This window comes from Prinia subflava, chromosome 1, assembly GCF_021018805.1.
Source record: "Prinia subflava isolate CZ2003 ecotype Zambia chromosome 1, Cam_Psub_1.2, whole genome shotgun sequence".
NCBI classification, from domain to species: Eukaryota; Metazoa; Chordata; class Aves; order Passeriformes; family Cisticolidae; genus Prinia; species Prinia subflava.
The window spans coordinates 31,214,512-31,358,690 of record NC_086247.1 but is presented as its reverse complement, the minus strand read 5'-3'; the positions used below and the strand labels follow the sequence as shown (position 1 = coordinate 31,358,690).

At 37.5% G+C, this 144,179-nt stretch overlaps 1 protein-coding gene across 4 annotated transcripts; it reads left to right on the top strand.

The window, feature by feature from the left end:
- Positions 1 to 46,897: 46,897 nt before the first annotated feature.
- HNF4G (hepatocyte nuclear factor 4 gamma) lies at positions 46,898 to 108,169 on the top strand. 4 transcript variants are annotated; one of them, XM_063392242.1, is made up of 11 exons: positions 46,901 to 47,006; positions 71,765 to 71,867; positions 89,324 to 89,492; positions 91,260 to 91,354; positions 94,876 to 94,982; positions 98,977 to 99,132; positions 101,205 to 101,292; positions 103,220 to 103,372; positions 103,552 to 103,788; positions 104,246 to 104,368; positions 104,777 to 108,169. In XM_063392242.1, exons 3-11 carry the CDS (start codon positions 89,347 to 89,349, stop codon positions 104,893 to 104,895), a joined length of 1,224 nt encoding a protein of 407 aa, XP_063248312.1. In that variant the 5' UTR covers positions 46,901 to 47,006; positions 71,765 to 71,867; positions 89,324 to 89,346; the 3' UTR covers positions 104,896 to 108,169. The 4 variants fall into 4 exon arrangements, with proteins under 4 accessions (XP_063248332.1, XP_063248312.1, XP_063248321.1 ...); XM_063392251.1 differs by lacking the exon at positions 46,901 to 47,006 and adding an exon at positions 47,027 to 47,127; XM_063392262.1 differs by lacking the exon at positions 71,765 to 71,867 and having other exon boundaries at positions 46,898 to 47,006.
- Positions 108,170 to 144,179: the final 36,010 nt, after the last annotated feature.

Below are 144,179 nucleotides of genomic sequence, written 5' to 3'. Positions count from 1 at the left end.
TTTTGATATAAAATAATAACCCTTCCTAAGCTCTCTTCTATTCTATGTTGTACTTGGGCAGATTCATGAAAGCTGTGATGGAAAAAAAAAAAAAGTGAAGAAAATATTTCTCTTTTTATTTGTCAATGCTGAAAATATTTACAACATATTTTAGCAGTTTGAACAATGTTAATAGCTTCTGTGAATGAATTTCCAGATTTGTAGAATACATTCTTATAACTGAATGGCCTGTTTGAATAACACACAATTTTACAAATTCTGCTCCCCTGTTCCTTTTTTTTTTTCAAGGTAAATTTAACATTGGTAATGAAAATGTTACAGACATCACTTAAGCAGAGAAGGGACAATTAAAAGTAACTAAGTTTTTAATTTCATGATTTCTCTTTTGTTCTGGTGTTTTTACCACTGAATGGGTGACTCTCCTTCTCCTGCCTTCTTTTGACTAACCTTTGCAGAATCTTCTAAAACACCAAAGATGGACCAATGTCATGTCTGGAGTAATAACCTGGTCCTGGGATATTTTACTACTGGAAGCACCTTTAGATCACATACAAAATATCTGTCCCAAAGGCCCTAATACCACTCCAAACAACCCAATGCTTTTTTTCCTAGCTAACATAAATTTGTAAATCCACTATGGTGCTCTACTAATAAATCTCCTGGTGCAGAGTGGAAAAACTGGTATAATTTGTTCAGACATGCAGAAGGAAGGGCGTATCTGGAAGCTGTTCTGCAGATGGGGCACAGCTCTGTTCTCATTTCAACCACATATGCTGGGAGTCAGCTGCAGTTGTAAGGTCTGGAGTATGGTGGGATGGGTTTTGAAGGGATGTCTGTGGATTTCATGCATATGAAATGTCTGTGGATTTCATGCATATGAAATTTCCTTTTTGTCCCTTCTTTACTATTGACTTGGAGCTTTGTCTGAATTTATTGGATTGGAGTACATAGTCTAGCAATGATACTCAGTATCTATTAAAATAAAGATCTCTGATGGTATGGAGATTTCTCATTTTCTTTCCATTTTCTTTAAGCTACTCGATAAAGTCTTTGAATATCTGTCTCAAGCTGCCATTAACCAGTGCTCAGTTTGACTCCTGCTGTGTTCTGTGTATTTTTCTCCCAGCAAAACACTCTGGCCATTGTGCAAGGGGCACTGCCATCCAAATATTTCATATTTCTTCAGATAGTCCATGCCAAAATAATTTTAAGTTATACTTCAACTAAAGAACAAACAGTCTGAAATTTCCTTCAGTAACCTGGTTCCTATAACTGCAAAAACACTTTCTGAAGCAGTATTTGCAATTTTTTGTGACAACAAGCTGTACAAACTGTCCCTCATATATTTCTAACAATATCTGAATTTTCAAGATATACTGAAATATGTGAATTTTCAAGATTTCTGCTTTGACTCCTTTGCTAACTTACCTTACAGTTCTCACTCCTCAGCAGTACCCTAGCACGTGGTTTGCTGGTAGGAATGCTAACCAAAACAGATTGTTTACAATATCCAGTCACAGGTACTGCTTACTCTGATATATGGAGAGTGCGCTAAAAAAAATCTGATTTTCAAAAGTAATTGGCTCACATGGTACAAATGAAAGGCAGTGCTTTGCTTCCACTGAGGTTCCTAAATGATCTCCAGAAATATTTAGTTCTTGCTCCCAATATTAAGTACAGAAAATTTTTGAAATCTTGATTTTTTTAAATATATAGCAATGAATGTCATATTTTTAAGAGAAGGTCAGTTATTTAGGTTCCTTAAAACACCAAGTTCCTTTAAATGTGAAAACATGCAGCCTTTTTCCTTAATCAGAATGAATCTGCAGAACTATAAAGCACTATTCAGTAAGAGTAAAGACTGTTCATAATATTTGAGTGAATGTTCTAGGAGGGACAACAAAAAGCTTAGAAAGTCAAATAAAATTCTAGATAAAATTATTGAGCTTATTCTACGAAAAAGTGAATAGCACTTTATGATAATACAGTTCTTAGACAATGAAATAATGCTGGGGTTTGGTATCAGGATTTTTATACTAATATTTATATTAAACGGACACAAATACTTGTGGTTGTGTGGCTCTAGCAGCATTTTTCTCCAGTCTCTTCAGGTTCATTCTGTCTCAGACACGACTCATAACTTCTGGCATGTAGAAGTCCATCCAAGTGCCTTCAGGAGCACCAGTCTTCTTCCACAGAGTAACTCCACAGGAATGGGTGTTCCCTTCTCCCATCCTTAACCACATTTGAAGACATCTTTACATAATTTTATTCAAAACCTGAAAAGGAAACTCAGATTGTTTCTTGGCTTCCTGGAGGAGCAAGTTTGACGTTTTCATGTCTATATTTAATTTAAATATTTATGCAGCAAAAATAAATCCTGAATGCTTTTGCTCTGTTTTCTGGAAACTTGGAATGTTAGATTTATACTGTCCTTGATTTTCCTTTCTTTTCCTTATGACTAGAAGTAGCTGGGTTTATTCTGTCTGCATGTGCTGCTTGGTTGTAAGCAGCCCTTTGGCAGCCAGTCACTAGTGGTGTTTCTGAGGGCTCGTTTTTGGGGCCAGTCCTGTTTAACATCTCTACCAATGATCTGGATGAGGGGATCAAGGACACTCATATCCAGTTTGTAGATGACACCAGGCTGGGCTGATCTGCTGGAGAGCAGGAAGGCTCTGCAGAGGGATCTGGACAGGCTGGATCAGTGGGCCCAGTCCAGCTGTATGAGGTTCAACAAGACTAAGTGCTGGGTGCTGCACTTGTGTCCCAACCACCCAAGACAGCACTGCAGGCTGGGGGCAGAGCAGCTGAAAATCTGCCCAGGGGAAAAGGACCTGCGGATGCTGCAACAGCAGCTGAACACGATCCAGCTGTGCCCAGGTGGCCAAGAAGGCCAACAGCACCCTGGCCTGCATCAGCAACAGTGTGGCCAGCAGGAGCAGGGCAGGGATTGTCCCCCTGTACTGGCCACTGGTGAGGCCACACCTTGAATCCTGTTTTCAGTTCTGGGCCTCTGACAACAAGAAAGACTTTGAGATGCTGGACAGTGTCCAGAGAAGGGCAACAGAGCTGGGGAAGGGTCTGGAGCACAAGTCTTATGAGAAACAATTGAGAGAGATGAGGTTGTTCAGTTTGGAGAAAAGAAGGCTCAGGGAAGAGCAGGGAAGGTTTAGACTTCACATTAGGAAAAATTTCTTCATGGAAAGGGTTGTCAAGCTTTGGAACATGCTACCCAGGGAAGCGGTGAAGTCCCCATCCCTGGAGGTGCTTAAAAGGCATGTAGATGTGGCATTAGGGACATGGTTTAGTGTACATTTAGTAGTGTTGCTTTAATTGTGGGGCTTGATTTTGGAGGTATTTTCCAGCCTAAACAATTCTATGACTGTATATATATGTAATATTTTCAGAAAAATGTGGAAACCTGTTGTTAAAACAAGTTTCAGGAAAAAGAAATTATGGGTTTCTTTTTAAATTGCCTAAAAAGTAAACCAGTTTCAATTTTATGTAAAGATTTTCTTCAGTGTAGTTATTAAATATATTTTAGAGAGAATGATTTCAAAATGCTCCCCTTTTAATTCTATACCTGAATACAAGTTGAAAACTGGAAGTTTATGTAGAAAACTGAAAATAGTTTTGACCTTACTCAGGAATAGAGGAAGCACAAGAAGATTAATCAGGTGCAGTTTTTGATATATTTTCTATTCATTTTATTATTATTATTTTCATTGATTAATGATCCAATATCAGTAATTAAAACTTCTCAATAAAACCAGAAATAATTTCTCTTATTTTCTGCATATGATGAGAGTACAAAAAAAAAAAAAGGGTACAGAATTTGCATAAAGGAGTTCACTGGTGCTGGATGCTTCATATTTGGGATGCTCTGTGTTCTTGTATGATCTGTAGTTCTGAGGCCTTTTCAAAAGGCTGACCTGAATTACTAACTCCAACTTTAACAGCAAGGGAGAAATCGTGGGTCTTTTGAAGTTAATAGCCAGACTTTCAAGGTTTTCAAGGGAGCTGGTTTTTCATCACAGATCTATCTAATGTAATAAAATCTAGATCATCTAATCCCTAGTCCTGGAATTTAAGCACTGGACTTCCTTTTTACATTGATCACTGAATAGTTCAGAATTATAAAGAGAATATTTTTTTCCTATTGATGTAACATCTCAGGGATTGGCAAATCTAGGTGGTCCTACCACCCCTAAGGGAACTGAAATTTTTTAATGGAAATTGGAGCATAGATGAATGAGCTAACAGCAGGGTTCAATTTTAATGACAGCAACAAGGAATTCTGTAATTAAGCACATTAAGGCAGAACAACCTCTTTGAATTTCAGAACATCTCTAGTTCATGCTCTAACATCTGTTTTTCTTACACTGCTTTAATCTGCATCCTCCCTTCAGGCATCTTACACTAAGGGCTTGACAGACTCCTAGCTGACAGTAGCTGGCATCCTTTTAATTGACAAGGGAAACCACTATTGAAAGAGATTGGGAAGAGCTTCCTCTCTTCCCTTAGGGTCTAAATGCTCTGCTTTTGCAGAGCTGCTGCAGGACCTGCTAGCTAGAAACCCAACCTGAAAACACAGACTATTTAGAATCCAAGGAAAAGCACACCTGAGCTTCTCATATGTTTTAGACCCTTTTACTTCGGATTTTTGCCCAGTGCCCCAAGGAGAAGGGGTTTGGTATTTTATTCTTGGTATTTTATTTGTGACATGTCTGTTATTTTAGCAGAAAGTGAAATCATTTCTGTTTTCACAAAGAAAGGAAACATTCTTATGTCCCTGGAAGCAGATGCAAATAAGAGTTTATCTAAAACTTCCTGTGCATATAGTTATGAGATATGAGAACACGTTTGTATTTTTTGCTGCATCAGGCCCATTGAATGTACCTTGGAGAAACATAAACATCATATAGAAAAGCGTTTGTATTGCTCATAAGCAATCCCAAGAAAATATTTTATGCCCCATAATGCTAAATACATTCATAAATTTGTTATCCAGTTGTGCTGGCTTTCTCTGACTAATTCTCATCATATGCATAAAAACTCTGTCTGGGCTGTATGCTTCTGGTTTAGGAATTTTGTTTTCCTGTTAGTATTTAATGCATCTCATGCCATGTAAGTAAAAGCAGTGTTTTTTTAATCACTTGTTCTGCCATTTCTATGATCTCAGTTATTTCACTCGTCTTGCTGTCTATGATTTATCCTTCTTCACTGTATTCAGCTTGTTGAATAGTCATTACCTGGTGATCTGCTCAGATTAATAGCACAGATGCTTTCCAAAGCAGACTGTTTGATGTCTGTTGTCAATGTGCTACATTTTCTGTGATCTGTTCTCATATCCAATATTCATGGTAAGGTGTTGCTGACTGAAACTTCAGTTATATTCATGCATGGCTTTCAAAAAGACTGAACTCCAACTTGTCAGGGCTATTGTAACAATGGTGGAATGATTATGATTAAAGCTAAACTGATATTTCCAGTTCTGCAGCCAGTGTTTCTGGTTTTATTATTTAGGTCTTCCAAAGAATGAAAATGGATTACCCAGATGATTTTTTTTCTTTCTATTTTCCTTTTTTTTTCCTTTCCTAAAAAATCCCCAACAAAACAAATGCTCTAGCTTCATTAATCTATTCTTTCTTCACTTCTAAAACAAACCAGCTTCTGTGGATAAAATGCTAGACATAGTAACATGGTTAAAAAAGCAGACTGGTAAAGACATAAGAGATACACTGAGCCTGGTTATTAACAGACTTTTGGAAACAGAAGCCTTGCTGAGATCTCAGAAGCTGTTAATCGCAGTGATATTTCTCATTATTGGCTCAACTCAGTATCCTGTTTGCCAGTCACTTTAAATCCAATACCTTTCACAATCCAGTGTGGGCATTGAGCTCATTGCAGATTAAAAGTGTAAATCAGAGAAGTTTCTGAAAGAGCAGTAATTATTACAAGGTACATGCATTGCTTTGTTTTACTTCCCGACTGCACCTGTTGGTTTTGTTTGCTGAAAATAAAAAAGCAGATCATCTTCTAAAACCCTCACACTTTCCATCAGAAAGATATGCTCTCAGATACCATATTCCATCAGAAATTGACAACCTTACGCTTAGTAATTTGGAAAATTACACACAGTCTAGTGACAAAAACAAAATAAGTGTTACAAACCACTTTCAAAATGAGGTACAGGTACCCAGGAAGAACCTGCTCAAGGGGAAGTGGTTTCCCCTGGCAGCTTATTCCAGAACCCTCAGACCTGGGCCCTGCAGTGTCCAGCAGTGGCCCGACAGACACCCTGTCCCCAGCAGAGGACTCCCCAGCACCGACAGCTGCTCAGCTCTGCACTGCCTCCCCCACCCACCTGCCTCCAGGAGAAGATTTGTTCCATCAGCCTGCAGGAAGCTGAACGCATAGATAAACCACACTATTTTGCACACCTCTGTTTTGAAGAGCTGTCCAGGATAAATAATGTTGGCCAGTGTTGTGAGAGTCTCTAATTATTTTTTTGCTCAGAAACCACATGCAAACTAGTTGGCCCTTGCTGTCTCTTGTCATCTGATGTTACAAAGCAATCTACACTGTCCGTGAGCTTCAGAACACATACTGACAAAAGAAGTAGTTTCCCTGGTAACAAGGACCATATGAAAGCTCTCAGAACATATCCTCCCCAGGAGTTAATTTGTTTCAGATGGGAAAGGTGATTACTTATAAGAAAAAAGAGAAAACAGCTGAGCTATTAAAGGATGAAATAGTAAAGAGTAAGCAGTGTTATTTGTTCCACTTCCACTGTTTTCATTTATATGCATGATATATATATTTATATAGAAATATATACATTTTTGTATGAACTATTATTGCATAAGTGATAATACAACATCCACTGTATTTGGCAGTAAAGAACTTCTCTGCGGTCTTCATTGCAGCATCAAAAAATAAAAAATCATTCCTCAAATGTAAATTCAGATATTTTGCAAAGATTTCAAGGATACCAAGAGATGTAAACAGTACAGGACACATGAACACAGATCTAGCCAAAAGATTAGGATATGACAGGATTGTGAAAATTAAAGAAATAAAAAGCAGAATAAATAGTGGCAAAAAAATCACAAAAACATTCAAAATCAAAGCTGTGTATGTGAGCATAATGTTCTCATGCAGATAACTCTTAGGAAAAGTAGACCTCTTTTCCTCTGGAAAAACTGAAAGGCTTATTGATCTAGATGGTCTTCCAGATGTGGAGTGTGGGTTGCTAATGACTTATGGCTCACTAGACATTTCAAACAAATGCTCTGAGACTGCGACTGAAAGGGAAAACTGCCTGAGCAGCCATGAGATGAAGAGTAAATGGTGTCCAAAACTGGGCATGGCAGAGGCAAGGAATGTCACACAGCTCATGGTGTGGAAGGTGATCAGGGCAATGAAAACTTCCGTTCATCACCGCTTCAAGAGTGGGTATTTGCTCAACTGCTTAACCATCATATCCACAGAGATCCTTTGTCATAACATTTCAGTGAAGAAGGATTCTGCTATGCTTTATAAAGACCCGTCTCTCAAAAAAACAAAGTCAAGACATTGCTGGAAAGAGGAGCAGCAAATGAATCAAATATTTTAAAATGAAAACTATGACTACTTAGATGAGATTATTGAAACCAAAGGGTGTCTTTGTTGATACTTCAGAGGTCTTAATCAGCTTGCTTTTTTGGGTAGAGTTTGTTAATTTTGGTTTCTGTAGGGTTTCTTTGTTTTGTTTTGGGTTTTTGTTTTGTGGGGTTTTGTTTTTCTTGTTTGTTTGGGATTTGGGCCTTTTTGTTTGTTTTTGTTTTTATTTTGTTTTATTTCATTTTGGTTTTGTTTTGTTGTGGTTAGTGTGTAGGTTTGTTTGTTTGTTTTGCTGGTTGGTTGAATATTTTTGTTTGGTTTTTACAGATGTGTGGGGAAAATCAGTCCTAAAACTACAGACTGATCTTAGTCTTTACAGAACACTAAAATTGTTAGAGTTGAGGTAGGGGAAATTAGAAATGTCTTGATCTCTATATTTTTGACATAGTTGAAATTATTTATCTGCCACTTTTCAAAGAGACTATAGCAGCAGCAACTCCTTCATAAAGTTAAATATTTTTCTTGTTAGTTCTTAACAGCATTAGTTCATTCTAGTTTTCATAGAAGTGTTATTACTTTTTTCATTTCAGCTAATGAAGGTATAAAATTAATACCCATTTGAGAAACTTATCAATAAGCATGGATAATAATGGATATATTTCAAACCATTTTATTAAAAAAATAAAATACACATAATAATGCCTCTTTAATATCTTTGTTCCTGAAAAAGAAGCCAAGAGTTGACTGTTCATACAATTTTGCTATATATTTAAAATGTGTGAAGGAATTCCTACAAATCATACTTTATGCAGTGTGCCACACCTCAGATTAGCTGGAAACCTGAACTGAGGTCTGGCAGGAGTCTCTGATTTTCTTGTAGAAGAGTTCTACTTTCAGGGACTATGTGAGTATTCCAGAATTTCCTCTTGGTTTTAAAATGTTTCTGGTTACAAATAAAGATCTTCCTTTTGTTTTTAAAAGATGTGACTGACTTGGAGCAAAACTTTGAGGAATGTCTGAGTGCCTTTCTCCATTTTAAAAGTGATTTAGGCACACTACCTAGACACAGCTAGGACCAAAAGATGAGAAGCGTGGGACCACATGGACCCATCCTTGAGATTCAGATTATTCTGAGTTGGAAGGGATGCACAAGGATCATAAAGCCCAACTCTTAAGTGAATGGATCATACAGAGATTGAACTCACAACCTTAGTGTTGCTAGCCCCATACTCTGACCAGCTGAGCTAAAGTGTTCTATAATCTAATTCTCCTAGATACTAAAATAAGTGATGACATGTTGTGGTATAGGATTGGTGTTCCCCAGTCTAATGTTCCCACTGAAACAGTCCAAACCATGCATCACTCACTCACTTCCCCATTCCATTCCCCCTCCTCCCTGCAGTGGGCTGGAGAGGAGAATTGGAGGCACAAATGGTAAAGATCACAGGTTGAGATAAGAGGACTTTACTGGTAACAACAATGAAAAAAGAAACAAAAAGTAACAGTGACAATACGAAAGACAGAGTGTTCAAGAGAAGAGAACAGTTCACACAGGAGTGTTCACCATGCAGAGCCCAGCAACACCTGAGTGCCCACTCCACACTACCTGGCCAGAAGGGGGTCCTTCCCCTCCTGCCCCCTGCACATGCCCTGAGGTGGTATAAAACAACCTCCTTGTCTAAACCATACCCCTCCTGGCTACTGAGAAAATGAATCCTGTCCTGGCCAGAACCAGGACATGAGATGTCTGAAACCTTCCCATTCGCTTTTCTGTCAAACCCTTTCTACCTGTTCACACACTGGTGATGTCTCAATGACCTGTGACTGGGTTTGCTTTCACATTAACCACTTGAGATCATCTGAACGTTTAAAATATTTCTTTACTTTCTTTTTCTTTTTGCTTTTTTTGTCATTTCCCCCCCCCCCCCCCCATTCATTTAGAGTACAACCTCTCTAATACTAAATAGTACAAGTATTTAGAAAGTGTATTGACTAATGCACACAAAACAAGAAATTTGATTTCTTATGCATTTTCAGGGTCTTTATTAATATTAGAAGTCCTCAGATTCTTTTCTTTTTTTCCTAGTGAAGATAAAATCTCCCACATGTTTATCTTCCCACTTCAGTCTTTACCACTACTCAAATCTGTGGGCTGAGGAGCTCAGTCTCCTTCAAGGAAGATAAAATCACTTGCACTGTCATTTTTATGGCTGTGCTTTCTTTGTGACACATTTTTCATTTCTGTTCTATGGCTAGTAATTTTCATTCCATATCTGCCTTCTCTCTCTCACCCATTACTTTTGGACAATGAGTGTTAAAAGTCAGTGTCATAATTAGTAGCAATCTCATTGTCCTGCAACTTTATACTGATAAGCTTCTTCCTGTCTTTGGGCTTTTATTTTTGCTGCGAAGTGGAGGATATAAAATATGGATGATACCAGCATAAAGAAAGGTGCCAAATTAAAAACATGTAAAAATTAAAATTAAGGGCTGGCTCCCAATATTTGTACAGAAATACTCTCGTACTAAATTATTATTGTTGCTTTTGAGGATTTATTCTGTCCTAACTAGGTATCTGGAGATTTTCATATAGTCCAGAGAGAACCAAGACATACTTTTGAACTGAAAATTAATTCATGCTCTGATATGAAGTTATGAAATCTCATAGTAAAGAAAATCCTCTATGTTATTATCTAACCATAGCTTTTTTTTTCTCCCCAAATTGATTCAAGATGCATTTTATCCCATTTTTCCAAGGGGCAGACCAAGAATATATGCCATTAGAATAGCTGTTGATACCATAAAGCCATCAAATAAAGAACATAATTTCAAGCTAAACAGTGGAATCCTGTCACAAACTAAACACTCCATCTGGTGCCATTTAACTGAAATAACTTCTTCAAGGCACCACTCCCATGAAACATACAAACTTCAAACAACATTATTTTACTACAAATATGGGCTATAAAACTTGATAGAAAAAAAGGAAGCCATAAAGCCCTCAAGTTCCCTCTGAGTCTGAGCTAGAATCCAGATCTTCCTGAATTAAGTCACTTTCAACATTTTGTAACAGATGACTGAAGGTCCCAGTAGATGTAAGTTTTATTTTCATAATTCATTCTCAGCTTGGCTGGGAGCAAAGTAGCAACCTCCACATTTTTGGCAAGAAAACTTTCTTTACTGGAATAAAGCTCTGCCTCTTCAATGGGGTGTTTGGCAAGAGACCAGGAAGAAATAATATCTGATTTCTCTTACACTTGACTTCCTCTTTTTTAAATTTTTTTTTTATTTTCAAGCTTTAGCAAGAACACTCTCTTCCTCCTTCAAATCCTCCAGTCTGGCTATAATTGCTCTGTTAGCTCCTTTTTGATCCACTCACATACCAAATATTTTATATCTGCTTTACCAATATTGTATTTTTAATGACACTGAAACCTGTGAGCTTTGGAAGTATTGTTTTGCCTAAACTTCCCAGTTTACTAGCATCTGAAATTCTTTTACCCACGGGAAGATTATTACGCCAACATCATAAACCTGCGTTTTATTTTCCAGCATAACAATGAGTTTTCTTTTCTTTTACAAGATTTTAAACATTCATCAAAACCCTCTGGTCAGTATATAACCCTTGTCCCTACAGTGTCTTTTCCTTGAGTATTTTTCTATTCTAATTATGAGCCAATCTATGCTGTAGACCTTTTCTTCCTCCTAACCAAATTTATCCTCACCACAGCCAGCATGATAGGCCTTCCAAACTAGAATCCATTGTATTTATTAGTATTATAAAGAAATGTGAAGGGGTTGCTAAAAAAATTCTGCCTTCATAAACTAAACATTGGTGCTGTTCCTGCACTCACCTGAAACAAAGCACAAAATATTTTTGGTGTTCGTTCATAACTGAAAAAATTATTATGTGCAAATTGGTTCTTACACTAGTCTGAGCAAAAATGAGAAATCTTTAACTATTCAGATAGCAAACCTCAATTTAAGAACATGAGATCTCTGTAGACTTCCACAGAACATCCAAACATACTGTTATCTACAACAAATTTCCCTGACACAGATCATCTGCCTCATTTCCCTCTGAAATAGAAACAGAAAAAAAACCCAATGGAAATTCTCTGACGTAGGAAACAAAACTAGGGAATTTATGGCCTGTTTGGAGCTTGAAAGAAGCCATGTTTTACCTGAAAGTCATGAAAGGGAGTGGACTTGGAGAGGAAGAACTTAGTACTATGCTAAATATCCTTATGCGCTGAACCTGAATGAGAACAACTTTCTGAAAGCTGTAACTTTCACAGGGGTCTGTTATCCACAGCATTAAAGTGGGATGGTTAACAAAAAAGCACCTATGAAGTGAGGTACAGATAAGTGTGAAAATTTAAGCAAAATCAACCACACCCCACACCAACACCAACAAAAAAACTTTTGAGAAAGTTGCAACAAACTGAACAGAGAGTTTTACTTTACATTACTGTTCTCAACTTTATCCCAGACAACCTATAATTGAGAAGAGTAAATTTGTTATTAGGCAACTCCATGGTGCTACAGGGGAATTACATGTAATAAAAAACTAATAGAAATTTTAATAGCGGTGACGTACCAAAACCAATTTTAAAATGCTTATAACTGTATTTTAAATTCCATAGCACTTGCAGGGATATATCTATGTTTTTAACAGAATGAGATGCTGAGGGAAGCTCTCAAGGGTTCCTGGAAGCGACTTGTTAATATTCTGTCACCAAATTGAAGGGAAATTGAGATTAATTTTAAAGTCTGTAATGCAATTCATACTTTTTCTGGGTAGAAAAAGCCATCCCCACTAGAAATGGTCCCTGGTAGTCATGAAAACAACAAACAAAGAGTAATTTATTTTGCTTTTGGAATGCACAGCACTGGTCTGAATTGCATTACCAAAATGTCTTGGGGATACTCTAACCCAGGCACCTACAAGATCTCCATGTACACCCCCATCCAATTACATGAACTGAAGCTTAAGCTGGTGTGTCACTAGGATGCATATGTTTTTTCTTCCTTGGTTGAAGGAAGGCTTGTGGGGTTTGTTTGTTTATATTTTTCATGGGTAAACATATCAGTAGATTTTCTGGTCTAACTTCTTGACATATGAGGATGGTAGGTAACTTTACCAGAAGCTGAGGAGAAAAGGTATGTTGCTGCCTGATGGTTGTAGAATGAGAAGATTTAATGCATCAGAGCGTTGTCTCCTGGGTGCATCTGAATATGCAGATGATCTTTAAGTCTTTGTGATTGACTTTGAAACAACTTCATGCTTTCATTCCATTTTATTGTGTATTCTATATGCTTTTTATCTATACAGAAGGAGGTCTTGTATGAAAATTTAGACTTCACCCCTGTAAATACAGAGGCACTTAAGCAAATGAAAAGTTCCACTGAAGAACGGATTTGAAGTGAAGCGCTCACATCTACAGTTGCAAGAAAGCAGGTTAATAGAAATATTATGGTCAAGCATTATAAACTGATTCTGCCCCAACAGAAAAGACTACATCCTGCCATAGAAGTGCTATGAAACTAGAACTTAAATTTTGCTTGCTGTCTTTCCTCAGTAGCCATATAAGCCTAGTTATTGACTGACCTCATACACCATTCTAACCCTTGGAGATTGCTTTGTTTTTTAAACGTTCTGTCAATATGAAAATACCAGTGGAGGAATCATATTTTTCCAACTAACACAATTTTCCATATCTTTTTTTTTGAGCTAAGGCAAAGTGTGAACAGTTTAAAAAAGGTTTAAAACATAAACAAGAAGGAATAGTTTAGAGGAAAAAAATATGAAGCCAAGATCAATAAAATGTCCTTAACAGATGACATTCTTATAACAAAATCATAGATGTTAAATATTTACTCAGCATAAAACTCACATAGCGTACCCTGAAGTCACTCATCAGCCAATAGTTATATTTTTAAGTTGTTCTGAAATGTTGTGAGAAATTTTAAAAGACAATATATCAGAGGAAAAAAAACCCACTCACCTTGAAGGTAAAGAAATCTCTGTGTCCTTGGCCATTGAAAGTGTTCTGGTAAAATTAGGAAGTCAAAACCCAAAATATGTATTTAAATAATGTGTTTCTTAAATATTTCCTGATATAGTTCCTATTATGCCTTTTTAACAGGCAGAAGGCATAATTTATTACTTATGACAGAGGCACGACAATCTGTTTGAGTAAATAACATTAAACTATGGGGGTTTTTCTCTGTAAGAAGTGCACAGATATGTTTCACATAGGATTTTGGTATTGGTTTGTTCCAACAGTCACACATCGTAATGGAACTCCATAATTTGATTTAGAAATTTTTCACAAAGTTGTAGTAAATGTTCAGATTTTTCAGCTGTACCCACCCTGAATATCAATAACAATCTGGCTTTTGGCTTTAATGGCAGTGAATCAATGACGTTACAGCTTACACAAATGAACACACAACAGCTGAAAAAACAGGAGCTTAGTCTGCCAGTCCGAACATTGTCTTGTTACCTCTCTGCATTAAATTATGTTTTAAGTACCTGACTACATAGCACTTTTTGTATTAGTTAACTAATAATACAACTATGTAATTTTTGAGAACTGCTAGAACAACCTTTAGGTTGAGTAAAGCATGAACAATTTTAGTTCAAAAGGGAAATGAATGAAAATAACAGAATACTTTTTCAGGGTTATTCCCTTGTCACACCACAATTAGAGACTGAGCATGTTTAATTGATCATATTGTGGCACTAGCATTGCCTGATACATCTGTAATACACTAGCAATGTAAAATTATTTAGTTTTTCTAATTAAATGGAATAATAGTATGTAGAACAGGAGTCTAAAAAGCCTGGGTCTAAGTTTATGACCATTAAAAACAGTAAGACCTCAGTAATACTTAGATTTAACTGGACAATATCATACACTTTTGACTGTCCCACCTTTGGCTGTGTAAATACTTTAGCTGCACAGCTGGTGTATCATATTGCAATCCATCAGTGTTTTGTTAAATACTCAAACCATGCTCCAAAGAGGTGGCATCACACTCTCCAAAATTACTGTGTAGTAGGGTGTTGTTGTTTAAATTTATGGGGGGTCCCCAGGGAGTGCCCCCCGGAGACCCCCGGGGTCTTTTGGGGTCGTGGTGTTCCCGTGCTGGCAGGCAAGGAGACTCAGATGCCGGTGGGATGCTGATGAGGTGAGGGTTTATTCACTGAGGGAGAGGGGAAGGGAAGGGGGGGGAAGGGAGGAGAGGGAAAAAGGGAGCATCAGGAGGCCTCCAGGGGAAGAGGGGCAAGAGGGGCAGAGCCTTCTGCCTTAGCATTCTTATCACCGAGGTTCAAAGGGGCGCGGTAACATTCTCCAGCCAATGAGGTTACAGATACAGGATACTGCAGGGAGGGTACAGACTTGGGATAAACCATACATTTTCCAGGGGTGAGCCAGAGCAAACCATTTCCATAAAATGCAATCCCACAGTAGGGAAGGAAATGATAGGAACTTTTGTTCAATTACAGCTTCAACTGATAATCCTGTGCCATGCATGACCACAATACATCTCTGTTTCTCCTGGTTTAAGGAAGGTTAAACCTTATAAAGGCTTGTAAGACCTTTGTAAAGACAGACTTCAGACATTCACCATATGTAAAAAAAAACTTCAAAGTAAATGATGTACAGCAGTGGTCAGGCCTAAAGGGAGAACAATCTGCAAACACCACTTGGACAAACCAAGTTTTAATTTTACAGGTTCAAGTAGATGTGACAACAGAAACACAAGGATGTTCCTTGTGCCAGTTCTCCATAGGCCTCACAATCACCATATAAAGCACTGTACTCTTGAAGCCATATTTCTGGCATTCAGATGAATCTTTCTCTTTAGATGTCAAAATACAAGTCACAAATACACTGATCCATGTGACCTTATTTTCCATAATTTGCAATTCTGCTTTTCACCAACATCTTTTTATATCTTCACATTTTCCTCCACAACAGGCAAAACCATAATTCTTTTAAGAAAAAATTGCACATATTCAAACAGTTAAATATCAGACCTATAGAGATGGTTTTAACAGCAACCAGTAAATATTAGTATGCATTTGGTACAAGCTGGAGCTAAGTGCAGCATTTTAACTAGCTACTGTGATCACACCAAGGAATTTGGTTTATGGCATGAGATTTATGGCATAAGCATGCTGTCTCCAGAAACAGGAGTAAACTATTGGTGCAGTTAGTAAACTATTGCTATTGAGAATTAGCCATCTCAAATCTTAATAACTGTCAATCAGAAAAATGGAAATCAACAAAGGCAGATCCTACAGCTATCCTAGCATCCTGTAGTTTCAAACACTTCCAAAGAATATTGGAATTTCAAATACAGGCATTTACATCTATGCAAAATATGCAAAGCCAGGTTACAATGCTCATACAACAAATACAGCAAAGCTGTTATAACTTCCTTGATGTTGCTTAGCCCAGAAAACATGCCTGTTTCAGCCTCATATAATTAAGATTATTTCTTTAGTCTGAGAATTTAAGGCTGTCCTGTAGTTAAAGTGGTCCAAGAACTAGACAGTAGCCTCTAAAAGTGGGGCTGCAAATCCAATGTATGGATGGAGAATTTTAAAATTATTGTCACTCTCCATTACATTTAAAATTTATGTTTTCATTCAGTAGAAATGTATTCTTATAATTAGTCTTTTGAGAAATAACAGCCTTGAAAAAAGAATTGAGAGACCAAAGGTGAGCTTTGGGCTTGAAATTTGGCAAAATATTTTTAAGGTCACCCTTAGGAACATGAGTGGTGATGTTACTCCACGTGGCCCCAAGTGACCACTGAGAGATTTGTTATTTCACTTTAGGCTATCCTCTTTTTTCTGGAGATTGAATTTTAAAGATGATGAACATTATGGTTTAAGGACAAAGGTTCAACCTGAACATCCAGTTTCCCTGTGGGTTTTATTGAAATTGTTTTTGTGATCTTGTGCCTAAAAATGAATTGAATGCAACACAGCAGGCATTGGGTAACACAATACTGACATTCAAAAACAATTAAAGTGGCCCCAGTTTTATTAATAACTAGGGAATATTGTGTTTTCTAAAACAGATGCTTTAGTTATTCCACAGAAATTTAATACAAAGCAGTTGTTATAGAATCAAGGCATACGGTTTATAATGGTACAAATTATTGATCATTTTCTTAATTTGCTTTGCTTTGTTTGACCATTCACCCATAGTCTTTCAGAAGCTATATTAATTATTTAAGCCTGAGATACCTGATAATAGCTAATTTCTCATTAATAAAAGTCACAGAAATAGATGTTTTGATGGGTAGAGTAGATTTTATGCCATGTATCAAAGGGAGAAATGAATTTAAGCTGGATAAAGCCACAACTCTTCAGGGTATTTGAAGGCAGAAAAATTCAAAACCCAGTGAAACTTTATGTAATCGAAATCCATGAGAAGAAACAAACAAAACAAGACAAAATTTCTCCCCATTTTTTAAATACTACTTAAGCAAGATTGTGTTTGGAAGTTGGAATTCCTGACACATTTCCCCAGATGCACTCTGCAAATATTTTCCTACTTTAATAAAAGAACACTTCACCTACTAACACACCCACCATTACACCCTCTCCTGCTGTCATGCTTCCTTAGGTAAGTCGGTATTTTCAAGAGAGAATCAAAATATTTTGGAAGGTTTGCTAGCACTTGATTGAAAATGTATCTCTGTCCAGATCTTGTACTTTCACAAGAATCACTCTCCTCTATAATTCTCTTCCATGGCTTTTTCGTCTCTCACATCAAGCCTGAACTTCTGTCCTTGCCCTTCAACTGGTTCTTCTTTGTCATCCCATTACAGCATGCCTCAGCCTCTGAGGTACTTTTTCATAGCTTCTGTGTACCTGTTTGTCCTGGAACCAGCCCCATGGGCTATTTATACTAACAAAAATATCTTTTTAAAATTAACTTTTCTGCCCACTAAGGCTAATTAATTTCAACAAAGACATTGTTGCCTGCTCAAATGAAAACACAGCAACATGCTTTGCATTTTGGGGTGGATCTGTCTGATCTGCATATTTAGACTGTAAAATCCTCATGGCAGGAGCTCTGTCTCCATCTCTTCCTGATTCTGTGAAGCAGCACAATGTTGGCACCTAGCAAATAATTTGTTATAAAAATAATAAGCTATATTTTGCCAGACATGATCTAATGGTGTCCTTTCTAAGCTTATGCAGCAAGTATGAGACACAAAAGGTACTTTTTTCTTGAATGAAGATGATTTCTCAGAAATATTCACATTTTAAATGGTAAAAAATGTCATCTTATTTTTTTCATTTAACCAAACTTCTTTTTCAGACTAAAGCTGTTTAAACAATACAGCTGACCTGATTCTCACCTCAGATAACTGGCAAAAGAGGCACTTTCAAATCTGGAACTTCAAAGTGTTCCAGAAAAACCTCACATGGTTTGCTGCTCACACTTAAAGTTAAATTAGACCATTAAAAAGGACACAAATGAGCTCTAAGTGCAGGGAATTCAGAGCCTAAAGTTAAAATCGTGATAATTAAATCATTATAATAATAGTAAAATTCTTCCTCATTGATTCTCAGGCTTTGTACCTTTTGACTGCCTGCAACTGTTCAAGATAATAAAGTTAAGTACATCCATACGTATTTGGAAAATGTGGGCCTAATTTTACGTTATGCTTCACAGCACGTGGTGGAGTTTTTTCAGTGCTGAGACATCCTTTTCCTTCCCAGAACCCAAGCCCTCTATGTGGACATAAAAATTATTAATTATTTCCCCTAATTTGTTATTAATATGAGATATATCTAAGAAATAAACCCTTTAAAAACCTGTCCTGGAAAATATTCCACATGTCACTGCTAGAGGCACAAAATACCTGAGGAAAGGCTGCTCATAAACGGTCTTTGCTTTACTTTTGAGGGTTTGCTGGTTTCCTCTGTCCCTACACAGCCCTCAGGAATCTGCCACACAGCAAAACTCACCCTGCCCTGCCAGCCAGTGAATCCACACCATGGGAGAATCCACATGTGTGTGAAAACATCTGTTAGAAGAGGTTACAGAGCTGATAACAGAAGAAGGGAAAAACACAAATGCCACTTTGTTCAGCCAAGGATTTTGCCAGCCTTCCTACCAATTGCACCAGCTCTTGTACTGTCTGTAGGAAGCTAATGACAGCTGCTATTGATATATTCATTTATACACTAGAGCATACAAATCAACCCCAGGTAAATACTTTAAGAATAAAGACATTGGGACTGTCAAGACAAATAACTGTTTTACTCTTGCCTTTAAAAAGTGCTAGGTCAGTGAAACAGCATGTTAAAAACCCCTTCCCAAATATTTTATATTATTGCTTCAGAAGATAGTAATAATCACAGAAAACCTAGAGCTACCAACCACCATTATCATCTCAGCATAGCAGCTAGTTTCACAGTGATGGATTTAATAAAACCAAGTCTGTCAGAAATATTTTTAGGAAAGCATTGGCCAGACATATGTTTTCAGGTAACACGTCCCATCCATTCCCTTCCCATACAAACTGTTCCTTCATCATGAAACGATTTTTTTATACATGTAGCTATTTGTATATATTGTAGCTTTCATACATATGTATGTATATTATAAATTTTAAACCTGAGAAACGCTTCTTCATATGGAGGGAGACATATATTTTATACCAGAAGCTGTGAAGTATTAAGTAAAACACTCAAGTAAGTAAGCCTCGTCTCACTCACAAATATATAAAGGATGAGCCAGATCTTGGAATTTATATGAAGCTTTCTGAAGGCAATGAAAAATCTCCTATTCATTTTTCAGTTTTATTTTCACAATTCTTTTCAATATTCAAGCATGTTATGCTCAGACCCATACTGAAACAATTTTGGTGCTAAGCATGCTTTGGATTTTTGAATTAATTGATGATATGTGAAGAAGTCAGGAGAGAAAATTATTCACAGTGGTTAACTGAACACTGCTAAGCTGTGTTTTCTTTTTCTATTTATATTCAGAATTGTATACCTCAACTTATAAACTCTTCCAATAAATTCCAATGTTAGGATCTGGTTATAAATAGTAAGTTCACCAAATGGATTTTGGACTGAGCCCAAAAGCCAAACCAATAGTTGGAGCAGTCATAAACATGTAACAGATCTTTTTCTTACTTACCAGTGATCTTGCACAACAACTGAAATTACGATTAATGACAATTTCTTATCCTAACGTGCTACATGCCTGTCTGAAAAGCATCCACATTACAATGGCTAACTTGGGCATTTATCTGGACTTTTACCTCTTTCAGACATAATGAGGTAGTACATAAACTAATGATCAACTATCTTCTGACTGAATTCCTCAAGAGTAAATGTAGGAAAAGGAGCCAGTGTTACAACTGAAAAGAACAGCAAGTGTCCATGGTCAGTGTTTATAAAGAAAATAAGCAAGCATGCAAAATTGTAGGGTGCTGCTCCCAGTTTCTCCTGGCCCTGGTCACTTGGGCTCCTCCACAGAAGTCCCTGCAGATCCCTTTATGCTGGATAGAAAAAAAAATATTCAGAAATTCCTGAGAGTGCCCTTTGTGAAGCATATTTTGAGTTGTCTGGTTTCTCTGGTTCACCAAAGCACCGATAAGCCTCTGACAACCAACTCAAGAACCCAAAACTGGAACGAGGGGTAGATTTATTTGTGCTATCATGCATGGACTGAACCAGTCAGCCTCCTGATCTGTCTGTCCTCAAATTATGTAAACATCTTTAAGACTGAAGCTGTACTGTCCTGTGCCTGAACACTTTGAATAGGGGGCAGGGTTTACACAGAGAAAAAGAGTGAGGTTCCAGGTGGAAGTATTTAATTTTTGCAAGTATTATTAATTTTAGTGGGAAGCTTATATAAGTGGAGCTAGATCAGACATTGAATTAGAGAGATGAAATAATGAAAAATGACAGCAGAAAATGAATGGAGACAAAAGGAAAAAAAAAGACTTTAGAAAAGAAAATGAGTGGAGAAAGCTATGTTAAGAAGAGAGTAATTTTCAAAGCACATTTTTGTAAAAAACTTACATTCAATGCAAACAGATTAAAAGTGGACATGACTTAAATGGGAATATTGATAAGAGATCTGATGTAGGAGGCTGAATGACTCCCAAAAGGGAAAGGACCTCTGATTAGCAGGAGGCAACATGAGCTGAGGGAAAAAAAATGAGGGCACTAAGGGCTGGACAACAGAACCCAAATCACAAAAAAAAAAAAAAAAAAAAAAAAGAGGAGTAACAGAAATGAGGGATGAAAGCAAGCGCATGACAGCTTGAAGTCTGAGTGTGACAGGGAGCTGCTGGGCATCCAATACAGTGAAAATGAATTACAGGGAGAGTGGTTTGCATAAAATAAACAGACAAAGATACAGATGAAGATAACAAAGAAACATAAGAGATAGTTTATTTAGAAATTTAATAATTTAAAATGTAGCTCAAAATTTTGCACAAAATATGCATTTTTTTTCTCAGATATTTAGCAAGTAGGACATTTCTACATAAACTAAGTGTATCACAAAACTTGTTCCTATCAAAAAATTTTTCTCAATGTTTCTTAATTAGAGATTTTTTTCATAATTTACCATTTAAAAATAAAAATGAAGGTTGTCCATGGAAGAAGAATTTCAGGAATTACAAGATTACATCTCCAAAAATGAATGATTTTACCAAGACCAAGCTCACAAAACAATAAATCCAGAAAGCAGCAACTATTTTGTAACTTCAAAAAATAAATGAAAAAAATCTCCAATTACAGTGATTTTTTTTTCTGAATAGAGTCTTTCTTTAAATAATAATCAAATAAAAGAAATAAGTCTCTCCTTTGTGTGTTTATAAATGTAAGGGAAAGATGAGTTCCTCATATTTAAGACCACTACATGGGCTTACAATTCATTTTATTAATTAGGAATTACTTTTATAATTCAAGAAAGTCAAATGCTTGTTTCAAAAACAGGCATGTACTTCATGATGGTTGGAATGTGGCTTATGAGTTCCGAATCAAAAAGCTATCACGGTCATGGACCTTTCCTTTATTTAAAATAAGGCTAGATTATTTTGGTGTTCTTCTTCTACCTTTGCTACTCATATTGCATTTTCCTTGATGAAGAGAATCTATCTTGCTAGTTGTCTGTTGAGTGCCAAGCATAGTGAGAATTCAGCCTCACCTGGAGCATCTAAAATAAATAAAAATTATTGAAAAGAAAACCATCAAGATGGTGTTTAAAGCTGTCCACAGATGCCCTATTAAAGAGCTGCAAATGGCAAATATTGACTTAGTGTATTCCAGATAAATCAGAATAAACCCATTGTGCTGTGTAACGTCAGTACAAAAAAACCCAACAAACCCTTCTGCTGAAAATGGATCCATAGTAAAACAGAAGGATACATTTATTTTCTTCACTGTGATAATCTGGAATCTGTCCTAATCCCAAATCACAAACTTTTAGTATTGTCATATTTTTAGATATTAGCCATCTCAGCATATTTTTAACATAATCATGAGTTGTGAGATTGGTATTTTAGCATGCAGTATATCTGTATAATTGCAATCTATACTAACTACACTTTTCAACTCCTAAATTGAGCTGCAAACCTCTGTGGTATTGTTTATGGAAAATTCCATATGTTTTTAGACTTTTGACCTAGCTTACTTAATGTTTGCCAAACAAGAACTTCCCAGACTTCATCAAGAGAGTTGTTAGGGAAAAAAAAAAAAAAAAAAACACAAGAAAGAAAAAAAATTTAATTGGGTTCTTGCTTTGTTTTTGTTTTTTTTAATGTTAAAGATCTTTAACTCTGTTAAAGTACAGAGGAAAAATAATTTCTGCCAAAACATTGCCACTGTGCTGAACTGCCATCTGTATGGTAATAGGTGCCAGTATCCTTCTGTTATACCTAACCTGTGAACGCAAATAAACAGCAATTTATGCTTAGGAAGTTATCAATAAATAAACTGAACTATATGAATAATTTTATATAGAGATAGCAGTAAAGAAGTGTAAGCACAAGGAAGACCTAATAGTTTATAGAACTTGTTTTCGTCATCTTGCTGCAATCCTCAAAATTATTTTTCTGTGAAGGACAAATAAAAAGACAAGGCCAGAGTCATAATATAAGAAATGTGTATTAATTTATAATGTAGTACTTAATGGCTTCAGTGGATGGTAACAGCAGGGCTTAGAGCCTTGTGAATTATCAAAAAGGGTTAGTTTTTCCACTGAACATGTGCATGAATAAGCAGTAGTGGAAAGCTGAAGAAAAATCTGGAAGCCTCTGATCTCAGGTTACTAGAGTTCCTTTTTTTAAAGACTTACTTGACCTTATGACAGCATGTCAGCAAATTAGATTTAGGCAATGCTGTTCCCAAGAGCTCTAATTATGTTTCATATGTATATTCTGTGGTTCATTAAAAAAACATGCATTATAACTGTCTTAGTGTACACTAATTTGCATACACATCAAAATAGAATCTCTTCAACCAGAATATGCAGAATGGCTTTAATTTTTCTAAAGCATTTAGATATTTCATAAATTCTCCTAACTATTATTCATTTTTGACATGCATTTCTTGAACTGTCTGAGCAAGGATAATTTACTTTTGTTTTTGGAAGTGGCTAACACAGATAACCAGTCTGCTCAAGAACATCTAATAAAATGAAATATAATTCTTTTAAAAAACAACTGAACAGATTGCCCTGGGTGTGACATCTATGGAGGACAAGAAGAATACAGTAATGAGAATGGCTTATGCTTGTTATTCCTCATTCACACTGAAAACTTGTCATAAAAATGGATTACCTGCAGTTCTGTACTGTTTGCAATTCTTGTCTTGTCATGGTAATAAGACATAAGACGTTTAATATATCCTGTGAAATACAATAGCATAGAAAGATGGGTAGATACCAAAATATTTTCTACTTCAACTTCTTATCTTTTACTGTGTATATCCCAGGTTTACAACATGCTGTCCACTGCTTTCAGGTTTCTGAGAATAACAGTAACATTCTTGCAACAGTTACATTTCCTTCCTTAACAAAAGGAAAAAGCCCCACTGAAGGTGATAAAGATTTTGGGTGGGTGACAATACCGTGAACTGGGGTTATCCAGCTAATCTTGGTGGTGTGTTGTATTAGTGACCCAGCTGTTCTCACTTCTATGAACCCCAGAGGAAAATTTGCAAGCTACTGAGTGCTTCTCAAAATGTAATGTCAGTTCCTGCCTACCAGTGACCCCAAGGAGACCCTCTGCATTTTATCAAGACAACTTTGTATCAGCTTATTTACTAATGGAAATTCGGTGTTCAGGACTGAACCAAATCAAACTAAGGAATCTGAGGATACAAACCAAAAAAAAAAAAAAAAAAAAAAAAAAAAAAAAAAATCAACAGAGATGCTCCATATTTCATTGCAACTCACATGGCATTAGATTTGAATGGCCATACCTTAAACACATACTCCAAAGCTGATGGAAAGGAGTGCAGAACTGTAGAACTGTAGAGGAAAGCCGTTTCTCCCTCTCCCCCACTCACCTCCACCTTCCCTTTACCGAGTTTTGCAAGCTAAACTGCCACAGCTTCTCTCACCACTACTGTGCTGCCTGTGGATACTCTGTTTATGGACTGACACTGCAGTTACTCAAAAGACTTTTAAATTAAGATTAGTAAGACTGGACTGAGCCTACAGCTATTAACACATACATTTTGTGTGATTTTAAAATCCCTTATAGTTACTGAGTTTTTTGAGCTGCTCAGTTCAAATGAAACTTATCTGAATAAACTCAAATTGGAAAAAAATTAGGCAGAAGAGTTATTAGAGTAAGGTCAAAAAAAAGTCAGACCAAAAGGAGATTTTCTGTGGCAGTTAAACAAAAGCAGTGTAAATTTATGTTAATATTAGAAAATATGCCACAACATTATCCTATAGAACCTTTTCCCTAATGTAAGAGAGTGTGTGTAATCCTTCCAAAAATGTCATTAGAAGAGAATTTGTCACCCCAAATTTCAGTTACATTTACAGTAGAATATTTGTACAAGCTGTTTGCTGAAATACATCTGATTCCTCAGTAAAGAGAGGAAAGGCAAGAAGCTCTAGACTGTATTTACCATGGCACACACTCAAGATAAGGCTTAAAATTACCTTTTGGTGTCCAAACAGTGTGGTTTCCCCATCAAAAGGTTATTTGTTATAAAAGAGCTTTATTTGGCAAAACATTGAGAACATTCACTTTTTAATTAGAGCAGCAAACTTCTGAGCCCAGAGTTATGGCATTGTATAATGCTTCTTTTCCCGATTATAAAAGAAACAACAAGTGCAGCAGAACCTATTTCATCCCCTGGGAATTTCCAATAGGTCAGTTACACTATGAAAAAATAAACCAGGAGGTGTAACACTGAGTACACCTTCTTAATGTCTTGAGGACTTTTTAAAAAGTTGTGGAGCTTAGCTCCTGATGTTTTTTCTTAGATTACTCTCATAGTGCTAGAAATTTTAAAAATGGATTTAATTAATTTCATTTTCTTATCTATTCATATCTTTAACTCCATTTTTATTTGGAGTGTATTTGTATTTAATTTTATTAGTTAGGTGGAAGTGGGTCAAGTGTAAGTTTAAGTGTCTTTTTTTTTCCTCTGTCCTGGAAGCAATGGGACCTTTTGTTTAACTGGATATTTTAATAATTCTTGCTGCTCCCAAGTTCTGCTGAGTGATTGCAAGTCTCTAGGTAAAACTAATTCAGATCTAGCTGATTGACTGCAAAAATTGTATCCAAATCTTCCCAAAATAATAAATTATCAGATGACATTGTTGGAATTTTTTTTAAACTCTACTATATTAAACTAGATTTACTCTTTCTAAAATAAAATAAAATAAAATAAATGTGTGACTACCTTCAGTTTTTAGACAAAACAAATTATATTCTGCTTGTCATTTCATGTGATAAGACCCAGTAAGCTCATTAATTAAAACAGCCACAGAGCAAATGCAGCAGTTTTGCATGAGTGCCAGGTCAAACTGTCTGTCTTTATGGATCAGTATTTTTGTGAGAAGGCTGAGGGGCTCATTACCTGCCCCAGTGTCCTCTGTAGCTCAAGAGTTCGCTCTCTCAGAGTTGGATTAGATGCAATGGTGGTTGTCCAGATTGTGTTTATTTTTGGATATAGAGGGTAATGGAAGTTCTGCTTGAAACAGCCCTGTGCCTGAGAGTGCAACATTTTGCAAGCCATGTAGGAGAGGTTCCACTGTAATGTTTCAATGTTTGAGAGGCTCATCTACCTAAAAAACTGCCATAGATCATCAAAGGCTGGGCTTCTAGGGAAGATTTGTTTGCCTGGAAGTAGCATGGCTCAGAGCTAGAGGGCCTTTGTATTGAGACTAAAGAATCTTCTCTGTAATAATATAGTTAACCTACCAAAAGCATGTTTTGTTTTGCAATATGGATAAAACCACAGAATTTGCTTGAGATTAATTTTGGGTAACACAAAAGGAATTTAAAGACAAAATCCTAAGAAAAATCTGTCATATTCATGTTCTACAATAGCTTAAGAAGAAATAATTTAAAAGAGGATTTTAAAATAATGAGTTTGATAATTTCTCATGGAATCATCCATCATGCCTAAGGAGTTTGTATAATGAAACTGAAAGTGAGTTTTGGAAGACTCACAAACACATTTGAGCAGAGATAATAGAATTAATCAAGGCAATTTGGAAAGGAATAAACTCTAACTAAAGGTAAAAAATTGCATTGTCCATCTGATGAGAGTTTTAAGGTTTGCTTATCAAAGTTGATAATAACTCAAGTTATGGAGTTCTTCAACCTTTAAAAATGGAAGTATAATAAGAATATTCTTGTATCACTGTTCAAGTGTGCATTGGTGTAACATCTTGAATAGTATGTCCACTGTGAACAGGTTCCAGCAGTACTAGAAAAACTAGAAAGAAAATTTAATCAGCATTATGGACCAGCTGCAGAGAAATTATGCAAATCTTTCACAAAGAAAAGAATTAAAATGTGGTACTAAATACCACAAATGTTGTAGAGCCCAAAATTATAAAAGGCTTCAAAAAAGACCAGAGCACTGTCACAAAAGACAGACTCAGCAGTAAGTAAAAAGTGTGATGGTCACTGTGAGAGTTAATGCACCAGAGACAGCAAAGCAAATGTTACAACAAAAAAACCCACAGATCATCCCTTTCTGCAGCATGTTTCTCACTCCCTTTCTTCAAACCTGTTCTTATGAGGATTATGATATTTTTAGAAATGCTTCAAACAACCATGACTTTCTGCAGACTTTCCTTCTCCACAACTGGGCTTGCAGTCTCTACGTGAGACATTTAACCCTTTCCCCTCTGGAGACCTGACATACTGGCTTATTATTTTTACTCAATTCCCATTCCTGGTCAACAGGTAGATTTGCCCATGACAGAGGTTTCCTGTAATTTACTTTCCTTTAATAACAAGAGAATATAGCATAGTTAAGGGATGGGAAGAATATCATAGGAGAAGAGAACTTTGTTTTCAAGTGGGCCTAATAGCATCCTTCCAAGAAGGCCAACAGGAATATTAAGGAGCAATAATAAAGGAGCAATGCCCTTTGCAGCTGTGAAGGACTGGAACATGAGAGATGGTGGACATAAGCTGAAACAAGAAAGCCACATACAGGTCAGAAGGAAAAAATGTCATTGCCTTGTGGATGTCATGGTATAAAAGGGCTTGCTCAATTAGGTTGTACAATTTGCACCTCTGGGGGTTTTCAAGACTCAAATGGTTAAAGCCATGATCTGACCTCACAACTGAACCCTGCTGGAGCTAGGCATGACTAGAGATCTCCTGGAGTCCCTTCCATCCTGATTTTTCCAGCATCCTGTATATGGCACTATCATGAATTTGATCCACACACATAGTCCATAATAATTAATACAGTCATCAATTAATATAAACAAGATTTATATTGCAACACACAGTTTGAATATGCAGAGAGAATATATTGCTTGATGGATGTATTTCAGAATGAATAGGTGGCCCAGGAATGTTTCAGTTGTAGACGGTTTCCAAGAGGTAAAGGATGATAAAAATAAATAACTGGGGAGGAAATGTCAAAACCCAAAAGGCAAGAGGTAGTGTGATGATGCTTCAGTGTTTTTCCTCCAGTTCTCCTCCTACTTTGAGGGATGTTGTCACTGTAGCTCAGTTATGGATGTTTTATCCTGTGAGCAATGGATGAAGAAATTCTGAAACCCTGGAGATTTCAAAGGAAGAATGCATGCATGTGAAAATATAGGAAAAAACGGAAAGGTAGAGTTTGTCTATTCTTGTATAAATAGTTTCAATTTGGCATAAAAAATGCTTTATAAATATAAATTCAGTAAAAATATTTAATTCAATTTCCCTTTACTCTTGAAGGTCATAAAAGAAAAGTCTAGTGGAGGGTCTTTCAAGAAGGAAGTTTTAAGAAAAACTTATTTCCAAGACAACCTGGTGGTGGCATTCAGTTATTAAGATAAGTTAGTGTGGGTATGATACAGGGTCTTCTCCCTCCACCTGTCAGTTGGCCATGAGTTTCTCAGTCTTGATCACAGCACCTTACATGATATGAAAACTTTCTATTCTTGGGGAACATAAAGGGATTATATGTCGATTCTTAAGAGATATGGTGGAAATTGTCACCTGAAACAGCCTGTGTGTTCTACGAAGGTCGTGTTGGAAACCGACAGCTCAGCACTGTGTGTGACAGACACCTCATACGCGAACGTAGGAGATCTGCTTTGACACAGCACATTCCTTGCAAGCAGTGGAAGAAAGTCTGCATCAGTGTTTTTTGTTTCAGTGAGGATACAACATCACGGTCTATGTACCCATGACTGAGGATAGCAGTGCTCACATTCTTACTACAATCATTTATTCTTAAAGGGTATTATTTGCTCCACAAGCAGCTCAACCTATAATACCATTAGTATTTTATAAGGCCCTGGAATGAAGTATGTTCGAGTATTCCAATATGTGTTTTAAATCTCTCATCCCCATCCCCTCTGTCTCTGACTACTTTTTCCTGTCCTACATCTCAGTGTGTCATATTGGTTATGCCCACAGAATTCTTCATGAGGCTGCTTTGTGAAGTGGATCAAGAAAATTATTGAGATTAAAAATCATGCTCCAAAACCCAGGGTTATTTACATCTGACAGGAGAAAGATAGAAATTTTATTGTAAATGTTTGAATAACTGGTAGATTTGGTACCAATATTCCTTTCCAGTGCTGCTTTGTTCCTTATTTTGTATCCATATGCTTCCTACTAGAAATGGCTAGGTATGAGCTTAAATTGATATATGATTACATTCTGTTAGACCTTAGTTTGCCACAGACATTGCTAAAAGTTGATCGTTTTATCCTCAGAAAAGCTGGAATTTCAAGCTTTTAAATGCCTATGGCTGACAAATATCATGACCTCTACAAAATATCAAGGTAAATGTCTATATTTTTTTAAACTGAATACTAAAACCAGAAATAGACCATGAAATAAACTGACAATTTTAAAAAATAAATATTAAATAGGGAAATATAATCTGAATGTAGAGATTTTTCCATACTGACAAAATATAACTCACTACACAGAAGATAAAACCACCTTTTTATTGTATATTATATTTTATAGTGTTTAGACGTATAAAAAATTACAGCATATTGTCATTCAACGTTTGTAGTAACTAGCTGGAAACATGCAATTAAAACCAAATAGTAGCCTGGCCAGCTCTGCTAGGGTACTTCTCTGCAACAAGTGTGTGTTCAGACAGTGAAGAGACTCAGGGGGATCTTGGACAGTGCAGCCGAAAAATCTTATTTACTTTTGAGATTCAAATGCACACACTTAGCAAAGCAGACAGCATAGTGAGGTCTCAGAACTAGTTTAAGAGTTAATTTGATAAAACCTGAGTATTTAACTGGAAAAACCAAGTCAAATTATACCTCAAACATTTCAGACTGTCAAGAATTATATTAATCTTCATGAAAGTTTGGACATACTTTAAGCAGAAAGAAGTTTCCCTAATTCTTTACTAATATGATGATGTTTGTTTAGTTATATACCAGTTATACATCAGCTATGAATTTTCAGCTGGCATCATCAGTAATGATGTGGTATAATGTTTACTAGAAATACCTATAATATGTTTTGTGTATCAAATTTTTCAGCTATGTAGCTATAGTGTAGATAATTAACAATAGTAGAACATTCTCAGAGTGTTTCACCTAAAATAGGATAGTAAATCTGTCACTATGCATCCTTAAGTAGAAAATGGAACATATGGTGATATACTAAAAATCATGGGGAAAAAAAGAGAAAATGTGATGTGTCAGGGACCACAAAAACAATGAATTCCTAGTGTTTCAGAAAACTGTACTGGAATAGAAGGCTTTCATTCCAGGATGAGCATATACATAATACTACTGTCAAGTGCTATGTGAATAGTGAAACAGGTAAATTGCAAGCTCAGGAAATCTGCCCAAGTAATCCATTTCATAGAATTAACTATCATTGTACTTATAACCTGTGATTTCCATGAGGGGAAAACCTGCATTACATTCCATGTGGAATCAATGGAACACAACACTGTGAGTTTATTCAACCATCTTTCCACAATGTCAGTGGTTTGAAAATGCACAAAAAACATGGAGATATCATCCATGCTGAAGAAAAACTATGTTCACACATCTCTCCAGAAAAAAATACTGGTTATTTTAGTGCCCAGCAAGGAACATTTTAGGTTAGCATCTCAAAGTTTGCTATAATTTTGCTTTGTTTTCTGTGTTGCTCTATGTGCAATCTGTTTACAAGGCTCTATTCAGTAATTTACTAGAAAGTCAGTGCCAAAACCCATCATTTTTGTCACTTTACAGTCTAATTACTAGGTTGGTGGAAAATGAAAATTGAGAACATTTTAGAAACAACAAAAATCATATTTTGATTGTTATTTCTTCAAAAGGCTTGTGTTAGGCTTCATTTCTTCCCCTTAGATCACCAGGAAGAAGACTCTGAGCCAAATAGGAACTTGCAGTAAAGATGGTAGCAAGACATTGCAAAGGTCACCAACTCTGCAAAGTCAGCATAACCTTCCACCTATTGATTCTGCAAATCAAGAAACTCAGAAGCTACTGCAAGTAAATCCAAATCCTATAAATATCAAGAACATGAAGGTTCCAATAAATAATTCTTGTCAAAGTCAAGTCTATAAACAACTTGTTAAAACATGTCAAACTGTCAAACATTCTTTATATTTTCAGTCCCCTCTCCAGTACAGGACATAAAACAAGGTCTTGCTGATACTACCCTATAGAAGGTTGCTGGTCATACTGGTGCCTTTCCAAAGGTCCTTAAGAACTTTGAAACAGAAAGAAGGATCTGGCAAATTTCTTTACAATACTTTTGTGGCAAGATATTCAGAGAATATACAGTTGAAAAGGTTATGATCTTGAAAGCAAGCAAGCAGTTAATTCTACACTCTAGAAGTTGTTGTGTTTGACAGTACAGTGCCTGTCATAGCTTGTTAGAGAGCTTCCTTCTCAAGCCACCAGCCATGGAAACAGTTGCCCTAATAGAGCAGAGATCATTTAGTAACAGAGTTCTGGTAAAGTTCTTAAAGGTCCACTTTTACTGACTACACCTACTGAAAGAAATTCAAGCACATTTTCATTAGTTACATTTAATTGTCAGGTTTTGCAAGGAGAGGTGCCTGACAGCTAAGCTTATGTCTATGTTATCAAGCATCCTTAACTTCCATACAGCTCTTACACTTACAGTGCCTAACAGTAGAAAACCTGTATGCTTAACCAAATTTCTGAATGAAGGATTTGCTCAAGAGTGACTACCTCTCACTCACCAATAATCTACCTGCAGACTCCTGCAAGTTTATGTCTGCAAATGACATTGCACTTGTTATTGAGCCTGGTGCCTAGAAACGATTACATCAGCTTTCTCCCAGAACAGGCAGAAAATCATTGTAAGAAAAGGTAGGAACTCGTAAGAAGTAATAAAAAGCCTCAAAATATTTTTCAGGAAAACAAATTAAATTCCAGAATCAGAGAATTATTCAGCTTGGAAGGGACTTCAGGAGGCCGTCTAGGCCATCCTTCTGCAACAAGAAGAATCAGCATGGAAAAAGGACCAGGTTGGGGTGCCCTGCTCAAATGTGCTGGAATCTGACTGAAAGCCACTCACAGCTGCCAAACACATTTTGAGAAGCCAAAGAGTCCAGGCCTACCCATTAGAAGGTAATGGGAACTACCTGGGGTTGCATTGTATATGCCCTGAAGATTTTAAAAGAAGGATTTGTCCTATCTACAGCAAAGAACTGCTCATCTGTTTGATATAATAGCCCTCATACATAGTTGATCTCCCCTGAAATAAATAGCTCTTTGAGAGTAATAAGCAGGGCATTAAACTCAAATCCAATTCCTTGGCTTTCAATACTATTGAGCATTCTGCCATCCAAATATTAAACATGAAGCAGCTGCACTATAAGAGTGCCAGAAATTTATGGCCAATAAAGATCTACCACTCAAGGCTAACATAAACGAAGGACAAGCCATCTGCCTAAAATCCAGAAAACTGTTTAGAATATGTGTCTCAAATCTTTGGGCAGAACATAAAGATTTCACATCTTGACGGTATTTCATATAGGTATCCAGGAGTATCCTAAATAAGAAATGAATACTTAATCCCACATCGTAATGCCAGAATTTACGTTACTTTGTCAATAAAAGTCCATCTAAACTAATTTGCAGCCAAAGACGTCACAAAATGTGTACACATCTTCTGCATAAGCAAGGATAATATTTTTAATACAATTTCAGAGAACCTAATAATTCTCATTGTTAAACAATTCTGCAGTGATCTAGGTAATATCAAAGAAATTCAATAGGTTGAATAGAATCTACAATAGGTTTTCTTTAAATAAGTAGTGCATTGTTGTTTTTGGAATGTCTAATTGTAAGAGAGAAAGAGATTTTCAATACATAATTTGAGACATAGATGATATTTTATTACTTATTGATATTTCCAAATTATAGATAAGGTTTTTTTAGTAATTTCTGCATTTGATTTCAGTGGGCAATGGATCTACCATTTTCATAAAAGTTCTCTCTTACTGTAAAATAAACCAAAACCAGATGATGGAAAAATTCTACTATTTCTATCAGATATAGTGAAAGCATGGGATAAGAAAATAATATGTAAAAAGTTTATTCAACCTGTGGAAGTCAAAGGCTCTGTTGAAAACAGAAGGACTAGTGTTCTTGTTTGTTACTAGAAATTTAGGAACAATATTGCCTTTTTAATGAAAGAAAATTATATTAGTTCTACAGAAATGTGAGAAAAATAATGATTTCCATCAAATCCTTTGCAGTTATTCATGTTTTACAAATAAAGCTGAAGAATTCACCGTTGGTAAAAAAGAAGATATGCCTTGTAAAATGATAAAGCAAATCCTGGTCTACAGTTATGTGTGAGGAGGTTGAACAGTTTTGTTTAATAGGACTTTTTTCTCAAAGATTTTTATGCTTTGTGAATGCAAATTATCCACAATATTCAGATCTTCTTATAGTGTGATAGATATGAAATGCCTCTTAATTTAGAGATTGCCACTAAACAGATTTGTGAACATTCAACTATACCATGCAGCCGTCTTACTTCATGGAAATAAACCATGTTACACCAGAATGTACCTTGAAATTTCACGAAGGGATTTTTATCAGAGAATTTACTCTTTTTCATATAAAGATACTTTTAAAAATTAGTTGTACTACATCTCTTTTAGACCACAGGGTGTAGTTATCAGGTATAATAGAAAAAATTGTGTATTTCTGACCCTGATGCAATCATTCTAACGTGGGCTAAATTTTTCTGAATAATTTTCTAATGTGGTATTACTTATAGTCATTCAGAACACCACAGGGGCTACATCGTAATTAAGGTTTAACATGGCAAGAAGAAAAAGGCCAGATGGCCATCTAGCGCTCACTGTTGGAAAAGCAGGTGATCAAAACGCCCATTTGACAGTGACTTTGCATATCTTCTTTAAGAGCGACACTATTTTTGCCAAGCTTAATCCTAAAATCCTGTCTAAAACACTGACAACTGTAATAAGCTCATTTTGCTCAGGTTGTATCCTCGTGTCTAGCCTTTAACATCACAGTCAGCAGGGTGGAGCAGGAATACTGGGGCACACAGCTAGAATTTTCAGATTCTCATGAGCTGCATGAATACACTGAATGCTGGTAGCTACCAAGTGCCTAACCACATTTGGTTATGTAAATAATAGCAGATGATATGCTGATATGCCCAATTATTATTCATAGAATCATAGAATGGTTTGGGTTGGATGGGACTTTTAAGACCATGTAGTTCCAACCCCACTGCCATGGGCAGGGACACCTTCTGCTGGACCAGGTTCTCTGGGCAACCTCTTCCAGTGCCTCACCACCCAGAGAACAGTAAAGAATTTCTTCCAAATGTCTAAACTAAACCTACCCTCCCTCATTTTAAAGCCATTCCCCCTTGTCCTATCACTTCATGGCCCTTTAAAAAGTCCTTCTCCAGCTTTCTTGCATGCCCCCTTCAGCCTTTGGAAAAGCCACATGAAGATTTCTTGCTGTCTCACGTGCATAGACTCTCTGAAGCCTGTAACTATTCTAGGCTGCTCTGCAGGAGGGTTATGCTGAGCAGCCTTGCAGATCTCTGCCATGAAAACACAACAGGCACACCCTGGAATGAGGGGTTCAAGAATGTGCTGCAAGACTCAGGTCTGGTCTTGCTCTGAGGACAGCCTCATAGCCATAGCAAAAAGGATTAATACAGATGTAATGGGATTCTTCGGCTGCAATATGACCTGGTACTGAACCAGAGCAAGTATTTACAGTAGATCCGTAAGTTAAACCATTCTTATGGCTGTCATTACATGTCAGGGTGGAGTTATGATAAACAATTGTTACAATTGTATGTTAATGTTTGCCTGGACATTCTGTAATGAATTCAGTGCAAAAAAATCACATTCCACTGCAAACAAAAGTAATTTTGTTTCCCTCAAAAGCGAAAGGAATCTTACTATTGACTTTGGCAACATTGCATTTCATATGGAATTAACTCATTTCTGCTCATACATATTTATCATACTAGATTTCCTTCACAGAAATGCAGAAATTATCATAGAGTTATAGAACATATGAGGTTGGATGAGACCTCTGGAGGCCATCTCCTCCACCTCCCATGACCCGCTGAAAAAAAAGGAAAAGCTCTTCTGACACCCGAGTACTGACAACACCACTCAGAAACTCAAGCTGAGTCTCTTTTGCAAAATAACAATACTTTTATTGCACTTTCTACTTCAGTGTGTTCTGCCTGTCACTGTGTGTTTCCCCATAGAAATCAGTGGTACTGAATGAAATCCTTCAGGAAAACTGACAACCCTTCCTGGGAATAGAAATCTTTCATGAAAGATATTTCTAATGCATCTGAAGATGCAAGAGACATAGCTAAACATCTCATCAGTTCATGTTCATTAGGAATGGCCCTTTTGCTCATAGTGAATTTTAATTAACATTATCTTTGTCCCTGCAGGGAATTCTGCCAGTGACAGCTGAGTTCACTACCTTGCTGCCACTGGGTAAACACCGTGATGTCTGCCACCAACATGGATCTCTTCTGCACTCACATGTGGCTTCTTGTCCCACCTCTGCTTCATTTGTTAATTATGGCCATGGAGAATTATGCCGTCAAGCTTTATTTGAAGGCACTTCCAGCATAAAGAAGGAAAAAATTAAGTGACATTATAGCTAATGAGGGACCACCTGAGCCCTATAGCACTTTCTACAGGCATATGGGATCTGGTGAGCTATTCAAGAATGTAGAAGAAATATCTGAAGTGATTTAATTCATTAAATAATTCCCCAGGTTCTCACTAAGTACTACACATACACAGCTCACAGTGTTCTCCTCTTTTTTCCAGTGTACAATTAATGAGATAGCATACTGGGGAGCAGTTGGATTTAAATATATGAAGAGATGCCCCCCTATGCAAATGTCCTGAAGGCAGCCCAGGCAGGCATTCCACAGGAAAACCATCAGTGTAATCTGGCACTACAGCATTTTCCAATCTAGATAAACACACTTATCCCAAATAAGAAAATGTTATACTAAGACAAAGGGGAAATATTTTTAAAACTATCTCAAGGGCTGGAAATGCATCCTTCAACACATTTAATAAGAGACATGCCTAAGTACCCACACCATTTAAAATAACTCCATCATCTTCTGCTCCAAATCTTGTGTCTCTTGTCACATTTCAAAAGACCAGGCTCAGTCTTAAGGGAGCTGAAATGAACAGCTCACTTTCAGTAAAGACAATAGTAGGACTTGATTATGATAGGAATACTACAAGGCCTTATGACTATGTACCTCTAGTTCTTCTCACTTCATTGTCTAGTAAGAGGTGGTATAGAAAACATAGATAGCTCAGTAGCTCGTTCCAGCCTAACCTCTCAGGTTTCCTTCCTATAAAACCACAGGAAAAGAAGTAGGACCCTTAACTCCTGCCTTACCCTTAGTACAATCCCTAACTCCTGTCTTATCCCTTAGTACAGGCATAGCCCAAGGGCTTCAACTTGCTCCTGCTAAATACTCCATTGGTTGTGCCTTTTTTTTTTTTCCAAAAAAGATTGAAATGAGAGACAAAACCCCTCACCTTCCTCATAAAACTAGAGGACAACGTTAATTGTTCATTCAATGTTCTTTGCTTGGGGCAGAAAGCAGAAGACAAACTCTTTGCTGGTTGCAACTACATCACTGACTAACAGAGAACAAAAGGAGAATTTATTTTGTGCAGTCTGCTATGGTCCATGTGAACATAAAAATACAGAAATACATCTACAAAGAGATCCATCAGAAACAGGGGCACTTTCAATTGCTCTTCAGATGTTCCACTGCACCTGCATTCAAGAAAGAAAAACCCTTCAACCATCAAAGGGTGAATCCTGGCATGATCTTACCTCAGCTTCCTGTCTGACTCCCTTATCGGTAGCGTATCAGAACAGTTCATATTCTCTGTATATTTGTTTGTACCCTATACTGCTCTGAAACAGGGAAGTATTTGCATATTTCAAAGAATGGTTTGGGTTGGAAAGGACTTTAAAGATAATGAACAGCATCTACTAGATAAAGCTGCTCAAAGTGCTATCCAGACTGTTCTGGAACACTTTAGGGCATTTTCCTTTTAGGCAAGAGAAAGACAGAAACACAGAGACATTTCTCTCATTGGCTGAGATCTGTGGCAGAGGGGACAAGTGAAAATCCTTGTAGTCACAAGGCTCAGAGTGCCACTGCCTTTCAGAATTCTGGCAAATGCACACAGACTTGATTAGTACTATCATATGATGTAAAATCAATACATGAAAATACACTTGTGACAGTAATTAAATTATCTTGCACTTGCTTGTTTGTTGAATTTTCTTCATTTTTCCCAGTAAAGTATAAAGCTTTCAAAGCTTTAGCTTTCCAAATCTTACTATCAGCTTGATAGAAGGTTATTACATTGCATTTAACTTCCTTGGTTGTTTCAAGGATTTCCTAATGCATTTTAGGTGCCATTTTGCAAATGAAGCAGCTTAAGGGGATAGGCTATGGAACCTACAACTGCGTGTGTGTGGTGGCCATCTACCTTCTGTCAATAGCGATTACAGTAAATGAAAATGAATTGGAATTCCAACTCTGCTTGCTAGCTGACAGCAACTGCATCAGAAACTACCCTGACAACTGACATTCAAGTTGTGATGCCTCAATGAAATGGGTGAAAAAAGAAGTACCAGACTCCATTCTTATCCTTCTGGGACAGAATTGGATCACTAGATAATTTGTGGAATTACATACTACCCATAGTCAATGACCAAATAAGGAACTTCACTTTACAAGATTGTCAATCTATCACCTTTCAGGAGCTTTAAGTTCACTTAAAAAAATTAACTTTAGCAGAAAAGGATGTTATTGCTTTTACTGAGGTCACTGAAAGGCTAAGATCATTCTCAGTGATGCTAATGTGAAGGTACAGGGGTGACAGGAGTTAATTGCACAGTTACCACTCTATTATTGATTTATACTCTCCTGACATTTACAGAGAAATAAAATAGAGTTTACATTTTACACACTCTCACAAAATACAAAGCACACAAGCTACTGCAGAGAGTTGGAATTCAAATTGTTAAAATTGTTACATGCAAAGGAATAAAACTGAGAAAATATGTAATTTCTATTTCCTTCCATGAGGCATTAAAATGATAATTAAGATTTTGAATTAAAGCACAAAAAGGAGATTGATCTACTGAAAGAGTTTACTCTTCCAATTGGTATGTTCATATACAGGTGTACTGCCTCTGTGATTAGCACAACTCTTGTAATTAAGGCCCACAAGAGGGCTGCATCCATGTATTTCAGCTACATTTTCATTCTGTCAAAAATAAGATGAAACATGAATAGAAATGTATTGGTGTAAATTTACCTGTTTGAACAGTGGCAGTAAATTTAAAGCATATAAATAGCTGTTTTCCCTTAAAAGAGCTTATTTTGGCAGCCTATTCACTGTGGTAACTCACTTTGGTCACTTTTGTCCCTTTACACGTGAGGGTAAGAGACTTTTTGAAAGTAAGATTTCTCAAGAAGCTTCATCTGATAACTTCTTCTGTCACAGGGCTCATTTAAATTTCATATCTCTGAATCCTCTTCCTTGTTTCATACAACACTGTATGATGAATGGTATTGGGAAGATATGCTTCCAGTAGAGAAGAAAGTCTGAAGTTCACCTCATAGTACACATTTCCAGCCCTGAGGCTCAAACACAATAGCAGAAGATGAATCTGGTGTACACCAGTAGTTCAGGTGCAACACAGGCCCTCGTTCCCGTGCACATGGTTTGCATTAAGCACCTGAAAAAATATGTCTTGTATCTTCTTCCATGCATGCTTTGTAGCATGGAACTCTTGTGCTAGACCCTGTGGAAAATGCTGTTTCTAGGGAGTAAGAAGTCTCTTTCCTTTCCTATAAGAGTCTGGCATTCTCCCCAGAAGTTCTATTTGTTACAACATGAGGAACATCCCATTGCACTAGGGATGTTTACATGAACAAGTAAACGGAACAGTGAGCTGAGAAAGTTGGCAAAATATCATACAATAAGTCTACTGAGAAAGCAGAGGAAGTAGTACATCTAAACAAATGTATAAATATATATATATATCATCCTTCAAAGACAAATCAGCTGTTCTGTAATGATGGTCACAGAGACAATAGAGAAGAAGCTGTTTCCCAAGGACTTTTTTCTCAGAGCATCCATTGTATTCCACACTGGGGAGAAACTTTTCTTTCAAAGTACTCTTTCCCAGCATGCTTCTTTTGGTTTACATCTTCTGTATTAATGAGGCAGGCCAATAATTCTTTAAACAGCTATTTTCTAACGCATTTGATGCATTTCATTTCTTCTAATCAACACATCATCTGGACTTAAACGGTCTTTTTGTTTCCTTTTCTTAGCAAAAGGTGGATACTGTCAAATTCACCAGTGTTAGCATTGTACCAAACCACATACAAACTTTCTAGGAAAAACCAGTCAGAGCACTTCATTAAAACTTTCTCAGGCCAGCAAAAACATGCATCAATCTTTCACACTGTGTGAAAGAAAATGCCTGTGTACAAATCAAAAAAATACACTGAAAATTAACAGTATTATTTTATATACTGTGATATAACTTACGGAAAGCAGTTATTTTTATGGTGACCCCAGTATATTTCCTGGGGTTACTGACTGAATTTTACTGAAATTATTTAGTAAATAAATATATTGTCTCTTTGCAACCTTAAGTGATGTTTGATTTTACACTTCTTTTATTAAGCTTTTAGTTTTATGGAAAATACTTAAATAAATGACAAATTTAAGTTCACTGTCAAGAATGTAAGAATGTCCATACTGCAATGATGTTCTAGGTTAGGCTTAAGGGAGGCTGTATTATTTCACATGGTTCTCTCTGAAAATTAAAATGTGGAGTTTTAATCTCTAGCTACATTAAACAGCAGCCTTAAAAATAACTACTTAAGTGCCAAAATTTTGATTACCTTTGATTATCCACTTTGATTACCTTAGAAATAAAAATAGGCTCCTGTTATTAACATAAATCAGAACACAGCAGAGTTTGATCATATGTGCTGAATGTTGCTGAGCTCTGTACAGAGTATGAGGAACACACATGAATCACTGCTCTCAGTGGGTTCTTTATAGCTTTGGTAGTTCTATGAAAGACTGAGGTACATATAAAAGGGCCCATCCCTTCTAGATTTTATAACTTCAGAACTTAAAGATAGACAGAGATTTTTCCCCTCAGGGATGATTAAAGTTATACAATGGTTTGGGTTGGAGCGAATTTTAAAGATCATCTAATTCTTATACCTTCAACATTTCCAGCACTGTAGTTAACTCAGAATACAGTCACTTATCTTCTGCTGCAAGCTGCCAGCCTCCTTTGATCTGTGTTTTGAACATTATTCCTCCTGCTCAGATCTCCTATCATAACTTGCAAGCATGCCCAATATTGTTAGAATCATCTAACAGGAAACAAGTTGATGTAATTTTGACACAGTTGGCAGCAGATGTAAGGAACTGGCAGCTTTAAGCTAGCTGGTAGGCAGCCCAAGTTTTTGAGAATGTGAAGGAATACCAAGAAAAGTAAATAAAACCACGAGTATTGCCAAGAGTCTGTGCCTCCACTTAAAAGATGGTGATTTGCAAAAGGAAAAAGTTAATTTAAAAAAAAAAAACAATTTATTCTCCAAATCGGCTACAAACCTATTCTGCAATTTTTTAAGTTCAGTGCCAAGAACAATGCGTTCTGGAATGCTATAAAACTATTTAGCAAACTTTAAGAGCTAAGCAAAATTGAATTGTCTTGTCTTCTCTGCATCATTGCGAGCATAAAAACAGCCCAGACAGGCTGCTTAGTTTTAACCATCATTATTAACACAGAAATGGAATTTCTTAAAAGGTTCATTAGACTTCTAGCGTGCTTTTTACCTATGGAGCCTGACTGAAAACAGAAGTTTTCATCAGTTGATGTCATGGAGATTGCAGTATTCCCAACTCTCAGCAGAAGATGATTTTCATACACTATGTCTACACTGTCAATATCAATGTGTACACACTGTTTAGAAGTATACACAGTGTGAATTATACTCACTTATCAGTAAAAGATTAGTTTCTTTTTCCATGCCTACATTTTGAATTCAATCTCCACTAACTGAATCAATGAGTTGGAACAATTTTGTGTACAAATTATGTATCAGATGCATGATCATCCTGTTAATCTCTCTTGCAGCCAGTTTCACTTTTGCTGTGTTCTTGTATCAGTACAGTTTAAATCTCTTTCAACAGCAATGTTCTCTACTTGCCTATCCTACAGTTTCTAAGGTATTTCCCTGTATCATCAGGCAGGCAGTCTAACCACTGAATACTCATAGAGGGAGAAGTCTCAGCTTGAGTTAGGATCATTTCAGAGCAGCCCATAGTCCACAAACCATGTAGATTAGCAGACCCATGCTACAACTGCCATGCATATAAATCATTCTGATTGTTTTTGTAGATAAGCATGAGGTATATTCTAAATCATACGGTAAGCATCAAATAATGACAGAACAACACGCCTCACATGCATACACCAAGAAACAAATCCTTAGGCAGCTGATCTGCTATAATCAGTGTTTTTACATATGACATACTGAAGTACTTACAATAACTATGAAATGTTTTTCCTTTCATCTTTTGTTAATGCATTTCTTGGATGTATTTTGAGAGGAAAGGAAACAAATAATAATTTGCATAGGTTATATTATGAATATATTTTGGGGTTAGCAACAGGATCAAAATGATGTCTCCAAATGTGCAGCTACTGTCTTCATCTGGGGCATAATTTTCATTATATGTCTTCTCGTTACACCAATGGAGCATTAGCGCTTCCGAGCCCTCATTCCTGTTTTAGCCTGGCAGGATTTTTAATCAGAAAAACAAACACAGCAAACATGATTCATGCCCTCACACATTCACTATAGGTGTGTTCATGACAACGTCCTAGATGATGATGTGCTCCACGCCCTTTATTTGCAGGACCAGAGGATGTGCTTTTTCTGGGGAACAAATTGCTAGAACCACTGACATGAGTCAGGTAGAGCAAACGGGAAGGAGATCCTGGCTCTTACACCCTTTCTTAGCCATCTATCTGTTTGCGGAGTGAAAGGGTCAAGATGGGGAGTGGGGTGGGGCCGGGCATGAACGAAGCATTCAGGCAGCGTCAAACCTTTCGGCTGCCCACCGTTTCCTCTCCCCGTGCGCTGTGCGGACTCACATGTGTGACAGCTGCCTCACGTATGAGAGCTGGCACACGCTGGCGAGATTTTGCCCACTGTCTGACTTACAGGCTGGGAGCTCCTCCCTCGCTCCCGCTGCGGGCACCCTGCGGCTGTGCCGCGCCCGCCGGCGGGGGCGGGCCGGGCCGGGCGGGCGCAGGTGCCGGGCGGCGGCGGCGGGCAGCGCGGCCCGGCGCCGCTAGGTGGCACGGCCGGGTCTCGCACGGCTCCCCCGTACCTGCGGCGCTGCCCGGCCCGCACGGCCCGGCCCGGCCCGGCAGCCCCCCGCCCCGTTAGACAGAGCGGGGCAGCGGGAGCCCCCCGCGCCTCCCGCCTCCCTCCGTTGCTAATGAGGGGAACGGCCGAGGGAGGGAGGCGCAAATCATCTTAAAAGAGAGGCAGAAAATGACCGCGGGCAGCCGCCACGAGGCGGGTTTTGTTCGGTCGCTCTGGCAGTAAACTCGTGTAATCCGCAGTCATTAGCATAATCTTCAAAGATCTTTAGGGGGATAATCTTTAAAATGCCTGGGGTGCTCGCTTGTGAGGCTCCTAAATAGGATATCGTCGGAGGGCCGGCGATACCCTTTGAGGTGTCTTTCTTGGGATTCGAGGGGTTCCTCTCCGCCTTCTGCTGTGGCGGACAATAATGTGATATCCGCCTGGATGGGGGTCAGGAGAGCACCGCGGCGCTGAACACTCAGACCTACTCTCTGGCGGGCTTTTAATTTACGAGGGGGAAAGGCATATATTTTCCCTCGAAGTTTACTTTTTTTCAAGGGTAATTATCTCACTTGCATTTGAACTCTTCGGGGGACTAGAATGAGTTTCCAAGCACTCGATTCCCGTGCCTGAAATCTATAGCTCTTTTGTGTGAACCTCCAGAGCTCTGGAAATGAACAACCCAACCCGCGGTTTGCAGAAAATGTTCATTGCAGCGAAGGGCGTGTTCGGAGAACACAAACAGCACCCACAGATAGTTGCCAAGGGCACCTAATACATCTTTGCATTACACCTTGAACCAGTTTGCCCATATCTCCGGGTTTTTATTGCACGGATCATAAATGATTGTAAAGTCTGCAAATCTTTCATGAAATCATGAAAATTAATAGTTTAGCCAGGGAACCTCTAAAGAAACAAGTCTCTAATGCAGCCCTTGAAATCGGTTCACAGCCGCGTGGTGCCGGCGTAATCTGACGATTTAAGAGTTTTAAGAGGTTTACGGCTGTTCTTTTTCTTTTGAACAATGCACTTTCACTCTGTTTTTCGAAGCAACAAAACGCAGAAACCTTAGTACAGAACGCCAGGTGCTCTCTGATCAGAGGGAGGGGGAAAGGGCTCTGCAGAAGTCAGCTTGAACGCTCGATACCAGAACCTGTAAAATTAGACCGCGTTTCCCATTTATGGTTTCAGGTAACCACATAAAACTATCTGTTTCTTTAAACCGGTTTGGTCCTGATCGTTTCCTGTATTGCGCTTTTAAAGGCAGGAGCACCCCGTGACCCCAAGTGACTATAGTTCCCGGCAGCCGTTTAGATGGTTTTTGAAGGCACGTTGGGGTCCTTTATCAATTATTCGTGATAACAAAGGGAAGGCGCTTGCCTTAAGATGGGAAAGTTTTTCAAGGGAAGCTCCTGCGAGGAGAGAAGTGCCTAGTTCCCCATAAATGATTTACGAAGGATGGATCAGTAACAGGGAAAAAAGCAGCCCAGGGGAGGGAGAGAGGGCACACAAACAGTTGCTTCACCCGCAGGTTAATGATACCGGAACGAAGCGAGAGGAGACCGGGCGGCTTGCCGCGATGGGCGGCCGCCCGTTTCCGACCCCAGCCACTGCCCCGCCGCCCGCAGAGCCGGCTCCGCCAGCTCCCCTTGTTTTCTCCCCGAATAAACTGCCTGGCGAGAGGTTGACAAACGCTTCTAAGGGCAGGTCGAGAAGGGCAGACCCTCGCAGATGTTGCCCTGCGGGAGCGTGTCGGGCTGCTCGCCAGGGGCGGGGGTCGCTGGCCCCGCTGGAACGGGGGGACTATGCCGGCGGCCGCAACCCGGCGGGCAGCCGCCCAGCAGGTGTCTGCGGACACAGCCAGAGGCAGCCAAGTGATTAGAGGGGCTTCTTCAAAATGGCACAGAGATCATACTGTCTGGGACTTTTCCCTTGAGGTCAACGCCTGGAAATATTCGTTATCTCGCCTGTAAAAGGCTTCGTGGGTTTTCTCCCCTCGGCACCGTCTCCCCGCCCTGCTCCCCGGGGTGTAGTTAGGGAGAGATGTGAAGAGCAAAAGGGATATCTCCTGCCTCCGATGGCCCAGCTGGTGCTTTCGGAGATCCGGGGCAGAGGGACGTGGCCGCTGCCCTGTGTCTTGGTGCTCCCTCCTCAATAGAGGGCGGGAGGACTGGGGATGGCGGGAGCCCCCACCCTTGAGGGAAGCGGGAAGGGCTCCCGGCCATGGGCGCTGGGGCAGTTTACAGCTGCCGCGGCTCTTAGGGCGGCCGCATGATTTCATCTTGGACGTGACACGTGAAAATGCTGTTTCAGAGGTAGCACTGGCGGCGAGGTGACCATCAAGGGACTCTGTGCAGCACCCCACTCTTCGTCAAAGACTTTGGTAACTATAAGAGGCAACCACTTCATAAAAGCCATTTAAGGAAACGCTGAAGTCGAAATGAAAAACACTAGTTACATTAAGGTTAAATCAAATGTGGCCTTATGTGATGAGAAATACGCGCGAATATTCCCCTCACAGGAAAGAAATTCCATTTACTTTTCTGCGAGCTATTTGCTTTTGGAACAAAGCTGCACCTTTCCGGCAGAAAGAATAATAATAACGTTTGTATACGCTGAAGGGACTGGAATCAAAACGTCATGACCCCCCTCGTCCCCCCCCCCCCCCCCATCAAATCTACCAGCATCTGGATGCAAGTGTAGGAATACAGTTTCCTCAGATGGCCACATGGCTTTAGCGTGTTAACTTTAGTCCAATTAAGACGGCAAAGAAACTCCGACACATCCTCTTTATTCATCTAGGAAAACTGGTTATTAGCCCACGGCATATGCCCGAGATTCTCTGAAGAGAGGTAAAAAACAACCCTCACGTAAGTGACAGTCACTTTTTAAGCCGGCTATTTGTGCCTGCGGATTGCTCCGAGGCGCGCTGGAGCCAGCAGCAGTAACGTTTATTTCACTGTCAGGGCTGCCCTTGCCTGCAGTATTTTATCTGCGGCAGGAGATGGGCAAGAACTCCTCAGAAACAAGTCTTCCCCGGCCACTTTTATTGGCCTTTTAAAAACCGCCTTTGAAATAACACCGGAGGGCTTTGGATGTATTTACACCTTCCTTGTGGCTATCTGGACAATTATTTCCAGTGATTATTAATGTTTTGTAATGGGGGGGAATTGTCAAGGAAAATTCTCTTTGTTCCCTTCAAGGGACAATCGAAAGCCCCTGGAAACTGGATCCAGAGTTTTCACGGGCAAATTCTGGAAATGAGGAATTGGCCATCTTAACGAGATCCAACAGCATGGCAAGGTACCGCCAGCAAGAAAGTAGAGGAAACCCGCTGATCTGCTCGCTGGGGAAACCAATCAATCACCGGCCGCTTTCAGAGACTGGGGGAAGAGAACATTTTTCATATTATTTTTTCCAACCTTCTTCCTGTGTAGTGCCCGTGCAGTCCCTCTCCTGTGAGAGCGTCGTTAAATCACTGACACGGGTGTGCGGGTACGGATGTCAGGCGTGTTCACACACCCACGGCGAGGCAGCCCCTTCGTACGGGGACTTTTGTCGGTCTTACGTGGAAACTTGTGCCAAATATCCGCCCTTCACGCGGCCGAGGAGGCCCCCCGGATGATATGTGAAGTGACAAGACACCATCCCTCCTTGAATTATTTCCCTTCTTGCTGACACCTCTGTGGGTGTGAGCGGGTAGTATCATAAGCAAAGCGTTAATTATTGTTTCGAGTCTGTGAATGTTCAGTGTCTGAAAACAAGGGCAATTATTATTTTATAAGCACTTCCTCGTGTCACGACCTTCCCAGCTCCAAGAGGCTGGCAAAGTGTCTCTAGCCCAGGGAACTCAGAATTTGCAGTGGATTCCCGCGTTTGATCCCATTCCTTTACAAAGCCAAGCACCGAACTGAAAAGAAGGGGGGCTTCTTTCCTCCCGTGACAGCTTCAGTGGAGACAAGACAGTACCGGGAAGAGAACATTCGAGTTCGGGGCGCCCGCAAATGTATGGCTACCCAGCGCGGCGGGGAGCTGAGGGCCGCGGGCGGGTGCTGCGGGGACGGCCCCGCGGACTCGGGCGGCGGTTCGCTCGGGGCCTGCGGAGCAGGGCGGCCCGGGGGACACTTCCCCACCCTTGTCACAGACGCAAGGGGGACCGGCGGGGTACAGCCGCGGGAGCGGGGCACTGGCCGCTGCCCGCCCTGGCGGTCGGGGGCGCTGCCGCGGAGCCGGCCGAGGGCACCGGGGCTGGGCTCCAAGGCCCGTCGCAGCTCCGCGGCTCCCGCCGGCCGCTCCCGGGCCGTGAGGGGAGCGGCGGGCCCGCCCGCCTGCGGGGCGCGGGCTGCGCAGGCCAGTGGCTGGCGGCGGCGGCGACAGCAGCTTTCAGTTTTCATTGAGGCCGCTGGTTACTGTTTAACGTCCCCACCCACGTTTCAGTTTGTTTAGTAAATCGATCTGATGCTGGGGCTGAGGCTGCTGCCCTGTCGCCATTGAGCAAAGTTAATTCACCCTCACACATACTCTCTCTCTCCTCCTTCTCCTCCTTTCCCGCTTCAGCGTATGGTGAGGACGGTGTCACCGCACCAAACAAGTCGCGCAGCCCAGCGCCGGGACGTCCGCGGGGAGCCGGGGGGTGCGGGGGAGGCAGGAGGCTCGGGGGATGCCGCCGGCCTGAGCTGCGACCGCGCCGTCGGAGGCCGAGGGACGGGCCGGCCCCGCCGGTAAGTTCCCGGGGGCCGGCGGCCGCCCGGTGACACAGCCCCGCGCCGCCCGCCGCGCCGCAGGGCCGACGTGCCCGGCACAGCCGGTGGCCAGACGGACAGCAGCCAGTTTGGGGGGATTGTATGTTATTCTTTTTAAATTGTTATTATTAATTTTTTTTCTAAGTCGCCTAGTCACGTGTCCCTGTTATCGGCTCCAGGGGCGTCGCGGGGAAAGGCGCCGCACTGGGCGCAGCCCCGGGCCCCGGGGCGGGGTGTGCGTGCGTGTCCGTGTGTGTGTGCGTGTCCGTGTGTCCGTGTGTGCGTGTCCGTGTGTCCGTGTGTGCGTGTCCGTGTCCCCTGCGCCGCACGGCTGCCCGGCGCTGTGCTGGCATTTGTGCCTCCTCAACGGCCAAAGTCACGGCTTTGCACCGGGTTTAGGAACATTTTCTAAAGGCTTCTTTTGTTTTGCCTCCCTTACTGATTTCTCCGCCCCCGCCCGCATGGTCACCTGTGCAACAGATGAATTGTTATTGTAGAGATGTTCTAGCTGTAGCACTTGGCTATAGTGCTGGATGCCTTATTAGAGAAACCCAAAATACTTAGTGGGAAAATAATTCAAAGAGAAAAATTCAAACATGAAACAAGCAAAGCAATCCAAGGGTGAGTTTTGCAGGTGGATCCAGCTTTTACAGTGCTGCAGGTGCACTGTTTACAGGGTATCTTTGATGAAAGCCAACTTTCAGATTTATGAGTTGAACATCTGTTCCTGTACCCTGAAATGGACAATATATTCAAGCATTTTTGTAGGTATACAATAGACGACAATGGTATCAGTATTATAGAGCGCCTTTACACATTTTTAACAGTGAATCCTATTCCATGTTAAATTGGACCTTCCTTTGTGTAGGCCTTGTAAAGTACTGCACATGTTTTGAATTACTGTGATTTCTCATCCATATTACAAAGAAAGTGGAGTAATTTAACATAGCATCTCTGTTAATTGATGCTGAGTTCATTAAAACTGAGCTAGTGAATCAGACTTACTATGCTACACAGCTTTCAAAGCCCAAGAGTCTTGTGTGCTGAAGAAAACTATAAAGTGCGATGTCATTTCCCATATTCCTTAAGAAGTTCTTACATCTTATATAGGAGGCATATTAAACATTTATATATATGCAAGTGTTTTTCAAATACGATGAACACTATTTTTGTCATTTCATTGTTTTTCTCATTCTTTTTCATAGTTATATGGTAGGGGGAAAAGGGACAAAATTCTTAGTGGTAATTCAGTACACACTTCTCATTATCCTTCAGCTTCTGAAGTAGTCAGAGTAAAAAAGAATTTTGAAACTACTATTTTCATTGTGCAGTACTCTGTGTCCAGTACCCTTCTCTCCTACTGAAAGACACCAGGCTGCCTATGTCTCACTTCATAAATGTATTAAAAAAAACCCAAACAGGATCAGGATGCTGTTATCTTGTTCACGATGTCACATTTGATTTTTGCAACTCACACATTTGGACTCTTTTCCTGGAATGCAGACTTTGTGTTTCCTTAACACAAAGCAAAACTTTCTCTGCAACTTGCCTCTTATAACAAGAGGAATATCTCTTCCAAAAATTGTAGTACTTAGTAGCAGAAGTTTAAAACTAGAGCAATGCAGAGGTCCAGTCTGCATTTCCAAGATGGCTATTTGTAAGTATGCTTCAGGTGGCATGGAGCTACTGCTGCCCTCCATCCTGCCTCCTACCAGGGAGGTACAATGAGGAAAATGGATTTCTTGTGGCCCAGCTACAACAGCCAGTTCCTTGGATGGCCAAGTGGTTTAATTCTAATTTGTGCACAGAATTATCGCTAAACCAATTCCCTAACGGAAGTGTCCTTGTTTAACACGTCTTTGCCACTCTCTTCCCTCAAGATAATGGCCCAGTATTGCTTGCCCAGGTTTGAATCTCTGAATCAAAACCTGTTTGACTCTCCTAAGTTTTCCAAAACCTATAGTAGGGCAAGAACAGAACTCAGTCCTTAAGCTCGACGTGGCTTTGGTTTCAAACTTCACAGCAGACCTTATGTCATGGGCATATGGACTTTGTACTGCAAGAGGTTGCCCGTCGGTTTGGCCTGTGATGGAAAAATGATGTCTAGTGTCATCAGTGTTATCTGCAGATCTGCATCACATACATCAATTGCCACTGGCTGTGAGAAAGATAACATTACTTTAAACAATTTAAATTTTGGCAGGTCATTAATTAAAAAATACTTCCTAAAAAAATTCAATTCAGAACTAGCAATATGGCAACCCATATGATGAAAAAACCATCCATTTTTGTTTGTTTTTGGTTCATTTGGGAATTTAGTCTGTTATAACAAACAATAATTCATGACTGATTTACAACTTCATAATTGGTATGGGGTGTTCTGAGCTGAGCAGATTGTGCTTTTGCATCTGTCAAATAGCAGAGGCAATGTACTCCATGTATTAATTGATAAAAGGACTATTTAATTGTGAGGATGTCTCTGCCGCACTTCTCATTTGTTTAGCTTTTCAGAAGTCCTCCATTTCTGTGTTTGAGAATTAATACTAAGCCTGAAAATCAGTATGATTAGCTTGTGTTGTGTCAGGTGGACAGGAGGTATGTCATATTGGGTAACTGCATTACTCTGGTATGGTAGATTTGTAGCATAGAATATATGCTTTAGAATATAAAGAAAAGTTTTATTTGTCTGATAAACAGTTAAGTGTTGTACGTGGTAATATATTCTGTAATAAAATCAAATTTCTCAGTGAAAGTATTGCTGCAACATAAAAGAATGTGAGGCTGAGGGGAAGGCATCGCTCTTAGGTTTTAATGTATCTTAATGAGTGATGCATTATACACATATGATGCATTATACACATATGATGCATTATACACATAGGATGAGAAAATAAGGCAAATGCATTTTGAACAGATTAAGATGTTTGAATGTCTTGCAACAGCTTTGATTGAATCAAATATTTTTCATTTCAAATTCTCAATTTTAAAACAGCACACCCTAAAAATCAGGTCAGAATGGTGTGTGTAATGTCAGAACTGAGATCTATCAAACTGAAGGGCTCCAACAACATTTTCAAACCTTTCTCAATTGTCAATTTAAGTTAATTGAAAATGAAAGGTCTCGCTTTCAGGATTGGGCCATTTAAATAGAAGCCTGCTGCTTTCATTTTGTAGAAGGGCAATCTCCCTCCACATACGTGTTTTTAAAAGGTTCATTCATAATTCTCCCTTCACACTTCTATTGGAAATGACAGAATTCATTATTTTGAGTTCTTGAACTATTTTTCTGCAACTTGGGTGATGAATTGTATGAGATCTAGTTCATAACGTGGCACGGCAACCCACAAGATTTAAAATTCTCAAGGCTCGATTTGTCTCTTTCTGGCATTTGGCTGGCACAGGCGAGGGAAGCTTCCATGTGCATCCTCTGCCTCTTATAGAGCAGGAGGTTGGGATTTTTTTTATTTAATACTGATCAAAGGAAAAAACCTAGCACCCTTGCTCAGTAATTCACTAGAGGTATCCAGGCAACAAGGACATACATTACAGTCAGCAGTATACAAGGTGCTGTGAGAATTTTCCTTGCCTCCTGTTTATCTGGGAATCCAACTGCAATAGACCTATATAAACAGCACTATTTCCACCATTTCTAACATATAGTTTGTCTGTAGACTTCTGGGGGTTTTATTTATATTTAGCTCTCTGATGGAAAAGGATTTCTTGATGTGTATCTTGCCTAAATAACAGAATTCGGCTCAGGTGGGAGAGGGGGACAGAGACCCCATGAAATTACAAAAACAACTCAGCTTGCAGTTGATGGTGCATCTGTGGAAATGTTGCAATGGGAATCCTCTCTTTGAGGGTAATTTTTATCTGAGATGGCTAAGCGAAACCATCCTGGATTGGACTTGGTGGAGACAGTAGCAATGTCACTTGCTAACCAAAATAAGTATCGCTAGCAGAGAGTTGTGGTGATTGAATTTCCCCTTTTTTTTGTTAAATAAACACATTTTCACTAACTGCTGATATGTATCAACACTCAGCACTGAGTGAGGCCAGTTGATACTCTCAGAACTGGTCTGGATGCCTGAAGATTTCTGATTACAACAACCCAGTTGATCATATGTCTTAAGCACTTTTTGCACCTCTGTAGCTACAGTTTGTTTGCTTGTTTCTTTCTTTCTTTGTAAATTGATGACTGTGATGAGAAAGATGGTTCTTATTGATTCCACCTGTTTCAGAATCATACCCCAAAGTGTCTTATGCCCTTCAGGATGATATTATTTATTTCTTTTGCAAGGAAATAGAGACTGACATTACGTTATCTGACAAAATTGCCTCAGTAAAGGTCTAGACACTACTCAGAGACACTAGACAGAAAAGAGATGGTGGCCATGCTGTGATTGCACATTCATACTCAGTTCCTTTCCTCTCTTGGTCCCTAACAGGGGTTAGCTTGTATCTGCTGTTGGTAGTTACAAGGATAAAATTATGATTTTGGAAATGGATAGGATTTTGTACACCAAATTGTTAAATACTTAACTGCTTGCTACTGCCGCTACTGCCTACTCCCTACTGCTAAACAACTTGAAAACAACCTTTTCTGCTGGACTGTTTGGTAGGCATGCAGTGGCCCTATTGGGTGGGATAGAGATCCCATACGTTGGCTGCATGGGGAGCTTTACATGATTTCTGAGCAATTACCCTTTGATCCATATTTCCTCTTTTGTCCTCACAAAAAATTGAAGTAGGTCTTTTACTTACAAAGGAGAAAACCATGCAGAGCTTTTACTGCTAGTTCTGATTTTGGTGCTAGGCAGTATCTACATAATAGGTATGTATTATCTTTATTTCTTGCCTTTTGGAAGAACAGTGATATTTCTGACTTTCATCTCCAAATCCAAAGCAATTCTAAGAGATTTACATTTTTAAAGAGTCTGCAATGTATTCCAACCCTCTTGTCTCTGGTGATGTTTTAGAGTGTCCTACCCTTATATTATTGCTTTAAACTTTCTTCTTTTTTATATCTTTTTATCTGACTATCTGAGCTTCAGTAACTATATTAATATTGAACATGCAGTTTTAACTAGGTTTTTAGGGAGACTTAGGGACAATGCTTTTTAATTTACTTCAGTTTTGAAGTGCCAGGACTTAGGCAGACATAAGTTTAAGGTAAAACTTTACATTTGATCATAGGAATATGAATAACTTTGGCTATGATAGTAGGAGGGAAAGAATACAAAGCGAGGAAGTCAGGTTTATTATGAAATTTAGTTTATTATGCCTAATTTCAGGCTCTTCTAGATAAGTTACAGCGATACAAACTGATCCCTTTAAGGTTTTGGTTCTGACACCTGGTCTTGTATGGAAAAGTAGATCATTATATAAACAGCAAAAGACTGTCTTCAAAAATAAAAACAAAAAAAAAAATTAAACAGATGGAAGTTTCCTCTGGAATTTCCCCGACAGAGCAAAAAGTAGCTTCAGGACTAGCAGGAAGAGGTTTAAGTTGAAAAAAATGCAAAATTCATTTAGCTAGTTGCAGGTGTAGTACATTAGGGCTGTGAATAGATTTTGTTTCTTTATTACCACTTTTTTTAGTTTAAAGTGGATAAAAACAAAAATAACTTACCTCAAATTAAAACACTTTACAGGGTCTGTATTTCCTTAACTATTGTCATTTAGCATTTAGAGTAAAATCAAAATAGTATGAACCAAAGCCCTGGTGCCTCGGACTTTACGACCCGTACTACAGTTAAAAATGCGGAGGCATTCTTTACTTCAGGGAATGAAAGACTGGTTTGAGCTTTTGGGTTAATTTAAGGTCCATTCTAGCCATATTTTTCAGGTTTCATTCAGATACCTTTGTTTGCATATATTTAATAGCTGAAAAGAAAGTGTACAAGTTCCCTGGCGCAGGCTGATGCATTTTGCTTCCATTTTCTGGCTTGGCCGAAACAACCAAGGCAATGTAAGGCGTTAGCACCTCTTGCTTCTCCACTTAAGCTCTCACCTGCCCTAAAGGTGATCATCCCTATAACAATGGTGCCAGCATGAATACATATGCTGGGCCCCAGTGGAGATGATTGCTTAAATGTCCAAATACAGGCAGATGCGCGTCGATCAAGGGGATGTTGAACTTGCACAGCTAAGGTCTGCATGCGTGCCTGTCTGTGCTGGCACTGCTGAAAAGAAGAGTCAGTCAACAAAATCTGTAATTTCTTTTCTTGCTAAAAAAGAGTAGGCTGACTGGTAGATGTGGGAAATAAAAAAAATAGAAAGTTTTTATAGTAGTGTATATGTAGGTTTAAAGGTAAAAGGATTAGAAATATTTAATATCCAACAGGTAGATATATAATGGAAGGGGCATTTGCCTGCTCAAAAATTTATGGATGACAACTCATTTCACATGTCCAACATGTTGTTGATTGGATGTAAACAGAACGAGCAACTCCACTAATGTAATCTTTCTGAAATACATAAAGATCTATAAGGATCTTTTAAATAATGGAGCAAAACTTGGAAACTTTCAATTCATAGGTCTATATTTCAAGGGCAAGGAAATGTTAAGCATTTTGCATGCTCTGGATGAGAAAGGGATTCAAATGTTAACATAAATTTTACCATGAGTTTGTTAGTGCAGAATTTAATAGCAGAGTTTTTATCTTATTTTAATCTAGTAGGTCAAGTAATTTATTTCCCGAGATGAATTTGAGGCTGAAAGAGGGCTGAAAGACATTCTCAATGATAATTCCCAAGATTCTGTGGTTCCAGAGAGTATAAAGGACTATCCTGAAATTAAGATACATGTATGAATTGCGAAAACCTTGGCAGGTAGAAAATGAGCACAGCTTTGAATGGTCTGAAGAATATCTATGAGACTGCAGCAAACATTTTAACCCTTTATGGTCAGTGGTCTTATGCATCTTATAGCTTTGAATTTGTAGGTCATAGCTCTTGCTTTCTCTAAAAGGATGAAAAGCAGCATTGTGAACAGTCCAAGCTAACAAAGTGCTTTTTAAGCCTTGGCCATATAGTGAAGGTCATGATGGAAAAACTCTCTTGGTACATAACTATTTTATTAGCTGGACAAAATGACATAGTTAAATAGGTGTAGTGAAGCTTCTGTTTAGAACTTAACTGCTTATCAAACAGAAAGGCAGCGTGCTCTTGGAAGCTCCTATGAAAACAGCTTCTTTTTCTGCCTTTTCTGGTAATTTAAGGAGGTCAAAGAAATAGATTTGTATTTTTCAGTTTAAGAGCTCTGCTCTACCTCAGACAAGTACAACTGGAAGCAGAAACTTTGGGGAACATGGTTTAGAAATCTGGAAAAATGGATTGTGTGGTGCATTCTCCACAGAGGATACATCTGCTTGCCACAAGTGCTGCTTGTAATCCTTGAAAATCAAACATACTCCATTGCTCTTAGCTAGATAAAGAATTCAACATGTCTTGTAATCCTTGATAAGTCAAAAGATTTTTTTTTTCAGATGTGAAGAAATATCTGTTTTGCTAGTGATTCCTATTTGCAGAACTCCCTTTATTTCAGCTGCTGTGCTTTCCCATTTACAGTTGGAATTAGTTTGCCAAAGACCACCAAAAACGTCCTCATTTTTCCTTCTTTCTCTGTGTCCTGATCCTAAAATCACTGAATTCAGATTTCTACATAATTTTTGTTTGGACCTGCTGTTGGCTTTTTTTCGTGACCCTTAAGAGTCGGTGTAGTTATCTTAGAGCTGCAAGAGGAGCTTGTGTATGTGCAAGGATATCTTTGTGCTGGAAATGCTAGGAGTTACTTGTAATGTATGTCTTTACATTTTTAGATACAGAATTTGGAGATATACATTTGGATATATGTTTTCTGCATCTGTGAGTCATACAAGTCTGAAAGTTGCTTGCCTTCTTGCTCTGATACAAAACATGTAATGCTCTTATTAGTATGTGACATAGTTAGATTCCTGTTGAAAATCAATAGCCTTCCAATAAAGCATGTCTTACATCCTTTCTTAAATTCATTTAGAAGCATTTTATATGCCTCATTAACCTGGTAATTTAAGAAAGAATAAAAGAAAAAGAAAACAAACCAGCCACCTAATATTAAACAGTGTATGTAATTTAATTTTTCTGACGAGGGGGGATGTTTATGACACTAAATATATCTACTGGTCTATAAATACCTGTGTTTATAGTTGAGCAGAACAGTGATTCTCAATCGGTGCTCTATCAGACATTTAATACACAATGTGCTGTAGGTAGTATTACGCCACTGCTACCTTTCTGTTTTCTTTCATCTGCTACATTGCTTTAATGGAAACTAAATGTACCAAATGAAATACATTCCTAAATATTCTGTGCAATCGCCCATTAGAAAGTGGATGGTCAATGTTAATAAATACAGAAATTGTTTCAAAGACAGACCCTATACTTAAGCACTGTCGACATTTAAAGCAAAAAGTGTTAAGTTCCTGAAAGAAAAGACACAGAAGAGTATTATTGACTTCTATGTAAAATTCAGAGTGAGTGTGTTGGAAATGCCTTGGGAAGATTACAGTGAGAAAAGAGTCACTAACTTTTCTGCATATTCCTTGTGGTAATCTCATGGGAATTACATGAAATGGGATGAGGCTGATGATGACTTACAGAAAAAAACCCAAACAAAGATAGGCATTATTTAAATCTGATATGTAATGAATGTGGGAAAAAATAAGAAATGCTTCATTTATTAGTACAGTGAAACCTACTTTATCGAGCGGTAAAATGTGCTGCAACACCAAAGCAGATGCAGCTGTAGTAGACACAGTTGTGAGAAAAAAATGCAAAGCATTTAACAGCTGCTTTATTAAACAATTCTTCCTTTTCAAAAAGATGTACTTTATAAATTTATATTTATATTATATTTATTTCCTACATGCAATCAGTATTGAGAAATTTTGAATTAAGCAAACTCTGCATATTTAAATTTATCTTTTAAGAACAGTCTCCAACAAAATATAGGCAAAACCAATAAATATTTCTATAGTCTGTAGGTTATTTTGGGAGGAGGTGTGTGTGTTTTGGCTATTTTAACAGATCATTAAATTATCTAAAATTAAAATAAATTTAAAATTTAAATTTCTTAGTTATTTAAAATTTTTGAGTAGTCTAGGTCTCGACCAACACATTTTTCAGTTTGTAGGAACTTTATTTGTAACACTATGGAATGATGCACATATGGGAACCTTACTGTAGACTGCTACTTAAATAAAACATTAAGGTTTAGTAGCTGTTTTAGGAAATATTGTTGGTTGTAATGAAGGAAAGAATCCCACTCATTTTGAATTCCCTGAGCAGTTTCTTCATGCTTATTGATGCCTGTTGATTGAGCCCTGATGCCTATTCTGTCTGTATTGTTACCTATGTCAAATTAATTAATTCCAGACTTTCTACATGTATCACAAATATGTACATTTTTATTTAAGCAAAATTGTTGATTTTTAAACCTCTATGAAGTTAAATCTTGAGTTTCCCACTATATAAATTTTCTCCCATTTTTAGTATAGCTGGGAAGTTCCATCAGAATTGTTTTGCCATAAAGGAATGAAAAAAAGTGTGCGCAAGTTATTTCTTGACACAATTATTAATAAGAACAGGGTGTAGAGGTGGTTTTTGCCATACAAGGGCTGATTGCATATGTCTTGTGCATGTATTTGGGAGGTTTTTTTGGCTTTTTTTCTCTTTACTTTTCTTTGTCTCTGAAATAGTCCACCATCTTTTGCTAAAGATGCAAGGAGAACAGCTGCCAGGGTATTAAATGTGGTTTGTTGGTGGACAGTCACAGCATAAAGAATATGGCATACCAGGTTCTGATTGCATTACTGTAGATTTCTACAAGCAAATTCTTTAGAAAGAGAGAGGGGCTATTTGAGGAAATTTATTCTTGTTATTGTGATTTACTCTTGAATGAGGAGCAGGAATACCATTTGTGCGTTAGGGCATATATTTCAGTCTGTGCATCTCTAGGACTGGAGAACTTGGCTTTAGGACAGAGACATAGCTGAACTAAAAACAGATAAAAGTCGAGATGAGGAATTTGGTGAAGATGTGTATAGGGGGGTTCTAATGCTCTGCTCTCCCACCTCAGCTTTATAAGGGATGAAATGAAGAGACTGACCTCCAGCAGCACCTGGAATTGCTCTGGCCAGGAAAATCACAGTTCAGACAACAGTCACAGCAGGCAATGGACAAAGTTGGACTTCCAGGTCGAACTATATTTGAAAAGGGGCAAGAGCTGCAAAAATTTCCATTGCTGGGTCTGGGATTCTGAGTATCCATTGTCCTCAAAGTTTGTGGAGAAAAAAGAGCTCACTCTGGCTATGTGGGAAAGGAATTTTTATATACAGAAAATGTTTTGGGAATCAGCATGCAGTTTGGAAGGAGAGGAGAAAAACCGGATTGATGCTGAAACTATGAAATATGGAATCAGTTGAGAAAGAGCACAGAGAAGGGGTTAAGGAGGTGCTTGCTTTAGGCACATCTCAGGTTGCAGTGTTGTAAACCAAGAGGAAACAGAGAACTTGAAAATCAGGAGTAAAGGAGAAGGAGGTATGTTTGTGTGTGTTAAAGTATCTAAAAATAAGCATCACTGGAGCTGGTGTGGTAGTTCGGATTATAGGTGACTGATGACCTCAGACTCGCAGTGTTAATGTGATGACCTGGGAGGGAAGATTGAGGGCTTGGAACTGAGCCTTGTAGGAGTCCACAATCCTCTGCTTAGACAAAAACAAATACTGATACAAGAAAAATGAGCAAAAATAGAAGCAACAGATTTATGTTACAAAGGCAGTGAGAGAGAGTTGAGGAATTAGAGAAATGTGTATGTATTACAAGGCATGTATACATATACCTGTTAGAGGCTCTATTTTTAATGTTTTGCAGTTTGTCAAAATTTTTAATGTCTCATTCTACACAAAATGCACTCTTATGGAATCACTTTGGCATAAACCTGGTAAGAAAATGGTACTACCTTGAAAAGTCGGCAAGAAATGCTGGCAATTTTTCATTGCAGCCCAACTTTTGAAAACCTCAAGCTGAAGAAGTGAAAAATAGCTTGATTAATAACATTTCCAATTTGCACCTGAATAAAGAATTCTAAGTACAACTTTTTAACAAAATGAAACTATTTTAATATAAACAGAGATGCCAGAACATCAGCATCAATATGCTATTACTAGTACGTCGCTGCTGTCATGTGGCATGTGTGAATATTTGCATCAGTTCTGCACAGTCTGTTGTGGATCGGTCTGCTGACCAAACTAAAGTTAATTAAGTTACACCAATTTAAAAATTACTGTGATGGAAGGTAAAATGAATTCCATCATTTTCATGAAACATGTTTGCATTGTGTGACCCTAATTTTTTAATTCAGTGCTAACTCCCTTTGCGTGTTACTTGATTGAAGCAATTTTATGGGCTTGCCTAGCTTGTACCTCAACAATGGAACAGTATGGATACTGACAATTGCTTGTTCTTGACTGCAGAAAGGACTTACAGCTGCCATTATATGACAAAGTATTTTCTGCAGTAGAAATTAATTGATTCTTTGCTCAGTCCTTTTAACTCACAGGTTCACGCACAGTGGCTTAATTCCAGCATGTATAAATGCCTGCTACATAAGTGTTTAATTTTTGGTGTTCTCCAGATATGTATTTGAAAGAAAAGCTTCATAATCCAGTCCTACGAGTTACAGGTATTAGTTTACTTGGGTAAGCTACTATACTGTATTCAATACAAAGCTGTTAAAGTCATATCAACAGAAGAAAAATAATGCATAGATTGGAAATTACAAAGCTTTTAATAGGTCATAGAAAAAATGAAATTAATTTTGAAACAAAAATAAATTTGTTCCTCTATAGGAGTTCTTTCATCTGTGAGATCCTCTGCAGCGCAGTCTTTTGTGCTAAGGTATAGATAACATAAACATAAAGGTCTTTCTTGCCTTTTTGGTCATTCGAACTGTTAAATGGCTGAGAGAAAACTCAGATGAGCACAAAGGATTTCTAGGTGTTGCTATTACAGCAAATAATTACTATTTACAATAATCATAGTTTAGCGGCAGTAATTCTACAAAATGTGCGACAGTCTGTGTCCCCAGTTATTTGAACGATAAAATTTCAGCTGTTTGTATTTCATCTGGAAATCACTTAAGAACAAGAAGTGCCTTTTAGCCAAATAAGCAATTAACATTGACACTCTGATGTGCCTGGAAGGAGGTCTCGTTTTTATTAACACTTTTTCATTTGATAACAAAAAAAGCAATAGCACCTGGCCCGTAGTTCAGGTTTACTTGATGAAGCAAAATAACTCTCAGACCTTGTGAGAATGGGGCCTGTAGGATTGGTTGTGGTCCACTTTCTCATTTGTGATTTTTTTATTTTTCATTTTGTTTGAGATTGAATTTGAGAGAGAGCTTTGTTCCGGACAGTAGTTTATGGCAGTGGGCTGAAGAGATGAGATTTCACTGAATCATAGAACGAATACACAAAGAGAAAATATGTGAAAATTGAAATGACAAGGTAGAGTAGCTTGGTTGTTGAGGTAGATAAAAATAACTAGGTTCTCACGGAAATGAGGTGGGGATTTTTTTTTGCTGAACTAGATTTACTTTGAACAAGAGCAGTTGAGATGGAAAACCTAGCCACTATAAAAACTTGATAGAAAAAACAACAAAAAAATTCATCCTGCTTTTTCTTGTAACTTTGTGTTTTACTATCTATGTGATCGCAGAGAAAGCAAACTAGAGTCCATCTTCTGTCAATATGATGCATCTAAAGGACTAAGAAATAGATTGATTAGAATGATTTCTTTTTACTTTATTTACTATGCAACGTTGCTGTCAGAACACCCTGAGATTTTGAAATACGCAGGAAAATCTGTGTGTTCTGCCAGTTGTTTTTCTGTTTAGTTTTAAAAGCTAGAATAATAGGATACTTATTTTACTTCCTTTAGAAACACTGGGGCAAGTTGTGACTGATCTAAATAACATGGGAAATACACTTTTGTGAACAGAATAATAAAGTCGGCTTGATGCCATCGTACTGCAGTACTGACAAAGATGTGGTGGTTGGAATTAAAAAAGCCTGAAGTGCCAACAGGGCTCTCCAATTTCCAAACAACTATCCCCTATCTTTCGTGTGGCTGTAAGAGAGAGAATTATTTTGCTTTTGATTAATAAGCAGTTATTTTCAGGAAAACTTCCTTTAACTGTTTTACAAATACTCTAAGAGAAAGCAGCCATCACTAGCCTTGGTGGCACACACGGGAATTTGCTGCACCCTAGGAATGTGGAGATTTGTATTGAGAAGAACAAGCCAGGGCTAAGCCCTAAGTGGGACAGTGTTTCTGACTTTTTTATGTTCTTGATTTTGGTAGTTGAAAAAAAAATCCATCGCAGTCAAATCTCATTGACTCTGAACACGGGAGGATTGTAACATCTTTGTCAGGTTTTGCCAGCTTGCTGAGGTTTTCTGTAGAAACGCGGACTCTTATATTTGTTCATTTGCTTTTCAATTTCTGTTACTTCCACTAGATTTCCATGGAGTATTGCTTGCAGCTACTCTGGATAATTTTTTTTCACTCTACCAAAATTATCAGTCTGGCATAAAATAGCCACATTCTTATCCAAGCACTTTCAGCTACCAATTACTTCACCAGTGAGGAATGCTTGTGTAATGTGACTGCATTGAGCTCTTACTTCTCCTGAACAAGCAAAGGTGACAAGTGACACTGTAGTTTCACTCTTCTGTTTTGCTCCTGGATAGTCTAATGCTGTTAGTTGCCTTAATTGGGAAGTATTTATAGAGCTATACAAAAATACATCATGGGACAGTTTATAAGCCAGTATTTAATTTGCTGACTTCTAACTTAGCCTGTATCTGAGGTTCAGAGCAGACCCCAAACTGATCTGCACCATTGCTGTATTTTTTCATATATTACTGTGATGCTTGTTGGCCTCACAAGACCGAATGTCATTTTCTGCCACAGTAATAAGGTAGCCTTTGCTCTAGGGTCTTTAACACTTGCTAAAGTATGATCAGGAAAGTTAATATTTCTACTGCCGATCTAACTTACACAGCCCTCTCCCTTTTTTATTTGCCAAAATAAATTGGCTTCATTTTCCGCAAGTGGAATTTTCTGTCAAAGTCATGTTAGATTTTGGAAAACAGTTTACTCCATTGTCTTTTTTTTTGTCAGGGTGGTAATTTGCAAAGGAGGAAGAACTTTAAACTTTTTGAAAGTATTTTAACTTGTTGTTGTTTTTGCAACATTTCACACTTTTTTTTGTGTGTGTATGTGTGTGTGTGTAAAACTAATTCGCTTTGAAACCCTTGAAAGAGGTAGTGCCTCTGTTTTGGGAAAGTTAACAGCTGGATGTTCGGCAGTGTTACGTAAATGTCGAAGATGAGGGCAATACATACACTTGACAAAAAATAAACTATAATGCAGACCTACAATATCTGATGTCTCTATAATAAATAGACCAAACATTTAAATCATGTAAATTGAGATTTTTATTTGATGATGACATTTTACCAATCTTGTTGCCTCCCACAGTTTTTGCTGCCACCTGCTGAGGTGGGTTTTTGTTTGATGTTTATACCTGACCCAATGGAACTTGGCTGTAAGTGACTCCTTTGAGTCCTCTGGGGACATCTGGTTATTTGTTAAACAACTAACCGGGACTGCCAAGTTCCTTCCTTAAAAACAATGAAGTTAATTAGTCACCAAAGTTAGAGCAAGAAGGTGATGAGACATACTTGATATGAGTGAGAAGAAGGAGTGTCGTATGAGATGGGGAAGTTGACTAGAGTAATACTTTCATTAATTTCATATTCTCATTCTTATGCAATATAAACACCGTAGTTACAAAGAGCTCTAGTACCTTCTCTAAGTCTTCCTACCTTCCTGGTCATTTGAACTGTTAAATGGCTGAGAGAAAACTCAGATGAGCACAGAGGATTTCTAGGTATTGCTATTACAGCAAATAATTACTATTTACAGTAATCATAGTTTAGCACCAGTAATTTATGTGAATGATAAAATCTCAGCTGTTTGTATTTCATCAGGAAATCACTTCAAGAAGTGTGTTTTAGACAAATCAGCAATTAGCATTGAAACTCAAATGTGCCTGGAAGGAGGTCTTGTTTTTATTAACACTTTCTCATTTGTCAACAAAAGAAGCCATAACATCTTCCTGTAGTTTGGGTTTACTTGATGAAGCAAAAGAGAACACTGTTGCAGTTCAGGTTGCATTGGGGAGGCTGAAATGAATTGCCATGGTAGCTTCAAAGACAGCAGGTAGGATCACTGGGAGGTACTGGTGAAGAACCATGACAGTCCTAGTAAACCTACTCTTGATTTAATCACAAATAGCAGGGAATAAGAATGATTAGACCAGAATGGTTTATTTTCAGGCATTGACCATCCCCATGACTCTGTATCAACTATTTTTTATGAAGTGTCTTCTGTTGTATGTCACAGTTAAAACTTTTGAAAGTAGAATGCTCCCCCTTGGTTCAGTGACAAGCCTGTCCAATATTTTAATTTATTTTCTACATATAAATATACATATGCATATGTGCATACATGTATTTTATGGGATGAATGTATCACATATTTCATAAAGAGTAGGATTTCAGTAGGATTGAAAATATGGTGATCATTGTTCAGTAGTAAAATAAGATACAACCCTTGCCCACAAAACATTTCATGAATGTCTTTGACTAAGTTGAGACATTAAATTGTTTTCTACAGTTAGCTGGTCTTTATTATCAAAACTGTGGGGCTTTCCAATGTCAGGACACTTGGTGGGTGGATACTTCTCAGAAGAATAGAGGACTTATCAATGTTTGCTTAGGATCTATTGCATTCTCAGCCATAAAAGTAGCTATGCTATCTATAGCACCCATAAATCTTCACCTAGTCAAGGCTACTGTCTCTTTCGTCATACAAGATTGTGTTTTAAAAAATGAGCATAAATGTTTTTCATTTAAAATGAGTATAAAGTAATTGCAATCTCAAAACACCTAACTTCTTCATTGCTGGTTTTGAAAAGTGATACCATAATTCAGTTTGCAAAATCATCTGATTGCTTATTAGCCCTGCCACTAAAATCTCTTTACCCTTACAAGGCAAGGACATTCTCAGGCACATTCTCACCAGAGGGCACTGTTACACACATTCTTACAGATAATTTTCTTCTGGTAAAAATAATGTCTGGTCCTGCAAAAAATGGCATTGGATACACATTTTTTCATATGGGAGCTCTTGCTAATAAGGTAGTTTGAACTACTAGTTCAGTCTCTTTATCTAATTAAACTGCATTTTTCCTATTTAGAACTGGCTGTTGCTTCCAAAGATAAAATTTTTGAAGAGGGTCTATCTCTGTGTGTGAATTAACTACGTAATTCTAAACAGTCCTGAATCTTTAGATTTACACTGAAGCAGTAGCAGAAGGGCAAAGACATTTATCTTCCTCCTATGGATTTTTTGTGAGAGGATGAAAAGGTAATATCAAGTAAAACCAGTAATTCAGCTTTAGATAATTGTTATATCTGGTCTTTATTAATAAAAAACATAACCAGGCAATATGATTACACAGAGGATCTCGGCATCCATGCAGTTACACAAATTTGTATTTCCAGTAGGTGAATGAAGATATAGTTGAGAAAACTAAATAATGGTGAAGTTTATGCTTCAGGCTATATGGCTATATTTTGCTGTGGAAATAGTCTTGTTTTTCCAGATCTCTTAAGAAAAATCTTACTCCAGTTTCTTTTCTCCTTGATTATGTGCCACCTGAATTTTTATTTATATTTTTAATAGGAAAAGATGTTTCAAGTTCTCTAGGATCTGTTAGGGCTTTTGCATGTGTATTTTTGCTTCACTTTGTTTTAGATTTTCCCAAATCACACCAGAACACCAAAATTAAACGATATACACCATTTAAAAAGCACTCTTCCACAGCAAATGAGTGCTGACATTTCTTAGTGATCAGCTACATTTCTACTGAGTGTGTTCCAGCATCTTTTGCTTGTGAGCTTCCATGGCTGTTTGATTACAGAGCAGATTTTTTTTTTATTTTAGGTGGTCTGTCTGGCAGTGGGTGCAGCGAGTGAGCTGCCATTGAGTGCCCAAGGTGGCTTGGGGTCCTTTGCAGTGACCAGCAGTGAGGTGATTTCCTGTGGTGGCACGGCAGCCGTCTGAAGGGCAGCAGGAGACAGGGAACCAGGGTTCTTCTTGCTCTGTTTGAAATGGTTTTGATCTCAGCTGTTCAACTTTTCCCCGTTAAGTTCTTCCACATAGTACTGGTGAAGTTGGCTTTACTTTCAAGCTGTTCACAAGTAGGAAGGTATTTGAAAAGACTATTATTTCAACTATCTTGTTACAGTTTATATTTACTAATCTGTCTCACTAGTCTGTATCTGTCACCCTAAATCAAAGGACCATCAAAAATGGTAAAAACGATGACTTTTTTTTTTGAAAATTATTTATTTCTAAAAAGGGTTGAAGATGAAATCTGTGGAACTACAGCCTGAGGTCAGTGAAAAAGAAAGCCTGATAAAAATATTTTTTGCAGCAAGAGTGCACACTACATAAGAATCACTAGGTGCAAGGATAGAGATGTGTTATTGACATAGGTGTGCCTCAGTGAACGTCCTCGTGGTATGTGCTCCCTGTGTCCTGCTCTCTGATTGCCTTGCCTTGGGAGAGCAAGCAAATACCATAGCTCTTCTCCTGCCAACAGGGTTAATCAGAGGGAAGCAAGGCTGCTGGAGCCCTTCCAGACCTCACCCCAATGCAATATGTAGCAAAGCTGGGGTATGTCAGGCTCAGGAGCTTTCAGTGCTTTCTGGTTGTGGTTTTAGGCATTGTCACAGTACAGTTAATGTTCCAAGAAGCCTTTGGCAAATTTCCACAAAAAAGCATGTAAGGAAACAAGGCTACCATGAGTTAAGGTGGAAGATTTTTCCTGGATTAATGATTGTTTAATAGAAAACAAAGGGCAGGGCTAGGATTAGGCTTAAAGTTAGCTTTTGTACTGAAAGGAAATTGCTAATGAAGTCACACACAGATTTGTCCAGATAGACAGATAGTCCTAGGACTTCTGTTTTTCAGTATATTCATAAGACTTACTGAAAGGAATTGATTAAGGAGGTTGCAAAGCTTGTTATTACTACAGACTCACTACTGCAGAGTACATCTAACTTGAACCATCTTAGGTATTGGATGCGGACTTGGTAAACCTCTTAAAAAGTTAAAAGAGAGCTTGCAAAGATGTGCCTCACCTTAGTGTCAGCCAAGATGGCAGCCATCACAGTGATACTAGATAGGATTTTGTAACTATTTAAATTCTCTGGGTGAGTAGCAGGGTACTAACGAGAACAGACACTTTAGCTGTTTTCTCCACTTAACTGGAAATCCTGATAAAAGAAATGTGTTAAACCAGTCAAAAAACACTGCATTTGTGTAACTTCTGAGCATGTCTCTTTCTTTTTCATTAAGTGTTTTGCAATTTCTGCTGATTTTTCTGCAAGCCCCTTTAATTATACTTAGTGCAGCCTTGATGCAGCATGCTTGAATTGCTGTATCAGTGAGATTTGCTAAAATATGTCACACATGAATTGTAGGCCATTATCTATCATTAACTCATCTAGAATTTCATGGCAAAGTAAGTGCTATGTATAATGTGTTTTCTCAGTTGTTACTGGCTATGTTGCTTTAGCATATCAGAATATGGCTGATAGTGAAGTCACATGCAGTTTTGATATATGGAAACCAGTTTTGGGGGAAGAATGGTTTTAATTAATACTTGGTAATATTTAGAATTATATAAGGGTTTTTTTCAGTTAATTTTGAGGTATTTAAATTGGAATTTATAATGCATTTATTTCTAGCAAATACAAACTTATTTTTATATTAGTCTAGAGAACCCTTAGGACTCGGGTCAGATTTTCATGCATTAAATCTACAATTAGATGTCTATTAAACTACATTCTACCTATTTTCTGTGGTATGTGTAAAGAGATTATCTTGTCTGCCAGCAAAAAGGAAGAGTGATCAAAACCATCACAAATAGTTGTGGTTGCTAGTTCTCTTTCCTTTTGAGAATGGTGGTACAATGAATACTGTTGCTCTCTCTCTCTCTGTGTGTGTAGGAGGAAATTTTGTTTTTGAGAAGTTTCTGCACTAGATACCTGCTCTTATTCAGCCTCTTCTGAATTTCAGCCATCCTGTTCATCCTTCCCTTTTTTATTCTTTCAGGTGAGGATATTTTTCAGCTTGCTGGTTCCAGCAGGGTAAGGCCAGCCATTATCAAGAACCATGGGTTCTCCAACTGCCTATTTGCATCTTAAGATGCCTGAATAGTTTTGAAAATCTCCACAGCTTCTTTTTCTGGGGATATTTGATCTTCTGCTGATTTATGTTTTGTTGATACTTCTTATTTCAGTTTGTTCACTGATATTTTGTTGAGAAGATGACTTGTAAGCAGTCCTTTGTGTACCACCTTTAGTGTTTATAACTGGTGGGGGCAGGACCACTGTGAAAGGAACATTGGCAGAGCAGTATATCTCAGTGTTTCTTGTTTCTGTTTGTTTCATCTCATTTCATCATCTCATCATCTCATCTCTCTTAATTTTCTGAAGGCTAGGTACTGCTTTGCTCAATATTTTCTATACCATGCCTTCCAATAATTAAGACTGTTTCCACTAAAATTATTTGGAACCTATAAGCAAATTAGTAACTATTTTTGTGGCACAAAACAATTACAGAGTTCCCTTTTTTTGGCATAAACCCCCTGAAAATAGTATTTTCTTGGTCTGACTAAAATTTGATTAACTGTTGTCAGACTTGCATTCCAACTGTTATCTGAAGATTGTCCTCAGACTGATGTGAGCTCCATTTCTAGACTTTTGTTCATTTCTGGGTTCAGATTTGTCTTTTCTAGTTCTACTTTTAGTAGGAGTACTAGATAGCTTTTTTCATCATCTTGTTTGAAAAAAATGTCCTGAAAGATACATATTTTTTTTAAGACTAAAGCAATTGTATCCTTTGTCCCTTAGTATTGCCTGGGAGATAGCACATGTTGCTATTGTTTGAGATATAATGCTGCTTTGTAATAATTTGCACAATGAGGATTTGGTTACTGAATGGTATACTTTATGACTACATTCAGTTAAATATTGCAAGTTAATTGTGTGATCATATTTGTTTAGCTTAATGTAGATATGTTGGAAAATCAAAAACAGTGGCTTGATTTTCTGACCTACTAACATTTTTCATAGAATACCATTTTCTTTTACATATTTCTGATGAACAATGGCTTCAACAATGAACTTGTCAGAGTGAGAGGTAAAAGTCTGTGTTCATTAACTCAGGAAAATAAAAGCTTAATGAGACTGTAAAGAGTAAGGAACAAGAGCATTGACATGAAAGGGTAACAGAATGAAAAATTTCAGGGAGTTGAGTGACTTGTAAGGTGAGACATGATTAATCTCATACAGAGGTTGTAAAAAAGCTTTTAAATCATTCTCTTCCTCACTGGTCACAAGTTCCCAAAGAGAAAACAGGTTAATCTTGTTGGTTGATTGGGCAGGTGGAAGGCACTGTACTGCAGCTCTGGACTTAAAATGCTATTGGGTAGAGAAGAGGCAACGAATTGGAAGAAATGGATGTAAATGTGAACCTGGTTTTGGTGTGGCATCTAACTATTGTTAGAGATAGAAAATCTCTAATTTGCTAAAGTTTTAAATAATCTCTTTTAACTTTAATGAACATTTTTTCATAATTCAATTAATTAACATTTTCTTCATTTTGACAACTAGCTTGGTCCCTTGTTTTTAATTTTTCACTGTCATTGTTCTGCAGATATTTTTTCAGAAAGTTCATATATTAATCAGATTTTTTGACTTAGCCTAGTAGTTACCATTCTTGTCAGATCTTTTTGATGATGCTTCTGTAATGACTAAATATTAATATGGAGAATATTTACAAAATTCTGGAAGTTTTCTTCTTGGAATTTCCATATTTAAACCTGCTATATTTATAAAAATGCATATGTTGCAACTTCTAACTTATCAGCACATTTCCTTAAAGATAACAGGATTGCATTGAAACAGGACCCTATCTAAATATGTGCATATTTAGATATGTGCATTTGCATAACCTTCTAACTCCCTGTGTACACAAAAGCATTCTTTCTCTCTCTCTCTCTCTCTATATATATTTATATATGTTGAAAAAAACCCCTGCAATGTAAATTTGTAGACATTAATTTTTCTATATATTTTGTTAATTTGCAGTATCCAGATAAATTGGTATTGATTTTCATTTTAGAAACTAAAATTGTAACTATTAATGTGACTATATTTGCTTGTCCAAGACCTCAGTGCCAGGTTTTGCTATTAAGATTAGGTAAACTGCATGTTGGCTACATTTTAACTTTGAGTTTTTAGAATAGTTAAAACATGTAGGTAAACAAGCCACAGTATATATAGGCAGTGTTGAGTATTTTTAAAAGGTCATCTGTGTAAGTTCAGCTACAAATAACTTTTTTGTGGCCAGTCATCTTGTTGCCATTATTTACGTTATGAAAATTCTATTAAAATATATTAAAAATTGTTTCATATTTTTTATGGCTGGATAATTCAGACCACATTATTGACACTGTTTTGTGATTTATTTTTAGCTTCTTTATTCATAAATGTCTTCTAAATTTAAGGAGGCATAAAGTTGACATAAAGCTACATACGTTTTTCCAACCCTCTACCAACTGCCTGATTTTGTCAAGAGTGTAAAATTATGTAGCAGAGAGTAAAATATGGATTAAGCAAGATTCAATCATCCTGAAAGAGGCACTGCTTTGTTTTGTGTTTTCGTTTACTCCCATTATTTTTTCTTTTTTTTTCTCCTCTATGTGTCCATGTTTTGTTGCCCCCTGCTTTTAAGCAAAATTATGTGATTTATCATAGCGCTTTACTTTGGATCCTACCTCACTGAAATAATTCAACACATAGCTCTTTTTTATTGTGCTTTTATTTCAGCAAGCTGGTTTTTTGCACAATGAGATATTGTTTGGACACCTGAAAATTCAAATGAAAAGGAGAACTTTTACCTGAGTAGTTTTTGACTAACTTTTTTAAGTGGAGCATTCTATTTGTAGAATTTTGGCAATCTATATAAATTTTCTATATATTGGATGCCCTTGCTTGTGCAAACTCAACCTGTTGTATGTTTTGCTTACAATATTAATGCAGTATATCACATGTTATCTTGGTCACATCACTTATGTGTTCTGAGTAGTTGCTACTTTATGGCCAGGCTTTCACATTTGTGCATCTCATTCCAGTTTGAAAGATGACAGATACCCAGAGCTCAATGTAGAGAAACAAACCCCCACTGAAATCTGCAGTAAAACCAATCTGTTTGATAAAAGGCTAACCAAAAGAGTGAATATCTCTAGAAAAGTCTAAAGATGGAGAGACCAAGAGAAGAAAAGGCAATGCAACAGATTTTAGATTGACATAGAAAGAGTTGTAGAACTAATCACTAATCATGGTATGCTATAGTTAGTACAACATTAATTTGACTGATTGTTAAGTATTTTGGGGAGAGAGAAGTTTGATTTGCTATCAGATTCACAAGTATGTAGTTAGATTTTAAATACCTTTCTTACAACTAAGTATATGTCTACAGTCTAATAACAACAGCCACCAAATACCATTTGATATTTGCAGCTAATTTGGACAGTGTACGCAAAGGCAAAGGCACATATTCACGTTTTAGCACAACTTCAGTGCACCCATGCAAATTTTTCATTGTATCTAACTCCCATGCAAGCAGATTTGGGCTGAATTTGTAAAGCTTTCTTTTCCACCTTAAAACTGATTTTTCTTTCCATGAGAGTGTTCTTTTTTTGTGTAGTTCATGTGAAACAGGCTTTAAAATACTGGGCATAAGTCTGAGTGTAATAATAACCATGGATCTGAGGCAGAGGAGAATTAGTAGCTGCTCCAGGTATCAGTGGGTGCGAAGGTCTCTGTCATTAAGGACCACACTAAATAAACATGCTGGAAATATGATTACTTTATTGCTCTTTGCTCATTTTATGTCATTTTATTGCCCTACTAATGACTATAGAATTAGGTGTGTAAGGGAGGTCCGAAAATGTAGAACTAAAGAACTAAAAGAGGTACATAGACGACTGTGTGCTTCCTGTAGAGAGTCCAGCTTCATATCATGGGTGATGGAAAGACTAATTTACCTTGCTTAGATGAGTGAGGGTAGGGAGAGAGGCAGAAAGGGACCTCAAGAACAGATCCATTTCTAGGCTTCATCCCCACTTCAGAACCCTTGATGATTTCTATGTACAATTATAGTGATCCCAGTGGGAGAGGCTATGTCATTTCAAGGAGTGCTTTTTTTCCTCCACTGTTAGCCAAATGGTGTATTCCTGATCCAGGGGCTATATGTGAAAATATGCAAGTAAGAATTAATTTTATATATGTTTAACTGGTGAATAAAATAGTCTAATTTGTGATAATGCCAGAATCAATCTAGCATGCTGGTGTAACAGTATCACTTCTGAGACAGAAAGTACTGATGGACTAATAATTTTACTGCTTTCTATTTTGCATGCACTGCAGTTTACAAAATCAATAAAGAATGTAGTACCTCAGCAGACTTACAATTTAGACTGTAAGAATCTCTGTTTTTGACTAAAGTCCTGTTGTATCTAAATAAGGGGGTTAGTTTCATCCCTGGTGTTTAAAAGTGATTTTCTATATTGTCACTTTCTTCCAAAGGAAAGTAGGATGCATTACCCATAAGGTTTTAAGTAATGTAAAAGACAAAGCAAAGAATGCTGCTGAGGCAGGCAGATATTTTTGAAATACGAAAAGCTAAAAATGTCATGCTTTTATTTGGATCTTAAGGGCATGAAGTTATATTTGAGGTGCAGAAAGCAAATTGTCTTTCAGAACTTTATAAGTGGCCAGTGCATATTTTGTTTGGATTTAAGAATTACTTATAAATGTATAGACTACAAATACATAAGAATGTATAGAATTAATAGGCAACATTGAAATAAATATATATAAAGCAATAAATAGGTAGTGAGTGCCTAGCTAAAGCTTAGCATATAAAAGTGCAGCTCACCCCACCCAAGAAAAGTCAGCAAGGCTGCAAGAGTTGTAAAGTAGTTCTCAAGGTTACTACAAAATGTCCCTTTGTTTCTTTCATGCCTTCATCCTTTTTGAAATGCTGTGCACATAGTCAAATTAAATTTGTTTTTCTTTCAGGCTTTTCTACTACAAATCCTATTTTACTATGTAGTTTACCCAGTTTACCTAAACATTAGTCATCCAAAGAGCAGGGGATCTTTTATTCATATGTTTCTGTGTCAACAGAACCACCGTCTTAAAAATCATTTTGTCTTGTATTCCCTATATGTAATCCATCCAGATAGTATTTCAAGACATTGTATAAATTCTATGCTTTTTTACTCTACAAGTGGGAGAAAATCTGGCATCAACATTGTCTGATGACTTAAGCATTTTCTTTAATCTTCAGAAATGCCTTTATGCTTTGAATGAAAGCACTGTATTCTCAACCTTTATAATCCAAATAAGAATTTTATTTAGGAGCATAGTTGGTTTGTGCTGCAGGTATCTCAGCATTTATTTTACTCTTCTTGGCTGCAGGTATTACCTAGAAATAAGGATGGAAACACAGCCTAGGAAGTCAGCCTTTCCTCATCTGTGTATGAAGAACTGAAGTGTCTGTGCTTTGTTTTCTTTTTTGAATGTAAGTAAAGTTCTGCTGCATGCTTCACTAACCTCCTTGCTTGCTAGAGACTATGTCATCACCTGATCTGTTTCAGCATGCCTCTCACTCAGAAACTGATGGCCATTTAGAGTTATGAAGATCATGTGTTTCTGGAAGCCCTATAAATACCTATGGAATTGGAGAAAATGGTGGTAGGTTGGTGGAAGATATGCACACCCCAAAAATTTTTGCTGAATTGTACCATTATTTTGTCCACCCAAGGCTGTATGTGCTCCTCATCAGGCAGTTGTTCTCTCATCATATTTTATAATTTTCTCCAGTTCAGATTTTCCAATATCCTTAGGGGAAAAGTTGGAAGACCTGTGAGCACTAGTTACTTCATTATTTTATTTATTGGTATGCTTTAGTCAGCTAATTAAGGACTTTACAACTCCAACATGTATTGACCATGAAGATCTTACACTTGAAAGCTGATGATTTTTTCTACTGATTTAATTAGACTTTGAATGATCAGAGATTCTTCCATTCTGGACCTTAAATATACATCACTTGAAAAAATATTCTTCCCCTTTCTACTTGTTAAGTGAATTCTACCTTGAGTGTTTTCCTCTGTCCCCCAGTGAGCTCCATGATTCTTGTTCCTTCCTACTCAGCAGCAACTTGTGTTTTGAATTCAGTCCCACTTGGTTCATCATGATGATTTTTTTGTGAATTTTTCATGTTTAATAACACTACTGCTCAATTTGTGCAAACATCTTTTGGACTTGTTTGAATTTGATTTTCTGTCAAGGATAGTTCCAAAGAAGAGAAAATGATGGGCAGAGGAAATGATGCTGGTGTATATCTTATTTGCAATTCTAATAACAGCTTTGTGAATTTGAACACATTAGTAAAGAGCACTTCATTCAAGTGCATATTACCACAGAACTTGCTAAACATGCTTAAGAATAATGCTATTTCAATCTGGGCAAATTAGATGAATAACATAATTTACAGCACTTGTTAATTATGCATCAGATTAGTCACAGCATAATTCTGTTAATTGCTTATCACAATGAGGTTAACTTTCTGTCTATATTTCTTTAATTTTTAATTAGAATAATACACTTGATTTTTTTCACTGGACACTTTATAAAAAAATAGTCATGATGCAAATGTTCAGCATAATAAGACTAGAGGAGATCTCCTGAGTCACCAATTTGGCTAACATCACCATATAATACCTTTCATAAATTTCTCTCCATGTCTTAAAACCAGTTAGGTTCCTTGCCTCTGATGCCCAAATGGAGGAGGTTTGTTGCAGTGCCATAACCCTGACACATTTAGAAGCTTTCCACTTAGCAGCCTCAAATTTATTCCTTTGTTCTTATGGCAGAACTGTTTTATTGTCTAAATAAGTTTTTTCCCTATGTAGCTCACAGCACATGATTTATTTGTAGAATAAACTCCCTCTCACTTTTCCCTGAGATGGGCAAACCAACTCCTTTTAGTCTCCTTCAGTAAGATCTACATTCTCGTGCCCTGAACATGGCTGGCAAGCCATTAGTGCTCTTTAATTCCAGCTGTAATGGCAGCTTTTAACTCCACTTCTTGCCTAGATGGAACCAGAAATGCCATTCACTGTCAGATGAATGATAGAAGGAGGTGTTGGTGAGTCTGCTGGCTGTAGGAAATGAGTCCAGAAGTGATTGGTGGCTTCTTATTCTGGTTAAATTAACAGATATGGCAGTGTCTTAATTACAGCTGTTTGAGACAGCAAAGTCAAATTTTTCAAACCAAGTCAACTGTGGTAATTTTATTTATGTATACACCTGAAAAATAGGGAGTGCTATTAATGCTAGTAATTTAGCCTGGGCAGGCTAGAAAGCTGTTATGATTCTTAAGGAATAAAAATTTCATTGAGAATTGTGATACTGGGAAACAACTGGAGAACAATCCTATGCTGGGGAGAGAATTAGAGGAGTAGCTGGGAAAAAAACTGTGGTGTGAAGAGCCAAAGAGTTTTGATAGCAGCAAGCAGAACATGACCCAGCAGTGAATCCCAGGAGAGGAGGGCCAACAGCATCCTGGGCTGTATTAGCACATCTCATGGAAATTATTACTTCCTTTTACTCAGCACTTGTTAGATGACATCTAAAATGGTGAATCAATTGCCCACTCACTCCTTCTTTCTGTGAGGAAATAAATGGATCGACTGAAGAAAGTTCAGTGGAGGCCACCAAGATGGTAAAGGGGCTGACACACCTGACTAGCTGAGGACAAGCTAATGGACCAGAGTCATTTCAGCCCAGAGATGGCTTTGTGGGAGAGACCCTCACAGCAGCCTCTGGTACCTCAGGGCTGTTTGTGGAAAGACGGACTTTCACTGTGGTGCAGGTAAGAGGGCTGTGATGGCTAAGAGCACTAGAAGACTATAGATGTAAGTTGAAATAGAAGTATTTCAGGCTGAATGTAAGGAGAAAAATTCCCACTGTGAGAACCAGGGGACACCAGGTCCAGTAGGAAAACAGAGTGCCCAGAGAGGTTAGGCAGTCTCCAATCTTCAAAGTACTCTTGGATATGAGTTTTTTAAGCCCTTAGCAAGCTGGTGTGACCTGCATCGAGAAGAAAGTTGAACCTGATGATCTCCTGAGAACCCTGAAGTAAAGAATTAAGAATGTGTTTAAGATTCCTTATGTCCATAGTAGTATTTGATACAGTTCCTTATTTTGAACTCATAAAACTTGCTAATGGATGTTATACAAATACCCAGTCATTTAGTTCTCTCATGTATCTCTTCTTTCTTGACTGGGTTTTATATTCAGTTCCCTTTCAGAAAATAACTCTGAAAGTAATATTTACATTTTAATTTTAATCTTTATCTTTATCTTTATCTTTATCTTTATCTTTATCTTTATCTTTATCTTTATCTTTATCTTTATCTTTATCTTTATCTTTATCTTTATCTTTATCTTTATCTTTATCTTTATCTTTATCTTTATCTTTATCTTTATCTTTATCTTTATCCTTTTCTTTCTCTTTTCCCTTTTCTTTCTTTTTCCTTTTCTTCTTTTTCCTTCACTTCAAAACAGTGTAATACAGCAATCTGCTACAATACTACTTTAGTAATTTTAATTCACTTAAATCTTGGAAATTAGCAAAGAGCCCAGCAGGCTGTTTCACATTTGAGTATTTGTTTTTCTCTCCTAAATAATGAAAAATATTACTTCACTTATGTAAAATCAAACTGGTTACATTAAAGATTGTCTTCATGTTTTGTTTAGTATTTAGTATTTTTAGTATTCAATGATTGTGAACACTCTAGGTTCCTAAAGTAATTACTTCTGCCACATTTCCTAGGAATGGTTGGTTTTCAGATATTTTTGTTCCTTTCACGATAGTAATAGTACTGTAGTTTTGATTCTTTATTTTCCCCCAAGAACGCCATGTAGCTCAAATGAGACAAGTCACATCAGTTTTCAACTGGAAAATGTTATGATGTTTCCTGTCCCTCAGATTTATTATGTGTAAAAAAAGTAAGTGTAACAAAGGAGTTCCAGTGTTGTTTAGAGTTTCACTTACTCAAAAGCCCAAGCCCATCAAGAAGTGCCATCTTGATTAGACCAAGCAGGAATTTCACTTCAAACAGCCAACACTGCTATTCTTTTTGCTTCAGCTGTTATGTTGTTGATAGATTTAGCATTCAGACACTACAACTGCTGGACTCTGACTGTAGACCTTACATCACCTTAAAAAGAAAATCATATTAGTCCTATTTTCCCACTCACCTGCAGATTCTGGAAGTTTTAAATAGCTTTTTCATTGTGTGTGTATTCTACTTTAATATAAATAGGATATACCCAGTAGTGAAATTTCATCACCTAAGTGAAGTCATCTTTGTTTCCTCGAATACAGCTGCAACTGACTCAGCTTTCCAGATGCCTAAACAAATAGTTCTTTTTGATTAGGACAGCCTTTTTTACTGTTTCTTTTTTGAACTTGAGGGACTACATTTTCACAGGAAGTTATTTCTGCCATTCTTGTAAATCAGATAGGAGTATTTAAATACTAATGTGTTTTAAATGCCAATTTATTAACAGAACTCACTTAGCAAAAGTGGACTGTCACCTTAGATATTTTCTCACGTGTCTAGTTAAAGCAATGTTATCTAGAAGGCTAATCAATTTTAGGTGTTGTCAGGGTATTTAATCAGTAGCAAGTACAGTTTACAGCTGTTTTTTCTCCTTAATCAGACATAAAGATGTATATCTTTACTACATTGTTCTAAAGAAAACTCCAAAGCTTTGGAATGCAGCAACTTTTATGTGTCTTCGGAAATAAATTTAACAAATCTTCTGTGATTTCTCCTTTTTATCAAAATAGAGTGTAGCTTTGAGAAGGCAGCTTAACTTGAAGCTGTTCCTGTGACTGTGTGTGCGTCACAGTCCTGGCCCCAGGGGATGCATCAGAGCAGTGTCCCAGCAAAGTGGGCAAGTGACCCGTGTCTTCTGCATGCCTTGTATTTCTGGTTGTCAGGCCAGATGAGGTATCAGCAAGGAAAAGAACCTGTGCTTAGCGTACCTTCTGAAGAAAATTATAGTCCTGTCCTTTGGTTGTGGAGATTTTAGATGCCCATTCACAAACCAGGATTGCAGGCAAGACCATGCAGTACAACTGTCCCCCATTTAGATATAATAACTTAATGTTTCCTTTGTTGTTTTCTGAGGAATGTTCTTCATCTAGCTTATTTTTAGTTTGATTTTCAAGTCTGATTCTGTTAATCCTCAAATAATATAATGCATCATTTTATGATTTTGTACATTGCCATTTTTGTGATGTTGGCTGACTTTTCTTGAAGCTCATGTCCTCTGAAATATATTTTACGTTGGTGACAACATTAATTATTGAACTAGAACATAAATTTTTTTTTTTTTTAAGATATCAAGGATGTTTTTCCTGGTATTTTTAGTAACTGTAGCAGTTGTGCTATATGATATATTTTCAGTTTTGAGAACATGTTCCAGTGGAAAGTGTAGGAGGTAGGTCTCCATCCAGGCTCTCCACCTTCAGCTCTCTTCTCAGTTTTTAGGGAGTCATTTGTGTAGATTCACCTCACCTAACTCTTGGTGTTGCAGTTGTTTGAGCACTTTAGTTAGACAACCTGTGGGAATAAATAGAGGTGATTCAGTTCAACCTCCCATTAAAGATAAGTTTGAGGAATCTGTTTAGTTGTGCCTGTTTCTGATCATTATACACAAAGGGAATTGAATGTTTGGTTTGTGTGCAGGCAACTATATTGTAGGCACGTGGACTCAAGTGTTGTAAACACTATCTTTAGTTGTCCTTTGCCTCATTTCTCTGTTTATTAAAAGGGGCTATAGTTTTTGCCTCTCTCACAGATGGGGAAATAATGTTACTGATTACAAAATTCTGAGATAAAATGATGGAGCCTTCCTGCATGGATACATTTAAATTAAGGAATACAGCCATATAGATGTTGTTCAGGTCCAGAAAATCCATGCAGACCCAACTGTTATCTATAATATCGGAGGTAAACTTTATCATGTAACCTACATTACTGCAGCTACACATAATTTTTCACATTTTATCTTGATGACTTGCATTGTGTTTTATGCATAGCTGCACTTACAACCATTTCTCAAAGGTTCTTCTTACCTCTTCTCAAGACAAAGACTAATTAAAACTTTTTTAGACCACTTCTCTCTTATCTGCCATGTCAGTGAATTTTTTCTGCTCAGCTCAATCAGTGTTCTGGCTTCATTAGTTGAAAGAAATGCAGCCTAATTATTTTCTAATAATTATCATCAGCTTTTAAAATGGACTTCTACTGATTGTGTTAAAATCACAGTTTAAAATCTGTTGAGAGCATATATATCTGTAGTTCTGTGACGTCACAGTATTTAGTATTTTGTTCCTACCTGGGAACACACCTGACCTGCTAAAATTAAAGAGATAACCACTGGCCAATTGGTGCCAATTGAGTGTCTGGATGTGTACAGCAAAGCAAAGACTTGAGCTCTTTCTCCAGAAGATTCTGCTTTGTGTTCACTGGGATCTGAATTTGCTGTGTTTGGAGTATAGATGCCTCTGCCAATAAAGATGTCAGGTGTCCTTGACCTTCAGACAGAATTGTTTGAATTTTCAAGAAGATACTGTTGTCAGTTGATGTCTGGTAAAAGCAAGAATTACTTTGTTCTCTTAAGAAATATAATGTATTAATTTTAGGGCAAAGGCTTCAGGAAGACCTTATAGCAGGCTTTCAGTACCTGAAGGTGTGCTACAAGAAGGCTGGAGAGGGATTTTTTGCAAGGGCATGCAGTGACACGACAAGGAGGAAAGGATTGAAACTGAAAGACAGGGGGTTTACACTGGACAGTAGGAAGAAATTCTTTACTATGAGGATGGTGAGACACTGGAAGAGGTTGTCCAGAGAAGTTGTGGATGCCTCATCCCAGGAAGAGTTCAAGGTCAGGCTGGGTGGAACTTTGAACAACTTGGTCTTGTGGAAGGTGTCCCTGGCCATGGCAGAGGAGTTGGAACAAGGTGACTTTTAAGGTCTTTTTCAACCCTAATCATTCTATGGCTTTATGACAATCAGGATGTTGTACATACATGCCTTCCTAGGCTGTGAGTTGTTCTAAAAAAAATTTTTTTTATGCATAAAATGAAGTTATTTTGATACTCTAAAGAGCTGATCTGAAATATGGTCAAAACAGAGAATATACCTTTATGCTTTCTCATTGTTCTTTTGTTAGGGAGTATTTGAAGTTTTTGTTTGTTTGTCATAGTTTCACTCTAAACTGATAATCTTAAATATGTTCTGAACTTCTCATTAACTCATTTTTGTAACAATAGTAATTAGAGAACTTGTTAAGCTAAGCATAACCATGCTCGTGTCTTGGAAGAGTTAAATTGAGTGTGTTGACACAACGTTCCTTCTGCAGGAATGTGATGAGTCAGCTTAGGCTGTAGTTAAAAATTTTAATTTTAGACAGAGTAACTGAAAAGAATGGCACTTGTCTGACTATTCATTTATTTAATTAGCCTTTTACGTAGGACTAAGAGTTATATAGTCACTAACATGGGCAGAAGTGTACTGAGTTTGTTTTGAAATGTTATGTAGAATACATAACTCATTCAGCAGGGGATAGAATATAGAAATTAGAATACTTACTATGACTAATTGATCACAAAGAAAAGAAAGATTCCAGGCAAGCTGGAAAAACGAATACCAAACAAACCTTGCCTTGATACTGGTTAACCTCTTTTTGAACTCTTTTATTGTGTATGACAAAGGCAAGCGTGTTTATCTGTGGAAAAAAAATTCTCATTATATGGTATTTCTAAGATAACTGTGGGTAAATTGTAAGTTAATTTTATCTAACTAGCTATATAAAACATTGTTTACAAGCGAGTTTGCATAAAACCTGCCAAGAAGGCTTATTAAGAAATTACTAATCACCTGGGGATGACTGAACAGGAGTGCTTAGTCTTACTTATCAGTAGCATGATGGTTTGGTTTTATCTTATGCCTGAACTCTTTCCTCTTTTCTTCTCATTTCACTCTGCTCTTCAGGACAACTCTCTGATTAATTTTCCTGTGTGTAGCAGAAAATAATAAGTTACCTGATTTAAGAAAATAATTAACAAGCGTATCCAGTCATTTAACTGTACCTCAGCAATTCTCACCACAAAATTCTATGCCACAAAAATCCTTTAAGCCTTCTAAATGATCAACACTTCATGGCTACGGTGACTTTTCAAGAATAAAATGAACGAAAGAATATTAAGTTAAAATAGAATTATTAAGTTCTAAAGTCTACCTAATAGTAATTCACATGCCTAACAGCAAACCTAATCTGTTCCAATGTAAAAACTATCCTGATTTTTATCCTTCCTCCCCATAAATATGCATAATTTTTTAGTAGTGCCTGCTAACCTCAGATAGGGTTAGCCAATCTACTGATAATCTGGATGCAAAGCAGGCACAGAAATGGTTTGAACTGGCAAAATACAAAGTTGCTATTAGTCTGTGGGGAGAATCTAGGACATGGACAATACAATATGAAGAATTACTAAGAATCTGTGTGTAGACGGGAGAGCTTCCCCCTGTCAGATTAATTTTTGTAGATATACTCAGTGATAATTCAAAAGGCAAATTCAGCTATAACAAAAATACTGACAATAAGTTCCTGTGTGTACATACTTCTATATAAACATATGTGTACATAAAACAAGATTTTAAATCTGTATAACATCTGATATTTATATGACTTGCAGCCTACTGTGAACATTCTCCTGGATTGGCTAGGTATTCTGTGTCCTCAGTCTTTACTGCCTAACCCTTGTATCTGACATACTGTGTTCTGACCGAATAGAAAATATTAGGATACACTAGACTAGACAAGTTTGGAAAAGAATAGAAGGTTTAAGTTGAAAGTGACTTACAACAGCTATCTAGTCCAACAGCCTGACCAAATCATCGCAAATTAAAACCTCAATGAGCATTGTCCAAGTGCCTCTTTGACACTGGCAGGCTTGGGGCACTGTTTCTCTAGGAAACATCTTTCATGTTTGACCACCCTCTGGTAAAAAAAAAAAAAAAATCTTGCCAATGTCCACTCTAAACCTCTCCTGACACAACTTTGAATCATTCCCATTCAGCCTATCTCTGGATATAAGGGAGATCAGCATTTCCATCCTTCTCCACTTCCTGTCTTCAAAAAGCTGTAGAGAGAAATGAAGGCACCGCTCAGCCTCCTTTTTGAGTGACTGTCTTCAAACTTCTACTTCATTATTGCTCATCCTTCTAAATCTTCCCATAAAAACATGCTACTTCAACTGGCATCATCATGGCCTTGACTCTTCTGTACCCTGACACCATTCTGTCCCTCAGTGCAGCTGCAGCTAGCTGTTGACATTTAGTGATGGCCCAGAATGCAATGGTCCATGTTTGACTCTTGGCTATGAGATGGCTTTTCCTCAAATATTTCCTACTGGTGGTATTATTTGCTGGATGGCTGTCACACCAAGGGCTTTGCTAAAACGTTGACAAACAGTAGCATGGGACATCTGCAAAATGAAGAAGATACTGTCAATAATTTTGCTCTGTGAAGACTGTGAGTGAATACAATGTGAGAATCATCCTCAAAACACCTCTCTGTTAAAGAGAGAACACAACAAAGGGTTTATGACGTGCAATGTCTCCTACACCTTGTGAGATGCTACCCAGGTCACTCATTGATGGATGTCTGCATGTGTAAGTGCTAAATGAAATCAGATAAACCAGATAGTTTTGCCTACCTTCAGCCCTAAAATTATCCTGCAGCAACTATTCTGCAGGCTCAAAATATTTTAGAGCTTTCATACTCCTTTGATATTTCCCCTCAGCTACTGACAGGGCAAACACCAAAGTGGATGCAAGTTTAAAATTGTAGATTGCTCATCAAAGAATTTGGAGTAATAGATCTTTCACTCAGCTTTGAAACTATGATGTAGATTACTCACTGACATCTTAAAAACTATTTGGGGATTATTTCAAGCTCTAAAGAGTGCTGTAGGGTGGATCCATAGTATTTGACAAATCAGACACTGGGTATGTTTTTTGTTTTTTATGTTTATTCACTTTCATGACCGTTGAAGTTATAACCGGTTGTTCTGAAAGATGAATAATATTTTAAGCCAAAAACTTAAATATGAAGACAATCAGATCTCACAATAATTGTCTGTTACCTGTAATGCCAAAATGAAAAAACAAACAAACAAACAAACAAACAAACAAAACAAAAACCAAAAAAATCCAACCCTCAATATAATTTATAAAAGAAAGCTATATATGCTATATTTTAGGGTGGAGCTCAACATAAAGAATGACCAATTTAACTGAAAAAAGAGGCAAATTCAATATGTGCAAGAATCTCCTTTCTGTAGAATGCCTGGGGTGGTCTAAGTGTCTAAAAATGTGAGTAATGAAAACAGGCTTACCCTGGATTTCCCACAAAGATCTGTACTTCAGTTTCACCTGGCATGATTTGTTGCAGCTAATCTTACCACCTTGCCTAATAAGTGTGCCATGAAAACCTGTTATTCAGTTCTGGTACTGCTTTTCTAGTGTTTTGTTTAACCACTATATTTTTTAGGAGAAAGTAAAAAATCTTAAGTGCCATAAATTTACTTGTTGAAGATGATAGTTGGTGCTGGGTTTGAGTAGTATGAGATGATGCCTTTGATCGCCTTGGTGCAAGCCTTTGTGCTATATATTTATTCTTATGATTCATAAATTCTGAAAAATCCTTTCACATTAACCAGATCAAAGGCAACTTTATCCTTGTTTGGCTCTGAAATTTTTTGGGGGGAGAAGGGGGCATGTCAACACTACAAGTCTTGCTGTAATATCTTAGAGTTGTAGAGGACTGTAGTCGTGTTTCCATCATGTTACTTACATGTCAAGCAAAAAGTTTGAAACGTTATAATTTCATGTTTTAGAATACAGGCGAACATTTTCCAGTCATTACTCATGGACTATTTATGAAGCACTTGGGGTGGGTGTCAGCAGGGCTGATTTGAAGGTGACTAGCAGTGTTCTCCCTGGCACTGAGGGTGTGTTCCAGGAGAGGGAAACTCAGTCTGTGGTATTATATGGGTGTGTACCTTTGTAAGCCAAAGATGAGATTGCCCATGGGTGTGCAGAAATTTTCACACTGCTTCCTGGGTAGCAAGCTTTTGCAAATAAACTCTCTGGCTTGGAGGTCTTTGAGTTGACTGTAGTAAGGAGGCATTCTGGCCCAGCTCATATTGTTTCTTTAGGGTTTTTTAGTATGGCCTCAATGCATACACTATCCTACATGTGCCAGCTATCAAGAGGAGATACAGATCTAAATGTGTGTTTTGCCAGCATTCTGGATAAATATGACAGGTTATTCACAAAAACAGGATGCCTTCCAAGTATGTCCACCACAACTCACTGTACTTGCAAAGCCAGAAATAGAGTGAAGGTGTGTGCTTATCCAGAATACATGGGAAACAACAAAAAGAAATACCTTTGAGTTAACACTTTTTTTCTGGCAATCTACATTTCTTGCTGAGCTAGAAAGGTGAAAGGTCATATTTATACTTACTAAAAGAAAAAAGGAAAAAAAAAAGAGAAAAACAAAACTGTTTCAGTGGTGATAGAAGTTTGAGATTTGCTTTTATTTTCAGGAAGACTTTTATGGAAATAACCTTGATTTTATTAGGTTGTGCTGTATTTTATGCCATAGTCAGAAAGAATGATTACATTTAATATGGAGAGCTGAACAATTAACAGAGTTAATAGTCTTAAAGATAAGATAGGAATGCTTTCTGCATGTGATCCTGAGGTCATCAGATTTAAAGAAAAAAAAGCAAGAAAACCACATGAACAAAGGCATTATTGTGTAGCTTTCTCTTCACAATTGCTGCAAAATTTACTTTGACAAGTTATTTCTTACTCAAATTTACATTATCACTTATCTCAAAGAAGTGCTTAGCAGTTTGACTAATTACACAGTTTTAAAACTTGCTGCTTACCTTAGGCTGGTATTTCTTGGCTGTCAGTAGTAGATGACTTGACTTAGACTATTTTACACTACAAGCTGCAGTGTTGTTCAGAATTTGAAAAACAGTGCAGGTGTCCAATATGAAAAGAAATCTGCTGTGTGGGAGCCTGAATACTAGTGAACAGTGTAAAGCTTGAACTGACATAAGACCAAAAGCTGTTCATCATTAGCTTCTTTCGTCAGCTGCTGTAATTCCAGGGCTGCATTCTAATCCACCTAACGCTGAATGAAAACATATTAATATTTTACCACCATGATTTAGTATACATTAATTGTTCATGATGTGCTTCATGATACCAAAAATCCCCCAGAAAGCACATTTTTATGAGTGCAAGATTTGACTGTAAGAAGTTTCCTTAGCAAAACATGAAAAAATAGTATAAAGAATGTCTTTCCTATAGCGTACATTTTTCCATATTAAAAAATCAATTGAAATGAGTTTTTATATGACAGACGTATGAAGGGTCAATTCATTCCCTCTCTTTAGCAGTCACTAAGGGACCTGTTTTGGCAGCATTGAAGAAGTTCTGCTAATAGCAGAGGGAATAGCAGGATTTGATCATGTCATACATGATATCTTCCATCTTCCATTCATTCCCTTATTTTAAATTTACTTATATGCCAGAATGTTTTCAGGACTGGCATTTTGAAATAAAAAATATGCAACAGATATGTTTGTAAGCATCTGGTTTGGGTATTAAAGAGACAGATAATATTTATAGAACATATTATCAGAAAGTGTACACTGAAGAACAATAGATAATTCTAGTTAATCTGTAAGCCTTTTTATATTATGCTAGGTAGCATATTAAGGTAATGAATCATTTTTATGCAACTAATAATTAGTTTTATATCAAATACTATACAAATACAACAAATTATTGTATCAAATACAACAAATTTTGCTACAGAAGAAACTTTTCAAACTGAGCCATCAGGTAATACAAAATTATTCCATCTCATGATGAAATTACAGTGATGTACTAAACAATATTGGCTGTCAACAAATAGCTTTTCATCAATCTTAATTTAATAAATTTCTTTAAGTAAAAACAAGAAATGTTAGATGTGTTTAAAAACTGTGAAACCTTGTACACTTCCAGTGCTGTGAAGTGACACTTTCTGAGTAATTTTTTCCATGATTGTAGGCAGTAAATAGTCTAAAATTCCAGTCATATTCTTAAATATCTTCTAAATTGCAGTTTTTTGTATTGTTTGTCTTCTGTCATGTATAGGAAGTATTTGTAGTCATGTCAGTTGCTCGTTTTAAGAAGTAACTTTTGCAGCTTTTGATATCTCATTAAATGTAATAATGGATGAATAGTTTAAAGTGAATAGGAGTAGGTTGAAAACTACAGTCCCTGTGGAGACCCTCCAAAATCTGAGAATTTGTGCAAGCAGTAACACAACTGTAAATATGCTTTGGTTCAGGGGTAGGTCTGTGAATAATACAAGAATCCTCTTGTCATAATTATGTTACTGGGCTCTCTAGAGGAGAAGAACTGGCCTGAGACTGCATCTGCATGTCCACAAGGAGACAGGATGATTTGTGACTCTCAGGTAACTCTGGGGACATGGATATTAGAAAGATGAAATTTGAGAAGCTTTTTTTTTCAAAGTTATTTAATGTAAATTTGTCTTCTTCATTGGTAACTTGTTTGTCATAAATTGCTTTTAAAAATATGTCTTTATTTGTTTATTTATTTATTTAATCAATGAGTTGGTTATGGTGCCCTTTTACAGCTACTTCTACTGAGAAGGAACTGCAGACGCTTTTCCATTCAAATATGCATTTCAATGCTGTATATACAGTTACTAGGTCTTGTTAATTAGGCATAAACTGGGTAGTTTTCCTGTATGTGTAATGTTTATATGCAACTGTTTTTCAGTAGTGTAAAGGGTAGTTTTCTGTAAAGAATGTATTGAGAATAATACCATTTGAAGTTCTGCTATCCAACATTTGAAAGCACCAGATTAGCAAGTGAAATTCTGCTGTTCAGCTATATATTTGGCACAGATTCAAACAGCTTTACAGGAAGGTTTTTAACTGGGTTTGTACACACCATGTCTACCAACTGATGAGCTGTGGACCTACCCAGAGATTGTTTCATTACAGAGAAAGTGATTAATATTTCTTTTCCTCCTGTTCATCTGAATGGTACTTGGAAATGCCATGCAGCCATCATATCTTGTATGAAGGAGGGTTAGAGCAGCAAGCCACTGTCTGAGAGGCTGCAGGGTACAGTGCCTGGAGCCATTGCAACAGCACAGTGTGTGATGGAGGGGATTTATGAATGGTCTTGCTGCAGACTTGTGTGACTTGAAGCCTGCTGAAGGATGCCTACAGACCTAGGTCATTGCCAGTGGAAAAGAACACTACCAGCTGTAAAATGGGAGATTTTACAGCTGTCTTTTAAAATATGTAGGTGGGTGATTTGGGTATAGTTTGAGATAGTCCATAATCATATCCCATTTCCTTATTGTCCTGACATGAACAGAGAACAAAATGGCATATGAACTTACAGCTCTACGTAGAACAACCAGAGCAGTTTGTTTAGAACTGATTGTACCACACATTGACAACAAAATGTGCAGCAAAGCTTAAGGGATAGGAAGCTTCCTGCGTGCGCGTCCTTGGGCTCGTGCAAGAATTGGAACCAATGCAACTCCTGATAAGATTATTCCAAAAAGCATTCCAAGATTATCAGAAAGGTTGCACTGTATCATAAAAGAAAAAAAATACCCAGGTAAAATACAGCATGCAGAAGCAGTTTTCCAGCTCCTCCCATTGCTGCACGTAAGTGACACAGTTATAGTTAACTTTGGATTATCAATCACTGTGAAACAGAATGGGAAGGTTGTACATTTGAACAACTTTTCCAGTGCTTTTGCATTCAATGATGCGGCTCTCAGAACCACTACTGGACATGGAAATGGCAAACTACAGTGAAGTTTTAGATCCAACGTATACAGCACTGGAGTTTGAAACTATGCAGATTCTGTATAATGGCAATGGTGAGTTCTGCCCTGTGAGGCAAATACAAACTAGTTAACAGAGAAAGTGAAGTTTAGTAATGCTATGAGGTGTTAGTTAAATGTTTTATTAATGGAACATTTGGGGGTTGTTTTCAAACTACAGATCTGCTCTCTTACACTTCATCACTGACTCTGAGTTAGTAACATTATAATTCTTTAAGGAAAATAAAAGAGAGGTTATATATAATAAAGTAGCTGTACTGTCACCAGTCAGTTAATCAAAGGGAAAAAAATGGTCAATTCAGCAGTTGTTTTATTTACTGTAAGACAAATGAATAACTAGTATTGACAGTTTGGACATGGGAGTATATTTTGTATATAACTTTCAGAAGGAAAGGACAAAATTATCCAGAGGTTTGTGAAAAAAAGTAGCTACTGTTTCTTAATGCCTAATTTGTAATTGTTGTACTAATATTTTTTTATTTAAGTGTTAATCTAGCCTTTCTAGCTAAGTGTATATGTGCACAAGAGTGACTTTAAAAGAATCACATTGGCTTTCTAGAGGATAATGTTTAGTTCAGCAAAGGTATTTGCGTTTGGCTAATGTAATACTTTAGGCAGATTTTTTATATGAATTTTTTGAGGATTTTTGTCAATAATTTATGCTTGAAATAGAAAGCATACCATTTCATTCTGCCATCAATTACTGACAAAAAAAAAAGAAATGTGAATAAAATTATCAGGCAAGTTTAACTATTTAAAAATGGCTTTTCAAATCTTTTAGTACACTAAAAATGTTGGTTTATTGTGTCTTAAAGTATAATACATATGTATTTTAAAAGGCAGAACCAATATGTAGTGATTTGCATGAAAAATATTTAGTACCTGCATTTCCACATATTCCTGCCATCTAGAACCCAATTAAGTTTTTATTGTTGGGCTCTAAGTTTTATCTGAATTTCTGATATTAAATTACAGCAAGCTTAATAAACAGAAGGGTAGATTTGGTTATTGATTTAGGAAGAAAAAGCAGAACTTTATGTGCTAACTAAATTTGTAGCTGTCAACAATGATTATATAACTTTAGATGATTTCTTTGCCTTTTGTTCTAATATGGGTATTTCATTGGTCATCTGTTTTTTGCTGAATAGCCCCTTTTTGGATCTGTTAATGTTAAATAAAATGGGAAGGCAGATTATGGAGGTTGTGCTTGGTTGCATTATGTGTTGGTGATAGAGCTGGTTAAATTATCACTGTAAGTGATTAGCTTGAAAATTATTAGTTATCAAGTGCAGCCATTTTATATTTAGAGTTTGAGTTTAGCCTAAGTGTTTTCTTACAGCATTTTTAAAAACATTGTCTTGTTACAATGCTAGTTTGGAACTGAAAACTCCCCCTTAAGAACCTTCCTGTGTATCTTTTCTAGCTGTTAGGAACATTTAGACAAGTTTAACAAGCCACATTCAGACAGATTACACATTTCTGTTGAAATTAAAGAATTTTTCAACATCAGGTCAATTTTCTAGACATTTTGTTTCAGAATAATACCAAAGAAAATAAATATGCCCTTTTATATATATATATATATATATATATATATGCACAACCTATATTGCTGTGAAATATCTCATCATAACATTTAAATATTGTATTTCTAATTATTCTGCTATATGATGCAAAGTTACAGAGCTCCAAAAGAAAGATCTTATATTTTTCTAAAGCAATTCTGTAATCTAGTTTTAGAATAGTTTAATATTTTCCAGTCATGTCAATCCTAATTTTAAAATAAAATTTTTATGGAACTGAATTCTTATTTTGATGAACCAAATGAACCAAAAAAAAGAGATTTATTTTACTTAATAATTTTTAATGTAATTCCTATCAATTACAGCTCTGTAAAATGGAACAAAACAGAAAAGTTGCTTCTCTCTCTATGGAAAGAACTCTAACTTTTAATCTCTGTGGGACACAATGAAAATTCTATAGTGTATTTGTGTTTTACATTTCAGTTGGATCCATACAATATGAGTAATATTGTGTATCAATATTAACAGTTTTAGTGCTCATCCTGTATACTTTTCATGAACTTGACTTTTTAATTCATGTTTGCATATTTAATACATGTGGCATTCTTTTGTCTCCTGGAAAAAACAGCTACAAATGCTTAGGGTATGTTTTACTTCCATTTAAACAGAAACAAAACAGAAAAAGCTATTTTGCAGTTGTTTCTTTGAATATGTCTGTTAACATTGTGACTCAAAGAATAAATATATCTGGTTTGATTTCAGGTGAATTTATTCAGTAGTGTTTACCATATTCAGTGACTAATTGTTAATCACATAGCTAATAACCTGTGCAAGAAAAGATTGCGCCAGTGCTCCCATCAAAAATATCTTCAAGGAAATAACAGACAGTGCTCTTAGCATGTATTTTTGTTGTTTTGTTTGTTTGTTTGTTTTTAATTAGGTTGTACAAACCCTTTCTTTTTTGTTTCTTTTTTTAATGTCACAAATCTTTGTATAAGAGTTGCCAGCTATTGCCAGCTTGTATGAGAACTGATACATGAGAACTTTACCAATTACGACCTCTTTGTGCCAAAGTTCCTCTTCATGTTAGTAGGAATGTATGTGTGTAATTATAAATGCAGAAGTGCACTTTAATTTTTAACCCTTCCGCTGAAAAGAGTTTAGAACGCAATTATTTGTTGTCATGAACTTGATAAATTCTTTTAACATTTCTATCATTTTGAAAGTGTTCATGTCAGTAAGAACCAGATGTAATCAGATGGGTCATACTATATAAATCATAAGTGGCAATTAAAAGAGAAAAGGCCAGAAAATGCCTCTATTTAGATAAAACTTGCTCATGGGGTGGTTTTTGGAATCTCACCCATAACTATGTATCTTTCTTGTCTCTTGTCAGACAGTTCAGGAGAAGCTGTCAACATGAATGCTGCCGACAACGGGGTCAGTAGTCTCTGTGCAATATGTGGAGACCGGGCGACTGGAAAACATTATGGTGCTTCCAGCTGTGATGGATGCAAGGGGTTTTTTAGACGTAGCATAAGGAAAAACCACGTCTATTCATGCAGGTATTTCAAAAGTTCATCTAGAGACACTAAATTAACGAATTTAAGCAAAAATTATATTCTGACCTTAACAGAGTTTTCAAACTATGTCAGGGGATTTTCAGCTTTTCCTTAAGGAGTGCCATTTGATGTTGCACATTCCAGAAACTGTATTCCAGATGCTTGATGATATTGTTGATATCATTACATTACTGAGAAGCTGTTTCACTCTTTTATTTATGATTACAAGGGTCATCTCCTGGAAGAAAAAAAAAAAGGAAAAATGCTTATATTTTCACTGCAATGTGAAAACTGTAATTCTTAACTGTTTTCTAAAATTCTTTCCTTATGAAGGTAGTTTCTGAATAGAAAGTCTAAGATTTATGACTCTTGTTTTAAGGGCTGTACAAACACATCTGCACATATTCCCACTTGGTGTGACACACAGGTCTTTTGAACAGCCATTTCCCCCCATCTGTCTGAATGGCAATCTGTTAGTTTCCGAATGGTGTCCAAAATATCACGCTGCACCGTGTTTGATAAAATTGTCTGTGTAGGCTCAGGGCCATAAACTGTCCATTTTGAGTCATCATGAGCAAAATATATGGAAAACTCAATGAATTTGAACAAATCACTGAAGGGATGTATTGGTGTTTCATGTCAAGATTTTGGTAGTGATGGGGCTACAAAAGCAGATTCTTGTGAGAAGCTGTCAGAAGTGTCCCCTGTGTCTAGTGAATCCAATGCCAGCCAGCTCCAAGATGGTTAAAGCTGAGCCTATCAGCAATGGTGGTAGTGCCTCTGGGGATAACGCTTTTAAGGAGAAAATATAATTATTATGCAGAAAAAAAATTAGCAAGAGAAGAGTGAGAGTGTGAGAGAAGAATAGCTCTACAGACACCAAGGTCAGTGGACAAGGAGGGGGAGGAGGTGCTCTAAGTGCTGGAGCAAAGATTCTCCTGCAGCCCATGGTCCAGACCATGATGAGGCAGATGTTCCTGTGAAACCCATGGAAATCCACAGGGGAGCAGCCTGCAGCCCATGGAGGACCCCCTGCTGGAGGAGGTGAATGCCTGAAAGAAAGATGTGACCCCATGGGAAGACTGTGCAGCGGCAGGCTCCTGGCTGAACTTTTGGCCCCATGGAAGGAGGAGCCCGCTCTGGAGAAGGTTTTCTGGCAGGACTGTTGACCCCACAGGGGACCCATTACTGGAGCAGCCCAGTCCTAAAGGACTGCATGCTGTGGAAGACACCCATCCTGAAGCAGTTAATGAAGAACTAAGCCCATGGGAAGGACTAACACTGAAGAAGTTCTCGGAGAACTTTCTCTGTTGGGAGGGACCTGACAGTGGAGCAGGTGAAGACTGAGAGGAGTCTTCCCCTTGAGGAGGAAGCAGCAACAGAGATAACATCTGGTGAACTGACAGTAGCCCCCCTTCTGTGTCCCCCTGTGCCATGGCATGGGGTGATGACAAAACTTTTATAAGAATGGCTTGTTACTGGAAGTGCTGTTTCCTACACTCTTCTACACATATATTCCTAGAAAATACATATATTATTATACCCTGGAAAATATATTCTGCTCTTCTACACATATATTCCTGGGAAATTAGCAGGTATGAAACACCTCTGAAAACTGATTAATAAAGAAGAATAAGCAATGCAACTGAAGAAGAGAGTCTGTGGTTATAGACGTTGTTCTGGCAGGACAGATTAGTTGATTTTCTTCCTTGTAATCAGGGTGCTACTTTATTAATGCTTTATACATTTACCTTTTCTTGTCTCTGATAGATTCAGCCGACAATGTATTGTTGACAAGGACAAAAGGAATCAATGCAGATATTGTCGTTTAAAAAAGTGCTTTCGAGCAGGAATGAAAAAGGAAGGTAATGGAGTCATTTATTATTTGATATACAAAGAGAAAAAATCTGAATTAACTTTGAAATATAATGAAAGTTCTAAAGAGCTCTAGCAGTATAAATCAATGGAAAGTTTGCTACAATACCTTCCTAATGGGGAAGTGCTTTTATAACGAAGTGAAATATATATCTTCTAACTTTCAAGTGAGTAAACAGTTCTAGCACGTGGAACATTAGCAAGTCCATGAATTTAAAGTGAATGTGCAACTATTTGATTCATGAATTCTGGCACCAAAATTAATTGATATCTACATATTAAGCCATATGCTGGAATATTTCAAACCATGAGATTTTACTTAAAATGCTTACCAAATCTGAGTAATACAATCTCTATCTGCCCTAAGAAATGACAGGGTCAATTTACTGGTTCTTCCCTTAAATTTAAACATGTGAAGCATTTAAGCTAGCTTCACAAAGGACTGTGAATTTGAGAGAAGTAGTGAGAAGAGCAGTGGTAGCTGTCAATGGAGTGTCCACATTAACAAAAAATCTAATTTCCCTGGGGCTTAATGTAGGAAAATTGCTACTTATGCATCTCATTGACAGATATGAGAAACGTGTCATAGTGATTCTTCTGTCAAAGTGGAAGGACCAGATCACCACAGGAGCAGAGCAATAGGGAAAGAAGGGCAGTGCAAATATTAGAGGATTTTTTGGGGTTTTTTTTGTTTGTTTGTTTGGTTTTTTTTTTGTTTGTTTGTTTTTTTTTGTTTTGTTTTGTTTTGTTTTTTGTTTGCGCTGTTGTTTCAAGAATGATAATGATGTAGAGGAAAAGATGTCCTTACCTGCTTCAAATACACACTCAAAAGTGGTTTGTCACAAACTTTGCTACCTTTTTTTTGTTTGGAGCATGGTGCACCTCCTTGCAGGCCACTCTGAAATGTGAATGCTTAGTTACCTTGTAATGTGGCTATCATTCTTTTCCTCTGTACAGAGGAAGCTTTTTCTTTAAGTATCTATCCTTGATCACCTTGCTAGGGATCAAGTTATTGGTGTGAGATAAAATGGATTTTTCTCCTTGAAGCTGGATGGGGATATTCTAAACAGCATTACACAGGGTATGAAATAGGTTTGCCTGCTATTATGGATCTCCTTTAAGACACTTTGGCCTTTTGGAATTTGAGCCATTAAGTCAGTAACGTTATATATATGTTATCAATCTGATGTGAAGAAAGGGGAAGATCTGTGTATACACAGAAGCCCTAAAAGTTTTACAAATAGCAGAGCTTTACAGACTTTCAAAACCTGGAATTAAAGAACAGTTTATCTCAGAAAGGACATCTGGGATTCATCTACTTCAGCCCCCATTTAAACCAAGGCTGACATCTAGGTTCAGTCAGGATGCTTGGGACCCTCTCCAGACAGCTTTACACAAACCCTGAGAGGGGAGATTCAACAATCTCTCTCTCTGCAAGCACTTTCACGACTTGACCACCCTCATTGGGAAGGGTTTTTTCCTCATAACTAGTTAGAATATCTCTTACTGCAGTTAGGGTAGTGTCCATTGGGTCTTATTTTTCATTATGCACCTGAGAAGAATCTGGCTCCATTTTCTGTATGCTACAGAAATGAAGACTCTCACATCCATGTTGGTCCTCTTTTTTCCACATAAGCAAAAATACCTGTCTCTACTTCACCTTGTGCATCCTGCGGACTATATCTCCACAACCCTCTGCTGCACACTATCTAGTTTTCCATAATCTTACATGTGCTGGGGAGCCCAAAAGAGAGAAATGCTCATTTCCCTCAAGATGCTAATGCAGCCTGGTGCATTGAACCAAAAAAAAATTTAACCCTTTAACTTAATGCTACTCTGCCCTACTCTGATCCCACTTCATCTAAAACTTCCAGCACTACTTTTGTTTTGTTATAACCTCTCTATATGACTAGGGCATGTCTCAGTATAAGTGTGGCAGAGTCTATGATAGTTTCTCACATTTCTTGCAAATCTCTTTCTTTTCTCCAGGACAAAGATAAGAAGGGCTTTAGTTATTAAAAGCTTTACAAGTCCTCTTTGAGCAAATGTACTGTCCTCCTCATGGGGTCTCTTTATAAAGGAATTTTACGCCGAATTGACAAAAAGCTTTAGCCAAATAAGCTAGTCTAATAATCCAAAATTATGCGTATGTAGAAGAAAATTAAAGCATGCACCTATGGTTTTAAGTGTGCTCCACCAGTGATTTTCACTAATGGTGTATTGTCAGAATACCTTACTATTTTTGCAAAACTAATCAATGCTGAACTTATTTTTATTATCTATGTTTGTTTCAGCATTCTTATAGAAAAGGTTATGGTTTTTTTCTTTCCTGTCTACAACATACTGTGTGTTTATCATCACACAGAATTTCTTCCTGTAACCTTTAAAAGGCCTGTCAGTGAGTGCCCGTGCAAAAAAGTTAGTACACCTCTGGAATAAACTGAGTGCATTATTCAGATAAGCCCTGAATCTACTCAGTACACAGAGTATTTTTTTCCTAATTGAAACCTCTTGTACTACATTCTGTTATGCAGATTGTTTCCCACAAAATAGCAAATGTATCTTTGGAAATGAAGCTGCTGCTCTTAAAGGACAGTGAAATTCCTCATGCAATAGAAAGATTTCCATCGGTGAAATTATTTTTTCCCTCTTTTTTTGTTTTCCTTGGCCGAATCTTGGACATGATCTAGGTTTTAGAAAGATCTCACTGTTAGTTTTTATTTTTTTCTTCTTCCTTTAGTTCAAAAGTATATCTTCTTGCTTCATAAGCCTTGCATCTGCTGATTACAGATTCCTTATCCAAAGCTCTTTCAAATGCCTGTTTCTGGACCCCATGAGACAAACTTACTGAATTTACTGTCCTAAAACTTTTTTGATGCATTGGTTTTTCGTTTGGGGTTTATTTTCCCCCTTTAACTTAGTTAATGTTCCATAAAGTGGCTAGGAATGCAGTGTTACTGAGGAGGAACATGAGATTTAAATTTCAAAATTATCTTACTAGTGGATTAAAGTCATGATGCATTCCTGTTTCATTGTTTCCCACAGCAGAGCAAGAGTAGGGCTTTCATATTTCCTCTGAGAGATATTTTTTTCAGTGATGATGCTGTACCACTTGACCTGTTTGGCCGTCTGGTTATGTCCATTTCTTCTGTCTGTCATATCTGTTATCATAAAGCCGCCTGACTTATTAAATTGGTTGAAACCGAGACCATGTGTTCAAGTTCAAAGGAAGAAAGAGGTTTGACTGTAATTAAGCCAGTGACAGAAGTGCTCCTGATTCAGTGTCTATCTGCAATTAGTTATACAGACAAGTATAACTTTTTACAGACAAGTAGTGTTCCAAGAGAGACTATAAACGTGTCCTTCATCACTCAGAGCTCAGACCAGATCATCTCTTTGAATGTTAAACCTTTCAGTTCTTAGAATTATCTTCTGAAATCTAGTAAAGTTCTGAAATTATTCTCTGTGTCAGTGTTTACAAGTCAATAATGAGATGATTATTCTTTTCCAGCTGTACAAAATGAACGGGACAGGATAAGCACGAGAAGAAACACTTTCGATGGCTGCAACAGTCCCTCTATTAGCACATTGTCACAAGCCGAAACACTCTCCCGCCAGGTACAGAGATCTATCACAAAATTATTTAGTGACATTAAGATCACTTTTACTAAAATTAAATACTTTTTAATTTCTTATTGTATCAAAAATAATTATTGAGATTACTTTTTTCTACTTCAAAATGCACACAGTGTCCTCTTCTCAGTGGGAGAAGTGGTAATAGAATACATTCTTGAAGCATAGTCAATAAAAAAATTCTACTTTGTCCAGGACAATATGTCTTAGGCACCTTTCTTAATAAAGGTTTATGGTTCTTACTGCTTTTAAATCAGTTGCTGTCTTAGGCAGCTGGTGGCATCTATCTATCCTTTAAGCAGACTTTCCCATGAAACATAGGAAAAAAATTGTCCAAAGCCATTACATTCAAAGGGTTGTGGACACTCATTTCCTTACATTCTTTTGAAAATCCCATTTTTAATATCCCTATACATTATAAGTAAGGCAAACAGAAGTGTTCCAACTGCAGAGTCTATTCACATCTTGCTTTTAAATTTTCTTTGTCTCATCTGAACTTCATTTTCTCTTTTTCTTTTTTTTCTCCCTATCCAATCAATTGCTGAATGGAACAGTCTCCAGTCCTTTTCTGCACCTCAGATAAATCATGGTCATTGATTCTGCATTCTTGCACCTCTTACTAACTTGCTTAGAATTTAACTGCCACCTTTATGATTTCATGCTGACTGATTTATACATCCCCAAATGTTTTGTAATCTCATCCTTTATCAGCATCTCTCTTAGGCTGGAACTCTCTGTAAAGAATTGATGCAGGCATTACTGGGTGATAGTCTTTGGCACATATTGCATGTCTGGGAAGACTAGATGAACATAATGTACCTTCCTACCTTTCATACCTATACAGTATGAAAAATATAGCTATATTTATCTCCTTAGTAATTTTTTGAACTTGCTTATTGTGCTTTTTTATAATACTCCTTAATCATTTCCAACTGGTACATGCAATTTGGGAATAAGAACTGTCTTGAACAGAATCACATCCTCAGCTGTTTATAGCACAAAGTTCTTTTCAAACAGTAGGTTTTTGACAAAAAACATCTCCGTGTGTATACACAAATTTATTGTACTTACTATTTGGTGTGTTTTAGTAGAACAGAATTGCTTCCACTATGTCAAGCATATATGAAGATACAGTCTTGGCCTCAAAGTCCAAGAGACTCCATTTACATGATGGAAAAGCAAAGAAGTCTTAAAAGTACTTGTTTTTCCTTCAGTTGAATAGGTCTGTAAGATGAGTTCAGTTCTGAGAAGACACTTAGAGTACTTTAGCATTGAAATGAAGAAGAGGGTGGTATTCATCACTTTTGAAATGTTCATATTAAATAAGGAAAATAAGATATTCTCATCCTTTTTGAAGTGTTCATATTAAATAGAGAAAATTAGTGATTTTATTCCATAAGATCCATTACAGGGAGGAATTGTCTGTCAAATTTTTCTTGTACAGACCTGGGAAAGGCTTCCAGGATCATTTAAATACAAAAAGGGCATGCTGGACTCTCATATGAGTAAAGACATCTGTCCTTGAAGATTTTCAGAACAACTGGGATAGAGTGTTATATTGTCATGTTTATCAACTCATTAATGGGTACAAGTTACACTGGGAAAGACTTCACCTCAATATAAGAAAGAAATTTTTTATAGTGAGAACAAGCAATAACTGAAGCAATCTTTCCAGGGGTGTAGTGGAGTCCTCATCACCGAAGATTTTCAAGATGCAATTGGACAGGGTGTTCGATAATCTCTAGGATTCCTTTCCCATAAAAGCTTGCATTAGATGATCTTTCAAGGTCCCTCCTAACCTGTGCTAGTCTATGATTCTATCAAGTCAGTGAGTCCTGTGTTCTGCCCCATAAATGAGGCAAGTTAAACCAATAGAGAAATAGAAATTGAAAAGTTCATAGCTTCATATCCTTGTCAATAGATCCAATCTTAGGTGTTCATAATGAACTCCATGGGAGTCATCCCACGAATCCCCAGCGGAAGTTCACCAAGTAATTTCAGCATGAAGACTGTAGTTTGTAATGTAAGATGTAATTTATAAAAATTCACAGCTTTGATTAAAAGATATTAAGAGAAGGAAAATGTATTAACTTCATGATTCAGTATCCACCTCTTCCTTACCTTCTTCCATAATCTTCCAGTTGGTGCATGGTTAGTATCATTTTCAGGTAGAACAGAGTGCAATCTACAATCAGAAATCTCTTCTTTGTACCTTTGAATCATGATCAAGACCCTTTTACTGTTCTGGAAAAAATGAAATGTATTGAATTTCTTTACTGTCTTTCTGTACTGAATGTTTTCTAGACTGACACTCTGGTAGCTCTCACCTGAATGAACATCAGTATTTTCAACCTCCTTTTTGTAGAGGAGATGCCAGAAATTGATTCATGATTATAGTATGGATTTCACACATTCTCTGTCTACAAAGAGGCAGTACCTCTAACCTTTTTCGTATATGGTAAACTTTGAATTATGTGTCTGAGGAATTTTTAACCTGCCTGGCTGCTGTATTTCCCTGAGAACTAATATTCAGGTGGTTAACTGACATAAATATCTAAGCTTTTTTCTGTGTTTTACACAACTGAATTATTTAAGAAGCACAGAGCTTTAGTTCAGAAGTACAACTCCCAAGGATAAGGGACTTCACCACAGATCCCACTGCGGGGTTTAACATGGATATGTGAAAGAAGGGGAACTGGTAGGAGTCAACCTAAATACATTCCACCATCCTGAAAAGTGTAGGAACGTATTGGAAGACCAAAATATTAATTTATTTTCCTGAGGAAGATAATTATGCAACATAATTTCCCAAGTATAATTTTGGTAGTAAAACATAAAAGGAAAGTCAGTTTCATAGGCTTTTTTTTTTGATCGCCTTTTCCTTTTCCTTTTCCTTTTCCTTTTCCTTTTCCTTTTCCTTTTCCTTTTCCTTTTCCTTTTCCTTTTCCTTTTCCTTTTCCTTTTCCTTTTCCTTTTCCTTTTCCTTTTCCTTTTCCTTTTCCTTTTTCCCTTTTCCCTTTTCCCCTTTTCTTCTTTTTCTCTTTCCTCTTTTTCTTCTTTTTCTCTTTTTCCTCTTTTTCCTCTTTTTCTTATTTTTCTTCTTTCTTTTTCATTTTGTTTCCTTTTGGTTTTTTTCCTCTCCTTTTCTGTTTGTGTTTTTTTTTTTTTTCTTCCCTAGTATGATATAAACTATAAACTGATCTTATCTTCCCAGGTTTGGCTTTATCTTAAGTTGGCTTTCCCACCTGCCTTAAAAAAAAGCCTGGTTTTGTTCCTTTCCTTGAAAAGTCATTAAGAAATTCAGGATTTGGCTCAGTAGAAGTGCCCCAGCTTCAGGCCCAGGAAGATATTACTCTCTTGCCATTTCACAGAACACTGTTCCCTGCAGGTGGTCTAATGCACACTCATATCCTTTACATTTCCTCTGAAACATCTCAGGCCTTTGCCTGTACCACTGCTTCATCATTACAAACCGTTCTCCTCCAGGCACTAACCCCCCGTTTTACCTTCTAAAGTTAATGATACTTGTCTTTACACTAGAAGAACATGCTACCCCTTTATCATTCTCTTTCTCTTAATATCTCTATCCCTTAATATTCTGCATGCCACTATGAGCTCTTCTTTTTTTTGGAAATGAGGTAAGTGTCAACCATTTTAAAGGAAAAATAAACAAAACACCTTCCTTCTACAAATGAAAAGAGATCTAGTATATTTAAAAATAGTAATTTGGAATGATAAGATATTGTATCACAATATGATTAAAGTTTTAGCATATTGCAGTGCATATGGGTAATAATGAGAAAGAAAAATTTCTAATTTACGTGCAGGGTAATGGTCCATGTGGTCACGGAATTTCTCAAGAATATCTATGAATACTGATGCGATTTTTTTCTTAAATATGCTGTTAACCAGTGAACATAAAATTACATGAAATTTAATATTGTTCTTTTCTTTTTTTTTTTTCTCTCGTTATGGCCAGATCTCAGTCTCCAGTCCTGGTGCTAGCACTGATATAAATGTTAAGAAAATTGCTGGTGTTAGTGATGTCTGTGAATCTATGAAGCAACAACTTTTAGTCCTAGTGGAATGGGCTAAATATATTCCAGGCTTCTGTGAACTACCACTCGATGACCAGGTACAAGGAGACCAAAGAGAAAACTCTATTTACTGCTCTATTATTCTTGGGATATTTAAAGGTCATGATGAAGCATTCATTCTTTTCAGTCTGAACAAACAGAGCTGAGTATTAAACCTACCCTCTTAATTTTTTTTAAAGTTTTAAATAACACCACCACAACAGAAAAGACATGAACAAAAAGAAGCAGTAAACCAACACGTCTTTAAGTGGTTTTTGTTCTTTCTGTAATGTTTTGGAAGCAGAACTTTTTTCTGACCTTAAAAAGTATTTATTTCATGTTCATCTTTCAATATAATATAGTTTAAGACAGCATGTTATTTAATTTGAAGCAAGTTTTCTCTACTTGAAAAAACCAAAAGTGATTAGAATCTCAAACAAATTCCAAACATACAGATATCAATCCATAGCAAATAATCTTTCATACAATAAAATGTACAAAAATTATATTGTATATAATAAATGTAAGGGAAAAAGGCACTAAATCTTGAAAATTCATAAGGGTTTTCATGACAGAGATGTGATCTATCATCACATCTGTAATACATCTTAATATACCACTGGCTTTCAGAGTAGGTTGTGCTGGCAAACCCAGAACCAGTATCTCCACATTGTGGTGATCAATTCTCTGATAAGCAGCCTCAGCAGGAGATAATTCATTGCTTGGGATCTCTTGATTCATCTTGGAAATCACTCTGTGAACTGGAATTGTGTGAATCCTTCTTCTTTTGCCTCTTCAGTCTCTCAGTTTTTTAAGAAAATCCTGCAAGTACTAGGTCATCCTTGCTTTTGAACTGAATCATTCTCTCTTTTATGGTTACTCCAGAATATGGATGTGTTTCAGGCCACAGGAGACTCCCCAGAAAAGGAGTTAAATGATGTCTTTGCAGACCCACAGAGCACATATGTCCTCATGCTTAACATACTTGAATAAGTTAAAACTCTCTTCATGTGAAAGAGAATTTCAAATGATGCTGCTACACAAGGGCAACAAAAGCAAGCGAAAAAATGTTGCTGCTTTTATTGTTAAGATAGCATGGAGGAAAGGTGAAGGTATCAAATATCCTTTAAATATTCCTGTCTGCATTTAAACCTAAAATACCAGCTTAGAATGATAGGCTGAAAACACCCCTGCTGTGCTTGAAGAGTACATGTTGGGAAGTACTCTGAAACCTTAAGTACGTTAGAAAAGTACAGGCAAAGATGTTGAGAGATAAAACAAATGCAACTTTTTCATTTGTGATAGCCAGTTTCTAAGGGGCATTGTGAATTCACTTATAAAATAAGCCATCCGGTTTTGTAAAAATGATTCCTGATCTGGGAGTCAGCCTTATTTACAAACCGTAGAGAAGGCCAAAGCAGCTAAGGTAACCCTACTGAGAACCTGAAAAGTCTTAACTGATAAGTATTACCTAGGTGCTGTGTACCTTTATATCTCTCCTAAAGTTATTGGCTTGGATTAGAGTTACTTGTCAAGAAATTAGTTTCTTGAGGAGATAAAACCATTGCTGAAATTTCAAGCAGACATTAAAACCAGAGGAAAGTAAATAGGTGACAAAGAGTAAGCTAATAAACACAAGTACCTTACCAGTACAAACTGGGACAGTAGTGGCTCTGTTAGCATATCAGGCTTTGTTGGGAAAAAGCTCTTTTAAGTACCACATAAATTTTTGGTTCAAGAGAAAAAAGAGACACTGATAAAATCAAATTTACTGTAACAGTTCATTCCAGCCCACTGGAGTCTTTATTGTCAACTTAAAATACCAGAGAAAACTTTGTCAAGGGAATACACACTAGGAAATAAATGCAGGTAGTGTGTTTATTGACAAGTATTTTGCAGATCCTGATGTTTAAAATTCTTCTAGAATGCTAGAAGAGATAAAGGCTTACAGTTTAATTAGGAAGTGCTGTTTTTATGGTGTTAAGATTTTTACATTCACTTTACATTTTACTTTGGAATCTTAGCAGTCTTAAACATGTACCTAACACACAGTAATATATATCCTCTTTTCTTTTACTCTTGTTGAAACTTACTGCTTTGTCATCTAACTAGTCTTCTGTTTTTTTGTAAGGTTGCCCTGCTGAGAGCACATGCTGGGGAGCACCTGTTGCTTGGAGCAGCAAAACGGTCCATGGCATATAAGGACATTTTACTTTTAGGTAAATATTGGTTTTGTTTTACTTACTGATGATGATGTTATAGTACATTAGCAACAGTGTAGTCACTTAAGTGGGACAACTGTTCTGGTGCAATCAAAGCAATGCATTCTGTAAATGCTAAATAGCTATTAATGGCATAATGTCACGTGTCCTGTTCTAGCAAAAGCAGATGGATGGTTTCATGTAGGTTAATACAGCTAAAGGTCTATTGGATAGCAGAAACCACAATTTAAGGATGTTCCTGGTACTTGCCTCCTTACATTATTGTCCTTTTTGCACCTTTACCCATTAAAAAATGGTACAAAACAACAATACCACAAAAACAGCGTAAAACCTCCTTTCCTTAGGAAAGGAGCAGCCAGCTTGTTGCACATGTACTACTTTCAGCCTTCATGAAAACCTTTTATCTGGAACTTTCTCAGGAGTCCTTCAGACTCAGAGAAGACTCTACTGGCTAAAATATTAGATAGCCTGTTCCCTGCAACTCAGTTTCCCAAACCCCCATCACTGCTTCCTCGACCACGTAAACACCGTTCCTGCTGTCCATGCCGTGTGGCAGATGGGTGCATCCCTGGCACAGTGCCGAGCGTATTCTTGGTCAGCTGAAAGGGCTCCTACCCTGGGTTATAGAAAGGGAACGTGCTGTCAGGGATGGAAGCACATCTTCTAGTTCATGCAGTGGAGAGTCATGAACTCTGACAAAAAGGATCTCAGTTGACAAAGTCAGCAATGGGGCTGTTTCCTGAGAAGGTCTGTTGGTTGTCTCAGACTGGATTCTTGATGTGAGGCAAGACTATATGGAATATGGACTCAGACTTGTCTCTTCACTGGTGCAGTGGTCCAAGGACATTTTCTACTACTTACTCTCCTTCCACTTTGGGCCTGCCTTTTCATGGCTCTAAATAAGCTTGACTTTATTTTTACACCTATTAAAACTTTAAAAGGGCAAGAACGGCTTGGTCTGCAGGTATTTCTCTCACCAGTAATCCTTTCAAGATAAAAGCTGTACAAATGACTTTCTTAAGGTAGTCATTTCCCTAGATACAGTTTCACTAACAAAATTAACAGAAAAAAAAAAAAGTTCAATTTTATTTGGATTAGTAATAAGATAATAAGGAAAACAATGACAAAATAATAGTAAGAAAATTATATATCACAAGCATCAGCAGATACACCAGAAGAAGAAACAAAGTGAGGCTACAAGGCTTATTTTGATACTTGGAGGCAGGTATCTGTTTTATGAGTCATTTTGACATGGATCTCTTTTAATATAATTATCAGTTTTTCTTTCAAAAACTGCACAGTAGCTTCTGAAAGCTCCATGATATTCCTAGTGTTCTTCAGAAGGTGAATTAAGATGCCAAAGTGGAGATCTCCAAAATGGATATTTAAAAAAAACCCCGAACCCAAAAAACTCTACTTAAAATTAATTCTTAACTGAAAGTGTTATGATGCTACTATGTTTTATTAGGAACAACAGAAACATCCATTAGAAAAAGAAGCATTTCCAATGTCTCCTCTTGTCTATTAACAAATCCTTGTCATTCAGCTTGGGATATATTATTTCAATCAGGCCAGAAGACATTTTAAGATGAATCTGTTAGTATATTTATCTGTTATTTAAATGTAAAAGTCTTCTTGTTTCATACTTGTACCTTCAAACACCAATCTTGGTCCTGTGGACTAATCAGTAACTGCATGTTGGCATACTTATATGTACAGATTATTTACTGGGTGACAGCTATAATTTGCACATATACTCTGTTTGCAAAGAAAAGTTGTGTGTGATGCAAGGGAGAGTTATTACTTTTAAAAATATATTCACTTGATCAACCAATATGAAATGTACTTTTGAAAATTGGCTTCATCTAGTACATTACATCAAAGTGTTTCTATTAATTCATATGTTGGTATTCTTATCTCTAAGGCAACAATTACATAATTCATCGCAACAGCACTGAAATAGAGATCTGCCGAGTGGCAAATCGGATTCTGGATGAATTAGTTCGTCCCTTCCAGGAAATTCAGATAGATGACAACGAATACGCTTGCTTGAAAGCAATTGTGTTTTTTGATCCAGGTATTTTTACAAAAAGTATCTCTCAGTTGTTTTATATGTGATTGTATTGAAAGTATTTTTTGTTAATGTAGCATCTGTTCATGTTATCTAGCTGAATGGAAAAGAATAAAATGAAAAAAGTAAGATGTTCCTCCCAAATCGTAATATGCCTTGACTTGAAGTTTTTGTCATTTTTTAAGATGCAAAAGGCTTGAGTAATCCAATGAAGATTAAGAATATGCGATTTCAAGTCCAAATCAGTTTAGAGGATTATATTAATGACCGTCAGTACGACTCCAGAGGAAGATTTGGAGAACTTCTTCTTCTACTGCCTACACTCCAAAGCATCACTTGGCAAATGATTGAGCAGATACAATTGGTTAAATTATTTGGAATTGTTAAAATTGACAGTTTGCTTCAGGAAATGTTACTGGGAGGTAAACCAACAATTTGTTAAATTTACCATCTTGTATTATGTTGAATTTAGTGGGATGCTGTTGAGGGACTCTTGATCGAAGCTACCACTCTGACTCACTGTCTGAGCTTTGTGTCTAAAGCCTTCTTGTCTTGGCATTTCATCTTGTTAGTCCTACAGAAGTGGATTTTGCTATGCACTTCTCAGTAACTACTGGGTTGTCCTACAATTCTCTAGGCAGATGAAAGAATCCTAAGAAATATTTAATGAAACACATTGTTATTGCAGTCAAAACAGTGAAAATAAACACAGTTCTTAATATGCTTGAAGTCTGCTTGAATTGTTTAATGAATACCCAGAGGCAATTATTCAAATTGCCAATCAAAATATTTACTCTGCGGAAATGTAATTACTGAAGTATAAGTCACTGGCTACAACATGCTCTTTTGCACTGATATATGCTCATGTTATTTTCACAGGTACTTCTAATGATGCCAGTCATCTGCATCATCCAATGCATCCTCACTTAGCCCAAGATCCATTAACTGGCCAAACTGTCCTCATAAGTTCAATGTCTGCTCCTGTACATACAGAACAGATACGTAAGTAATTGCTAGTTAGCCTTCTGTCATAACATTTCACTGTTTCATTTTAAAATATTAATTAGAATGGTGGCCTGTCAGTGTTCATAGAGCTATTTCATCATCATTCTTAAATTAAAATAATTGTGCATTAAAAATGCATGTATATAAAGGGTGTTAAGTAATAGACTTTGACCCGAATTTAATTTCATTTTAAAAATTCAGCACCATTCTGATATATCATTGTTTTTACATGCACAATCTTTAATAAATTAAAAATTCTGATCATTAAAATATCCTGTTTCCCTAGCATGACAATGCACTCTCTTTCTCAAGCATGCAACAGGACTCCATTTCAGTGCAGTAGTATGTATGTGTAGAGTAGACCAGGCTATAAAAAATATTTATTATTTCTACATTTTTTTTCAGCAACTCCAGAAACTCCATTACCTTCCCCTCCGCAAGGCTCTGGGCAAGAATACAAAATGTCTGCAAATCAGGCTTCAGTCATTGCACAGCAATCTATTTTGAAGCAAAAACCATTGTGATAATATTTTCATCTCTATGTTTTCCTTCCTTCTTTCCCTTCCTTCCCTTCCTTTTCATGCACTAGATAGATTGGTAGAACACTTGCACATTTAAAATCTCAGGTTGATAAAGGAAATTACTTCCTCAGCAGCAACTACTAAGTGGGTGTTCCTTAAAACACCTCATGATTTGCAAAGTAATACTATTCTGACTATTGCATACAGCTGTAACTGTGGACACTGCCGTCTGACAGACATGTATAGAGGTAGATATTATTTTTAGATCTTATAACTGCACAGATTCATGTTTTTATTTCCTGTTTTAGTTATTGTCTTATTATTATTGGTTTAGATATGTATATAATTTTTTCATTGTAATGGAACTTGTTAGTGCTTATTTAGCTGTGAATTGTAGACATGAAAAAGTGGGTTATTCAGGCAAAAGCCATGATTCCACTAATAGTGGAAAATTAGGTTAGCAAAAAAGCACATGAATTGAAAAAAGAGGAACACATACTTAATGAACAGAAAAACCCAACTATTTAAAAAAGATCTTGATTTGAAAGGACCATCTCTTTCAAGTAAAATTTCAACAAAAGCATTGAATCCTCCCTGCTTAAGTTTGTGTGAAGCAGAAGGCCTGAGTGAATATGCATGAGGACTTCTTAAAATCTGTATATAGAACATCTGTAGGTATTATGTCTATGTATAGTCAATTGAGTGGTGCTGAAGCATTTATATTTATAAATACTTAGAACAAGGACTGAACTAACTAGTACTTTCCTAAAAAGATTATGGGCACACTTCGGGAATTAAGCTAGTCTGGACACGTTCACCAGGTTCTAAGGACAGGTTTTCACCAGGTTCTTTGGAGACAGCCCTTCTCTTTAAGGGTACAGAGAGTATCAGAGAACCCCAGAATAAGCTAAGTTGGAAGACACCCACAAAGATCATCGAGTTCAGCTGCTGGCCGTGCACAGCACCATCCTCAAGAGTTACACCATGTGCCTCAAAGGGTTGTCCAACTGCTCCTTGAACTCTGTCAGGCTTTTCTTTGACCACTTCCTGAGGAGCCTGTTTCAGTGCCCCATCACCCTCTGGGTGAAAAACCTTTATCTAGAATCAACCTAAACCTCCTTACACAACTTCAGGTCATTCCCTTGGGTCCTGCCACTGGTCACCACAGAGCACAGATCAGTGCTCCCCCCTTCTCTTGCACTCACAAGGAAGTTGTAGACTGCAATGAGGTCTAACTAGGACCGTGTCCTAGTCCATTTGACCTTAGGACTGGAGTATACATTGTGATGTTTGCTTTGCTAGTGTAAGAGTAGCCATTGTGTTTATTTGTCTAACTGGGTGGTTAGTGCATGTTTCAGCAATTGCTAAAATTCACCTACAGAGGAAGTTGTAATTAGTGTAGTAGCTCTGTGTTTGTGGAGGTATGACTTGCCAATTGCAGTGGCAAATGTGCCAGAGTTCAGCTCCAGGTGTTCCTGGTTTGAGCCATGGCATTTCAAGCCAGAAAACAGCCAGAAGATGGCACACCCTATTAATTCACATACTCATCCTCTCAATTTCTGAGAGTTTTCAGAAGCGTGGGATGACTTGGTTTTCTGTGATGACCCCCTTTCTCCACCTCTTCCTCCCCTTCCAGTCTGAGGATCCAACACTGACTAGGCTTTCTGTCTGGAGTCCATAACAACCCATCTGGATTTGGACTCTGTGAATTTGCAGAAAGTGGACCTTGTAGCACATGCTCACTTGGGGCATTTATACTACTCAGTTACAATTTGTGAAAGTAATCTTTTCTGATACATGAAGTGATATGTTTTTCATACAATACTAATATCATAAGAAAATCACCACTTTGCACATTTTATTTATTCCAGACAGCAATGATTTACTACTTTAAAGTAGACTTTCTACCAGAAGATATGTAAGAGAGAAACAGACAAAAAAGAGATAATAATGTGTTGCAGTTTTTCTAGACTATAGCAAAGAGAAAACACAGTGGAGTCAGAAATTCTTTGAGGTGAGATGTTGATCATCCTAAACCAGACACTTTCATTAATCACAGCATCCAGAGATGGTGCAGTTACCCCTTGACTTATAAAAGTTGCTCAAACAATCTGGAATGATTCTTCAAATACATTTTTGCAGGCAGGAAATGCAATGCAGGAAATGCAACACAGTAAATGCTGAGCTGACCTGAGCATTCAAAAGGCTTTAATCAGAATGCACCTACCACCAGGTAGATTCTGCGTTTCTTTGTTATTTTAAAGTCATCGCTTTTGTGAAGTCTGTATGCAGTAGCTGTTAATGTTTGCCTTTTGCTTTTTAGGTCCTTTTTCTTTTTGCTGTTTACTGTTTGTTTTTTATTAATGCATCGGTCTTTTTACAATTTCCTTTTAGTGCGAATTTTTATGACAGAATAAGGTACTGAAGTTTTGCCATTAACTTTAAGGGTATCCGGACTGTGCTGTTTTTATAAGTTGGCCACCAATGCTGTACAGTGATACACAAAGGTAAAACAAGTGTGAGAGATACTGAGCAGCCCAAAAGTTTACTGAAGGGGCTCACTTTTTTGTACTTGTCATAGAAGGAGTGTTGGACTCTAGGTGGATCTGCATGAATTTGCTGGGTCAAATAAATGAAATCAGTTGCATAAACATGGCACTATTGGTCTGACTATATAATCAGAAATAAACATCAGTCCCCAAGCTGGCCACCCTTGCCTTATATAAGAGATGTGCATAATAGCTTCGTTTATTTTTCACAGTGAACTTTAGATATCAAGTGTACAATAAAATGTTTTCACACACTGCCAAAATGTACTGGAGGAAAAATATACTTTAGTATTTTATCTGACAAAAAGCTGTTGTCTATTTTGTATAATATATTACATTTTTGAATAAGAACACCACTGTAATTTATTGGGAAAAGCTGATTTATTTTATAAATGTAACATTATTTTTGTAAACTTAATTATGAAAAATCAAAAATGATTAGTGCTGTTAAATATTAAATTATAATGAGATGTAACTTTATATGTCTGAACTCTGATACCAAGTTTTTGTATCGAGTATTTGGAATTGAAATGGTTGCTGGAAATATTTCAAATGGACTGTTTTTCATCAGAGCTCAATAAAAATGAATGATCCAAATGACACATTTGCCTTTTAGTATTTTTTTTTTTTACTATTTACTTAAACAATGAGAATGATTTATATTCCTTACACAAGGAATAAGTATATAACTAACATGCTTTTATCTCTACAGTGTTCACAGCATCACAGAATGGCTGAGGTTGGAAGGGACCTCTGGAGGTCATCTAATCCAACCCCCTCTGCTCAGGCAGGATATTGAAAGAATATGACGGCAACATTTTAGTTGTTTCTGCTGTAACATGGCAAAGTATTACATAGCTATGGTCTTAAATTTTTACTTCTGACTCAGAAAAGAACTGAAGCACATGCTTAATTCCATCTGCGTTTAAATTAACCACATGTTCATATAAAAAACAGCCTGTTTTATTCAGGACAGGGATAACTTAAGAAATCACTGCCTTTGCTGCAGTGCATTGTTATTTGGAAAAATTTAGGTGCAACTTAATAAAGACATTTTAAACTTTAAAAAGACTATTTACAATACATTTTTTTAGATAACCAGTATCTCCTCTGCCTTGGAAATTATGTTCAGTTGCATGTCTCTTTACTAGATTTTGAATAGAAATGGGGTAAGAGGGTTGTTTGTTTGTTTGTTTGTTTGGATTTTTGTTGTTGTTTTGCTGGTGGTTTTTTGTTAGTAGTGATAATACAGTGATTTGGGCTGCTTACATTTGCTTAAATGGGCTCTACTCTGGAGTCCAGGACTACAGGGAAAAGCTGCCATGGGAGAAGAGGAAACTCCATTTTGAATGCTGGATATCTTCTGGTCCCTCTGAGGAACTTGAGTCAATGGCTGATTATTCTACATGCAGGAAACCTCTACTTGTGAATGCTGACTGCAGTGTAGGAGCTTTATGATTTTAGGGAACTAAAGAGATTTTTTTTTCTCGGCCTACAATGAAGGAAATATGGATACCTCCTTACAACTTCAACACTGTGAAGTCCTGACAGACTATGCTTCAAGGATTTCAATGAATCAGATTTACAAGTAGCTCCAGCAGGTGAATCAGGATGGTGTGTTTTACAGAGAGAGATGGGTGAACTAGCTTTCAGTTCTAATCATTATCCAGAATTTCTCCCAACTAAAGAATTCCGAAAGTGAGCAGAGGTATTTACCGACCTCCAGGAATCTTCTGTGACAGAAAATTTAACATTCACAGAATGTAAGAAATTTTTTTTATAATTCTTTTGTTATTCATATACTTGGAAGTTCTGATTTTACCTCAAGGATGTCTGTCAGTCTGTGGTGATCTAACATTTTTTTATGTCTTTCCACAGACTATTTCTAGATGTGAACCACCATTTGTGATGCTTATGCTGAAGTATATAGTAAAGAAATACTTAGATCCATATTTTAATAAGTCTATCAAAAATCTTCTGTATTGGTTTGCAATTAATTTTTACAGTTTTCTATTGGGCTTGATACAGATGCATTAGCTTTCTTCTTTCTTTTTATTCTCCCTAGGAATAAACAAGAAATGGAAAAAATATTTATTGACAAATTTAGTGTTATGATGTTAACAATGCAATTGCGCTTCTCTTTCTTCTGCTGTTTTTCTAGTATGAAGATAGAGATGGTTGTCATCAAGGCTGAACATCAATTACTGCTTTCTTTTGGTTCCTTATTTTCTTGAGGCAAATCCAATTCTCATTAATTAAAGTCTATGTATAAGTAAAAAGCCCTCTATGAAGCCAAAAGCTAAATTTGATTGCAGAGGGGATTAAAAATGCTCAATTGCAGGAATATATTTTCAAAAATTTATTTCATAAAAATTAACATGGATGCATGATTTCTAAACAAAATCATAACCTTTGTATTAAAGGGTAAGAAACTTGAAGATAATCAAATGTAAAGATTTTTATATAATGACAGTGAAAGAGAACTTCCATTTTGTATCACTAACGATAATAATTACTTTTTGGATACCATCTAAACAGAATGGTCAAAATATCATTAGGACATATGCCTAAAAGTGTTCTTTTGACAATAATCTCTATTCCTTAATACTGTGGAGGAGCTATAATTGCTACTGGCATTATCTGGTAGTTCACCTGAATCACATGTCAGTCAAATATGGCACATCAATATTAGATTTACTGATGCTGCTGAGGGGGTTGCTGCCTCCTCACAAACAAGGCCTGGTGTGACAGCTTCTCCAAGTCACATTGTGGTGGGACATCCTTGCATCAGCACAGAGCTCTTAATTATCCAATGATTTTGGGCCTGACACCACTTCTTCCTTTTGCAAGGGTGAATGTCACCCATGTCTAACATGATGAGGTGAAGAGCAGCAAGTGTTGAAGATGTTACTTTAGCCATCTGATCAAGAGGTATTTTCATCTAAAGATTGTGATTCTCCTCTGATACTAGAGCAGATAGCCTAGAAATACACAGTTTTAAAATGTCTTTGGCTTTGATCTGAATAGCACTGACTGGTCTCTGACTCTTAATGTGCAAGGGTTGGACAGTTGAGTGTCTCATGTCTGATCAGGCTCAGTGACATTTTGTAGCCTGGCCTCCTACCTAACCTATTTTGCCAGTTTATTGGTGGGTTGACCAAACAGACAACAGTTGTTTCAATTTTAGAATACTGAAGGTCTTCAAGGAAGCATAATCATAAAGATTGCACACGGAGATGTGTCTCTGTGACTGAAATTACCTGAACAAGTTAAAGGAGTTAATGATTGGTTAGGAAAAAATAGAGTACGTAATAAGGTGTTCTTCAGTCTTTCAAGGGAATTCAGTGAAAGGAGGAAGGAAAGAAGACACACAAAAATTGAGTAACATTGTTGATTCCACGGAGAGATTAAGAAAACCTCTTCACTGGAGGTATAATATTGGACAGCTTTGCTCAATATATACAATGTAGTTTGGTCTGTGGTTCAGTGTATTCGTCGTAGATTGCAAACTTCATACTCGGAGCAGCTGATTTATTTACAGTTTTAATTAAGCAGTTCATGAAACATATCCCAGCAGCTTAACATGCCCTCAGGTGCCCACAGGCAGCTTGTTGGCTCTTCACAGGGCTGCTCTGCAGGGAGGCCTTGCCACATCTGCATCACAGCTCTGACACCTTTCCTCTAAGTATTATTTAAACACATTCCTTATCAATGGGCAATATTGCCATGGGAGTGAAACAATACCTTTCACGTGGCCTATGGCAGTTCTAACTGTTACCAATCCCCTTTTATCATCAGGTCTTGTTTCATGTGACACAGCTGAACTTGCCATTTGTATCACTTTTGTGTCATGCTCTGTTTCATGCATCTCACAAGGCCAACTGAGACAAGATAAAACTTTGGTTGGGTTTTTAGTTCTGTTTAGAGTCAACATTTCACTTTGATGCAACTTTGGAGCAAAAACCAAAGTATTGGATCTGGTGATGTTCTCATCTGTCACTTTCACATCAGCCACCCAACACACAGAGTGCTTGTGTCACCTATTAGAATGGCCCCTATTTCCTGTCCAAATCAAGTAAATAGGTTGGGTTCCAACTGCTCTCTGGCTAAAAGTATGACAAATCCATAGAACATATGAATTTTGAGATCATATTGAACTGTCTTTTTTTAATCTATGCATTTACAGCTTAAATGAAATGGTGCAGCTTATGTTATGTTTTGATCAGCAGGCAGTTTTTTTCTCCCCTGTTTTTTTGACCTCCTCACAATTGAATGAATTTTCATGAATATGACTGCCCAACAAAGCATCAAGTTTTTCAGATGCCTACCTTTTGTAATTTAAATAATGTAAGCATATGAACATAGAGTTTGAATTAAAAGGCAAAGGCAATCTCACCAAAAGAGTTTATTCAATATATTTCCAACATCATCTATTTCAAGATATAATTAAGATTACCATGGCCCAAGTCTAATTTACTGTGGTTTCCAAAAAGTAGTGCAGATAGCAATTGTAATAGAGGACACGTGTTTTCCATATAAAATTTTTCATTGTCATATTAGATTCTTAATGAGCATTAGTCTTGATCAGAAATGTAATAAAATGGAACAATATGCAGACAGATGTGCTATAAAATAACAAACTTTGTATTTTTAATGTATGTACCGTGAAGTGCACTTTTCTTTTGCAACGTGAACATTAATATCCATTTTTTATCTCAACACCAAAATCACAATTTAACTCTAGCACGATCTGTCCTCTATTTTAATGTGGGCTTTTTTGCAGGTTGATTAAAATTGCATTGTGTGATTAAATACATAGAGGCAGATATTCTGCCCTTGTGACACTGTGCCTCTTCAGAGATTGACAGCCTGAGGTGCTGTTCATTAACCAACAAATAATTTGAAAATGAAAAGAGAGATGGGGTCCTTGCGGAGGGCAGGAGAGGAATCCCCATCTCCCTGTTCATGAGGAAGGCACCATTGGAGCTTTCAGCTTTTGCCTTATAGAAGGGGACACCTGCTTAAGGAGAAATTTGCACTTTGAAGATAGGGGTACTAGTGGGGAAAAAAAATCCCTTTAAAAATACAGTGCTGTAAGTCTCCAGTTGGAGAGGATAGATTGAAGAAGGCTTAATGAGCACAGAAGGGCAGTTAGTCCAGGAACTAACACAGTGCTACTGCCTTTTGGAATGCCTCACATTCTGGAGGTATATCCATATGTGAAAGAGAATCTTTCTTTTGTCATGGTCACAGCAAGCTTGAAGGCACCATGGTTAACAGAGAACCTCCTCAAATAATGAAACTTACATGCAGTAAAATAAGGTGGATTATTATTTTGATTTAGAAATAATTCATCTTATTGATTTTTTATACAAGTCAATCTTTTAGGTATTCTGGATGCTCTTTTCAGATTTTAAATGCGTGGAATTGACTGTGATATGTCAGGAGTCATCTTTGTGTTCTGCTTACTAAGGGGGCGTGGGGGCAGTGAATGAAGACATGAAAAGGTCAATAAAAAGCCAAAGCCATGGAAACTCTCAGATCTAAAAGAATATACCTTCTCCAGCACAATAAATAGACTCATGGAACTTACTTCAACTAAAGCATGTGAATAGAATAATTTCCTCAAATTACTGTCTTCAACTCTAACATAATTTGCTGGTGATAAAAGGTTCTTTAGTGTAATAACTATTAATTGCATTGCCCTGCTCTCTCTCTCACCTGAATCTTATCTTTCCCACAGTAAGAGTCCTTATTTATTTACAGCTTAATTTATATTGAATCCTGTGCCTGAGAATCCTTGAACCCATCAAGCTTACAGCACTTGTGTTGTCACACTGCCAGGCCCATTTCACATGAATTCAGGCTGAGTTTTGTGGAGCAGCCCCCTCTGCCTACTAGAATGTCTAGAAAAGGCAAGAGAAAACAGCAGCAAATTTAGAGGGATGCAGAGCATCCTGTCATTTCTGTTACTCACTGCTGCTGAATTCACTACCTGCTGTGTATGACCTCTGAACATGTTAGCGACTGCATGGTAGTTCCTCACGTCACAGGGAGATGTATGGTGACACAAAGGTCTGTGTGCTGCCACTCATTTTCTCTGTGAAAGCCACATCTGGATTGTTATGGGGAGTGTTCATTAGGATACAAACAGCCCAGTTGTGTCATCACATTCTTTTGTTTAAAAAGCACAAATGTGTGAACCATCCTGTGGCTCTTTGCACTTCATTTCATTCATAAATACTGATGTTGGCATATTAGTAAAAAATGTAACACTTAAACCTTATCTAAGCTGATGAATCTTATTTTCTCTAGCACACACTTTATTATAATAGTCTTTTGGCTGTATTTATCTTTTAATACCCCTTGATTTTATTGCAAGGTAGTTTAAGATTTTAGTCTACGTTTATGATGTGATTGTGGGAGAATAAAGTATACCAATATTTCTGTAAATGAGGCATCATGGCAGTCGGAGTGTGTGCTGCAATGCTTTAAAGTGGCTCATCTCTGAAGTTCTGTAATTTGGGTGCACCGTGTATTACAGGTTAATCCCCAGTACACACAAACCAATTCACCAATTTAAACCTCATTATTTCCTGTCACTTTGTTTTAAACTGCAACCACTGCAAGGCCAAAGCTGTGCCTGTTGTCTACTGTCATTTGCTTTATATATGGAGACACTGAGAGTTATTTGTTGACCTTTGAAGTAAAATGTCGAGCTCCTTTAATATTCTTTCATTTCAGATGATGAGGAATACCATTGAGAGTGCTCGGTCAGTCCCACCTGACTCATGTCCTCCCTGGTAATGAGGCTAAGTGGCACAGGTGACCCTTAATGTTAGCAGAGCACCTGCTCCAGCACGTCTGTAGAGCTACACCACCCTGTAACACGGAGTTTGCTTCTGCTTCTTTTTCTATGGAATAAAGGGAGCTCAGTCTCCACTAAAGCTGCTGCTACATTGGAAAGATTATTATTCATGCATTGGGCATTTTGTTTCTTTTTATGAAAAATATTAGAGTGCAATATTATGACACAATACAAAGCATTATAGTATTGAAAGGAAAATTCTACTAGAGGCTAGCAAGCCTACCTTACAGTTTGGTCACATTTTGTTGTATGAGTAAGCCAACTTGAGGAAAGATAATAGGAGTCTAGAAATTAAGACTATTTGGGCATAATTTACTCTTATAATCTAGTATATAATAATACCTGCCCTCGGAATATAAGGTAGAGCTCTTCAGGCTAAGCCATTTGAGATGGAATTTAAAAAAACTGCTTAGCACTCTGACCTGATCCAACAGAGCACTTGAGCAGTGCTTAAATTCAGAGTCATGGCTGACTTTATTGGAGCTGCTGGTAGGCTTAAAGTCAAGCACACTGTGACATGCTGTACCCTGTAAGGACAGGCAGTGTGCACTGCATGCCACCCTGTTGAACAGAAAACACTGTGGTGCTGCAGCCCATCATAAAAGTTATTGCTGCTTCAGCCACAGTTGTAAAAAAGCCGCACCCACTTTCAGAATGAGTGTTTTCTCCTATACACAGCAAATTATGGAAGAAGACAAATTTAAACTGTGTCCTCTATGAATCACAAAGGCTCCCCCAAATCCTCATCATTTTGAATATAAAATTAATCACAGATGGAAAGTTGTGATTTTAATCATTGGACATTGGTTTTGAAGGAAACATAGCTATTTCCATCCACACCTTAGGGGTGCTGGTCAACAGTTGGATGAACATGAGCCAGCAGTGTGCCCAAGTCTGGATCAGAAATAGGGTGGCCACCAGGACTAGGGCAGCGAACATGTCCCAGTACTGGTCAGTGGTGAGGCCACACCTCAAGTCCTGAGTTTAGTTTTGGACCTCTTATTACAAGAAAGACATTGAGGTGGTGGAGTGTGTCCAGAGAAGGGCAATGAAGTTGGTGAAGGGTTTGGAACATAAGTCTTCTGAGGAGTGGATGAGGAGTTGGGATTGTTAAGCCTGGACAAGAGAAGGAGGTTGTGGTGAGGTAGGGGTTTGCCTCTTCACCAGGCAGGACAAGGGGAGTGGCCTCAAGCTGCTGAAGGTGAAGTTCAGGTTGGATATTAGGAAAAAATTCTTCCCTAAAAGAAGAATAAATAAATAAATAAATACAGAAACAGTATTTCTTAAATACTATTAAATACTGAAACAGACTCCCCAGAGAAGTGGTAGTCGCCATTCCTGGAAGTGTTCAAAATACAAGTAGAAATAACACTTTGCGGTATGATTTAGTGGGCGTGGTGGTATTTGGTCAAAGGCTGGACTTAATGACCTTGGAAGTCTTTTTCTACCTTAATGAGTCTATGAATCTATGATCTATGTGAGAAGTACTGTTGGAACTGAAAGTTTGGCCACTAGCTGGGTAGAAAGTTTTATCCGATCACAAAGCTGTGTCCACAAATAGTTGCACTCATATCCTTGCAGCAAGGTTGGAGACTGAATGGACTATGAGGCCCTGCACTGTGTTCTAACACTTTTTGACACAGTCCCCCTCAAAATGGATCTAGTGATGCAAACTTTGGGCTATAACTAACGCATGAATCTAAACTTCAGCACTGATCTTCAGAGATATTTTGTCACCTATCTACTACAGAAATCAATGGAAGCTGGCTACCTAAATAGTAATTAAGTGTGCATGTATCTCTGAGGATCTGTGCCTTTGATCTCAAAATATGTCAGTCCAGCTCATTACAAGCTGTACGTTTACTTTAAAAAATATATGAGTTATAAATTAAGGATAAGATTAATTAATAGTGGCATTATAACAGTAGCAAAGCAAAGAGACTGATTGCCCTGACAGAGAAACTAGAAAGGATAATGGATTTAATGGCATGTGTTCTAATGGAAAAAAATAACCTATTACATGAGTCTGTCATATCTGAAAAAAATGTGGCTACCATTTACAGTTCATATAGGGACGAAAAGGTTTATATACCAGCAGTATATAAATCACTGAAAAGAGTAAGTTGAAATCTTTATAGTAGCAGTGATATATTTTTCCTTGTGGAAGCCTTAGCCCAAATTTGTATCTACAGAATCTCTCTCTAACACAAGGGACTGACACATCGCAAACACCCAGTGCTGGGGAAGGATGTATCCCAAATGGAGACACTCAGTGTCTTTGAGCAAACACCTACTGAGGAACAAGCATGAAATCTTCCTGTACTACTGATCCCTGGGTAACTCAGAGATCTTGTAATTTAACTTACTGGACTGCCATGGTTGTCATTTAAAATATGTCTTCAAGTATGGTTAGGACAGAGAACCTAAATCGAGAATGAGAATTTGAGGGGTGGCCAGCGAGCTAGGAAGATAAACATTCCTAGTGCATTCCTTATCTCTCATGTAGGAATTCACATGTGTGCTAACCACTGAGCTGGCTACTAAAATGAAGAACAGGTGGTTTCTTTCTTCTTTATCATCCCTTTTCTGGTTTTTGGATCTCCTTGAGGAAATTTGATCGAGTTCAGAGCCATTGAGGCTAAGATGCTTCTGGCTGTGTATACAAGTAAAAATGTAGGAGCTTTTTCATAGGTCCATGGTGTTAGAATTTTGAGGACTGCAGTTACCACCCCAACCCCTCTTTGGTTTTAGAATTGTATAATGGTTTGGGTTGGAAGGGACCTTTGAAGGTCATCTGGTCCAGTAATGAGCAGGAACAACTTCCAGTAGATCAGGTTGTCCAGAGCCTCATCTAACAAGACCTTGATTATTTCCTGATATGAGTCATCTACAGACTCTCTGGGGAACCTGTTCCAGTGTCTCACCATCCTCATTGTAAAAATTTTTTTCCTTGAACCTAGTTTGATGCTGGAGAACAGGCAAAAGCAGCCTATAGAAATCCCACTGCAAAACTTGATGATGCTGAACAACCACTGCTCAGCGATGTCTTACATGCTGCAGGATGATGCTGTGGCCTCCGAATCACCTCTGGACTCTCACTGTCTTGCCAGCTGTCATACTGCAGGCATCACACTTGTGTCAGTACAACATAATCTCAAAGATATGATGCACTGATATAGCTAAACTGCTTTTAGAGGCATGTATGCATTTTCAGGTATGTCTGTGCTAACTTGGTATTCTTCACCTGTGCTGCACTGTGCAGCACAGGTATGTACTTGTGTTGGATTCCTTTGTAGGCCTAGTTTTCAGTGCTATCTTAAGAGGATTTTTTGCCACATCCCCGATTCTGATTTCTTAATTATCTTATGCATGCAGATATGATGGAGGAAGTAAGTAAATTCTAGAAATAAATATAACTGATAACTGCTACATGAATCTAGAGTCAAGTTGATATAGAATGAAATGTGATGACAGCAATAAATTTACCTGGAATTAGTGTGGTGAAATTAGTGAGACTTAAGGATTTATGGGGTTTCATAATGATTAGAAGAAGGAAGTACATGCCTAAGTCTGATGGCTGTGAATGTTCTCAGCTTGCTGTTAAATATCCCAATTGTACTTGTTTGGCAAGTGCAATAAAAATAATAAAATAATAGAAAAGAAAATAGGAGTTTTCAATTATAATAAAATTAATGATCTTGCTTTCATATTCCTATGGCTTTTGATTTAAGGTGCTGGCTAGTGAAGAAGTGTCTAAGGAGCAAAGTGCTGGTAGTGCCAGGTGATGATTAAGTGCATGGTTCTATTTGGGGATGGAGGGTGGGAATGCACAACAAGAACTGTTACCTAAGCCCTCCCCTTGTTCTGGGCTGCTGAGTGGGGACCAGCCCTTAGGCAAAGGTCAGAGCAGCCCCGAGGCTGCCTTGCTAAGTAGACAGATCCCTCTGCAAGTGCAAGATTACTCCCAAAAGAATGTTATTGACTGTTCTGTTCAATCTGGTTTTAAATGATTCATGTACTAATTGAGCTTCTACTACTTACCAGCTGAAAATATCATTTGACCTGCCTGTTTGGGAACTCAGTCTTGTTCCAGTGTCCTGACAATTGTCACTGTGTAATTGACCACCACCACCAAAAAACAAACAAGTGCCTGCAGAGTGAATTGCGCTGACTGAATTTTCTCGGGGAGTGTGTTTGGATAAATATCATGCTGCAGCTTATTTTTTCAAGAAACAAAACTACAAAAAGCTTCAAGGCACCAAAGCAATTGGGCAGAAACCAGAATCTAGCACATTGTTCAAATGTCCTGGTTCATGCTAATAATAGAAAAAAAAAAGGCAGACAACTGTATATGATCTTCTTCCTAACTATCTATTAAATACCAGAATACTTGAAAGGTAACAAAGGAGCAGGCATGTGATCCACTACAAAGATCCCTGCCAGAATCACTCCAACACATATTCACTTGGTGGGGCTGTATTTTCTGTGAGTATATACTGACTGAAAGGACACCTTTTCTTCCCTCCAAACAAGATGTTTGGTACAGGTTCTTTTCTTTCCAGTACTTATCTTTTCCCAGAGTGTAGGTTTGTATTGATCTCCCAAATGACAACAAAGTGTAGTACAACTAAACTAGCCTCAGAGTGCAGGGAGGTGGCAGATGTCGTCTAGTGATTGTCCAGAAGTACTATGGGGGCACTTGTTGAAATAATTAGACCAAAGGGACTAACTAAAAAAACATTTTCATAATGTCCTTACATCTTTCCCTGTTCTTTCTTCAGAAAGAAAGGCAAATTTTTAGCCTTTAGAGGAAAGACTTATTGGATATCTGAAATCCTATTCAAAATCTGACTTGAAGATTCATGAGCACTGAGAAATTTTGGATTTAGCTTTGAATAGGATGAGACTTTATCTGGTTTTCTTTTTGCTTGTTTGGGTTGGGTTTTTTTTGCACATGTCATTATTTGTGTAATTTCTCTGTTTAGTGTATCAAGAGGAGTCAGGGCACTGATATGATGTATATGAGGCTAAATTGTCTATGAAAAAACTGAAGGAGCAAGTGCTCAGTGGAAGGAGAGCACTGCTGTGAATTTGTCACTTGTTGCAATTACAAATGCATCAGGAGAGGGAGCTGAGTCTCAGCTGAGAGTCAGTTTGTCTCCAGGGCGGATAACTGGCAAACCAAGACCACCTCAGTCCCAACAACTTACTGTGGTCTCCTATTGTACATATTGGGCTTGTACATATTTTCTGTGAGAGGCAATTTATTTATTTCTAAGTATCATGAAATAGAGCTAGGTGTGTGCAGTCTTGTATTTGGCCTCATGCATTCTGCCAGCTTCAGTGTGAACTCCGGCATGAGCCTATGGATTTCAATATGAGTGTGAGCTTCAAAAGAAGTTCATGTGACCCTCCAAGGGTTTATAGGAGCTGGACATGCCTTGGGGAACAGCACAGGCAGGATTGTTTATTCCTCCTCTACGGGACAGAGCTCAGGAAATCACCTGGCCACATATGCTAAATGATTGAACAGCCCCAGTCTGCATGTGTTGCTCAGACAGGTGATGAAGGCAAAATAAAAATTACATTAACTGCAAAATAGACACATTGAGGTCATCAGCTTAACACACCGACATTAGCATAACTGAACTATAACCATGAGAATCTGTTTTCCTCTGTATTAGGTCTTACACAAGTGACAAAGAGACAATATATGTTTTTCTTCTGAATAAACTGTATAAAATTATATTGAGACTTACAGGTATAATAATCTTACCAGGCACAGTAAAGGAAAAAAAAAACCCCACAGAAATTAAATGAGCAATTTTGAACCAGTTCAATGATCTCTTCATTTTATTATAACTCACATCACTTTCATAAAAGAAAATCACATATTGAAGAACTGCCTCAGTAGAACACCCACCTAATTGTGTGTTTCAAAAGATTTAAACCTGAGATTGAGCGATCTGATGAATCAAAGCTTTATATACCAGAGCACTCCTGAGCATGCTAACAAAACACTGGAAAAAGAAAGTAGACATGTATTTGGTCATCCAAAAAACTTTTTTAGTCTATTAAGTAAGTCAAAAGTTTTAAAGGTGAAGGTAATAAACCAGTTTGGTTTCTTTTTTTTCCCCTCAGTAAAAGGAAAAAAAAAAAAATCGAATGAACAAGTGAATTTTAACACAGCTGAGAGGGTGAGTAAAAAATAGTTCTTATGTTTCTTGGTGATATGAAAATGGGATCAGAGAAGAGGAATAAATCTGTATTTATTATCTTTGTAATCTATGGTAGTAAAACTAGAAGAAGATTTTTCTGGAGAGAAAAAAAAAAGGAATTGCTCATGAGAGCAGGATATTTTTTCTGTAGATACATTTGTCTCCCATCTCATCTCTCTGTGTGATGACCACTTTTCATCTCTGGGACTCAGCATGCCCCTTGGGTGCCTGCCTGGCTGGCCAGCATCCCTGGGGGTCCCACAGGCAGGGAGGGCTGTGGCAGTGCAGTGCTCATGGAGTGTCAGACCCTGCTGCAGCCCAGCACCCAGAAGAGCCCTTATGCACAGTTGCTCTTACTTCAAACTTTGTTTAATATATTCCTAAAAGTTTTTGAAACTGATGGAACTGTAACAATTAGGACAGACCAGGACCTGTGGGATGCACACTGCCCCTGCCTAAAATTCTGCAATATTTTTCTCTAACTTTGCTCCTTAACCCAAAACCACCTCTGACAGTCCCCATTTTCCATATCTTTCTGACCAATGACAATATGAAGATTTTTAAATTTTCAGCTTTTGATCTTTGACTCATTCATGTTAAGATGTCAGATGGACAATCTATTTTTTTTCTGTTGCAACCCAAAAGTATCATAAAAACTCCACAGGCCAGAGATTTGTAGAGGAGACGTATAAGAAATTGAGATGCCATATTCCTAACACTCATACACATCAGTGCACAAAATAACCCACAGCTCCAATTCACTTTAGTGTGACAAAAGCAAAAGAGAAATAAAAATGTGAGTTTGCTAGAAAAAATTGAGCTGTGATGTATATCGGTATTCAGATACTTCAGAATTATATTTTTTGACAGGAAAGGTTCTGTTGTAATTTTTTTTGACATTTATTTATTTTAGATGCTTATATTTGTAAGCTTATTTAAATAAAGCATGAGACTATACATGAGTTATATATGTATATGTTTTCATATTACTTTGACCAACAGCTGTATGTATGCACATAAAAACTAGTACAATGTCACAGGAATTCTTAACAGATTCAATTTTTTGATTCTCTGCCAATTATATAATAAACATTGAATTATTCCAGCTGTTTTATCAGTTTTAGGAAGAAACTGCCTCTTGCAGTTTTACATTTTATATCTTACACTAACTTAGACATCCAAAGTAATATGTGTCTCCTTTCTTCCACAGAAACTCCAGCTTAGTGTGCTACCTGAAGACACTATTTTTTCCCCCTCAAAATCATAAAAGTTTAGCACACTATAAACTATTACCTTAATTTACACACTGAAGTAAATTCAAATTTGTGAGGATCATCTGGAAGGAACACAGGAGGTAATACAAGGAAACCTCCTTCAGGCCTAGTGATTTGGCAGTATGAGATCTTTCATTCCTATAACCCTGTTCTTTGCAGACAAAGATATAAAACAATACTCTTGGTATTCAGGAGGGCATACTGAAATGTAAAAAATCCTTTCTTGGTTTTTAGATGTTGCACACTACAAATACAGCAGTCACAGTGTCTGTGAAGATCTAAGTGACCACATTACACTTCACTTGTACAGCTGAATAAAAAATAGATTATATATTTTTTAAATTTAAGTCAAAAAGGATTGCTTTATTGTATCATTGAACTTCCCGGCCAGTTTCCACAACTTAGACTTCAGGGGTCAAAACTGAACATTTCAGGCGCAAAGAGAAAGAGGGAGATTTGACACCTCACAGAAGAAAAAGCTGATACAGCAATAGTGTACAAATATAGCAAGATTCAAAAATGACCTTCATAGAAAGTGTCACAAAATAAATGTATAGATTATTAAATTGTAAAATCCCAGACAAAACACCAGTTCGTTTAAATTTCTTGCAGAACTGAATTCCTGTAGATATTCTTGGAGTTGTTTTATATTTGTTTATGTTGTGACAGGTAAAAGAATTATAAAAGAAAGGCCTCACAAAATCAGGCCTGCTCTGCTAAATAGCCAAAGTTAGCCTGTCACTTCTAAATAATTTGCAAGTTCCCATGCTAAAACAATCTTGTTATGAAAATTCATTAGCATAACAACCTATTCTTGGGTTGAAAAACAAATGGACTTGCAATAACAAGGGATTTGTCCCATGTGAATCAGTAAAGAAAATATGTAAACAATACAAGAACAGAGAGAATTGATAGAAGTAGAATACCTTTTACTAACCAATAGAGTAATTGGCAAGAAAACCATTAACCAATTAAAGTTGCACACTAGATCTGTAAAAACTGTATAAAATGAGTTGTGAAAATAGAGAATTGGCTTTTCTGAATGAAGATAATGGGGTCTTGGCTAATTTATTGCAATAGTTTGTTCCTTTTTTTTTTCCCTTAATTTCTGAGGTACTGAGGAAAAGGTACTTCCATTCCTGACCATCCCAGCAGGCAGCAGGTGCTCAGAAGGTCTGAAAAACAAAAGCCACATGATTTCAAGAGGGAAATATACACATAGAAGCAAGCAGAAGATGCTATGTCAGGAAATTCCTAATTTATAATAAATAGTAATACAATTGCATAACATCACATTAAAACATTGAAATAAACGATGCTTTAAAAGTGATTTTATAAAAATTTATTCTTTAAGAAAGCAATCTCAGTTTTATGATAAACCACTATTTATTATAGCAGATGTGGCACAGGTTTATATAGTCAGACAATTACTCCTGATATAAAGCCAATCCAACAGGTTTTACAGTATGTTCATTGTCTTTGCATATATTGTAAACTACATGATTCCCAGAATCTTTGATACGCATTTAGTACCATTATGTGAACCAAATATTATCCTCTTAAACTACCAGAATCCAATCTAAATGAAAAAGGTTTAATATAGTGTTTTCTCTTCTTGCGTTGGAAATTAATGAACTGTCTTCGGCCCATTCTGTTGTATAAATTGCTAGGAAGATGACACTATATCTCTGTGAAAGCAGGGCATGTGCACAAGGTCACAATGTCCTAGATATAAGCTACGAGGGATCTCTTTAGTCTGCTTCATCCTTTACTTCTCAAAACAAGCAGGTGACACTGCAAGAAGAGTATGTGAAGCAGCCTTGCAGCTCACCAGTGCTACTTCGGAACTAATAGGAGGTGATGAGTTTTTATTTCAACAATGCTCCAAGACACAACAACTAAGGAACCTCATATCTATGCAGAGAACAGTCTTTTGCAGTGAGCTAGTCTGTCAAGAAACATTTCCTGTGGTTTTCTCTGCCCATTTTATATTCTATTACTTTCCCAAATCTCAACATTATGAGGGAAAAATCTATTTAGGAATGGGCAAGAAATTGTTGAAATATGGACTCTCTTTTTTATTGTCAAATGTCATTACATCAGGTTTCTTCTTTTAGTTCTTAAATATCTTCATATCTCTGTGCAGTTCTTCTTCCAAAAGTAGTGTTATTATCTCCTAAAATAATCTTCTCAGCTCTTAAAATTTAGGATCTGCTTTTGGAAATCACATTGGAAAACTCCTGACAGACAACCAACCTTAGTTGGAATGCTTTGGGACAGCCTCAGTAAAAGAGGCTAAAGACTAAAAGCTTGTGTTAACTTTGTGTTTCTTAGGAAGATAGAATCACATGGATAGGGCCATTGTGTCATCAAACTTTTGTGCTCTACTTAGGTACATTAAAATACTTCCTTAAGATCTTTGGTACTTTTCATGAAGATTGCTGGCTTTAATATATTTATTTATGTGTATATATATGTATTTCTTTATTTTTTATTTAAATAAAAGCAGCAGAAGCCATTTTTCCTGCTGTCCTAGTTCTGGAGAACTTTTCTTGCAGTTTGTATAAATATATTCACATTCTAGTGTGGTTAGCATTAGTCTACAAATTAAGCCTTTTACTTGTGGCCTTTTGTCTGTAAAATGTGATTAATTTTAAATTAAAGCATGACCCAAACAACACTTGAGACTAAACTGAAATGTGTTATAAAATATGTATATTGATTTTAGCCAAATGTAATCTTTTTTGATAAAAATACCCTTTGATCCATAGTCAGTGCACCGAAAAATAGCTTTCCTGACTTTGATCATACAAAGACATAGAGAAGATGTCAGACATGAAATAAATAAGTGAGAAGTGTGGAAAAATGAATGAGGTGACATAGCACTGTTTGAGCTTTGTTGTCCCTGCTGTACACTACTAGAACAAGCACTTCTTGCTAATACGATGGAACAGCCCAACAATTTTCAGGCATGAAGACTACTTGAGGGAAAATTCAATAAGTTAAGAATACCAAACTGTAATCAGACCTTGGGGAAGAAGCAGTATTGAAACACAACTTTTTTTGACAGTTTTGAGTGTAGCTCTGGTAGTCTGTTTCAAAAACTGTCAAAAGGATGATAAGTGGTCTTGGGAGTCTAGTTTAGATTTTTACACCAAATAATCTGGCTGCCTTCTTGGTATTAGTGCTATTAGCAATTTAAGAAGTCTGATTTTAGAAGGAGAAAAGATGCTAAAATAGAAAAATGACTATGCTGAATGCAGAGTAATTACTTTTCATGACATCCTCATCGAAATCAATAGGATTGGCTAATTAAGACATCTAAGCTGAAATCAATAGGATCTGACAGCTCACACCTCCCTGCAGCAATAAGCCAGCATCAACAATTTTGCATCTATACCGATGTTAAAAGTACCCAATCCTATTTCCTTTGCTATTCAGTACTTAATGTTTTCCTGCACAGCAAATCCATTCCATACCTAATAGGCTTCTCACATTCCAAAACAAAAGCTGATGAAACTGCTATACCTATATACCTTCTGCCATGTGGTGCACATTTGCAGCTTCTTACCAAAGAGTCTTGACTGACCTGATGCTTGGGTTTTCAATCCTAAAATGCCAGCTGACTATAACAAGGCAGTTAAAATATATGTCGAGGCCAGGAGTGTCAAATACAGAGACAATCCAGAATAGGAAAGAAATTCCACAACAAGCCCCAGCTTTTTAAAAAATTCTTCCGCTATCAAGTCTTTAATGGGAAAGCCTTTGGGTGGATAGTTTCCTGTCAGTTCTTCCTCTTAGGGGCTGTCCTGCCTTCTCTCAAGTTTCCAATTTTCCCTTAGATTTCTGATGATCTATGCAAATGCTGAACTATATTACCCCTGAATCTATCCTCAGTGCACAGTAGAACAGGTTCACAGAATTCATGGCATCTTCAGGCTTTCTGGAGCTGGAAAGGAGAGAGAAACAACAAATGAATCACAATACACTGTGTGCCATTCAGTAGACATGCAGACTAGGTTTGTTTTTTCTGGTGGTTGGATTCTGAGTCTTGTTGAAACTTCTGTTCCTTCTGAATTTCCAGGCATGATGGTCAACAATGTTTTCCTTTAGTTTGCAATTTGATGTTGTGACTGTTCCTCAAATCATGCTGATGAGAATGATAGTCTTCATTAAAACAAGCACAATCCATTGACATTGTGCACAAATGACCATGAAGACAGATCAGGAAATTCAAGGAGAGTAGAGGACATCAAAAATGTCTTCTGAATTATCCTATTGTCTCCAGAATTCACTTCTATTCATTTCCTGATATTTTCCCTTCCAATCGTTGTTGGGTTTTTTGCACAGTTTATTTTCCTCCCTAATTCAGGGCCAAATTAATATTTTTTAATATATTTTTAATGTTTTAATATAGTTAAAACTATAGCGTAGAATAGCAGAGTAGAACCTTGTCTTCCAACCACTAACGGTCACAGTAAACAACTGTTTGAAGACGTTAGAAGCTTGCTGTGGATCATATGTATGTTTTCTCTTCCAACTACAGGCACATTTATTTGGAGATGGACTACAAATTTAAGAATGCCTTCATGTGGCCTGTGTGCTTCAATTCATGAATTTTAAAGCTAAATCTCAGAAATTTTTAAGAATCCATAGTAACAGCATATCCTGTCCCAACTGCAAAATAAAAAAAAATTCCAAAGTATATTGTAAGATGCAATCTTTCATATATCGAATTATCTCTTCATAATTTCTGAGGCAAAGTACTTACATAATTTCTTGTCCTTTGAAGGATTTTGCCGATGCCTGGATATCAACAAAAAAGAGGTTATATGATTCATGTTGGAAAAGAGCTGTAGTCCACATTCCCTAAGCAAGCAGTAAATCTTGATATTGGACATATTAAAAATTTACTTTAGGCACCATTTGCTTTCCAAGAAATTTCTTCGTATCTGCATGTTGTATTTGATTTGAGAAGAATTAAGTGGTTTAAATTTGAGGTGTGCTGAATATTTTATCCTGAACTGAGCTGGCAAAAACATCCTTGTCACAGTGGTTGTTCATCTTATTTATGTAATGTCTGCCACAGCTTTGTTATCTCAATAGAGTTTTTCTACTGGATCAGGGCCCAGAGAATTTAATCTCCTCTGATTATCTCCCTTAAAGAAACATGGCTTAGAAGCAGAAGATTGCACTCAGGTTGGAAGTTCCACCCCTCTTAGGAAACCACACTTAACCCGATTCTATGTCCTCTGAAATGTTATTCTCTGCAAATGTTACTTCTCTTCAAGTGTCACCACAAAATCAAAAATCTTTACTATATTTTTGAGCCAATGTTAGCATTTTCTTTAAAACTGTGCTTACAAAGGAAAAAAAATTACTTAAAAAGTGTGAAAAGATGGTAAAATACCTAAATTTTGATATGGCAGGAGACGAATTGTGGCTAATGACAAGAAGTATCATAGCATGCTCTTTGTGTTAGCAAAATAATGTTTTATACACAGCCTGTGAACTTAGGAGCAATTAGTTTCTAAATCCAATTAGCAATTGGATTTAGTTTCTCCATTTTTCCAACATGTATCTTTTGGTAAACATCTTGGCCCCAATGTAGCTTGCATTCTTCAAAATAGGCTTGAGCTGGTTCTTAGGGGCTATCCTCTGTTCCACTGTCCACAGCCATGTAGGAGGACACAGACAGACACTTGCCCAGAAGAGACACATTGCTTAGAATTGGGGTTAATGAAGCACATATCTGAAACACAGATCTCTTGGAAACAATTTTCTTTTATTTGTGTCAACACAAGACTGAGTAAGTGCTAATATCCCTTTCCTTGGGGTGGGAAAAACTGGATTCAGATCCCTTTTCTACCTTGGTCATGGCAGTGATCTAACACAAGTACATCCACGTGACAGATGAATAGTGCTAGAAGAAAGAGACACTCCCTTTTTTCTTACTGCATCATTTATAAAGCACAGAGTAACACCAATAAGATAAATTTACACTTCAATTGTTTTGCAATTAAGATATTCACATGGGAACTAGCAGAGCTAGGAGGAAAATTCTTGGTCTAGTTCCAGCAGCAGCAGAACTTGAATGCAGGCCTACCTCTGTGAGTGCATTAGACTTCAGTTTACTCTATGCTCTTTCTGTCACTTTCTTTGCAAAAGGGCAAACCAAGTTTAGGTTCGTGAGTTTCACAGTGGGTTAATGACTGGGGATTTGAATATGTGATGTCTTAAATTTTGCAGTATCTCGTGTTGTTACTTTTAAGAAGACAAATATTTAAGTTTCTGTCTGTCTTTTTTACTTTGTCTATAAAGAATGGGGTATTGGTGCTTCTCACATTCTATGAGTGTAATCATAAAATTGCAGGTAATGGGACCATGTAAAATCTGTGTATGGATATCTAATAACACAGTAGTTCATTAAGGTAGTGAGCCAATGATTTACAAAGGCTGAAAGGAGAAACTATTTGAAAAGAAACACCTCTTGGTTACAGACTCTATTGGGTACTTCTTTTCTAGAGGTTTTAAGTGTTTAGTGTAAGAAAAGCCATTGCAGAGGTACTACAGAAAAATAATTTTCGTGTGAGAAGTGGGAAAGGATTTCTATAACAATTAAGCTTTGTAACGAAAAGGCTATTGCTAACCTCTTCTTCCATGCCTGTGATATCAAAGAAGAAGCTTCATATTTTGAATATAGTATAAATACTATAAATAAGGTAAAAAAAAAGGTATCTGCATCCCATAAAGTATCTACATCAATTCAGTCAAATAAGAGTCTATAAGCAAAGCATTATATAGATTAAATAACAAGGTTCAGATACCCTGGTTTAAGCCTGCAGAGCTCTGATACTTCTCAGGAGAATACCTTCCATTTTAAGTGCATTATATTCATTATTCCTTTCCTCCCCCTTCTTTCTTCTTACATTTTAATTCATTTTGCAGCTTTCTCTTCATCACATGGGCTTTTATTTTCAAAATAAGCCATTTGTGCAGTATCTTTTCCAGTGCCTTTGGAAAATTGAAATATATAATGCAGCTACATTCCCTTTATCTGTCATGCCAGCAGTATCTTCAAAAAGTCTAGTGTATTTGTAAAGCAAGTGCAGCTCTCCTAGTATTCTTACTGCATCTTGTTAACTAATCCCCTTGTCACCACCTTACTTTCACTTTCTTCTGTCACAAATTAATCCATCAACAATCATGTAATTCGAATGATCTGGTTTCCTTCTTTTTCTGTGAACTGACATTAACTCGCATTTGAGTTGTCAGAAGAGTGCATAGTTTTCACAGAACAAAATATAATCAAATCTTACTACTTTTAAATGCAACTTGAGGGCTTTGCTCACTGCCATGCAATGCTGTCAAAGATGTTTAAGAACCTAAACAAAGGTGAAATGCAGATTGGTTAAGATGTGGGATCCAGACCTTGATGGAGCCAGTGTAAAACTTCCCATTGACTTTGCTTCCAATATCCTCTGCTGGGTGCAAGAGACTCCTTTTTTTAGTGTTCTGGGGAGGTGCATGCAGAGCTCCTTGGTTGTCAAGTTAAACTGAGATGGGAGAAACAAGTCTGTTATTATCCCATATTAAAACAATCAATCAAACAATCAAACAAACAAACAAACAACATTAGGAAGAAAGACCTTCAACACAACAGAATTGAGCATGTATTGCTTATGTAAATAATACATGAAAGATTGGGGAGCCACCTGCAGCTAGACTTTTAGGTTTTCTGGACTGTCACAAACTGTAATATGCTACTAGCAGGCAGAAACAGTGCAAGCAGAAACTAAAGCCATGAGCAACTGCTGCCACCTTGTTTCAAAAAGGACTGTGAATGCAATAACCAAAAAAAATATAGTTTAACAGGTAATCCCATTTTCCAGCTGACTAGAACCACTTGACTTTTGTCCTTGCTATTTACAGTGTGTCCCAAATAAACAAATGTCTCATGTACCACACACTTTGCTAAGACCTCTTGGAGATAGAGATAGGGGACTTGTTTCCAATTGTATTGAATTTCCTTTAGCAGTATACTCCAGTGCGAATTAATTGTAAATATTTTTGAACTCAACTTGATGGCACTTACATGCCTCTTGCTTTTTATCATGAAGCATGTGCAACAATACAGTGTAAAAGACAACAGAGAATTTGCCCAAAATAGCAGTTTAATAACTTTTTCCCAACTGACCTTCCCAAAACCTCCAAACAACCTTTACAACCTTTAATTTCTTTAATGTCTTTAATCTCTTCAAGGTTTTTGAAATTAGGAACTTCAAATAGTTTCACATAAAAATTACATCTTAGAACTCTGTGGAGGAGTTAACTATGCCTTTTGGAAAGGAGGAGATCCACAGTAAGGAAAAAATTACTGTCATGATCTCACATGAGATTGGTGAACCTCATTCAATATAGAATCCTGTATTCTCTTTTATAAAGTAATACGGGAGGCTTGTTAGTGTGAAAATTTTAGACATTGTAGGGTTTTTTTAATGCATGCACTCCCCTCCCTCACAAACATGACCAGTTTAAAAGTTTAAAAAGCTAACAAGTATTTTTAATTGTATTATTTTAATCTCCAATAAGGAGACTAATTTATGAACAGCTCCTCACTTGGGCCAAAATTCTGTTGTTTTCAAAATCTATGTGTTTCTCGATCTTTTCATAATTAAAATTTAGGACTCCCTTTTTTTTTTTTATGTTTCTTTCAGCTAACTCTTGGAAATATCTGGAAAACTTTTACAGCCTAAATAATTTTATTTTAGGAAGAATCAACACCCACGTAAATTCAGACTGCAAAATAGATATAGCAGGAAGTTATAAAGGTCTGAATTTGATATGATGAACATGAAAAGGGTTGTTATTGATGCTGTATTGTATTGGAGTCTGTACTGACAGCCTCTCATGCTGAGAAGGAAGACTCATGTTTTATACATCTGATTCATATGATGGCAAGAAAGACACACTCTTGAAGACAGAGATGTTTTACAGTCATGCAGTTGAGCAAGAGGGATGGAAAGAAATTTCTCTGAGAGAAAAAAACAGTGTCTGGAGTGAGGAGTTAAAAGATGTAGAAAAGGTCATTTCTCTAGCTGGAACTCTCAGGTAGAGACCATGTGGTGTGAAGGATTTGTGAAAGTTTACAGCTAATACTGGGGTCCAACGTGGAAGCTGAACAGCGAGGTCACCCAGGGAAGAGTGAGGACACCCAGCCATGGATAAACCTTGTGTGAAACCTCACAGCTTGCAAGAGGTACCAAGAGGTATTGTGCCTCCTTGCCTGACAAGAACTGTTTTGAGCTATTTTCTATTTTATGGCAGAAAACTCTCCTATAATCTTCCCATGTGGGGATAGGGACTGGGCTTTTCTCCAGAGAGAGGGCTTGAATATTGCCCACTCTTAAGGAGGCTCATGCAGTGGTCTTTCCTGAGTCCCCAGGGGACCATATGCAAACTATGCTCTCTGTAGGTCTCAGCTTCCCTATGTGCACACAGAAAACATTTAGTCCATGTGATTTCCATAGCCCCTGAAGACATCTGAAAATAAACAGTTGAGTGCAGATGACTACTAAATATTAGTGCTGTTAGAAACAAGCTATAAAAACTGTGTGGACCAGCTCCAGAGATGGGTTTGGGCACAGGCAAAAATTTACAGATGCAAAATGGGCACAAACAGCAGTAGCACACAGTGGGGCCCAACTGTTCATTATTATTTTCATGATATTTTTCTGAGTTTATGGCTTTGTTTTTATTTCAAGCATTGGCCATTGGATGTAAACTCAATTATTGCCTATGCATGAAAATTATTCTTTCTCATTTGCATCTCTTATTATGGCAATTGAATTCTCATCATTGACCCATATTTATCCTTATCCCTACAGGATATAGACATTTTCAGTTCTTCTCTCTATTGCTGTACTGTATTGATCAAGCAATTTGCAATCTTGTCCTTCCTTTAATGTCATTTACAAATATCCGTCTAGCTTCCTGTCTCTCCCAGGTAAATATCTGGTGGATGCAATCTTCTCCAGTATAGCATGGAATTATTTCTGTCTTTAAATGCTCCATTACATACATAAATGGATGCACAGTATGTAGAAATTAATGGAGAATCTCCCTGGAGATGTCAAGAAAACCCTATTGATAAATGCAAGTGAAATAGAAGGGTGGCTTAAAAATAGACAAACAAATAAAAATAATAAACAGAAATGTGTATAGGGACAGTCCTAATAATTGTCTTCTTCGGCTTTCAGAATGACAACAAAAAAAACAAGGAAAGAGAAAAATCTCCCCCTTTGTTGGAGAACACACATTCATTCCTTTTCTCTTGAAAAAGCTTGTATGGTCAAATTCGGATCACTTTTGTATTGGTGTAACACAAGCAATTTCAGAAGTCTATTTTCAGCCTGTGGAAGTGATATAAAACCAGATCTGTAAAGCAGTGCCATTGTTTTCACTTTCATTTTAACACTGCTATTCTTTTATGAAATTTACTCCCCTATATACAAGCTGGGTTCTAAGACCAAAATATTCTGATAAGGCTCTGCTTTTATGAAGGAAGAATTTTTATGTCACAGGAAGATAATTTTTATACTGTTTTTGAAAAGTAAAGAGTTTAATTTGCAATATAGAGTGTACCAGCCTCACAAAGAAAAATGACTTCTTAGTCCTTTAAAAAGGATATAGAATTTTGGGAAAACTTTTCTAAAGAAAAGAAATAAATGAAGGCTTATAAGAGCTTTTCCAATTTTGAGTTTGCTTATATATATACACATATATGTATATATATAAGTACCTGTGTATATAATGATATAATTATATAAATATTTTCAAATTTTTTTTGGTAGACCTCCTGCTTTAGCTGCCAAATCAGTGTCTGAACTCTTCCCTTTTCAGCTTTCCAGAGCTAACCCTCTGTGTTCCTCAGGTTGGGGTGGACTACAAAGGGCTGCTTACAGAGGCTTAACTGCAGGATTGAGACCTTGATGCATAGTACATGTGAACCTGCAAAACTCTACTGTGTTTCCCAGCATTGAATTTGAAGATTCTGCATAAAGCATTGAGATTGTTTTTCTGGTAGCCTTTTCACACCAATTTGTACCTAGCACCTCTCTAAGCTTGCACAGGATCCAGAGTACTGAAAGTAGATGAGGAGTAGCAATGTGCTCCCACCTGATGTTGGTTCAGATCACTGGAAGAATGTTGGGATAAATAAAGAGCTGCAGGCCATGTCAGAGCCCCTTTCCTCTGCTTAATCCACAGCTCAGTTAAGAAATAACACATTTTTCTTTATTCAGGACACCTTTTATCTTTTTTCTGTCTCATGTGTCTGTAGGGTGTTTTCTTTCTCCTCTTTGCTTTTGAACTGCTGCTGAATGTTGATGAGAGTGTACTTAGGCCAATCCTAGAGTGATTTTGCATTATTGTGTGCTTTTTTTTTTCCCTTCAAGTCTGGCAATACCTGATTTCTGCGTTTAAGAACACCATGTGTCTTAAATTGTCTGAATACTGGATGTTGTATCCTATAACACCTTTCTTCAACTCTCTTGAGGAAAAAAGATGCGTTAGAAGACAAGCCAGAAATGTTTCTCAGTGAATTTTGCAATAGAACAAAGCTACTCTGTCTTCTCTGCCTTGTGAGCAAAAATCACAGGATGAAGTCATATTGGAGAGAAAACAGAAGTTCAGCACCGGTGTTCTGGGTCAGTAGGTTCCAAATGTACACTTACTTTTACATCTGTTGCTCTGATTTATAGACAAGGTGGAGGTTAACTGTTTTCTGTTATTCTTTTGCTACAACTTCCTCTGAGCTCAGGGCATATACTTTCTTGATAGTATTTAAAAAGAACCCTTGGGTTAGTTTTTTTCAGGCCGGAGATATTCGCCTTGATCTGGTGAAAAGTCCCATTTTAAAATTGTATCTACTGTGCTTGTTAAAAGCCCAGAAACCATTTCCTCACAGTTCTGTTTTCTAGGATCTAGTTGTATTTTTAGTGGGAGCAGTTAAAAAAAAAAAAAAGTGCCCCCAACTCTTGTTCCCTCCCACTGTAGCTGTGACTGCTGGGGATGCTTGATAGTTGGTGCTTCTCTGTGCTGGTTTGTGCTAGAGACATGAAAATATTAAAGCCAGGTCTGCAGAATGGGAGCAAATGAGGTATAGCCTGATAGAAAAATGCCAAGAGAAAATCTACCAAGACCAAGGGAACTACAGGGAGTCTTGTACCAGGTAGGGTGAGATTTAGGTAACATAGGGGCAGGCACAAACCCCTGCTTCTGTCTTGCATTGATGCACTTCTGCCACAGGTAGGGAAGGCATAGAAAAAATAGTTGCCATTCTCTGTATCATCTGAAAAGTCCTGACAGGCTTACACCACAGAGAAACCTTTTCAGAAAGCTGTTGAAAAAAATGGTATATAGGAGTGAGACTTTCCCAAAGCTTTGAAGAAATGTGCTGGTACCAGTCAGCAAGAGAAAATATTTGCCCAAGGGTTTCGTTCTAGGGCAGATTCTCTGATGTAGCTTAATCAGTAGAACAAAAAGTCCATTGTGGACTACTCATGTGCACCCTTAATAGGATGTATGCAAATCCATTGGGCTTAATGACACTATTCATGTATGCAAAGGTGGACACCAGTGCTTTAGGCTTCCCAGCCAAGCCATTTTGTTGTCAGTTCAACAGAAAAGCAAATAATTTCCCCCAGCTCTTACCTTGGCTACAGTTGCAAAAGTACTGGTGGGAAAAATCTGAAATTCAAAAAAAAAAAATATTGACTATTTAGAATGAAAAAGATTCAGGCTTTGTTGCCAAACTTTTTCATAGAAAACAATAATTCCCATGGAATTTTATTTTGGTGGCTTTTTAAGAAGCTCAAACCTTAAAAAACTTGTAGTAACTGTGAACAGAAAAAGCTTGCTGCAGTTTGGGATTTGCATGGCCATTGAGAAACAAGCCATGGTCAAAATCAGGGGACCACTTATAGATTGCAAAGATTTACCACTGGGTTCAGTCCTTTGAGGTAACGCATTTCAAAAACCATGCCTTGTTTGAGCAAGGGTGGCTTGAAGAATACAGTTCACAGAATAAAGTATCAAAATGTTCTGTATTGCAAAGCAGGCAGCAACAAACATTTCTCTGTAGGAATGTGTAAAAATGCAGTGATCTGTCTTGTAATGGATATGTGTCTATGAGGTAATTCTACTATCTTGCAATTACATGCCTGAAGACATTAATAGCATAAAGCATATTTTAAAAGTAATTGGTAAACCTATTAATTTCCACATCTCCATGTTTTTGTCATTTACCATGAAATACTTAACTGTCTTTTGCATTGTTTCAAAAGACGTGTCCATATTTAAATAGAAACCTCCTTTCATTGCCCATGCTGCATGTTTCATTTTATCTGTATGAGAAATGTGAAACTAGGGAATTAATAATTATTTCACTTGGAAAGGTATGAAGCAAATTCCATTGCCTTTGTCTGATTAGAATCTTCCCTGCTGGTTTAATTAAAAATGGCCATGTGACAAGTAAGGAAAGCATCTCTCCTTTGGGGTGGAGTGGGGAGGAGGGAATGGTACTGTATTTTCTGGTAAACAGTGAATCCTGAAGCTCCAGAGTTGTAAAATTTAAATGCTTAATGCAAATGAAAAATGCAGACTCAGGTCAGCTATAGACAAATGTCACTAGACTGGATGGAAAATGCACTGCAGGCAGAAAAGATGACATTTATCAGTCATCCATACATCAGTAACTAAAACAATTTTAGGGTTGTCTAGACAGGCATCTATTATTCCTTAAATTTAAAAGCTTTAGTAGAAAGACAAAAGCAAATGCTCTATTTATAGGTTTTTTTTCCTAGATGAAACAAGATAGGAAAAGGAAAAATCATAGTTTTCAAAATGAAAAGTACAAAATTGCTTTTCTTTCTCTTTGCCTTTTTTCTTTTTTAATCTTTTTTGGCTCTCTGAGTAAAGGAGATTTTCTTGGCATGTTCTGAAGTCAATTTAAGTGAATTATCAGAGTGTGCATGCAATGCTGGCTGTAATTATTACAGTACAGCCCTGTAATATTGAGCTTAATTACTGTGTACAGTGTTTGGTCTTTATGTTTTCTGCTTAATTTACCCTGTATAGTTAAAGTGAATTTCGTGGAATCATTATGCACCTTTTGGGTTTCTTCTTTGGGAAAAAAAAGTATTTATATTTTCAGGAGAAAGAAACTAGAATAGATATAAATATTGAAATAAATCATTCTGGTAGATGGATCCCTTCCCTCTGTTGCTTATGTAGAACCAGAGTTCTGCAAATATATATTGATACACTGAATTAAGATCTGTGAATTAAGATCTGTGAACTGTCCCATTAGCTGCCACAGGAAAACTTGCTAGCTTCAATTTCAACTAAATATTTTCACTACTGTATTTTTCTTTTAATTTTTACTCCATATGGTAACAAGCATTTTTGCAAGAATGTACACAAAATTGAAATTATTCTCTCTTCCATGCAGGGTGTATACTATAGTTTTTGGAATGAATGAAATTATTTGTGTGATTAATTTTTTTATACTGCTGCTTTAAGATTAATCTTTAGATATGCTATAATTAAGCAGAAACAGTACAGGCCAGCCCATCTGCAGACTGTTCTCCATTAATATCTCTTTTGTTTTCAGATCCTGCTTTTTTTTCACCTCCTCTAGTAGGAGGAAACAATGTCAGGTTGCCTCTCTGGCAGCAGGGCTGGAGTTTTTGCTAGTCAAACCCTGGGCCTTACTGCCAGTGGCTCAGAGCCCTTCAAATGTAAGGTAAGTTCTAGATGTCCCATGCAGAGCAGGGAAACCAAGTAGTGGAGCAACTTGGTAAAAATACAGAAACAAATGATGCTGCTTCCACAGTGGGCCTCAGAGTGTGCTGACTTTTGGAAAAGATTGATGCTTTTAGTGGGCCACAACAGAACGCGGACTGCTTGTAAAGAAGCTGCAAGAAAATTATTAAAAAGTGAATAATACAAAATAAAAATCAGGAGTGTCAGCTGTGAACATGCCATCGTATTCACTGTCTTTCAGGAAATGTGCACCAACTCTACATATGCATTGAAAGGGTCGGGGGCTTGGTTTGGGTTTGTTCTGTATTTTCCTGTCTACAGCTCTTCCAAAGTTCTTACCTTCTGTGTCTGCTGGGAAGAGGTGATGCATTTGTATGACACCATGATTCTCATATTTTGTCAACTTGAGAATGTCAGGCAAAGGTAAAGACACTGAGACACAGAGGGATTTTGGTAACCATGCCCTGGAATCACTCAGGTCTAGCTGCATGGACAATACCAACATGTGAGTATCTGGAAAGAACTTTAAAGTAATAAGATATATTACAGAAGCACAAATGAATACCGAAATAAAGTGTGGACACGGTAAGTTCTTGTATCTTAAATCTGGCAGAGGTCACAGGACCTCATCATTCCATCAATGTGGCTAAAGGACGGGAGCAAAGACGATTGATCCAGGCTCTTGTCGGTGGTGCTGAGCAATTGGACAAGAGGCTATGGGCAGAAACTGATGCATGGGAAGTTCCTGAGTATGAGAACGAACTTCTTTAGTGTGCAGGTGACCAAGCATTGGAACAGCTTGCTCAGAGAGGTTGTAGAGTGTCCTTTACTGGAGATATCCGAGAATGACCCGGACACCAATCCTGTGGCATTGTGCTCTAGGATGACTCTGCTTGAAGCAGGGGTGTTGGACCGGAAGAACCATTGTGGTCCCTTTCAATCTTACCCATTCTGTGACTGTGAAAATTCAGAATGAATACAAAAATCGAGACTCCTTTTGATAATAAACATATACAATTTTGGCAGCTTTATCTCTTGTTTAGATGGATGATCCTGCCAGTATTACAGGGTGCTGTTCTCTGAGAGAGCCGCCTCACTGACGAACAAACAGGAACAAGCGGCTTTGATCCCGAGAACAGAGCATGTGTTGGGGCTGCACAGGGCCGCAGCAAGGATGGCTCCCGCCGGGAGCAGCGGGAGGCCGCGGCGGGTCGGGGCCGAGGCGGCCGCGGAGGAGTCGGGGCCGTGGCGGCCGCGGCGGGGTCGGGGCCGTGGGGGCCGCGGCGGGGTCGGGGCCGAGGCGGCCGCGCCGCCCCCGCTGCCCCCGGGCCGCGCTCCGGGCCCGCGCCGCGCGCCGCTGCCCACTAGGTGGCGCTGCAGCAACAGGTTTCCCGCCCGGGTGCTGAGGCGGCGTCAGCGCCGAGCCGCGCCGGAAGGCCGCGTTCGCCTCAGCGATCCGAATGTATTCCTGTTAATTTGTGTTTGATAAAGGCTCAGGAGTCTTTTGTTGCGTGTCTAGTTAGCCTGCGTGTTACACTCAGAGCGTTTGCAAATTCTCTGTTTGATTGTGAGCCTTACTGTGAATTTTTATGTGGCTGTGTACCTGTGCATATTTGTTTATACGTGTGTGTATGTGTGTGTGTGTGTCTGCGTTTGCAGGGTGGGTATATAAAAGGCAGGAAGATAAATCCTTGTCTTCACCGTTGCTATTCTCATGAACGAAGTGGCAAGGCACAGAACGATGCCTAGTCTATACACAATGCAAATACATTATTCAGAGCCAGGTGGGGATTAAGGATTTGGCTGTCTCCTGTGTACAGATCAATGGGTCTAGTGCTCAGTACCCAAAATTGAGGCAGGACAGTGTTTAGCGTTCAGAAGCCCTCTTTTTTTTCTCTGTGTGTTCCTCATGGACAGTTTGTTAAAGTGGGAGCTCAATACCCTCATACCAGTCTTTGGCATCTAGTTATCACATCCTCTTTTTAAAGGGTCCAGACCCCCTGTGGTGGATATCTCTAAACAATGAAAGGCTTGGGAGAAAAAAAAAGAAAAAGAAAAAAAAGTAAAAAAAGAAAAAAAAAATCAGATATGGTGGATGTATAATGTACAGGTGTACGAGTGTGCTTGCCCTTAGGGTTGACAGCAGAGTTAGGGCTACTGTTTTTTGAATGGAATTGCCTGCAATTTGTTACTCGGGTTCATGACCATACATCTGTTTTTAGATCTTGGCCATCTGTGGAGGGCAGAATACTTGAACTGGGCAAGCATGCCCTTTTCCTTCCCTCCTAGGAAAAGGATTGCAAAATTTTAATTCATATGCATGATCTTCTGGCACTATCTAAATGCTAGCTACCTCTGGCGTGCTGGGCTGAAGTGAGCACCTGTAGGATCTCAGGGTTCAGCAAATAGTATTCCCAGAATCACAGAAATCACAAAATCACACAATGTGTTTAAGATTGGAAGGGACTACCAGGTTATCTGGTCCAACTCCCCCGGTCCAGCAGGGTCATCATAGTGCACATTTCATGGGATTGTGTCCAGACAGTTCTTGGATAACTCCAGTGAAGAAGACTCCACAACCTCTGTGGACAAACTGTTCCATTGCACAGTCACCTACAGTCACAGTTAAGAAGTTCTTTCTCATATTCAGGTGAAACTTCTGTGTATCAGTTTCTGCCCATTGCCTCTTGTTCTCCATACCCTTGACACTTTTCCTTCAGATACTTATATACATTGATGAGGTCCCCTCTCAGTTGTTTATTCTCAAGGCTGAAAAGGCCCAATTCTCATCTTTGTAACCCTCTGTTGGAGTCACCTCAGGAAGCTCCACGTGTCTCTTGTACTGAGGAGCCCAGAACCAGACACAGCACTTCAGATGGCCTGATCAGGTCTCAGCAGAGGGGCAGGACCACCTCACTCGACCTGCTAACACTGCTGTTCCTGGCTCATGGACAAGTTTGTTGAAGGTCAGAATGTGCATGATCAGTGGAAGCAGTGTTGATACTCCTTCTCCAGAATTTGCACTGCCTTCCTTTTTGTTGTGAGATGTGCTTCTGACTAATGAAGTCCTCTGTAGTTTAGACCTTGTGCAAATTTGTTTATTCCTCTTTTGAGGCTGGATCTACCATGAGACTGTTATCTGACATTCCCAAGGTGGGCCTAGGTGATTTTTTGAGATGTCATTGGAGAAAATACTTAAATCTTGTGACTGATTTTAACAATCCTGGTCAAGTATCAGAAATTCTTCTATACTTTAAAGTGTAACATCAAGAACCAAGGGGTGATGAGCCAGCAGCATCTTTGATATGACAGCAATGATAAGATGCGTGCATGATGAGGGGGTATGGGTGAATGTCTCCAGACTTCAGTGCAGCACAGTCTCAGTCTGGTGGTTAGTATGATTTCCATTGCATAAGTTCTTTTGGTAACTTTAGGCCTTGCTATGTCCTACAGATGCAGAGATAGGGAGGGACACTGGGAAAAAATATGTTTGGCTGTCGAGGTGGCTGCCACCTCTTTACACAGGTGGATTTTATGATGAAATTAATACACTTCTTAATCAAATGTCTTCCTGACTACATGTGATTGGTAAAACCAATCACATTATTTAGAAATACCTGCCTAAGATGTGTCCATATGAGGGATATGCCATCCTGCCAGCATTGTTCAGCATTGCTTGAGCATGCAAGGGATTCTATGTGTACTCTCTGAGTGGCAAACCTTGAACATCGACTTCTTTGTAAACATACCTGAACAGCTTTAGCCTAGAAACACAGAGTTGTGTTTCTACTTGGGTGTTTCTCTTTTGAATTTTTACTGTGACTGCACCTCTCCTTGCATGACAAAACGAGAGCTGGAATCTAACAATAATTTCAGTGCTAAAAGAATGCAGAGTGATCCTTTCCAACCTCCATGTTTCTTTCTAGGTTTTTTTTTTTATAAACTCCAGGCAAAGTTGCCGAACTGCTGTAGTCAGACTAAAGTAGGAAGCACAGAAGGACTTCTGAAATGACATTCTATCAACAGGAGAGTGCCTGTCTCTCTTCTTTTCTTCTTTTACTTTAAGCTGTCCTATAAGGTTAAGAAAATGTAAGAGCGTTTTAGAGGCTTTTGCCTGCAGTATAATGGATGAAAGAACTGCAGAAAATGGGAGAAAAATTTCGGTAAAATTTTCTGAGCCCCAACAAAAATGACCAGTCATGAAGAAATCTGTGAAACTGAGACTCTTATGGTGTAACTAAGTAAATTACTAAAAAGACTAAGGTAGGCTATGTGAACAGTTCAGATGTGACTATCCCTGGTACTGTGCACTTATTCACAATCCATATTGATTTTGAATATTAATTTTAGATAAAGAAGTAGGTGTGTTTCTTTATGGAAAAATAATACAGGGTGAAAAATTATGCATGAGTGGTACCTCATGGTGAGGCAAGGAAGTAAGAATGACAGGATGTTCCTACTGTGTGCAATGGTGATGAACATAGTAAGAGACTAGCGGTAACATAATTCTTTCTTTCTTTCTTTCTTTCTTTCTTTCTTTCTTTCTTTCTTTCTTTCTTTCTTTCTTTCTTTCTTTCTTTCTTTCTTTCTTTCTTTCTTTCTTTCTTTCTTTCTTTCTTTCTTTCTTTCTTTCTTTCTTTCTTTCTTTCTTTCTTTCTTTCTTTCTTTCTTTCTTTCTTTCTTTCTTTCTTTCTTTCTTTCTTTCTTTCTTTCTTTCTTTCTTTCTTTCTTTCTTTCTTTCTTTCTTTCTTTCTTTCTTTCTTTCTTTCTTTCTTTCTTTCTTTCTTTCTTTCTTCTTTCTTTCTTTCTTTCTCTCTCTCTTTCTCTCTCTCTCTCCCTCCCTTCCTCCCTCCCTTCCTCCCTCCCTTCCTCCCTCCCTTCCTCCCTTCCTTCCTTCCTTCCTTCCTTCTGTGCCTTCCGTGCCTTCCGCACCTTCCTTCCTTCCTTGTTTTCTGGCTGCTGTTTGAGGTGCAAAGCCCTAGGAACAACATCTGTCCAAATAATGGTCGTTACATGGTTTGCATTACCTAATGTAATTAAAATGGAACAATCTTTTAGACTGCCTTTCTTAAGACATAAGCCAAAATAGAAAGCCCTTGTGATGGTGGGAAGATGCCATTCCACCAGGAACACGTCCTGCTCAGCAGCAGGAGGTTCCACACAGCAGTCGATCATCATTATAGCTGTGCATTATAGCTGTGCTTCTGGAATGGATAGGGGAAATCTCCTGCCAGGAAAAAGGTGCATCTGGGAAAGAGTAAGCTACATATTATTTCACTTTAGGTCCTGTAAAAAAACCATACTACTCTTTGAAGACTAGTACCTGTATTTATGTAAGTGGCATAATACAGGGAGACCTGTAGCAATTAGCCTACATTCATTGTATAATCAAAGCTGTAGAAGGCTTGCAAACTAGTAAAACATTTGTGAAGGAAACAAGTATCTTTTTAAACATTTTAGAGCTATTTTATCTAATTTTGACTGGATTTGGTAACCTAAATCAACAATTGCACACTGCTGCTACAGCAGTTATGGTTATAAAGGCTAAAACCAGAGAGGTCTTCTCTTTCATGCTGATTATCCAAGTTAGAGTAATCAAACCAGAAGTCTTGATTGGCATATCAGTTGGGAAAGTCACATCAAGTCACTTCTGACATTTCAGGTCACAAACATCACAAACAGGTCATAGGAACATCTTTTATATGTTTGGTCTCTCAGAGGATTCTCAACATGTATTGTCTGCTGTGGGTGGTGTTGGAATACAGCATGCATTCTGATATCATGAGACCATCACAATCCACATTATCTGAGATGTAGAGCCCTTCCATAATTATCTGTACTTACAGAAGGGTATTTTGATGAAAGAAATACATTTGCAGCCAAATATGAAGTGGACTTGAAATAGTGGTATTTTCACACATTACTTTCCCAACTATAAGCAACCCTCTTGGTGTAAGATGTTATTCTGCCTACTGTGATTACTCATTGCATCCATATGGTGAGTAAACATTTTATTTTTGGTAATAGAAGAAATAGTAAGCTTCCTAATGTATGTGAATGTATGCAGCCATACTGTCTATTGAAAAATAGCAAAAAGATTATCTAGAAGGGAAATACATGTGTATTTCATTTGTCTTCTGCTTGACAAAGTGTGAGGCTGTTGGGGTAAATTAAGTTCCACCCATGGTGTAAAACTGGGGCAGGGAAGGAGGGGTTCAGGCCAAATATGCTGGCATAGTTTAACATAGTGTCAATCTAGAAGGGAGGCTGTTGATCCTCTGATCATTGCTAGAATATAGTGTAATGGTTCCTTTGACACCTTTGTCTTTTATTTCATCAGTATGTAGTACATGACATTTTGTACTCGTGAAAGGTGCTGAACTGACAGGCCTTGAGACTGAAGTCTTCTCTTTGTACACATATCAGACGCTACATAGACAAACACAGCCTCCCCTCTCTGCCTCTTTCTCTGTCTTTCCTGCACTTCAACCGCTTTCTCTCTGCAGCTTTCTCATATGACCACCATTTGAAGTGAAAACGCCCTCCGATCTCTGCAGTTACGGTTTGCTGCTAATATCACCAGGAAGGTTGTTTGCCTTGAGTGAGTTTTGTTGGGGTTTTTTTGTGATACAGAAATATATTTCTATGAATTTCAGTAATTCCAGCTCATTTCATGTGGGTCACAGGCAGTCCATTAGTCTGTAATATCTTAAGGTTACCAGTGACCCACACTAGACTTGATCTGGTAACCTATAGCACAGGTGAAATGCTCCATATCCTATTTCCACTCCTGCTCGTACATGAATTGTTCAGTATAAGGTTAATCATGCATACAAGAGAATTTTTTTTTCTCTGAAGTGCACAGTAGATCTGTGGTTTGGTCCTTTCAATCTGTTTGGAGTAGACAAAACGGATTATGAATGGGCAAAGTAGAAATTACAGTTAAGAAATTTGTGTCTTTATTCACACAGCACAGAACTCCCATTGGGAATACTGGATCCACCGTGCAGATCAGAGTGAACAATTTTGTCTGCAGTATGGACTTCCAATGATTTTACCATTCTTGCACTTAGAGGGAAGAAGAGTGTAGGGGAAGGAGTTATTGTCTCCTCTCAGTTTTTAATAATTTACCTTATAGTGAAAAAGAAAATATGAAAACATCCACATTTAGAACCAACAGCTTGCAAAACTTTACTTCAAAACATATAGTTCGTTTCTGAAGTTGTCATTTTTCCAATTTATTTTCCAAAGAGATATTTTGTGTTTGTCTGTCATCTACTTGAAAATAAAATAGTGCAAGTTAAAAAAAAAAAAGTTACAGTCCTCAAATAAAAACCTCATACATAATAAACCTATAACTTTCATGCAATTTGCACTGAGCAGCAGAATAACTTGGGGTGGGATGGTGGTGGTGCAGGAACAAAGTTCAAAATTCCTGGAAAGCAGATTTCTAATGAAAATTTTGGGCAAGGTGTCTTTGTTTTGTTTTGTTTTTGTTGTTGTTGTGGGGTTGGTTTTTTTTTATTGCATTAAATCTTTTTGCTCTCTCAAA

What these genes read in the sequence shown, in the direction of transcription:
- HNF4G (XM_063392262.1), top strand. Translation starts at nt 89,347, where the DNA reads ATGAATGCTGCCGACAACGGGGTCAGTAGTCTCTGTGCAATATGTGGA. An exon ending in AGCAGGAATGAAAAAGGAAG is followed by an intron (nt 91,355 to 94,875) that starts GTAATGGAGTCA and finishes ATTCTTTTCCAG; the next exon opens with CTGTACAAAATGAACGGGAC. An exon ending in CCGAAACACTCTCCCGCCAG is followed by an intron (nt 94,983 to 98,976) that starts GTACAGAGATCT and finishes CGTTATGGCCAG; the next exon opens with ATCTCAGTCTCCAGTCCTGG.